At 40.7% G+C, this 144,179-nt stretch overlaps 3 protein-coding genes across 4 annotated transcripts; 2 read left to right on the top strand and 1 right to left on the bottom strand.

The window, feature by feature from the left end:
- The first annotated feature begins 12,902 nt into the window (after window positions 1–12,902).
- On the top strand, window positions 12,903–32,655 carry ALG14 (ALG14 UDP-N-acetylglucosaminyltransferase subunit). The gene is made up of 4 exons (XM_054286075.1): window positions 12,903–13,060; window positions 15,252–15,403; window positions 19,505–19,627; window positions 32,403–32,655. Exons 1-4 carry the CDS (start codon window positions 12,928–12,930, stop codon window positions 32,631–32,633), a joined length of 639 nt encoding a protein of 212 aa, XP_054142050.1. The 5' UTR covers window positions 12,903–12,927; the 3' UTR covers window positions 32,634–32,655.
- Window positions 32,656–46,845: 14,190 nt separating this feature from the next.
- On the top strand, window positions 46,846–70,529 carry CNN3 (calponin 3). Its single transcript, XM_054285734.1, has 7 exons — window positions 46,846–46,976; window positions 65,480–65,601; window positions 66,047–66,113; window positions 67,290–67,427; window positions 67,879–67,995; window positions 68,720–68,866; window positions 69,431–70,529. Exons 1-7 carry the CDS (start codon window positions 46,920–46,922, stop codon window positions 69,776–69,778), a joined length of 996 nt encoding a protein of 331 aa, XP_054141709.1. The 5' UTR covers window positions 46,846–46,919; the 3' UTR covers window positions 69,779–70,529.
- Window positions 70,530–74,177: 3,648 nt separating this feature from the next.
- Window positions 74,178–108,812, bottom strand: SLC44A3 (solute carrier family 44 member 3). 2 transcript variants are annotated; one of them, XM_054286213.1, is made up of 16 exons: window positions 108,763–108,812; window positions 108,348–108,455; window positions 106,932–107,074; window positions 106,363–106,499; window positions 104,845–104,938; window positions 103,301–103,470; window positions 102,681–102,770; window positions 101,953–102,077; window positions 100,095–100,281; window positions 94,115–94,280; window positions 89,516–89,672; window positions 87,315–87,392; window positions 78,109–78,246; window positions 77,398–77,634; window positions 75,517–75,615; window positions 74,178–74,430 (listed from the first exon to the last, which is right to left on the bottom strand). In XM_054286213.1, exons 1-16 carry the CDS (start codon window positions 108,787–108,789, stop codon window positions 74,425–74,427), a joined length of 1,962 nt encoding a protein of 653 aa, XP_054142188.1. In that variant the 5' UTR covers window positions 108,790–108,812; the 3' UTR covers window positions 74,178–74,424. The 2 variants fall into 2 exon arrangements, with proteins under 2 accessions (XP_054142188.1, XP_054142189.1); XM_054286214.1 differs by lacking the exon at window positions 75,517–75,615.
- Between the last annotated feature and the right edge of the window lie 35,367 nt (window positions 108,813–144,179).

Consider the following 144,179-nt stretch of genomic DNA (forward strand, 5'->3'; position numbering starts at 1 on the left):
GTGGACTCGTGTCTTTTGACTGACCAGCTTTTGAATTGACTTTTGTTAACAAAATTTTATGAGATGTCCTCAGACAAGTGAAGGGGAGCCCATTCCTGCTTCCAATCTCCTTCCATTTCAAAAACAGATGGAAAAATAAAGACAGGAATACCATGTGAACATAGTATCAACACAATAATCTAATTTCTTAGTGAAATTAAATTTAAAACCTCATGTTTTACTCTGATGTCATATCATTCTTGATATAAATAAATATTTCAACCTATTTTCTACTACATCTGCAATTTTTGGTGAATCGGAATAGCCACTAAATCCAAAGAACTCCATGGTAGGATCAGAAACCACTTTTAAGATCACATAAACCATAAAAATTCCAAGAAAATTTTTTCTTCGTTAATTCACCTTCCAAAGAACAGCCCTCACTTTTTGCTTAATACATTATCAGTGATTTCGAACGTTTCTTTACATATACCCTTTTCTCTTTTGAGTTGTAACAGCTGCGACACCAGTACTCCATATTGACAAGCAGTGGGCTCCTGGGGTGACAGAGGACCTGCAGTGGCAGTAAAGGCACAAATGGTTGTCCTCAGGCTTGCAGGTAGCGGCAAGGACTCTTTCCTCTCATGGTTAAGAAGCAAAGGCCAAAGGCTCTGAACAACAAGCTCTGGCAGATTTAGCTGCTGTGTTTTAAAATGTGATTTTTCTCAACTGCCTGAGGTCACAATCATTCTAAGAGAGTACAACAATGAATTTAGGTATTCTTTTAACATGCCAGCCTGTGACCCGGAGTCTCCACTGTGAGAGTGTAGTAACACCTAACAGCAGAGTAAAATAGACACTTGAGAGTGGTAATGGCTTAAACTGAATGGGTAACTCTGCCAAAGACCACTTATCAGAGCTCTAAGCCTCAAAATGACCCATCACCCTCATGCACTTACAGGTTAGGAAGCATCTAGAAGACAAACCAGACTCTCCCCAAGCCTCTGTATCAGGCTTGTGTAGCATACAGCCTACCAAAGAATTCCTCTGGCCCAGTGTGCTGTGTGGGTGAAGAAAACGAGTTTGTCCTGCCTCGCTGCTCTCTCCTTGGCCCGAGATCAGCACGTTGTTGGGCACGCAGCAGATCGTGACCAGGGGCAATGGCCTCTTTCAACAGCCCCATCCCATAACACATGCTGGCCTGAGAGCTGCTGACTGTAAAGGTGAGAATGGTGATGCACTGAGGATTCCTGACCCTCTCCACATGAGCACACAGCAGGGTACCTCTGCAAACCTTTGCAAACAAAACACTAGCTATGGGGAAGCATGAAGGCATTGCAGTAGAAGGGAGACCTGTAGACATGGTTAGATATGGCTACCATGTCCAGGTTGTCTTAGATTGGTTGTCTGTCCTCTTTTCCAACCAGAACTGTTTTCCAGGAGATTTTAAGGACTGTGTATGTCTAGGATTTTGAATTGTGTACATCTAGGATTCTTGGTATCTAATAATCTCATCATGTTATTGCATACATGCAGCAGTCTCAACCTTGGAGGTCCCATGTCCAGCAATCCCAGAGACCTCAGAGCAAACTGCACAGGCCCATATTCTATAGGCAGTGTAATGCCAGCAAAACTAAGGGAGTGCTCTACCACTCCTGCAACTGCTGCATGAACAGACCACACAATTACTTTGGGCATTTCCAGCAAATCCTGTAAGTATAAGGCTTACTGTACTTGCATGATGCAACTGGAGCACCTTTTCTGCATCAGAAATAGAGTAGCCAAAGGGTGGGATAAAGAGCCACCAGAGCAGTATCACAGCCCACTGCCTGCTGTACAGTGGCCACAGCCTGGCCTTCACAACTAATACACCTCTTCCTCCCTCCCTTGTGATGTGCAGCCATCACCTGCCAGCCGCTGCCAACAAAGCTGCCCCTGCTAAACAGCCAGTCCCAAGGACTTTCCTCTGTAACAGCTGCAGCTTCTGAAGTGAAGCCTCAGAACAGAAGGGAAGTACTGGCACTGGGCTTGCTAAGGTGAGCTGCACAACAGAGATTTAGCAACCCAAGACAAAAAATAACAGTGTATTCCATATCAACACATATGAATAGCAAAGGTAGGGAGGATGGGGAGGTATCACAGTAGCATTTGCAGGTAGCAGCATAATTCTGTTGGCTTCTGCAGAATCATCTTATTTGTACTATGTAAGAGAAAAATAGGCCTGTGCTTTTCATCTATCCTTTAATTACAATAAAATTTCTTTATTATACTGATGATTTTCAACTTCATGTCAATTAGACCCATTAATTCCATAAATGAAGAGCAAATTTGGATTAAATGGATGGGATTTGTTACAACAGGGCAGTAATTGGAAGGCAACCCAAGATAAGTAGTCAAAGTCTGCAGTAATCTATCCTCAGCTGAGTTGTACACACCTGTTCTGTACCCTTCTCCTTCTGGAATTACTTTCAGAGTGGCACTTCAAGTATGGTAAAAATTTGTTGTCAGATGACTGCTCCCACTAAAATCTGCAAGAGGGATGTGACCATAAAAGAAAAATACACAGTAACCTTTCCAAAGTGTGCCTGTAATTTCAGAATCGTGCTTTCCCAGAGCTGAGCCTCCTTCTGCCAAGAATGAAGCCTTTATCATGGTTGTTATACTGAAAAGTGAGACATAGGTGAGAAAGAAAAATCCTTATAGAGCATTTGAAGGTTATTTCAGTTGTGGTTTTAAATTTACACAAGATGTAACTAACCTTTACCCACTGTAGTAAGAATAGATCTTAATGAATGTTAAAGCCTGAGCAGTTTATGAAAGAAATTATATAACATGGTGTTGTAGAAGCAGCGGATTGAATTCAGTGACCTAAAAAATGCTTACATTTATTTCTGTCTTAGGAAGTTCCTAGGTCTACCTGTCAGCAGCAGAATATGTTCCCAGAAAATCAATTATACATGTAAACAAAAATATCATGGAGATTAAAGAACATACAAAAGAGCAAGCCAACTCTTCTTTCACAACACTGTGAATCAAGAGTAACTTCACTGAAGCCAATGAGTTACAGTGGTGTGAGTGAGAAAAGAACCAGCTCCATTGTCTGAAAATTACTTGGGCCACCCGTGGAGTCCAATCACAGGAACTGCAGGCAGCTAATATTGCAGTATTTAATTCAGAAAGCTCAAGCCTGAAAAGAGGAGACTGAAAAGAAAGGATCTGAATTTGGTTTCAGTTAAAAAAACCCTGAAAATAGCAGGAAAATGGTGAATGGAAATGAAAAAAAAAAATCTCCATTTCTAAAAAATCCTCCCTCTCCAAAAAAAAAATTACATAGACCAAAGAACAAATCTGTATGCTTTGGGCTTTTTTTAACACCCTGCAGGTACCCAGCTAACAGCGGCTGAGCTGTATGCTTCCCTGAAGGGAAAGAGTTATCTTGGCTTTCCAAACAGCAGCCACATTTTATGAGTTGATGCATACTGTGCTACACCTACTCAGGTGAGGGCTGCAGAACGAGTGTCACACCTTTCCAGCACAGGTAACATATCCTACCACACTTTTAGCTGGTAACATACCTTCACTTTCCCTGCTTTGGCTTACTCCCTGTAAACATGCTCCATTTTTCATCTGAGGTCAGTGAGTTTAACTTTCCCAGCTCCTGTCACCTCCCACTTGAGAGAGCATTTCTGCCAGTACTACTTACTGTCCATAAGAGAACAAAGGCTTGTTTCTGGAGAGCTGTCTGTTCACGAACCTCTTCCTGTCCCTTCTTCAGTTTTCTTCCAGTTTTTCTGTCTTCTCCATTTGTGTCTCTCATCACACACTGTCTCTTTCATCTATTTACACCTCACCTGCAGCATTACCCTCTCCACTGGTATTATTGTCCTGATTATAACTGTCCAGAAGCTACTGAGGACCTGTAAAACAGCACATTGTGAGCTTTCCATGCTGCACTAGAAACCCCTACACTGATGCACCACGTCTGCATTATGACAAGACATCAAACCACATTAAGACAGATGTGCTGAGTATTATCCACAGAATTCACAGGAACGCCATCTCTCTTTTTCTTTTCCAGGTCACTGTCTCCCCCCTTCCCCCCCTCTTCTACTTTACATTCTATTTTACTAGCACCTTTTCCTTTCCTGTCACTTTATTTTCTTCCTCCCCTGGTTTCCTTCAGTGTCCGCCTCACATTCCTCCATGCATTTTCTTCCCTCTGATGTGCCTGCACAAAGGAGCATAACGGAGGCAGTACTGTAGCTTTGTTAAACGTGCCCTTGGCTCTTCAGTAAACAAAGCAGTAACTGGGTGCATCTCTGGGCTCTGCAAACCAGAAAGGTCTAGAGAAAGTGTTTCATTCCCAAAGGCTTAAGCCAGAGAGCTCTGAGATTTAGAAAACTTCTTGGTTCCCTAATCTCTGACATGAAGCACACCACAAACAGCAGGAGGAATTTTGAAATAACACCCGATTCTTTTCTTCACATGCACATATTTCCTTTTGCTTTGTGAGCTGAGGCTCTTAGCAACAAAAGCACTGTAGAACAGGGTAGTAACTAAAATTTGATGATGTCAGAAAAGCAGAAAATTGAAAAATATGTACTTTGTAATGGCATACAACTGGAAAGAATAAAATTGGTGCCAAGCAGTGCTAAAACCAAACAAAATGTTTCCCAATAATTCAACATACAGAGGGTCAGAAAGCAATCCGGGTTTTAATGTTCTGACTGGTTAATTAAAATCAGCACAATTCAAGTGCAGAACAAAACAGTGCTTGTTGATACAAGGTATTTTGTTTTATGTGATAGCATCAGACTTTCAGGTAAAAAGACAGAGCACGTGCCTTGGATGGCATCACTCGTCTGTATGCTAAAGATAGCTCCTAAGCCTGGCTTAGCTCAGTCTGAGCTTTGGCACACACCACAGCAGCTGCACAGCGTGTCACTGTGCCTCCTGCAGCCTTCCACAGCTTGGAAAGAATGGCTGGGAAGGACACTTTATTGGCAGATGTGTCAGCCTGAACAGGTCAAATAGCTTCTTCAGACAATAAAATTCCCTCTGAATGCTTTGTCAATTTTTTCAGATTTTTCAAAAAACTTTCTATCATGTTTAGTGATTTCTGATCCTCTGTTGATCTGTGAAAGCCTTGAGGAAACAAGGAAGGAAAATGGCTTGATGACACAAGGAAACAATAAAACCTGATCCATACTCACTTTATATATGTCTAAATACTTTTGAAATCTAATTTAAAAAACTGAGTAAGAAAGCAAGAAATTGTTTTCCACATAGTTCTCAAAAGTAGTAGTCAATAGTATTTGTAATATTTTTTTTCAGAGAACATGACTTTAAAATTTATATTTCTTAAATATTAAAACTTTTTAATTTCATATTTGGGGATAGATATTCAAGTGGTATCATACATAGTTTCAAAAGTAAATATAAATTATGTCTTAATTTTGTCAGTTTAGGAGGTCCAGAATGTATTATTCATTTTTCCTTTATTACTAATAATGAATTCTAGCAAAGCCCCTGCTTTTACCACTGCTACTTGTTAATATTGTGATTATTTTCTAATTTTGCATTGGCACTATTGTAGATTCTTACCTAGGGTTTAATTGTTAGTCTGCACTGATATCAGGAGCTGTAGTGATTCCCCTCCCAAGGCCTTGTTCTGTGTATTAATTCACACAGACATGTTCCTTTGCACAATTCTAGTCATAGGAAGGATATCATGCTCTATGGTGTTCTTTCAAATCTAAGATTTATGACAGCAGTCCTGGTAAAAACATACAAAAAGACATGAAACTACAAAAAGACATAAAAAAAAACAAAACTACAAAAAACATACAAAAAGACAAGAAACTACATTAAATACAGCAGTGCTAAAGTACAGGAAGACAGGCTGCCTTTCAAATCAAGTGAGGAATTTTGTTTAGGCTTCTACTTCCAACGACACTATTCAACACCATACCTTACTGATTAGACAAATACTAGAAAAACATTGACTACAAAACCCAAGAATACCCAAAAATAAAGAAAATACTAAATTAATCCTAATTCTATATGTAAGATATATAGAGATAGATAGATAGATAGATAGATAGATAGATGGATAGATAGATAGATAGATAGATGATAGATGATAGAGACTAAAAAATGTTAAGATGGAAGAGTTTCACCATGAAAATGTATCATGCAAACATTATAAGTGGATTTGAAAAGTCACTTTGTGAATTGCACTAAATGTATTGTCTAACTGAATAAATTGCAGGAAAATTGCATTGTGATACACAAAAATTAGAACATCTTGGTTGTGGTTTTTTGCAGTGTTGCCCATTTCCTTTTATTTTGTTGTAAACATACACATTTTTTTGTGATAACTCCACTGGGACTGCTCAAAGAGCCAACATTTCAGCACCTGTTCATCTGATTTGCTGAATAAGGGACATTACACATCTGGAGTGCCTCTGGTGATGTCCTCTTCTTCTGTTTGGAAATTATGCTCCAGTGGAAACAGGAATCTCACCACTGAAAGTGGAAGCTTTACAAGTAAAGGTTTGTTGGACAACTGTAGTGCACACACACAGACCAAAACATTCCAGTCCAGTGCCACGTCCTGCAGTGCCAAGGCAGCTGAGTTCTGGCCACACCGTACTCCACACGAATGCACTCCTCAGTTTCACATGAACAAACCTGTTTTCTCTTTTCTGTGTACAGTACTCTTTAGAGGTGATTGCAGTTACAAACAATTCATCAATTAAATAATAGTAATGATAATAATGATCACCATCAAGACTTATACCAGTTCTTGGCTTGACTATTAGCTACTAAACAATTGCTTGCATATACAATTGTACCAGTCCTCCAACACAAACATGCAATCAAAAAGACAACATATTTTTTCTTCAAACTATTCTAAAAAGAGTATGAAATCACATGTAAGGTTTCTTTTTGTAAATTATTTCTATTATTTATTTGCTGTAGTCAGTGTTAGTAAATTGGAAGCAGACATTGGAAGCTGACTTAAAACTTGTGTTTCCACACGTATTAAGTTTTTTCTTTTCAGTAATATATTAATCACAAGTCAGCTAAATAATTAACACCATAACTTAATTCTAAGCAATTGTGTCATTATCACTGTTTAATTCACAGGCACTGGAGTCGACCAGCTAACTCTCCTGACACCTTAACGACACATTAAATCCACAGTAACTAATGCAAATGGTTTATAATTTCCTAACATTCATTAAAACTGTAATAAAGGCAAGGACATTCTTTCCTTGTACCGTCAAACAGAGAGAGAACAGTATTACACATCACCCATGCTTGATGAAAAAAATGTGAGGCATATCTGGTTTTAAATCTTATCACATAATTAAAGACTGTTAAAGTACAGTACAGAGGGCAAATTATGTTGGCAATAGCTGGACTTTAAACTGTGTCAGCTAATAGGCTTTGCTATGGCTGATATCATACATATTTTTAATAAAAAGATAGAAGAAAAAACAGAATTTCATATTTTGAAATCGTAATATTTTGTCTCACAAGTATTATACACAAATATACGGAAATTAAAACACTGAGATACCTTTGGCAGCCCTTGCAAACTCCGCAAAGAATTCAATTTATCTCCATTGAGAGCTAGAGGAGTCATTACATTCAATTGACTTAAATAGTACTTGATCAAATCCCTAAATCCACAGCCATACCTGGCAACATCTCCAAAACAATAGTCAACAGATTATATATTTTTAAACAAGACTGCATGAATAAAAGATAGAAGAAAAATGGGAGGAAAAGAACATGAAAGACGGTGTAGAGCAAAACCAGAAGACATCTTCCCTTCTCTTTTAATATGACCAGTTATTTCCAGTCCAGCATGGCATTAGTTCAACGCTAGAGCTTTAGAAACCTGAACAGCTCAGAAAACTGTCCTCACTTTCAACTGAGCAGCATTTCCTTCCAGAGGAGGGTGTCAGTTCTGCTGCATTTTGAATGCTCATAAGGAGAGGAGGGAGAGAGCACAGAGGGATGAGATGCCCTTTCCCCAAGCCTAGGCATGCTGAGGGCTGGGCACTCAAAGCCAGAGCTGTGACAGCAGCAGCAGCCCCACAGCTGCCTGGGCTTCAGTCTGAGAGAGGAAAAGCTGTGCACCCAAAACAAGCTGAGAGCTTGGTCCCATCTATCTCCCTGCACAAGCAGTGGTCAAGTTTTCTGACAGCAGGAACCCAGGAAAGGCTAAAGCAATGTGCATTTCTCTTCATCCTCCTTACAGATGCTTACGTGGAAAGCTCAGGAAAATCCCAGTCAAAAAGCAGCAGTCAATAGTTAGAGAATCCTACATCCTAACCCCCAAGTATCCTGCAAGTTTCATTTAACATTACAGATCAGAAAACAGATTTCCAGGAGATTAAAAATAGACTTCACATCTATTTTTAGGTGTGTGTTTTAAAAAAGACCTTATTTTTACAGGCCAAGTGGCCTGAGGCACCCAAGTGACCTCCAGGCCACTCAGTACTTTTAAGGAGTGAAACCTTAGTCTCTTCTTTCTCCTGGCCTTTTGAACAGAGAGAAGAGCATTATTTTACATTACATTACAGGGACTGCTCCTGAACACACTACCCAGCAATTACAAGTTGCATTATGTCATTTCAGTGGTGTCTACTACAGAAGTTTCTGCTCCATAAAAGCACCCTCAGAATGCACCCAAATGGTTACAACACCGTGTGTCATCAAAGGCACTCGTACCAGCCCTCCAGACACCTCAGGTGCAGCAGGTTAAAGAAACACTGCCTGGCACTGTGGCTCGTGCCTGCCAGAGAAAAACATTCTCCTTACAAATTGCTGCTTTGATTCTAAATTTGTACATGGTATTTAGACCCAAACAAATTTCTAAAAACAACCTCCTCTCCCAGTTCCAAAGACTATTTTCAGAAAACTTGACATTGTCAACAAGAGAGAAATGTAGGAGCGAAGGATACCTTATTTATTAAGCTGTTGTAAACTCACATTCACTTTGCTGTCACTGAAAATTAAAGTGTAAAGAAAAGCAAATGTGAATGGGAAAAAAATGAAAATTTTAAAAAGTTTTTAATATGGAATAAGTCTTATTATTTGGTTCCACTTTTTTGGTATTTAGCACAAGCATTGTTTAAGTGTTTGCAAGTGCTGAACTTTTATATCTAAACAAAAGAGACTGAAATATATATGAGAAGTGCCCTTATACCAGGAAGCACAGCATTAACTGTAATGTTAACATAAATATTACAGCTGCTATTGATTGCAAATACAAATAAGGACTTCTAAGATGACATTCCTTTAATTCTAATGACTCATAAGAAAGTGTGACTGCACTTTGCCCAAAGCAATTGAAAGTAGCAGCTGTCTAAAGGGACAAATCTTGCCACACACTGGCTCTGATAACATCCTAATTTTTCCTTCAAGCGAGATCAGCCAGTAGCTTGTCTCCAGTTGATCCCAAATGGTCTACTCCACTGATTAATTTAAAAATACCTTTCTTACCCAACCACAGAACTTGTTATAACACTTAGGATGTTAATGCTCTTCTAGAGTCTTCCAGATACAGATTGCATTTCTAATATTAAAGAAGAACTCAGTTAGAAGTCTTCAGGTTTTGCCTAATCCAAAGGCACACCACTTCTCATAGTGCTCCTAAAAAACACCATTAGCACATACAAAGAAATAACTGCTTCTGGCAAAAAAAAAATCAATCAAGTTTCCTTATGTAATGTATATGTTCTTATGAATCACTTCTATAAAAATATCATGCAGAAACTAAGAATAATATTTAGATACATTTAAATCAATTACTGAGCTTTAACATGATAAATGGTTCCACATTACAATTTTTTCCAGTAGCAAAGGCCAAGTGATTCCTGCCCTTTTTCTCACCCAGTTGTTTCTACCATTTCGCTGGTTTACTCATCAGTAGTGCTGATGCAACTGTTTGTGGAGCTGCACTCTAAGTCAAAAGGAGAAAAAATGACCTCATTTTAGAAAACAGCAGTACACTCACTCTTGTTCATAGGTGTAATTTTAGAACCTGTAATTAGAAGGAAAAAAAAAAACCCAAACATCACAAGTATTCAAAGTGCCAGTTAAGAAATCATGAATATAAGGTGTATTTCAGTTTATTGGAAAGATTCTTGTTTAACAGTTAAGAGTTAGATCACTTACAGGGAAACTCAGAATGGGAATTACTGCCAGATAGCCAAAGCTGTCTGTCTACATTTCATTTCAGGGGAAAAAATGGTTTTATTTATATTCCAATTACAGCCTTTCCTGTTGGAGACAAAAGAACCTGAAACACAAAGAGCCAGCTTTGCTCAGTTCCCTTTAATGCCCAGCAGTGTAAATTTCAAAGCAGCCAGGCACCCCAGGTACCAGGAGGCTTCCACAGAGAATATTCACATTTAAAAGGAGAGCAGCATGTCTTTCTTTGGAACATTGTCTCACAAGTGGTACATGGAAAAAATACCGTATCTATTTTTTCCTATTCAAGAGTTACAGAGTTGGACAACAGTGACCAATTATTTAGAACAAGTGTGGTTCATTTCTCCTCCAGAAAAGTTCCAAGCTAACTTCCTGCATTGGCAGCAGAGGTGTCAGAGGCAGCCTCTGCACCTGCACCACTTTCTGTCAGATGCCTTTTCAGACCAAGTGCACCACACACCCAGGCCACTCACCCACCTGCAGTATCGGTGATTGTGCAGACTGGAGAGCAGTATCAGCACCAAGCACTGCCTCCCTCATGGACCCCTGCACTTCACCTGCTTCACATCACTGAGCTAACACAGCCACGCTGTGCTAAACTTGGCATTTCACATGAACTTTCATATTAACTGCGCATTTATGCACTGCTGATGCTGAGATGAGGATTTCTCAGGGCACTTCCCAGACTGGAATCCTGGCCAAGCATTCAGCACACACCAGGAGGAGCAGACAGAAACCTGCTCCCTTCAGAACTGCTGACAGTGTTGCACTGAAGTCTCCCAGGCCCAGAGCATGGTAACAAGGGAGCAGGGAGTTGCCATGATGAAAGAAAACACAAGTACACCTAAGTCCTACTGAGAAAAGGCAGGATTAGCAGTGTCACACTACAAAAGGGAAAGCAGTTCTTCAACATTTATGATAGGAAAAAATAAGAGCAAAAATCTTGAGAAATCTTGAAAAAAACCCACCTTAAATAAAACAATTGCTAGCTACACCTCCTGTGGCAACTGGGATAAATTCTACATCAATGATATTTATTTTCATTGAAGAGACTACAAGTGGGGAAAAGATGACCATAGACAAAAATAGTATTGGAATTGTCTATAGAACTTACTGTCTTGTTTTAACCTAGTAGTTTATGTCGTGAAAAGGTATTGTGGTACTTTGTTCTGTCATTGACTTGCACCTCTATTGTCCCTACTTATTAGTTTTATGTAGCTAATTAAGTGGAAATCAAAATGAATTTTGGAAATTTATGCATCATCAACAGAACTTTTAATTAAAACCTTGTTGCTTCCAAATGTCAATAATGACTAGGCAGTGAAATACTTTTTGTGAGGTTACTCATTTGGGTGGAAGACAAGCTCACCATAGTAATACTGTTTTTAATACCCTCTGCTTAAAGCAACTGCAAAATTATATGTCACAGTGACATAAAGAAAAAAAACAATCTGTAGAGCTGTGAAGCATGAATCACAAAGACTCACTTCAGATCCTAAGGTGGCAAAGGATTGGTGGAGCTTGTATCTTTTACTTTTAAGATATATAATAACCATTGGAATCCACAATTGGAACACCTTTGTTAAAAATGAGAAAGAAACATTAAGCTTCCAAGGCTGGTAGGGACACAAAAAGTGCAATTCTTTCAGGAGGAGTAAGAGGGGAAAAAAACAGCCAGAGAAACCATGGCAGGGAGATGCAGAATTGCAATGTGTTTGATCCATTGTGGTTGTACACTTGAGGTACAAGTGCACAGCTCTCACGTTTCATGTGTTTGACAACTCACCCCATAAAGCAGTAGCATCAAACCTCTCCATAAAGCTCCAGAGTTCACAGCTCCTGATTCACTGGCCAAGAGGAGAGCCTTGCTCCCTGGCAGATAATTTAAGGACAATGATGAACAAACTCTTTCCTAATCATGACATGCAGAATATTACTCTTTCTAGCAAACACACGTCGCATCTGAGATTAGCCCAGGGGCTGAATCACCGCTTTCTCCTAACAAAGGCTGGATGCTGACGAAGGCAGAAAGAGCGCTGATCTGCTGCTCCACGCTTCTTACTGAAATGAAAAGCTGAAGTATTACCATGAATGAAAACTAGAACCACGACAGGCAGTGAAACGTTAATATTCTTTATTGTACGCATTACTGTAGGCTGTGTACCATTACAGCTGCATGTAAGCAGACATACCTGCATCAGTATCAGTGCATACAGCAGTCATGCTCCCGCAGGAATCCATCCATCCATCCATCCATCCATCCATCCATGCGCGTCACGGAGCGCCCGGCCCCCGCCGCAGCCCCCGGCCCCCGCTGCGGCCCGTGCACAGCCGGCAGGCCCCTCTCGGCTCCCGCTGCAGCCCCCGCTAAAGCCGGCAGGGCTCTCTGGGCTCCTGCAGCCCGTGCTAAAGTCGACAGGCTCGGCCTGCGGGCCGTCATTCCCCCCGTGCTTACGGCGGTATTTCACAGCTTCGAAACGCCGGCTGGGGCGCAGCGGGTGCTCGGAAGCGCGGGGAGCACCGGGCGGGCACACGGGGAGCCCCTCACGCCGCATCACCGCGTCCCGGGCCCGCCGAGCCCCGCCCGCCCGTCCGCGGCCCCTGCCACCCCCGGAGCCACCATCGCGCTCAGAGCGCGCGGAGGTTTGAACCGCGCCGGCCGCCGTACGGGGGAGGTGCCATTGCCGCTTCCGCGAGAGGTGGCCTCCGACGGGCATGGAGGAGCTGCCCGTCGTCGTGGTCCTGCTCCTCCTCCTCTCCTCACTGCTTGTCCCGCTGGTGCTCCTGGATAGGAGGCGTCGCGGTCGGCGGACGCCTCCGTTCAGTCTTCTGGTGGTGGCCGGCTCTGGTGAGTGGCGGTTGCCGCCAGCGGGAGCGAGCGGCACCCTAGAGTCGCCGCTCCAGATTCCTGGAACTACGAGTCCCGGCATGCAGCGCGATGAGCGGCTAGGGTAACGCTGCCATGTGCCGTGGTGCATGCCGGGAGCTGTAGTCGCGGTTACGTGTGTCAGCCGGTGCTGGGGCCCCGCCTCGGCAGTTCCTGTGGTGCCCCCGGGCGGGCCGGGTGTCCTCGGGGCTGCCGCCTGCCCTTGGGTGTTTTGGTTCTCCATTTGAGTCATTGTTGCGCGTTTCACTGAGGTCACGGTGAAAGCACCGGTGCGGGACTGAGCCGTGCAGCTGCTCGGCCTGGCTGCAGGTTGCCGAGGCGATGCCGGGCACGGCGCTCCGAGCACTGGCGCGCCCCTCACACACGTGGCATTTGCAATCTACCCAAACCGCGGTGCTGTGATCTGCTTACAAGTCACACGTGGATCCCTCAGAGACGAGAATGTCACACCTCGCTTAAGGGGATATACACATCTGCTACTCCTTGTTACCTTGTTATCAGAGTTGATGGGCAATTAATTTACCTCCAAAAATTTATTTGCAAATTTGCAGTTGACAAATACAGGTCAGCTGTGATTTCAGCACTTCAGTATCCCTTTGGTTTTTGCACACCAACTAACTGAGTAATAATCTTGAGATCTCTCTGCATTTCAGTTTGACTGGCAGGTTTATAATTCTTCAGGTCATCTTTACATCCACTAGGGCTGGAAATGTGTGTTTTTTCCTTCAGTCCTTTGGCATCTGGTTCGTCTGTAATAAAAGAATAGTTCCACTGTACATAAGCTTACCAGATGGAATAATACATGTCAGTTAAGATCCACGTAATGTTCAAGCCTATTCTTTGAGGATTGTAAGTAGAAATCTCCTGCTCTTCTGTGAGTGCTCAGCTGATTGCGTTAAAATTTGTAAAATCTTAACAAACACCACTCAGGAGAAAATATCTCCAAACATATCTGAAAAATACCACATGAAATTGTATGGAAAGGTGGCAAAATCTAGTGCAATGCTGCACTGCTAGTGCAAACTCTACTTGCTGTCAGTTCACCAGCTGTGAGTGTTTCACCTGTGCAGCAAAGGTCTCCTGAGAGCCCAGTGACCCTGAACACCAGGAGGTAGTAGGAATACGTGCAGTTTACTGGTTTTGGTCTGCAAAAAAGCACCACAAAAGCACCACATCCAGTCAACACATGATGTATTTGTGGGTCTGGTTTCATGTTGGTCTGATGCAGTTCAGCAGATGAAAGGTGAGATTGCTCCACTTCACCTACACACACAATCTTCTTTCTCCCCCCCCTTCCACTCTAACAATATCCTTCTATCTGCTTTTCAGGGAACTCAAATGACAAAAAAAACCAAAAATTTACCCAGCTGCCAAAAAGCCCAGTATGTACAGCCTCCCCTGCTCTCTGGTTTGGTGCCAGTTCAGCTCTGGGACAGAGTGACCCTGCAGTTAGAAGGTTGTGAAGGCCTCTTCAAGGGCAGTGCTCAGAGCAGTGCCTGAAGCAGCACTGTTTGTTCTGTCAGCAGCCAGCAGCTACACTGCTCTGGCTGCAGGGGGACACTGCTGTGGCTGTCGCTGCTGTGGCTGCAGGGGGACACTGCTCTGGCTGTCACTGCTGTGGCTGTCACTGCTGTGGCTGCAGGGGGACACTGCTGTGGCTGCCTGGCTGGTTTCAGTGTGATGAGCTGGGCTAGCACACCCCTGCCCTGGCAGGGCACAGCACTGGGCACAGGGCAGGGTCAGTGGCAGTTCTGCCTCCAAGGTGCAGCCCTGAGCCAGATCCTGTCCAGCTGCATTTTGGCCATGGCCCATGGGGTGGCCTTTGAGTGCAGAGCAGTGTCACTCTGTGCCTGGTTGTTCTGCACTGTGTACAGGACATGAAACACAAACATCAGACTCCTGTGTGACCCTGGTTCAATCCCATTTCATTGGAAAACATCCATCAGTACCACTTCCCTGGGAGCTGAGTTCCCTCCATGTTATGTAAACAGTCTCAGCCATCCTCTGATGGAATCTTTACTCTCAGAAAATACTTTCTCACTGGCAGTAGTAATACTCATGTGCTTCAAAATGAAAAGTGACTGATTCAGCTGAAGAAATGGAAAGTTATGACATTTTTCACACACTAATTGCAGTTTGCTTTGTTTTACAGGTGGGCACACAACAGAAATCCTGAGATTACTCAGCTGTTTGTCAGAGTCATACTCTCCTAGACATTATGTTTTGGCAGACTCAGATAAGATGAGTGAAGCTAAAATTCGTTCTTTTGAACAAAAAAGGGCTGAAACCTTCTCCGAGTCCCAGGTAACTTGTTAAATACTCACGTAAGAAAAATTATCTTGACATTCTAATTGAAGGCAATTTGGAAATGATTCTTTGAAAGGACATTTATACCAGCTAGCCACTGAAGTGTTACTTGTAGCTGTAAAATATTGGGGCAAAAATATTGCAGAGGGGATTTTTTTTTTTTAGTTTGGCATTTCCCTCAGTGACACATAATGTTTTTTTGAAAGAAATTAGATATAAAAATATTTTATCTAAGAAAACCTTAATTTAAATTGTATTGGCTCTGTATGTTTCTAGACTATGTCTTGGTTGCATTTTTAAAATAAAGTATTAAATGTTTGTTTAAAAGGGATGCAAGACCTCTGAATGTCAGTTTTCTGGCTGATGACCTGAGCAAATGCTGAACTCCTAAAACTCATGAAAAAATCATTAAAATATCTTGTTTATTATTTTCTCAGATGTTTGCTTGCTTTCAGCTCGTTTGCTGTATGATTAACAGACAGCAGCATAACTGCTGACTTAAAGTGTGATCTGACATCCAGTGAAATTAGTAGAAAGTTTTAGTGGAATAAGTACAATGGAAATGAATGTTCTGGCTACAAAAAAATTAGGTTCTTTTGAGCAAATAGTGCAACACACAGTAAATTAATTATTTGCATGGTGTTGATTCCATATGGTGCACTTCCACTGTTTTCAGCAGTGCTGTTGGGACAAAAGGCTGTAGGACTCAGTAGCAATGACTTTCAGAATAAACCCTGTTAATTTAGCAACTGCTGCTAAGGCTCACTAAGGAATGGTATTTTTAAGTTTGTTTACTGCAACTTTCACATCTCATTGTGCACCAAGGATGAATGTTTATTAAAGTGACCAGAGGTGCTTCCTGTTCAGATTGGGTAAATAGCCATTCACACAGTCATATTCACTTACCTGAAGGATGTCCAACCCTAAATTATTAGAATTCCTAAAGACACATATTTTCAGCATTAAAAGGTTATGTGGTTTTCATAGATCACTTATTTTTGCTAAGCTTCTCTTTTATAACCTCTCCAACTACTAACAGATCCTGTAGTTATATTTTCCCTCAACACTGAAAGCCAGAGGAGCATTTTTGGCTGCATGTGAGTTGATGTCTGGATAACAGATGCTCATTTTCTTTGGCCATTCTCTTTCTACTAAGCAAAAGTATTTAGAGTGAAAATGAAAGATAAATTTTGGAAAGTAAATATCACATGCCTGTAACATATATTTGCTAAATTTCAGAGTGTGCTTTCACACACACACACACACACACACACACTCTGTGTGTTTTGTAATTGGGGGCACTGGAGATCATCAAACATTTAAAAATTATGTCTTAGTAACTTCTTGAAGCTTTGCATAAGTGGAAGGGAGAAGTCTGAATGCTTCAACACATGGTCATTCCCTTCCTCATCCTGTTAAGGAAGTAGATTTTTCCAGAACTAGGGACCAGATGGAAGACAAATTAAAATAATGATGTAACAGAAAACCAGTGATGTAAGAGAAAATTAAACATACACATCTCCTCAACCCTCCAAATAATTCTCTTTTTGACCTGTGGTCTAGCTCTGTTTTAAAAGCTATTCAGGCAGAAGGAAAGAAAGCCAGAATGAGCATCTTGCTTACAAAAAGAAAAATGCTGCACCTCAATCCACTAAGCCTCTTAAAAAAAGAACTAAAAAATGGCCCTATGAAAAGTCTCTGGTCCTGCATTCACTGGTCTCTTTGTTCTCTATCACTCCCCACCTGTAACCACAACTATTCCACATGGATGCCCCCAGAGCTGGCACTCAGGAGCCTTCTATGCTCATAGAGAACCTGTTTCAGCTGCTGGCAACATACTCTAGCAGCAGAGAAACAACTTAGTGAAGAACATGAATTCCTATACCCCCCCATGGTACAGGAGATGAGCAACCAGATTAACTAACCTTTACATAAACCTCTTCTGACCATATGTTCTTTTCCATTTCATGAGAGGTACTACGCTAAGAAATCTTATTTCTCATAATGAAAAAGAATTATGTAAACTCAATTTCTTTGCAATATGTTCAGCTGAGAATACTATACTAATTCACAGCAGTTGCAGTTTTCCACTAGCTTTTCCTTACATCCTTGCAAAGCAACATTAACTAGGTAAAGGACAACATCACTGGTTTTGAAATTACATTACAGATTTGCCAGTTTGGAACATTTGTTTTCAAATTAGAAAAAAGATTCTGAGTGCACTAAAGATGTAAAGAAAAAAAAGATGCAACAATATGACACCATAGTAGATAGGGGAGAAATCTTTTTCTGGTGTCAGACATACTATGCAGTGTTCCAGCAAAATATACAGGATGTACCTTTGGAACATTGACAGCACTTAATGAGAGGAGAGGCTGGGATTACAGAAGCATCTGGCAGTGGCTTCTAAACAAACAAACAACAACAAAACCCCCCAGTTCTGGTTTCTAATTCTAATACCTAGGAGTTGTTTGATGTGTGGACTGAAGTCCTAACATGACATAGACACTGATGTACAGAGTTTCCACCATAGTTTTTGAAAAGCATAGATAAAATCATCTTGATCTTTGCTTGAACTCTCCAAGTAAATTCCTGCTTTGACACTGTTTGGAGTTCCTCCCAAGCTCTGCTGAAATTATTTGGGTTATTTAATGATGATGAAAATCACCTACAGTTTTTTTGTCAAATGCTCTTTAACACCATTCTTACAGTGAAGGTTCATCTGAATAGTTCCACTGGACCCTGATCCGCCTAAAACCACTTTATCATACCCATATTTCTTGCAGGGCTGAGTACTATGCAAAGGTCTAAACTCCACTTAGAGCATTTCTTTTTATCATCTGAACTCATCCAAAGCTTTGAGAAACAGAGGCAGTGATAACCAGAAACCTGTTGAATAGGGAGCAGGGGGTATGTTTATCTTTCCATATTCTGTTGTCAGAGTAATGCAATCAGAGTTTCAACACCTGCAAATAAAACATTAAAAAATCAGTTTGTAACATCTGTTAATGCCTTCCAGTATCACAGCTATTGAAGAAAGATATCACAATGAAACAGGATAATCTCAGACGAGAAAATTAACATTCCGCATTTACAAATATTGGGGTTTTTTAAATTCTTTCCACTTAATATATCAAAAATATCCCAGTTACTGCTGTTCAAGACAGATTTGTAGTTTGTATTTACCATACAGGTTTTGTTAACATCCTCTTTCAGGGGCACAAATCGCCAGGACTAAGCTGTGACAATTAGCAAGGTGCACATGAAGTAACTGGGCAATTTTCAGTGTTTAGAGTTTCTCACCCCCATGTGAAGTGAGGTAACAACCACTATCCACATGTCAGCATCACTGAACACCGCACTGCAGCCACTACATTTGCCTTTCATTTACACAGGCCAAAATGTCATTGGCATCAGGAGTGCCTTCTGCCACAGCAATAATTCTTAGGTGCAGCTCCTCTCCACTGAGGTAAGGGCACCTGCAAGGAAGGAGGCAGCCTAACAACTGCTCCCTGCTCCTGGGCCTTCAAGACAAAAGGAATCATCCTTGCTTTATTGATTTGATACCTTTTACACACCATGAATAATCTTCCTTTAGGGAAAGAACAAAGAAAGTTACTTCTTTACCTATTTTTTACTTAACGATAAGATGTTCTTTCCTGTTTCTTTACGCAGATATTTTGCATTTGAATGTGTGTTGCGCATATCTTTAGACTCCTCACGGAGTACTCATTTAAAGGGTGGTGATACTGGCTTGTAGGCGTTAGCTGGCACTGGGCGGGCAGCAGCGGAGCAGAGCCGCGCGTTTCCCGCAGTGTCAATGAACGCCCGGCAGCTCCGAGCGCCGCCGGTGCCCACGAGGTGCCGCCCTCGCCCGGCGCTGCTGCTGCGGCTTGCCGGGGCTCGGGGAAGCCGAGACAGCACCGAACAACAGCCACCAGTTCTCGTGTGTCTCTGTGCTGCACTGTGGACTTTTTATACACAAACCTTCCCAAACTAGACTAAGGAAAGGGGGAAAAGGCTGGCACAGATAGATTTAACAAGAAGGAGCCACAGCATTGTCAGGAGAGTAACAGCTCCACTCGTGCTCTTTTCCAGTTCAGCCTGGATCGCATTCCCAGGAGCCGGGAGGTCAGACAGTCCTGGGTCTCCTCTGTGCTAACAACACTGTACTCCGTACTTTACTCCCTCCCTCTGACCTACAAACGGAAACCAGATTTGGTAGGTAAAGAAAATGTTAATTTATTGAGAACTTGCTAATCCGCATTATAAAAGCACTTGGCATATGCAGACTGCATCTCATATGTATGCTTAGGTTTATAATTCACAGGAAAACTATTTTTAATTTTAAATTAAATATAGCAGCAGTACATCAAGAAAGCAAGAACAGGTTGCACTGCTGGTGAATTAGAATAGCAAATACCAGTTTTCCCTCGCAAAGTTTGCAAGTACCTTCACAAAGTCACTCCCTTGTTATGCTGGTAGAGCCAGCAAAAACAAGATTGCTGCTTCCTGATAGTATCTCTTCAGGATTGCAGCAGCACAAACTATGCCTGAAAGCCTGGTTATCCTGTTGGCTGGACTTGCTTCTAAAATGGTATGACCAGTCTGGCACAGACAGGTTCAGACCAGCACAAATATATACAGATTCAGTTCTTGTGCTTACATGGACTTCTGAGCTACAATGCATATTTATTTAGTCTTTGGCTGACATTAGTCATCTCATCTAATGACAAAAAGCATCACCGCTGAAGTAGCAACTCCTCAGCACTTCAGTAGCTTTTTCAAGCTGTTCCGAAAACTGCACTCTCATGCTAATTACATTTATTTTAAAATATTCCACACACTTAAGTAAGCTGAATTCTTGCTAGAGTTGTCATCTTAAGGAGTCAGTAATCTAAACTTGAAGATTTTTTAAAAAGTATTAGTTCAGCAGAATTTCAAATTAATACTTTATGAGGTTTAAAATGCTTAAATGAAACATGTAAAAACTAGTGCAGTTACAAAGTATTTTTCATAATTTAGTAGTAGCATCTATACACACACATATTTGTAAGGAGACTATTTTTAAATCCCTCTGTGAACTGCATGGCTAATTCTAAAGAGGCTTTTAAAAGTTTGTGGTATTTTGACTGTTTAGAGAGGCTGCTGTGAGTAATGTGATCTCATTTGCTTCAATAGTACTGGTCAGTTCCTGTCAGATCAAAAGCTTCTCACTTGCTCGACTTTTCAAACAGTTTAGTGTGCAAAGCAACAGAAGTAGGGGTTTTTGCAGTTGCTGTTTTTCAAACCTATTCTGAAAACTGGAGATAAAACTGAGAGAGGGGAGAAGGTGGCATGCTATTCTTTCTACAGTGGTTTTGATTGGGGCAATCATAATAGTCACGTTTGTTGACATGAGCAGACAGAAAAATGTGAGTAACTATTTTAGTAATCACTTTGCTACACCACTGTATTAAGTTAAGTATTTTTTTACATATTGCAAAAGAAATTGACTGGAAAAATCTCACTGTGTAGCTTAATAAAGGAAGCAGGAAGTTACTAATCTAATTCTATGTTTTCTGTTTACCAAAGGAATTTAAAGTGACAGAGGGATTTACACACAGTTATTAGAAATGGTGTTGGAGCTGATAACTGTGATAAGCTATCAAACAAACGTTTTGGAAAACACTTGTGCTTGTAAAATTAAGGATAGGTTTTAGCAAGGCCTTTAAGCCCACTGCAGTGTTTAAAGTAACCCCTGTCTCAAAATGAGACCCAAAGAGTCTTTATCCATGATTAAAGAGCTGGAGGGGAGGGCAAACCCCAATTACTTTTTGTCAGGTGCTACTATCAATGAAAATAGCAGCTGGCAGAAGCATCCCTGGCATTATGACAAATCATGTACCACTTGAAAGCTGCTTACATACTACTACTTGTACGTGTATCTTAGTTAAAGAATTCTCTGAAATATAATATCTCAGAGAGCTGCAAAGATTTTAAAACACTTAGCCAAGGAGACTGTTTCAGGGATTAAAATACCTCACATTGCCAGTGAAAAGACTGTATGGTATGTGAGGCGACTGGTAGTATTTAATTGCCTTTCCACAAAAATGTGTGCAGTGATTTGAAACTCACTCTACTAACTCATAAGCAAAATGTAATGCTTAGTAATGCAAAGAACTAGAACTAGGCTGGGATAAATGCTGGCACTCACAGGTTCATCTATAACTTTTGGCATGGAAATCAACAACTGAGTTTAGAAACAAGCACTGTATTACATCATGCTGAGAGCTTCATATTTTTAAACAGGAGAGCTCATGGGTGTTGTACATTTTCAGCATAGACACTGGTCTTGTTTAACTGCAGGAGGGAAAGACAGCCTTGCTTCTAAGTCATTTGTGTGTATGAGTGATCCCCAAACCCTTACACTTGCTTTCAGGCTTGTCAGAAATATGTGTACATATGAAGCAATGACTGAAGTCTTCTGTAGGCAGCCTAAAGCTAGAGAAACACAGAAGTGTTGCAGTGGTTAAGAAATGCAGGACAAGAAATGTACTGCAAAGGGAGCCCAAAACCAGTGGGTGCACAAAGGCAAGATTTGGTACAGGTATGGTAGTTACGCCAACCTAAGCCTGTCTGTGGAGCGCAAATAGCTGCAAAAGAGAAACAGCAAACCCAGCTGCACTGGAGTTACTTGATGAGCACTTGATATGTGCTTTACTTGATGAGCACTGGGTCCCTTTTGTATCTCACACTGATCTGGCAAAGCTTCTTGCATCAGTTTTCCTGAGCAATCAGTTCCATCTAGCCCTTCATCAAGATAGTAAGTTCAGAAAGAACTGAACAACTCCCAGGAGATCTTTGCTGTCTTGCAGGACTTTACCCACACTTGAAGTGGGCCTCCAGAGAGTTTAGGAAATGTGAAAGTCAGTTGAGTTGTTCAGCTTGAGATCATCTTCAAGAGGGCCATTTCTGAGTTATGAACATCTGCACTCTGCAGCTTAAGTCCCTTTAGAGATATTAAGCCAAGTAACAATTAAGATGTCAGAAGTGATGATTGGCTTGTGTTTCTATAGCCAAGAATTACAAAAATGTAAATATCATGTGCTTCTACAGCCAAGAATTACAGAAACGTAAATATCAGTGTGTTTTGCAGGTGAATGTATGGTGAGCAGTTTTTATAACATCTATCTGCCTTAGATAGGCTTCCTATACAAAGGTCTAAAATTCCAGGGACGGAAAGGCTTGTGCCAGCACACTCTGCTTACACCCACCTTCCCCCAGAAAAGCTTTTAAAACCATTCATCAGCTGCAGCCAGATTTAGCATGCAGCCTCAGAGATTGCAAATTCCTACCATGAAAACAGGCAGCTGGTCAGAGAGGAGAGACTTCTGTTGTCTTCATTTGAGAGAAAGGCTAAAAAGAAACATAAAACTAGAATAAGATAAGATCTATTATCTAGAAAAGGATGCAAATCCTTCTTATTTATAGAAAATTAAACAAGCTGCACAGAGATTTGTCCTGTTCCAAGGACAAAGAAAATTACTGCATCCTACATAGATCATTTGATATACAAGAAGGACTAAACTAAAGTTACATCTTTGCTTTAATATGCTTGAAGTCAGTCAGTAGATGCGAGTTCAAAGGAAACTGGTCTTCAGTTCTCTTGCTGGTTACACAACCATTGTCTTTGGGCCAGTTTGCCAAGCCTGCAAGTAAGTTTTCAGGTGATCTAGCCTTTTGTCTGGATCCTGATTACCCTGCTCATTCTGGCATACCTGAAATCCAAACTGAAAATGAAGGATGTGCCCCTACCATACAGCAGAAGCTGCAAAATATTGTATCCAGTCCTCGTTTTCAGCCATAGATGGGTTATGTAATTGGGTCAGTGATTTGCTATCCTTTAATATAATTAAATTTCACCTTCTGCACATTTCAGTTGTGCAGAAATTCTGCATAAAGCTCCATTCATTAACAGATTGCACATCCTGGACCCTTAGGACCAGATTTTTTTTCCTTTTCTAGGGACTCTTCTGAACAGTTCCCACTGCCTCAGGGCTCTACAGAGCCTGAAATAAGCAGATATTTTCAGATGACTGCTATTTGGGAAAACCTGGGTTAAATGAGGCTAACAAGGCAGTGCTCCCACATTAGGGCCTCCTTCCTGTGGGAAGTCTGTAGTAAGTTTGCACATTTGCACAGCAAGTACATGTTCTGCTGTCAGAGAATGAGAATGAAACTTCTTTCTAGGAGCCTGAAACCTGCACAGCTGATCATGCTTGGAGCAATCACCTCTTCTTTTATGACTGCACATCCCATCGCACATGCCTGACCCCCTGACTGGTTAAAGTGACTGAGGCAGCTTCTGGTTACAGAAGTGTTTGCACAGTAAGCTAAATGAAAGGAGATCATTATTTCATTTAGCTGAGATTTTCCATTCTTTGTGCTTTGCCCAAAATGCCTTAAGTTCATAACACTCTCACAAATTACTGTGACAAATAGTAAGTTATTGTCCCTTATATCATGGTTCTAATTGGAACTTTGTGGAAAGCTACAAAATCCGGGTGGTGGCATTTTTTTCTTCATTCATTTTATAACAAGTGATCTTTGTATAATGCAATATTAGAACTATCTGCTGCATTCTTTTGTACACTGCATCTTTCCAAAGTGTTTATAATTCTTTGGACCAGACTGTACGTCTGATCTACTAATGTTCTTCTCTGATCAAAACAGTCAAAATAAGCAAGAGTGAGAACATTGGATTAAGAACTTCAGCAATACAATCTTTTTTCATCCAAAAAGAAAACAAAATGAAGGCATCAAAATTTGTTTAACTTGTCAGTGTTGATGAAAATGAGTCTTATTCACCCCTCCTACCTTGTGTACAGCTTCCCTGCAGCCCCAATGCAGAATTACCCTGTGCTGAGCACAGATAAACATCTGGAGCTATTCCAGTCAGCTGGTTCAAAGCTTTGTTGTAGCTCTGCCCTTTCTGTGACTGCTAATTAACTGCCTATAGACACTGCTTTTCACAGGGAGGACAGGAGCAGCAGTAAAGATGAACTGAGATCTTAGCTTAGATTTAAGGAGGCAGTTTTAGACGTAAAAGTCTTAACTCATCAGCTATCAGGGTCATTATGAACCTAATGCACACCCTGGTCACACTTCTTGTATGTTATAAAGCATAACAGTCTTGCTAAATCTAACCACTGGTATGCAGGGACAGAGTGCCAACACCTCTAGGTCTTACACTGTGAAGATATTTCAGGCAGGTATTTGATGCACATTCTTGCTATACCAACTTCAGGGATTAGGCAGTAGCCCAAGAGATGTTTTATGAACATTTAAATATCAGTTTTAGTTAACCTAAAACACTGCTTTTAAGTTGAAGTTAAACAAATGTCTGATTAATGAAAGACACACTGAGATTTGCAATTAAAGGCTCAACTTAGACCACTAGTAATAACATATATGAGTATATTTGAAAGTCCTTGGATTTAATTTCTCCTTTTGAGTAGAAGCAGGCTACTAGAACAAGCAGTACTTTCTATATGAGGAGATATAAAAATTATTTGTAGAGAGGTTCTAAAAGGTTGGATGGTATTTCTCATGGTGACCAAGAGACTGTGGTCAGGTTCACATTCAGCCAAGGTGACATTGCTGAAAGCCAGATAGTTCCTAGTGTTGTAGGTAAAGATGTAGTTCAGATGTAGTTCAAATTAACTACCATTTAATTTACTTGGCAAAAGTTTTTTACTGAATTCTTTTATGACCAACTTTTTCATCTACACTAAGTCAAATTTCCTCTACTTCCTACTAATTTGTCAGCAGCAATAAACCACATACCCACTCCATAGTAATGTAGGTAAGGAGTTAGTTTATTCTCCACATAGTATCTGATTTGGTAAGCTTGTTCTTTTTTAACCAACCCATCTCCCACAGTTTCTCAAAGGACTCAATGTTTGTTTTGTTGGTCCCACTGACAGCCTGGGTGTTGATGTAATGTTTTAATAAGCAACACTAACAATTTCACAGACTTTAGCCTTAGTACCAGTCTCACAGCTGTCATTTATTATTATTTTTAATTGATCATTCTATGCTTCTCATTTTACATTTGGCAACTAGGCTGGGAAGTTTGCTGATGGAAACTACCACTCCAAAGACCTTTTAATCCCAATGACAGACCTGTCACCTGGCATACAGGGGCAGTTAGGTATGGTGCCTAAGGTTAGACTCCTTAGAAAAAATTAAAGCCTGCATGTTTCTTTAGGCATCCAAATGAACCTTCCTCACTAAGCTGTTGCCTAACTTCTGACACTCTTAATGACCCCAATCATATCTTCTCTTTTCATCAGTAAAGCCCTTGGGCATACCCACAAGCAGGCCTGAGCTGTTTTAAGTCTTTACAGTGTCAAATAGCCACATGCATAGCTAAGCTCTGCTGAAATCCAGGGCCTGGGAGGTTCCCTCACTGCTTTGTATTCAGAGGCTGATGCAAATCACATCAGCTGGGCCTCTTCCCTTGTCTCTTGCCCCTGAGGACAGTGGGTTGGTAGCCTGGGTCAGGCCTAGAAGGCAGGAGTGATAATGCCTAATGCTGTTACAATTAAAACCTTACATCCAGTTCCTAGTGGGTTTGCAGAAGCTCTCCCTTTCCCCCATAAAAAATCCACTAGGTAGGATTTTTTCTGTCTCTCCCCAAACCTTTAGAAAGTGAGAGCTGCATCAAAGGTGATGTTTCCCAATCTATTTCATTCTATGATGAAAGTAACACTCAGAAACAAAGAGGAGCCCAGTTGTGTAGTGTACTAATTTAGAGTCCTTGCTCTTCCACTTCTCTCTCCCTCACTCTGGCATTCACTAATCTTATTTATCCTGGTTAGGTAATCTGCCTGTAGGACCACACATGTCTCCACTTGTTTTGAAGAGCACCTCACTTACTGCTGTATTGTATGATAATAACAACAGCTACTGTACCAGTGAGATCCAGAGGGGAACAAGGAAAGTTTCCGTGGCAGTGCTACAGCCCAAACACAAGCTGTTCCTGTAGGACACTAGAACCACCTTCTTGCACCCCTGATGATTCAAGTGATTTAAACAGCAGAAGATAAAAGTGTACCCAGGTATAATTCAGTTCTACCTTAATTACCTGATTTACATCAGACTACCCAGCTAGTTTTGGTTTTGTTTTTTTTTTTTTTTTTTTGTCTGCCTTGCATTCTGTAGGTAAGTTCAAACAGAAAATAGGGTGTGAAGTTTTACCTGGTTTTATATGCAGGTGGTGGAGGAAAGTGAACTGGATAAGATCTTCACTCATCTTCACTCTTCAAAAAGAATAAACCAGTAGGTAGTTTAATGACCTTTCTATTGTGCAAACAGAACCTGAAATTCTTCTTTCTCCCCATCAATAACAATAATAAGGTTCCTGCCTTTTTTAAACTGTAAAAAGTATTAACAATTCTAAGCTAATTTTTCTCAACCTTCAAAACTTGAATTTTCAGACATACTAAAGAGCAAAAGTTTCCATAAGCACTCCCTCTCAACATGCATAAGTATTTGAGTGTGAAGTTTTTGAAATAGTAATATAATATTAAAACCAAGCAAGGGCTGATGAGTTTGTGAAATGCTGTAATTTACATAGCAGAATACAAATTAATTCATTGCAGATTCTCTCTTCTTGTGCCACAAAAACAACCACCTCCCCCCATCAAAACAAAAACCACACAAACAAAAGAATTCATTATTGTTCTAACATAGGAATATCTAATAGGTTTTTCCTACATTGTTAAAAAGTAGGTATTGCATAGCAGTTAAAAGGTAGCACTTGCATAGATTTGGATCATTCAGCTAACCCAGCTTTGGTCCATTTTGTATCACTCCACTTGCCTGTGCCCCTTTTAGCTGTCTATCCCCACCACCTCCTGTTCCCTGAGTCTGACTCCAGGTGCTCAGCACTGAGGAGCAGGGAGCATTACCAGAACAAAGGAGGCCCAGGCAGTGTCCTACAGGGGCTCCAGGAGGTGGCCCCATGCCTGCTAAGCAGCACAACCTTCAGCTCACACATGCACATCCCCACACCACCATCAGCCCCAGCGAGCAGGGCAGCTTTTCTGCTCTTGACCAGGTGACAAAAGGCCAATCTCTGCAGAGTCATTAAGGAGAGCAGCAGGTGTTGCCAGTTCCCTATGCAAAGCAAATTGCAAATTAGTTTTCCACTTTCTACTAAATTGAGGGGGACTACATTGTCCTCCTTTTGATTGTTGTACTTTGGGAACATAAGTAAACACTTGTTCTTTAAAATATACACAGCAATTGTATGTTTATGTACTTATGAGAGAAACTACAAGTTTACTTCTTTACTCATTTTTGCTTTGGCCAGTGACATTTAATCCCAGTGAAGCTGCAAGCTCTGCTTTCAGTGTTTTCCATGGTAAATGTCACTGCTACAGTGCTGCATTCACCAACTCTAAAGTAGCTTTTATCAGCAGTGATGCCATGTGCCAGTGTTCCCAGACTGCTGGCTTAGCTTATTTTCTTTCAACAGCTGTGGAAAATATCTGAAGCACAAAGGCAAGAACTATTCCATTTTTATATAAAAGTGGTTAATAGGAAATTAGATTTACAGAGTTGCTGAAGGTAAATGTTGTATTCTGATCCTTTACTTTTAAACCTCCATTAATATACAGCTTGATTTGTTTCTTTTACTGTTTGGAATTTGGTTAGATTGAATTGGCAGTGAATTTTAGTATGTAGGACTTAGTTTATAGACCTAGCTGTGAGCCCAGGCAGCCAGTGAGCCAATTTAACAGAGAGCTGGGCATTTCCTTGCATCAGAGGTGCATATGAATGGTGTGGAGAGACCTGTAGCACTGGCTTCTGGAACAATCCCTTACAGCTTCTTGGCAACAAAACAGGAACCCCCGGTGACCAGGAAAGTCCTTGGACAATTGCAACTCAAGAGGTCACAAAAGTGACACAAAAATTGTCTTGGGCCCCCTTTTTCCCCCTTTCTGCTGCCTCATTAAGGAAGGCTGAACCCAGAGATTTTCAGAGACATATCTCATGCAACACAAATATTCTACAGGCAGCCTTTTAGCTGAAGTAAATAGATTCTGAGGGAAACAGATAAAGGGAAAGAGATTTCTGAGGGAAACAACATTTGCAAATGCTGTTTGTAAATAGATGCTTGAGGGAAACACCCTCAATAGCTGCTTGACCTTGTAGAGGGCCTGGTCCCTTGTCCAATAGATGCCTGCCTCCTCCCCAGAGAATACTGGTGATTGCCATGGGAGATACTGGCATTCTGCTGGTGGGGAAAAGCAAAAGCCTTGGTCTTTTCAAGGTGTAAGACATCAATCATTCTCCAAAATTTACTTTTAAATAGTGCTTTGAAATTCACTAGTAGGACTGCTCACCTTCTCATCTTTGAGGAAGGCTGTAGGTGATTCTGTTCCTTTCCATCATCCTTTCCAGTTTGTGTACAGCAGGAGCTGAACAGCAACATTTCTACCTTACACCTTCTGCAATGGTTCCTTGTCTTTATAATGTACATATTTGTTTTCTCTGAAGTTTTCCCTGTACATCAAACACTTGAAGAGTGTATGATGACACTTGAAGAGTTTATGATGTTGGACTCCAAGCAGAAGGACCACTGGTTTCCCTTCCTGCTGGCAGTGTGAGAGAGAGTAAATTGGACTGGTCAGACCAGATTTTTGGAGAGGAGTTGCCACTGCAATTGCAACTACACCAGTTCTAAGCAGGACATGCCTGTAGACACGTACTGAAGGTTAACTGAAGGTCACTTTTTAGTTCTGACTTACAGAACAAAGCCACCAGTTCAGATAGGGATCTGCTGGTGGGTTTCAGCAGGTTTATAACAGTCTTTTTCATGGCCAGTTCCTAAATCCAAACATTTTGGGATAGGAACATCTAGAGTTATATACCAGAGTATTATATGAGCATTTTGCATACAGAAATCCTATAGAGCCACATCTGCTTTGCCCTCTTTGAACTCATATGTGTGGAAATGGAAAGAGCAGAGGACATGAGTTATGATCAGACCATGTTTTTTTAAAGATGCCAAGTCCATCATCTTCCTGATCCTTTTTCCTGCATGCAAGTACTTTTCTGTGTATCAAAGGGCATCTGAGAGGCAGCTTACAAATTATAAACAGTCAGTAGAAAATAAAAACTGAATGCATCATATCAAAACCTGAATACAGGAGAGGTATTTTATTACTATTTTAATTTTGATAGCTGTCTTTCTGTTTTGTACTTCAGCAAAGTAATAAGAGAGCTCACTGTGGCCTTCAGAGCTACACAGAGATTCACAAATTTATTCTTATTTCATTACATCTTTTGTGAGTACACTTAGTTTGGAATTCACTGTGGCATTTACCTTTATGTGTGCATCTAGACACAAGAATACCAAAATACCAAAAGGAATGGAGCTGCTGGCCAGGCTTAATAAAGGGGAGAAGTAGGATGAAGTCTATGGCTCAATAAAGACAATGACTGTAAAAATTCAGCTTTTTCTAAAACCAGTTCTACAGTTCTCAACTTCTGGGCCCAGTAGAATGTTAGGATGGCTACCTGACCTAAGTCATATCCACAACTATATATTGTGTATTGGTATATTTTGTGTCACACTGTGGAAAGTAAGGGACCAGTGTTTGAGCTTTCATTGTAAGTAGAGGCTAAAAGAGTGCAGAGCTATTCAAGAAGGAAGACAGCTGGAAGGGTGCCTGAGAACAGGGATGCAAAGAGAGATGAACACCAGTGATCACAAAACAAAAGGAAAGAGAGGATGGGTGGGAGACATCTCAGAGGATTGGGTAGAGTACAGACGAATTGGTGGAAAAGGATGGCACTGAGGAAAGGACAGGGGAAAGGATGGCAATAGAATGGAGAAAGGGCCAGGGAGCAGTGAAGATAGAACAATATGTCTACTCCAGGTAGCTCTGCTGAGGAAGGGGAAAGTGGAGTTTCTGTTCAGCAGTGGTGCACATTTTGGTCTGTTCCCTTAAAACCAGATTTTGAATAGGAAATCAGTAGTTAGACTGTATATTCAACTCACAAAAATAATAACCAGTAAATCATTTTTTGGGGCTTTGGGTGTTTCTTATGCACTTATCTGGAACAGGCCAACTTCTGCAGGGATGCTGGTGGGTTTTGCCTGCAGACACAGCAGAACAAATTGTTTCCTATGCCTACATTTACAGTACAGAAACAAATGTTATTACCAACAGAGATACCTAAACATGCCTTAAGTTACATGTCAGTAGCCATGTACCAGCATCACAGCCAACATTCATGCAAATTAATCAAACTTTCCAGGAAATATGGCAAAATGCATTATTTAGTTTACAGATACGGAAAAGTTTCTTTGAAATGCAAAAAGGCAGCATGTGTAGTTGGTTTGTGTCCTTACTCACCAAGCCAAATGTACAAAAAACAGATCTGCATTCTCAGTAGATTGTAGAGTAGGCTATAAGGTCCCAGTGTGGATGTGCTTTAATCAGGTTCAGCAGGAGGTTTGAAACCACAGTATTCTTCTCTGATTTCAAAACTCTAGGATGTAAAGATGATGTGTTCAGCTTCTGACCTATATAATACAAAATTCATACAAAATAAGTACATAGTTGCAAGTTTCAAATTCAAGTAGCTGTGGCTGTTGATATCCTAAAACTTCCAGATTAAAACTGCATACAGCACGTTACTTGTAAGGGACTCTGAGAAAACATCAGCAAAGTCTTGCATTAATAAATAGTTCAATTGAGATCAACAATAAAATCAGAACATTTTTAGAAACAGTATTACAGTCTGTTGATTCTGGTCAGAAAACACAGCATTGCAGTCATCACATCCCCAAGCTGTATTTCTGGGGCTATAATCAAGGCAGAGAATAGTTGAGAGAATTTGGAACTCCAAATCTGTTGCTGCTTTTTGCTGAGGCAAGGTGCTTCTAACCAGATTATCAGTGGGATCTTGCCATGAAGCAGAAAGGAAATGTTCTGAACTAATTGTTACAGCCTTGAAGCAGAAATTCAGATTTTTTTCCCCCCACCAGTATAATATCTTTCACAAGCTGGTGAAGTTGGAACAAAAAAAAAAGTGAGTTTATGGGGTATAGGGCCATGATTTTATAAAAGAACTCTTTATTTCCATGTAACCCCAGCTGTGCAGAAAAGTGCTGATTACATGGTATTATTTAAGTTTAGTAAGAAATTTCTTGCCTGAAATCAATTTGGATACCAAGTGGAGTGCCTAATATACCCTGGTTTCAGCCTTTTACTTTTAAGCAATCTGTTTTTCAGTTGAACAATGTCTAAAATTAAAAGAGTACTTTCTTTTATTGTTAACATTTATAAGTGAATTTGAGATCTCTGCTCGAAGGACATGACATGTTTTTACCACAACTCCTTCCTTCTGTATGCTTTTAACTGTCTCCTAGTGTTTATTAAAAATAAAAAATAAAATCTAGTCACACATATCAGCTAATAGATTCTTGTGAAGGTCCTAATTCATCAGCACACTTTTAATGAACTCTTAAGTGTTTTACTGACTTAAGCCAAGGTTCAAGAGGTTTATAACTGGATCCCAGGTTTAATCCTAATTAAATTTCTTTGGCTTTATTATGTGCACAGATTTAATGACTGACATAACACAAAGCTGTGAGTGAGAGTGGAAGTTGTTTTGGTTATAGACCCATGAATCAAGGAATTGTAAACTTTTCCTTCATAGAAATAACTGTGCCATCTCAGAGGTCTTTTTCTCCTTCATAACATGTAAAAAAATATGGTATTTTGAATATGGTATTATTTGGTACTTTGAAGCAATGTGTTTTGTTTGCCCCTCCTATTTTTTTATATTCACCTGCCTTTTCTGGGTTTTTAAATATATTTTTTGAAATCTATTTTTTGTGTAAATGTAATGCTAAATCAATATACACTTAATTCTTTGCTGTATGAAAAAACTCATTACTTACTTTTGTAATGTGTTTCATCTCTTTTAGATATTGTGCAATGGACCAGGAACATGTGTTCCTGTCTGTTTATCTGCTTTTCTTCTTGGCCTTCTACGAATAAAGAGAACAATTATTGTGTATGTAGAGAGCATCTGCCGTGTGGAAACTTTATCCTTGTCTGGAAAGATTCTTTACTACTTTTCAGATTATTTCATTGTTCAGTGGCCTGATCTAAAGAAAAAATATCCCAAGTCAGTGTATCTTGGTCGAATAGTGTAACAACAGAAGACAAGATAAACTTTACCTGAAATAGATTCTACAAGCTCCTCACTTGCATTCCTGTAGTAATTTATTTTCCAGAATTCCTGTTACTATATTAGGCTGGTACTTAAAAATGAGACAATAAAGATTTCTCTACATTTAAGTAAAATTTGTGTGTATTTATGTTTATTGCTAACATGTAGATCTGTGTGCCAATCACTCACACTGGCTCTAAGTCTATCCTGTCTCTGTTTTCATCTAGTTTTTCTGCTATGTGAATGGTAATTCTTGTCTACAAATAAATATGGGAATTTGTATGAATGTAACATTTCCTGTAAGGAAACTTTGTGTCATTTTTAAAATTGCAGGCAACAAGGTCTTTTTCTAGCACAACAGATTTTACTTCCTTCATGCTAGTGGTGAAGTCCCTTGTGATCCTTAGAGAATAAAGAAAACAGTTATATTAAGCTGGCTTCATGACAGTTTGTACTTTACAGTCTTCCAAAACCCCCAGAGCATTAAACAAGTATCATTTTTCCCTCTGGTCTTGTCAAGGCTGTCCTTATAATCTGTTGTGCACCTTTTGAAAATTGTTGCTCACTTCTTAAGATGAATAAAAAGGTGACAAGTGTCATGCTACAGGCACAATACTTACCCATTTAAGAAGAATTTCTTCAAAGCTTATGTGCAAAAAGCCTTACCAAATCTACATCAAACAGAGCAAAACTGTCAGTTGGGGAAATTGAACTGGTTCAAGCTCTGAAATAGAGAAAAAAAAATCAGTAATGAGGGAAAGAACAGTTTCCCTCTTTTCCTGATACAGTGAATTTGACTTCCAGTATATCCTGTTTTCTCATTTTAAGCACCTTACTTTGAACAGTACAATTTATACTTAAGACTTTGCCATGAAAAATGGTATCCTGTACATTGGAACAGCTTTTAAAAGGAATCTTGTTGGCAGTAAACGTTTGAAAGCATACTCCAGCATTTCACATTTATCTGGCAAAGTGTAATTCTACAACTATCCCACCTATAAGGCAATGTAAACACATCTGTCATCTGTACACACAGAGAGCTCTGTGGCTGGCTACAGAAACATAAACAAAGAGAAAAGCTCAAAGAAGAGGAGAAACGCCCTCCAGAGAGCACAGCCTGCCTCTGGTGGAGCCCAAGCAGCTCCTCATGAGGAGACTCAGGGAGGGCTTTTTCTCAGCGTCAGATGGCAAAACATTGCAGCAGCTCTTCTGGTAGGGAACTGGGTGGAATTTAGCTCAACAGAAACCATAGTTCCTGCTGTTAGGAAACAAGGGTCCAGAGGAATAGGCTGCTTCATGCAGAAAACCATTAGAAATCATCAGAAAACATTGTGCAGAAAACTGCTGTCATGATATTGCAAGGCCCTGTGGGGAAGCCAGCTGTTACAACCTGTCCAACAGGCTTAATAATCCTCAGCATAAGCAGAGTCCCTTGATGTGGTCACATGTGAGAACAGGGAGTTTTGTGGGTTTTAACCAAGATTATGTCTGAAATTAAAGAGCAGTTAATAGGTTAAGGCTGTGTGAGAAGGACGTTGTGTAGCACATACTGAGGTCCTTGAAAATGACTTGGTTGAAGTAAATCTGATGTGTCCAAGGGCTTTTTTCCCCTGAACCAAAGCGAGGACTATCTTATCATGACTTTCTGCACAGTTGCAGATAGTTTGATAAGCTGGAGATACACTGGACTCTATTATGGCTAATGGTAGTTTATTTTAGATCGGTGCTTTCTGTTTTACAAGGGAACTAGAGTAGAGGGGAAGGGGACAGAGGCAGCCTCTGCCTCTGCTCTGGGTAAGGGGCAACAGCCCAGGCTCAGTGTGCTGGGGTTTAGAGAAGGCTGGCAGGAGCAGGGCAGTGCAGCTGCCATTGCTGCAGCCCAGGCCCAGCAGTGAGGCCGGGGCTGCCCTGCCCCAGCACAGCCGGGCCGCGCTGCCTCCATTCCGAACACAGCAGGAGCGGCCCCGGAGGCCTCGTCCCGCTCGGGGTTTTCACCTCAGCAAAGTCATCCCTGGCTGCCCCGTTACTCCCTCAGAGCCCTGCCCAGGGCAGGGTTTGGGGTTTTGGTGTGCTTCCCAACTGCGGGTTCATAAACTTTTGAGTCTGCCTTTGAACACTGTGGAGTTCCAGGAATTTTTTTCACCTGTCACCAGCATGGCAATGACTACTGCTAAAAGAAAGAACTTGCCTGTTCAGAATTGTCACCTCCCATGTAAACACTCTGAAGGTAACAGTAGATTTCTTCACAGGAGGCTATACTGAAAAACTGAATTGCACCAGGCCATCTGATGTGGAGTAGTCTCATTTTCAAGGATTTGGGAAGACTTTTCCCACTTTTCCTCACTGGCTGCCTTCTGGGGGAGCAAAGTCAAGAATATCTCAGTCTATGTTCCCCCACAGCATGTTATTTACTCTGGGAAACATAGGTTAAAATAGCACATATGAAGTGGTTTTTAATGCAGATTGTTGGCTATGAGGGTGTGGGTTGGCACCCATTCCCTGGGACTGCTATTTTCTTAACTGGCTCAAGTGCCTACTTGAGTTAAGGGCATTTACTTTTGAGCAGTATATAATTAGTTCTAGCAAGTGAAAACCTGGATTAGAAATGACCCAGGAGTCTCTAGATTTGAAGCAGTTAGAACCAAAATGGGAAGATCACAGCCTAACTGACCAAAGCCTTCAACAGAACACTGCATCACAGTCATAGGAGATAGTTCAGAAAAAAAAAAGACTTTGGCTCAAATTCTCCTAAAGGAAATTTTGCTATCAACCAGAGTGACTTTTCCTTGAGAAGATTATTGCAAATAACTGCTAGTTCTCTCCAAAAGCACAGTGGGGCTGAAGTAAACTAGCATTTTGTTATTGAGAAGCTCTTTCTTATCTTTTGTTTTTAGAAGGTGGGTACAACCAAACAGTCTATTGTTCTAGGGGAAAACTGCATTCTTCCTCTCCCAGAACAGAACAGAAAACAGCTCTCCCAGGGTCTAGCTAAAGACTTAAAGGTCACTGACTGGATTCCTTAAGTTTAGATTCTTGGGGTTTGCTATGTCTCATTTTTTTTCCCTTAAACATTAATATTATGGCAAGCACATTTGCATTACATACAAGGAATGTTTGATGCGAAATACATTACCTCTTTTTCTCCATCTCCAAAAGAGGAAACAGTAATACCTTATAGATTTGAAGCAAAATGAGGAAGAAATATATTCTTAAAGAAAACAAACATGACTTTATGGAAATATCATCATCAAAATTGGCAAATATTTTCAAAGAGAACAGAAGGCATCCAGAAACTCATTCTCTGGATCCTAGCATGGAAGCCAAATTCTAAATGAATTTTCTTTATCAGATTGCTTTATCTAGATATGCATTAGCTGACAAATAATAAATATTCAGAGTTACTTTACTTTGTTTAGTGCCAAGAAGCACCATCCAGTTGAAGACATTTTTGCCCCACGCTTCAGGGAAAAAGCACAAAAGACTCGCTGTCACCATTTCTCTCTAGCAACTGTGTCTCTCACATCTCCCCAGTGGAAATGAAGGGTTCTGGGTAGATGTTCCATGGCTGTTCAAACACACTGCACACACAGTGCTTGTGTCTCCTTCACAGCACGTTTGTGTTGCCTTTGCAGGGCTGAGGGAGCTGCCTGGCTCTCAGTACTCTGATAAGCCTCTCCTTGGCTGGCCCCACGGGCTGTGCCAGCAAACTCCTGCTTGTTCCAGAGCTGGGTGAGGATCTAGCAAAGCAAGCACTGAGCCCTCAGGCTGCTCACAGCACAAACTGAGCCCCAGACCTTGCTGAAACTTGAATTTGACTTTTTCCAAAGACCATACTTCCTGATAGCATAATGGCAGTCTCATGACCAGTATTGTTGAAATCAATAGGAAGTACTCAGAGGCAGAGGTCACCTTGCATAAGCTTCTTGGTAAGAACCAGAACTTTGCACAAGAATTCAGGAGAACCAGTAGCTCTCACAGTAAGAGCTTTAGACACTTTTCCTCTCATTGCTGTTTCATGCTGCAGTGGCAAAGGAGAAGGAAATGAAAGTGACATATGATACATGAAGATGGACCTTTGTTGACATACTTATTTCAGCTCAGGTCACTATTCTGCAGAGTATAACATTTCCCATTTAGAATTTCCTGTATCTATTTCACTCCCTTGCCCAAAATTTTTTAACATGTTTTATAATCCAGTTCATTAACTAGTCAGACATAAGTATGCCTGCAACAGAAATAAGCAATCTCACATTTAGCTGTGTCAAGGATTGGCTTTAACCATGCATGCATCTATAAAAAGATGCATTTGTTGATTGATAATGTGAGTTTTACACACACCCTGTGTTATCTTTGTGTGTACCTGAGAAATAAAACTAAACAAGGTGTTTGATGTGTTTGTTATTCTCTAACAAGAGACAGAGCAGGAGTAATAATATTTAACAGGCAAAATGGGGGAAATGAGGGTCTCTCTGAGGAATGTTTAAAAGAACTTATAACACTTTATCAATTAAGATATTATGCATATTAAACAAGTGTATTGTAAAGTGATAAATTAATGAACAGTAGCGCACAGACATTAGTCCACTGTTCCACCCAGAATGTTGGAATGTTTCTTTTTTTTTTTTTTTTTTGAGGAAGTGTGTTGGGGGTGTGGGGTTTTTTAATACAAAAGTCAGATATTGATGACTATGCAGTGAGATGACCTGGACAGTACTGGATTTAGGAAACTGCTCAAAGAGATTTTGTATAAACTTCAGAGGAAGAGAAAGAAAATATTCTTGGATTGATTAAATTGGCCTTGTACTATGCAGCAGCAAATAATTTTTAAAGGAGTTCATAAAAAGGTTCTAGTATTTTTTTAAATATTGTGACTTAGGAAGTATTTTAGACCCTACAGTGAAGCTGCTGTGCACAATCCTACCCCTTCTATGCATCAGTGCACAGTAGCTTTTTAAAATCAAGAAGCCCTCTCCTTGGTTTAAGGAGGAGTGGACATTTGTGATGCTGCATTAACAGTCAGATCTGCTCCGTTAGCATTACGGTAAATTCAACTTTCAGCTGCCAGGAGCTTGGCAATTAGAGTTTCCTGCCTCATTGTTAAACACTGCAATTGAACTCTGCTGCTTTTCATTTGTGATCCAGCTTGGGATGTCAGCTGACACTGAAATGAATGTCCTAACCTCCAATTCAGTGGCTTAAAGGATATCTCCCCAATATTCACTGCCAAGATGAAATCCAGAAATTATTATTCAGCAGCAGTAAACAGGGCCTGTTTTTGCAGGCACCCATTTGTAAAAAAGCAAGCATGACAGCTGGGAATTACTGTTAAATGTGCTTTTCATAGCCACACTGAAAAGCAGAACATTAAAAGTAATGTAGCTGTATTTGTAAAGAAGCAGTTAAGTGATATCTTAGCAGCTCTGCATTAACACTTGTAATAATTCCTTTAAAAAGTAACTTCATAAGAAGGCACACTAAGATTTTTCAGTGCAGTTAGAAACAAAATAAATACCTTGGAAAATTCTTGGTGGATCTCCACTCTTCTGTCACTTGCAGATAGAAGATGACCACTGACAAGCAAAGCAGAGCACATCACAATTCTAAACATATTTTTCATTGAATTCCAGACTAGAGATAATTCCTGAAAATGTTCATCTAACTTTTTCTTTGAATAATACTGAGGGTGGAATAGGAAGGCTGAGGAAATACAGAGAGAGCTGCTTCCATGTAAAGTATTACTTTGGAAAGCTGAACAGGTGATTCTGAGAGGAAAGCAGTTGTTACTGCTGCCTTGCTCCCCTAACACACCTCCCATCCCCATCAATCCTTCCAGGTTTATTGAAGAATCAGAATCTATGCCAAAGCAATTAAGGTTTTATACTGGTTAGACTGAATTTACCCAGTACAGCACTGGGCTGTGCTCTAATGAACATTTCTATATGCTCCTTTGCCAAGCTTTTCCTCTGAAGAAAGTTTATTATAGACCACAGATTTAACTTTATTTTTTACCTGTTCACTTGCAGCTTTAACCCCCATGACCAGGATTTTCCTTTATTTCTACAAGTAATCTTTACCAGCACTTTCTACTCCATCCCACAGCCCCTTTTGGAGATGGGCCAACACATGTGGGAACTGCAGATACAGAACTGAACCACCCCAACACTGCATTTACTACTGAGCAAGCACACCTAGCAGGCACTAAGGACATCACATTGATACCACTGAGCTTCAAAAAATAGTTATTGCTTGCACTAAAACTTGAGCAAATAAATATTTAAAATATTAAATCTTTCTTTCAGTTTGGGAGGGGAAAAAAAGAAGGGAAAAAAGTACTTTTCCATAGCACCAAAAAAGCACAAAGCCAAAATAAACAAGGAAAAAACACCCAAAACCATCAAAAAAACCCCACACTCAACATCTTCTGGAAATTGTGAAGTTTTGTGGGATGCAATGTGAGCATAAAAGAGACAAGATTAATGATCTGGGATAAAGTGGCTAAAAACCTCAGCATTCTGTGCTCTGGTACAGTCTCAGTTATCTGAGCATCAGCTATTCCTAATTCCCTTCTCTCCCCCAAGTCTGAATCACATCCTCTGACATGTACTGAAGTACATTAACAGTGACATGGATTATTTGAAACCTCTCTTATTCAAACAGATTTGGGATCCAAACTATTGTAATAACTGAGTTTCCATGCCATGGTAGCCAGCCTCTGGCTGAATGCCACTGGGCCTCAGCCAGTCACTCATGTGCAGCACTCAGCACTCTCTGCCCCACCGCACCATTCCAGTCCCAAAGAACCCTGTAAAGCACTCTCACAATCACTTGCTATGGATTGTTTTGCTCTTGACATTATCTGAATTTCTAAGTGTAACTTTAATGTGAGATTTCACAGAAGGATAATGAACTAAGGTTAACAGGCAAAAACCAGCACATTTTCTTGAGCTTGTGAGAATACCTTGTCAGAGGTGGAAAATATTTCTGTCGAGGAATTAGTCTCATTTAGAAAATACTGCTGAGATAATTAAAATTGGAAGAAGTCATGGAATTAGGCAGCAAGGATAAGGGTTTTATTCCTTTTTCCTATATTAACATTTTGACTATTAAGACTGGATTAAGATTACTATTACTGGATAATTAACCAACCTTTTAAAATATCAGCACTGTTCAAGAATAGTTTTGTTCCAATAAGTGTGCATGAAGCCATTAACCATCAAATAACTGTTCTGCTCACAGGCCAACTGTAATTATTTTCTGTTTCTCATTCACATTTATAAATTTGAATAATGCAACATGAAGTTGCCTGAAAAAAGTTACCATGTACTATCTTGAATCAATCCTCTTGTGAGGTTATTATTGGGAACACAATGGAGAATGAAGAAAAGAATTGGTGTTAACACACCAGACCTTGAAAGATGTGAATTTGTCCAGACCTGTTAAGGAAATAAAAGGAAGGAGAACGTGCTCAAGTGGCATAAAAATCAAGTTTGGAGGTTCAGGAAAGGAGATAAAGTGTTGAAATCAATCTCAGATCATGCTGAGCAGGCTTCAGCCAACTAGTAAATGCAATAACTTCTGCATCCTGGAGAGACAGAAATTGCTTCTTCAAAATATATATGTGAAAAATCTATATTTCGTATGTATACATGGAAAGTTAAAGTGGTAGCTGGAAGCCAAGAATTACAGAAGCACAAAATACCACAAAGTTAGAGTTTTCTCCCTTTCTTTGATTCCCTCATGCAGTCATCCCCTCCGAAAGAGAGGGCTGACTGGTGAAGTTTCACAGAAAAATAAGGAAAGTTTCAGGCTTCAAAGTCATTGTGCATTAGAATTAACCTGTTATATCATTAACTTTTGCATCCATTCAGAGTTTAAGAGTGGAACACGTCCTTAACATTCAGTGTTTATAATTTTGAGGCAGCAGCCCCTTCTCAGAGGTGCCTGTGGCCCAGGGCACTCAGGGGCAGCATCTCCCAGGCAGCTGCCAGCAGAGCAGCTCGTGTGAAACCACTTGGCCTTTCCCTCTGTCCCCACACGACTGCAGCTCAGTACAGCTGTGGCAGGAGGGGGGTGTGCCCATCCTCTGCTCACTGCTGTGGGGAGGAGAAATCCTGGGGTGTGCTGCTTGCTTGGTCCCAGCCTTGGCTCATCCAGGCTCCCAAGGAAGTGGCCTGGTGAACCTCAGGAGCTACAGTGTGACTGAGGGGAAGTTCAAGAAGAGCCAGCAGAAGCAAAATAATTAAGAAGGAAAAGGGCACACACTTAGGTCTAGTGATTAAAAGCGGCACAAAGATACAGTGCCAAGTTATTTTCCTACCAAAGTCCGCCTCAAGTTGAGATACAAGAGCTGAGTTGTTTTTTTCTTCATACACACGAGAGACAACAAAGAAGGAAAACACACAAAGTCTGGTCTTCCTCACAAGGAGGGTTTGGTAGCACATGCTGTCCCTGCAGGCATTTCCTTTAGCTGTAGGTAAATACCACTGTGAATAAAACTGATGGAAGTCAAACACTCCAGCACCTGTGTGCTGGGGACACAGCCTGGCTGCGAGGGGTTAGGTCCCACCGGTGGGGAAGGGGAAGTGACGGCAGCAAATGGGAGGGAGAGAGGGCACTCTGACCCACCTGCTGCAAGCCAGCACACTGCTGCTCCCCTGCCCGAGGAACAGAACTGTAAAGTATGCCAGGCATTTGGGTTGCACAGCAAGCAGTCTGAAGTCCTTTGTTGCCTTCTGCTTGTGCAGTGGTTTTTGCAAGTTAAAAACCCACACCAGCAACAAGCCTTTCACCAGGGCAGGGAGGGGCACGTGACAACACAGGACCCCCAACAGTAATAAGCTTGCACGTAAATTATATTTGATTTTTCCCCCCCCATATTACCATGGAGTGTGCTTCAGCATTCAACTATTCTTGAGCCATACCCCCACTGATAAGAATGTAGCTATCTCATTTTAAGAGGAGGTCACGAGCCTAAAGTAAGATTTAAAAAAAGCAGAAAAGCCTGCCTTAAGCTTATTTATGAACAGCTAGCACAAGCAGGTAACAACCCCCCCATCCTTATAAAAGTATGAGGGACAGAAGCTGACATCACTGCTGGAATCAATGAAAAAGTGATGGATTAAGAAGAAAACATTTAGATATTTTAACAAACTAAATATATTGTTTTTGTTAAAATACGGCTTAATCTCTAAAAACACATGTAGATAAGTCTTTCCCTTCAGAAAGTTATTTTATCATAAACACGAGTAACATTTATGTCCTTAAGAATTAATCCCAAAGGGGAGTCTTCCCAAAGTTAAGACCTGGGCTCCAGTATTATACTGCCAGAACTGATACTTAAGTTCCCTTCTCAAAAGAGGGATTTGAACAACACACTTTCAAGAAAAGTCTGTGTTTGAATTTTTTTTTTCTACTTCAGTATTTTAGGCTTGGTCCTATGCGATTCTCTGAGCATTTTGGCATCATGTGCATCTCAGAAAACATCTCCATATAAGGGAATTTACTCAAGCAACGTAGGGAAAACACAGAACACAGATATCAGATAATAATTCCATCAAGGCTGAATTTGGCCCCATGATTCAGTTTGTGGTATTTGAAAGAAGTCTCTGTGCTTAGTTTTTCCAGATGTTGATTTTAAGACACTTGCAAGATACTTTTAGGTAGAATTAATGACTGTTGAGAAAATGCTGTCTTCTGTAGTCTGGTACAGAGGAAAGAGGAGTGGGCTATGAACACCTCTTACTGTCTGCAATTGTTCTACAAGGCAAGAGGATCCCTCATGGGATGAGAATGGTCTGGTAAAGTAGTTGAGAGGCAATACAGCACACCACATCTAACCAAAGTACCAAAGGCAGTGCTGCATATCCCCAGAATGTTCCAGAGTAAGTAGCAGTATGAGCACAGCAAGGTTTTAAAGGAGATATTTGAGGTAACATATGAATAAACAGCTTACCTAGGACATGCATTATTTTGAAAAGGAATCCTAATCAATGAAAGATTAGGAACAGTTTTGTGTAGTACTAAGGCTGTTCTGTAGAGTTCTCTCTTTGCAGTTTCATTGCTACTGCCAATGTTTGGCCTTGACCATCAGTAAGATTCAAGTCTTACTGGAGTCACAAGCTGTATTTATCCTACAGCAATTTTAATAACTTTAGTCACGGAAGTTAATTAGGCTAAAACATTTCTGAGTGTCAGTGTCCCTGCCTACCTGGGACCGGCCATTTCACAACACTGGGAGTAGCCAGCACACTGACATGGCAGCCTGAGAAAAACCCCCCAAACACAAGAGAATTGCAAAAGGCCTTGGTTAGCTCCTTGTCTCAGCTGAGGCACATCAGAGGGGAGGACAGCAGCCCAGCCGTGCTTTGGCCTCACCAGGTCAGCTCACTCACTGGTATTTTTTTCCTTAATCCTTAGGAGACAGCACAGCTGTAACTCAGAAATTCCAGAGTATCTTTCCCCTTCCTCAAGGCCCAGGCTGGTGGCCAGCCCTATCTTTAGCCAGCCCCCCGTTACCTGCAGGCTAGCGAGCTCCATGGACGGCAGCAGAGCACAGTGGGCCCTGCTCCCCTCGGGCACCTCCCGCCCCGCCGAGCCTCTCCTGCCCTCGGCCACCTCCTGTCCCGCCGGGCCCCTGCTGCTCCCCTCGGCCACCTCCTGCCCCGCCGAGTCCCTGCTGCTCCCCTCGGCCACCTCCTGCTCCGCCGAGTCCCTGCTCCCCTCGGCCACCTCCTGTCCCGCCGGGCCCCTGCAGCTCCCCTCGGCCACCTCCTGCCCCGCCGGGCCCCTGCAGCTCCCCTCGGCCACCTCCTGCCCCGCCGAGCCTCTCCTGCCCCGTTTAGTCCCGCTGAGCCCCCACCCCCGTTTAGACCGTTTAGTCCCGCTGAGCCCCTGCTCCCCTCTGGCACCTCCTGCCCTACCGAGCCTCTCCCACCCTCAGGCACCTCCTGCCCCGCCGAGCCCCTGCTCTCCTCGGCCACCTCCTGCCCTGCCAGGGCCCCGCCACTCCTGCTTTCCTTCTCCCTGCACTTCTGTGCTTCCAAGCTCTGTGGCTCCCACCCAGGAACCTACTCCTGTGCTCCAGGCAAAAATCACACCCGTGGTGGTATATTTCCTCATCAGCTTCCACCCAGCCCCGTGGCTGGCACCACCATTCTCCCCAGTTCAGAATCCCATTCCTCTCCCTCACACCAGCCACAGCACCCAGCAGCGCATTCCTCCTTCCCTTATGGACCACCCTTCAGAGCTCACCCTGGCAAATTATCTTCTTGTATGCAGCGTAGCTCTCCCAAACCATCTCCTTTATCCTTTAGGGAAATCATCCCACTCCTCAGCTGAGCCAGCTGATTAAACCAAGGCCCTTTATAAGGATCAGATGGGTAGGAAGGAGACAATGCTCCACCTCAGAGATGGCTGGGCTCACCCCCACCATTAGGACTCACCAGTCACCCCCTTGCACATCTTCAGTCATTGAGCAGAACACAGAAATCAAATGTGTTTTAGAAGTTTGATTGAGCCACATTAATTCCATAGATTATGGTGGAATTACACACAGGATAATTTAAACTCAGGGAGTTTAACAGAATTACACATATGCTTATAATAATTCATGTGCAAGAATATTTCTAAGATTATGGTCCATGTTTCCAAGAAAACAGACTTAGTCTCTTCAGAGCTCTTTTTCTCTAGTTTCCAACTAAGTCATCAGTGTATGTTTATGATATTACGTGTGGTGGCTGAAGAAGTTATTACAATGTCACAAAGAGGATCATGATTTCAGGTGGGGAATAATTCTTCTACAAATCCTCTTTCCATACAAACAGCCTTAGTAATAAGAAATGTGGAAAAATAGGACAAAGATAAGAGATTTACCCATAATGAGCCAGCTTGCCCAGTATGCTCCAGCTGCTTTGTAGTGCATTGACAGGCTTAAATTTGCTTTGTGTTGTCAGAGTGATGCAAAACAGAATGTGATTTTAACTACACCCAAATATTTCTTGTACAGCCTCTTCCCTCAGGGTGTGAGCATATTCCTGGTCACAGAATAAACGGCAGCCATCACCCGAAAACATTGGTTATTTTCTAATCAGATATTCAGTATCAACAGAAAAACCAACAAGTTGTATTTGTGCCCTGCTCAGATGAGGTAAAACCCCCACAAACTACAGGATTTGTTTGAGGATAACTTAAACCTAATTGTACAGCAAGGAAATGGTAAGCCATATTTTTGTCTGCTACTAATCGGGACCATTTTATTCCAAAATTGATGAAACATATAATTTATGGAGCTGAGGAAATCATACCAACTGTAAATGTCTCAAACTTCCCAAGCCACTGTGTATTGCAGCAAAAATGATTGAGAGCATTAACAAAGTATGTCCTGATCCAACATCATTTAAGTCAATGGAAACATTTCCAAGGACTTTGGAGGATGTTGAATCTAGCCCAAAATCACATGCTCTCTGAGGCTATGAAAGATGAGTTTATCCCAACATGAATGTCTAAAAACTAATGAACTTTCATTATGTTTATGTGAACTGCCATTCCCTCACCCCATTCTTCAGTTTCCTGCTTCTCTTGCACAGTTTCCTTTTCCCAGTGGGTTCTTTAGGCAGTTCTGCTTCCTTTAATTAGGAACAGCCCTGGCTGTTTTCCTTAGAGGCAGCGCAGTGGAGAAGCGGTTTGAGCTGAGCTGATCCACAGCACCGCAGTACAAAACAACCTGCGGGCTGCCCTGCCTGCCCCTCAGCACTGTTACAGCCCCACCACGAGACTTTTGAAAGAGCCCCGTTGGCTTCAGCCAGAGATAAGACTGTTTAGTCCTGATATTTTGCTATGACATGGAGGCACAGACCTGTTCTCTCCGTGGGATACCAAGTGGGGGGCTAAGTGGGCCACAGCTCCAGCCTTATAGCCTGCTGTGCCATATACAACCAGTCCTACCAATGGATCGTCTTATGATTTTTATTTTCAAATATGTTAAAATTTAACCGTATTTGAAGGGTTACTTTGCGGGCCTAGGGTTACTCTAACACTGAAGGAAACAGTGCTGTATTTTCGGGTCAGGACTTCACTCAATGGACCATGTGTTCAATGTGTACTCGCTTTCCAGAGTGGCTTCAGCGCCGATGCCAGCCGCGGTGCACCGCTGGCTCCCAGGAACGGGCTGGATCCGGTGTAATCCCGCTGGTATGCCCAGCACGCAAACCTCACGTGTGCCCTGTGCTTTCCACAGAGGGACGGGACTCCCACGGCTCCCGGCAGCCACTAACACAGCGCGGCCCGTCCTTCAGTGCCTGAACGCCGCGGGAAGGAAGGAAGCGGGGGACCCGCACAAACTCCGGAGGTGCTGCCTCCCGCGGGATCCGCGCCCAGGAGCAAAAGGAGATGCAGAGGAGCAGAGGAGCAGAGATCGAGACGAGCACGAGCCCGTCGTCCTGCTCCATCTCAGCTACATCTCACTGCGACAATTGCGCGCCTCTTTCCTCCCTCTTGCTCCGTCTCCCACAGTTGTTCCAAGTTTCGCATACTCTAACTTTTAAAGGAATTCCACAAGTAGCTCAGCCCTGCACAGCGCGAGAGCGGCTTGCATGAGCGGCCGAGGGTTTCCCCAGCATCCAGCCCTGCCCGCGGCCGGTCCCACTACGCCCGGGCTCCCGAGCCCTCCTCTCCGGCGGCCGGTCCCGCTCCGCCCGGGAAAGGCCCGCTGGAAGCATCGCCCCGAAGGCAGGCAGAGACACCGCCGTGCTCCCGCCTTCCCGGTGCTCAGTGCCGCCATCCCGGTGCGGCGGGGACTGCCCACCGCGTGCGGCACTTCGCTGCGGGGCGGGAGGCCCCCGTGAGTAGCCGGGCAGCGCCGGACCGCGGCCGCCGGTCCCTCGCCGAGATCCCCCTCCCCTTCCCCGGGGCCACCGCGGGCCGTAACAATCCGCGCGGCGCATTCCGCGGCGGCAGCCCTCGGTGCCGACGGATTCCTTCCCGCTGACGTCCCCCCGCTCCGCCGCGCTCCCCGCCCCGGCCAGACCCCCGGGCGGCGCCCGGCGGCGGTGGCGGGGCGGGCCCGGGCGGAGCGGGCGCTCCTCCCCGCGGCCCCGCGCCCCCTCCCCGGCCCGCCGGGGGGGCTGCCCCGGCCCGCGCCCCGATTGGCGCATCGTGGCTCCGGCCGGAGGGGAGGGACTAGAACTTTCCGCGGCCGCGGGCGGACTCTCGTCTCAGCCCGGAGCCGCCAGCGCCTGCGATCAGCGCCCCCAGACCGCGGGAGCCCGCCGACATGACCCACTTCAACAAGGGGCCCTCCTACGGGCTCTCCGCCGAGGTCAAGAACAAGGTACGGGCGGCGCGGGGCTCGCCGGGCTTTGTCTGCACCGAGACGGCGGGGCGGGACGGGACGAGGCGCTACAGGACGCGGGGCTCCGCTGCCTCCGGCTGCCGGCGGATTCCGTCCGCCCCGCGCGGTGGAGGCGCGCAAGGATGCGCCCGCCGCCGGCCCGGGACAGCGCTGCCCTTCGCGGCACCGCTCGGAAAACTTGCGGGCACCGAGGAGCTGTCAGCGCCGGGCGGGCCCGTGTGCGGAGCCGCGATTCGCAGCGTGGCCCGGGCTGCACCTGCCCGTGCCGGCAGCCCTGGTACGGGACATCCCGCTCGTGCCTTCTCCGCCCGCCGGGATCGGGCGGGGCGCGGCGCTGGGGCCCGCAGCCGTCCCAGAGCCGGCGGAGCGGCGCGGCGGGCAGGGGAGCCCCGGCGGGCAGAGCCGGGCACGGCGCGGGCGGGGCCGCCGAGCGGAGCGATGCGCGGGCGCTGCGCGGGTCGCGGCCCCCCGCGCGGCGCATTCCATCCGCATGACATCATGGGCACGGGCGGCGCGCGGCCAATCGGCGCGGGGCCCGCACAGACGCGCATTGTCCGCCCGCCCCGCCCCGGCCCGCCCCGCCCGCGGGGGCGCACAAAGGCGGCGCGGCCGCGGCTGCGGGCGGGACCCGCGCCCCTGGGGAGTTCCGCCAGCGGGAACAGCCGCTCCGCGACACCGGGGCTCCGCGACACCGGGGCTCCGCTTGGGAGCGGCCCAAACGGCAGCGCTGACTGCAGCCGGGCCCCGCGGCCGGAGCTGGTTGTGCGCGGCTTTGCTGAGGTTTTTCTCTTAGGAACAAAAGGTGTCTCGCGTTGTCCTGTTAGACTGGCTGCTGCCTCGCAGCGAACAATTGCCTAATAAGAAGGAAAAGCTTTGCAATAAAAATTATGCCGCTAAACAAGCGGGGATAAGTTGGCGCTCAGTGTCTTTATTCACAGGCTTAAAACCTAACCGTGGTCTTTAATAACCGGTTGTTTCACACGCATGTCTGGTTTCAGGCTTCAGCAGATCCCCAGATCCTGTTTGACTTGTAGCTGAGTGAAAAGGAGAGCAGGGAGAAAAGTAGTTACTTTAAACTTTGTAATTTATGCTTTACAAAACAACATTTTGCTTTGGTTTTTTTCTTTATTGGCTTTCTCAGGATGGTTGTGGGTTCTGCTGAAAGTTTGATGACGTCATGTAACCAAATGTCTTCCAGAGTGGTTGCTTCCAGCATCTAAACTTAGTGATTTATCTACACCATTGCACACTGAAAAAAAACCCCAACAAACAACCCAAACCTGAAAAAAGACTAAAACGTGTTGTGTATTACTGCATATGAATTAGGAAGGAAGTAGATGCTCTTCTACTTTGAAGATTATTGACGAAGTGATGTAGGTTTAACAGTGATCCCTTAATGGGGACAAGATGGGAAAAAGTTCTTTGTTCTTTCTTTCAGTTTCTCATTGCCATCGGCTTCCTTAGGGCCTCCTGAGGAACTGTTCCAAGCCAGTGCATCAGCAGAGGGTTTGAAACTGGTGTAATTCACACCTTTATGCAAGGGCCTTCTACTTCATCTTGCTGAGTTTTGTTTTGCTCCCATTCTCTACCTTCAGTGCAAGTACTGCAGAGGGGTGGATGTTTTGGGGCAGCTCCAGTTTACTTGTTTGTAGGTTTCTGTTGTGTTCTTTGAAAATGTCAGTGCAGCAGTGCCATTGAAAACAATTCAAGTGCACCAAAGGCAAATTAACTCATCCTCTTTCAACAAACCCAAGCAAACAAAAAGAGCCTCCAATCAACAACAAAATCGCCAGAAGAGGTGTAGCTTTGAGCTTTTAGAATGTTGTTCTCATTGGAAGAGATCAAATTTCAAAGCAGTTGTGTTATATACAGGTATATCGTGTACCTCCAATCTAGTATCTTGCATGGGTTTGTGGGTTAGATGTGTATCTGTTCATCTGTATAATTCCAGAGGACCAGCAGATAATGCCTCCGTAAAGGGCAAAAATTCCTTTTCCCAGATTTTTCTGTCTCATGAAGATTTGAAGAATTAGAATTTGAAGAATTCCAAGTCTTGGAGTTGGTTTTTGCTGCCAGTTATAATCACACTTTCTAAAATACTGGCCTTTGTGCAGACTCTTGTGTTACCGGTTTTTTAATGTGCTGTTGGGGTAACGTTTGTGAGTAGCTGTAGAACCTCCCTGCTTGAATGATAGTTACTGTTAAATATCCTTGTTTGAAATTTTCAGTGCTGATCTCCAAGCAGTGTTTTTCTGTAAATGGATAGCTTCATGGCTATGCTGCCCGAGGGTCCAGCTGTGCTGGATAAAAAATCCCTTGGTTTTGGTTTTTATTCTTTATTTGCTCATTTGACATTGTATTAGTGATCAGAGAGACCTTTTGTTTGCTATGGTACTTGAATAGATGAATACAACGTGTCCTGATGCTTTTTAAGGATTTAATTGGGGTCAGGATTCAGTCTCTTAAGCTTAAAATTTTTGTCTAGTTTGGGGCGAGGTTGTTTTTGGTTTTTTCCTTTGTTTTAGGGTGGTTTTTGGTTTTTTTGTTTGTTTGTTTGTTTGTTTTTTGTTTTTTTGGGTTTTTTTGCTTTGAGGCTCCACCCTTCTCTTGTTTTGCTCCTTACCTTAGTTCACACTAATATGGTGTTTGGTGTCTGTTCGGGATCTCTTTTCCTCATTCCTGCAGAGAAAGCATGGAGTTTGTGTACTGGTTTCCAGCTGTAAGGAAACTTGTCTGCATGAGAAATGTGTAGGTAGTCAAACTAGTGTAATCCCTTTGAAGCTGATTCCCTGTTTACTTGAGATCACAGAAGATAATTGATCCAAAACAAATATTCAGTGGGGAGCCCTTTAAACTGATTGAAATGAATGGTTTCTTCTGCAGGCAAGAAATAATTTTCTTCTTGAGCAATGGGGAGTTTGTGCAGTACGTGAGGTTGACATAGCACGAGATGGTGATGCAATTAGATAGAGCTGCAGACTCGATTTTATGTTTGTCTCTGATTTATGCTCCATTGTCTTGCTGCAGAAGGTGTGGAGCAAACAGGAATATTGGGCAGCAGGAGGAGAGGTTCCAGTCCATTCAGCTGCTTCCTAGTGGCTCCACCCTTCCCATGGAAGTGTTATTTGTATTAGGCAGGCATTTATCTTCCCCCTCCTCTTACCTTTGATACAGTGCCAGTTTCATCTTCATAAGAAAGTGAGGGTGTGCAGGAGTGTGGTTTGTGTGGGGAGTTAAAATTTGCATAGCATTTGGCTGTTGCACGTCCCTGACTTTCCCTCTGAGCCATCCCTGTGGCAGGAAGCTTTCACTGGGCAGTTCCATTTTCCAAACTTTTTAGAGGCAGCAGAGTGACTGCGGTGTTATCCCAGCCCTGCAGCTGCCGCCCTGAAAGGTCAAGCCCTAGCGAAATGGAACAGGAAGGGAAATAACTTTATAAAGTGAAGGCTGTTAGACAAATGAAGCCTGTAAACAAAATATCTCCCTGTTTTGCAACTGTGCAGGAGGGCAGTAGTGTTTCCTGCTTTCCTTCTTGAGGGCAAGTACGGATTAATGGAAAAGAATTGAAGTCTGTGGTGAATAATGCAAACCAGTCCTAGGTATGATTATTGTGTTCCTCTTGAAATTGCTGAGGAGAAAATTCTTGTCATCTATTTTACCTGCTACAGGCCAAACAAACAGATTTAATTGCTTAGTCCAGAAATTACTCTTTTTAAAATAAATATTTTTATCTGGGAACCAGATTAAAATAATTCTTTCAGATTTTTTAATTAGTGATTTAATAGTGAGATAAGTTTTGGCTGTCTGTGGTTGAACTGTTAGGCCCTCCTTTCAAAACAGAAATAATACCCTTTTCCATTCTAAAAATACAACTCTTCCTACCATATATTTGCTTTACCATTCTATGTTTCCTCTAGACTATTTTCCTTTAACAGACCTTTAGGTTTGCTCACTGAATTTTGTGAACCCTAGGTAAGAATGTTTGCCACTGATAAAAGTGCATTTCTGTCAATGTTGTCTGAAATTATACAATAAAAATTGAGACTGTACTGAATAAAGGCAGTGAAAACTTAGGCTTTGAAAACAGAGGAGAATGATTTCTGTGATCATAAATGACAGTGTAAGATCTCTGCATTCTTATTCTTTTATATGTAGACATCTGTGTAACTTTTAAAGGAATAATATCTTTCATTTACAAGCTTTGAATTAAATTCAGATGTTTAGTTTAAAATAAAATCAGCCTGTGTGACTATTTGCATTACACAAATCTTCATTTTGTTGCATGGGGAATAAATAAAAAATATAATATTTTGGTGCTCTTAGAAATATTGTCATAGACATATATACTGAAAAGGGAATTTTAGAGGAAATAGCAGAAGAATTTATAGGAGCAAGCATTAAACTTTAGTTTGCTCCAGTTAATTCATGGTTTCTCATAGTTGATCATGGCTCTTGAAGTTTACATTTCCTAGCTACATCTCAGTTTCACAGTGATGTGGAAAGCACTAAAACTTTTCTCTTTGTGTCCAAATTTCGTATTTTTTTCAAAGAACTATGAATTTCTTCGAGCTGGATCCAGGCATTGGTAACAGATCTGCAGTTCAAGTGAACTTCTTGACTTTTTATTTAATGGTACAGTTTTGATAATTAAGTCAATAGCAAAACTGTCTGTGAAACATAAATATGACCATGGAATAATTCCATAGCTATACTTACAGTCAGTTGATGTTTGGCACAATAAACATGCACCACTAAAAACACATTAGTGATACAAAAAAGGACACCATCTATTTTTGTCAGTCAGTTTTAAGATGCATTTTTTTAATGCATCCGCAACCAATTTATGAGAATTCTCCAATTGGTTTACAATTTCTCTGCTGGTTCCTTGTTTCTGATGCTTAGTTTCACTTTGACTGACAGGATTAAATGTCAGTTAATTGTGTCCCACGGCACTTGCTAGAAGGTGGTCCTGCTGCCCTGCACTTCCAAATCACAGGAATTGATTTTTTTGCTGGACAGGTGCTCCTGTGCTTCTGGGAACGTGTTTGCCACCTCAGTGCTGAAATGTGACTGTAGTCTCTTGCTGGGAATTTTGCAAAGGATTTTTTTTAAAGGAACCCAGTGAATCACTGGCTTTATTAAGCTGTAGTAACCTATTAATTTGTATTCTCCTAGTGTTAGGTCCTGTGTGTGAAGAGTTCTCATACTCACTGAGAATTGGTATTAAGGCAGGTTAATTAGATTTTTTTGTTGTTGTTAAATGAAGAAGGTAATCCAGCAGTGGAGAATCTTAACTACAGTGTTTCCACTAAGCTTCATCCTTTACTGTCTATCTTAGTGTGTCTACCTTGATGTGTCTTTTTACCACTTCCACTGTTACAGTCTCAGGACAAGTCTGTTCTGCCCTGATCAAGTACGGGTTTCCAGTTCTGTGGCTACTTCAGGAGAAGTATTAACACTACAGCAGTAAGGAGTAACCCTACTGAGAGGTACAGACTGATGGTGGTGGAACCTTGGTAGCATTGCATTGACAGTTCATAGCAAGGATACATCTCTTACCAGGAGCAGAAGCAAGTGATTTGCCATGGGAACACTTCTCTTGCTGTCAGCTTGGATGTTAGCGCCCGTTCCTGTTCTGGACACTTGCCTGAGCCCACACACAGCGAGACTCGCCTTCAGGAGCCCTTGCACAGCCCCACCTGGTAGATGTGCCCTGTCCCCGGAGCCACAGCTCAGGAGCCCCTGGGTGGATCAGACAGATGTGTGGAAGGAGCTGCCCCAGGGACATCTGGCAGTGGCTGCTGTGAGCCACTGGCACAGGAGTTTGCTGCCTCTGCCCCGTGGTTTCAATCCCAGTAAACTCTGACTCTTCATTGCCAAGCTGACTCTTGTCTTTGGGGCTCCTCACACCTGAGCTGTGGAGCAGCACGGGCTGTGCTGAACTGCGGGCTGGCGTCACTGCCCCTGCTAAGCCCTGGCTCAGGGGGGCCGCTTCCAGCTCTGCCTCTCATCCTGCACCCTTCCCTCGGAGAATGGCACAGCATAGCCAGGATTAGCTACTGCTGCCTCGTGAACATCGAGGCAGAGCCCCACAGGGGTCTGCTCCTGTGTGGGGACAGCACAGACAGAACTGCCAGTGCTGCACCAGCACGGGCACCAGTAAATGAACAGCGAGGGTGTTTGCTGAAACTCCTGGTATGTTTAACCTTAGTGAGCACCCTGGGTCTGCACTTCCAGATTTAAAGCATTTTCTGTCCATGTATAGGATGTATTACAGTGACCTTGTTTATGGTGAATTAATAAACTTTCAGTAAATCTTACACTGGTGTTAGAAAATCATAAAACTTGCTAAGGGTAATTTTTAAGGATATGAGATAAGTATTTTGTATCCTTTGAATGCAAGCTCACAGTGTACTAGAACACTTCTGAAGAAAGCAAATAGAGCTTGACAGTCATGACAATTAAATGGGATTAGCAGCCTCAGAAAATAAAAAGTATGATTTGCATTACAGCAGTGCTTGCTTGTTTAAAATTTACAAATGAATGTGCTCTTTGTGTGGTTTCAGAGTTAGACTTAGTTTAAAATTTGGAGAAAAATACTTATTATAGTCCTGTTGGTGAGTCAATACCCATAAAAGATAGATGGATGGATGCACACATTCTTGTGGGACAGCAGCACATCACTGATTTTTGTCTCACCTTGTCTTTTTTTGACAGAACATTAATTTGGATGCTTTTTCTTGCCTGCAAATAGTTTATAATTTTTCTCGGAAAATAAAGGATAGAAACTTCTTTGTACTCAGAATTGTCAGCTCCTGTAGCTGCATAGCACGGTATACACTGGGCATCTGACACGTCCTTTTAAGGCAAACTGTGTAGAGATTCCCATCCCCTATGGAACTGTACAGGAAAGGCCTTCAGTAAAAATGGGCTCCAGGCCAGGACACGTAGGGCAATTTGAAACAGATTTTTTCTAAGTGAGATCATGTGAAAATCCTTCTTTTTTTCTTTAAGAGGGACTCTTGCTTAAAAATGCTTTTTGTAAGTATCTGATTCTAAACAACTGTTAGCTTGTATAGCTGTGTTCAGCAGCAAATACTTTCTTTTGAGTAAATACATTTGGTTGTGCAGTAATGCCTCATAGTAACTTATGTCATTGTTTCTATTTAGTGGGGTTGAATGACAGTGATTTTCTCAAAAACAGTTTTGACTTTTCTTCAGGCGGGTTGTTCCGTGTTTGTGACTCGTTTTTTTTAAACTGTGATAACCCTTCTCTCCTCCCACCCACATTCACCCCCCTCCTCCCTTTTTTTTTCCTCCCCTCCTCAAACCAGTGCAGATTTTAGCAGATACTTAGAGGGGAAGCATAATGAAACTGCTGTTGTAGAGTTGTACAGAAGTGTCTCTCACCCGAAGCGGTGCCGTTCTGGATGTGTGACTGGCAAAGGCTGGCAGGCGCCGGTGCCCCCGGAGGAGCTGGCAGCAGGGGAAGGCCAGGAGCGAGGATGAAGTGCTGCTGTCACAGCCACGGTCCAGTGCCCTGCTTGGACTGTCCCCAACTGTCCCAGCCGCTGGGCCAAGCAGGCTGTCAGCCTCGGGAGCCTAAGCTTACCCTGGTCACTGATACTCAAGGAAACCGGGCTGCAACCATTCAGTGCCTGTGCTGCTTCCCTTCCAAGACTCAACCCTGTATTCTGGGGTCAACACAGGATTTTTCTTGAGGATGTTATTTAGGCAGACCTTTCATTAGACAACCTTTTGGTCACTGAGTAATCCTTAAGGGTACAGAGAAGTGAATCAGTATATGGCTTGTGCATACACACAGGACCTGAACACCAATTATTTGCCTAAATATTCTGCACTTCCTTGCTATTCCAAAATGCTTGCATGAAGATGGAATCTGATCTACTGAAAATCATAGCTGTCTGAATTATAGATGGATTCTAAGCAAATCTTGCCCTGTTTGCATGTTTTTACCACGGCTCTTCCCAAGGATAAAACAGAGCATTACTATTGCAAAAACCGTTCTTTGCTTTCCTGCTAAGAAAGCTCTGCCATTATATTGCTTTCCTGCAGATATTTCCACTGCCACAGTCTCTTATTTATAGACAGCATTACCTTAGTATCCTTGGTTTTGCTTGAATAAGAATAATTTAATTTAAAAGTATATTTCTGTTGTCCCTAATCAGTTGGCTATATACTAGAAGCCTTGACAGAAAAAGGTAAGGCATCAAATCCACATGCATTTTGGAAGGGATTTGGTTATAGTGAAATGTTCATGGTGAGAAGCAGCTCCTGCCTTGCTGCTGACATGGACCCCAGCAGAGTATTTCCCTTCTGTGTTGAGCATGGGCAGAACACAAGTCAGAGCTCAGGCCAGTACATACTGAGCAGAAGGATGTGCTGGAGCAGGACCTGTACTGCAGCTGCTCTTGAGATTCCCACTGTGTGACCAGCCTGAGCTGCCACTGCCCTGGTTCACTTCATAACACTGTGGGGGATCAATTACAAGTTCCATTATATATCATAATTGCAAGTCAATACGGTGTTAGGTCAGTGAAGCATGTGCAGTTCAGGCACATATCTGGTGTGCTAAGACTAAATGCTCTTTGCTTAATTTTGCAAGAAGCTGTTCCCTTACCTTGCTGACATTGTATTAATCATGTCCTATACAAATAAAAAGTACAAGTAATTTTTGAAGAAAATTAAGACTAATGCCTTTTTACTATGGTCTGTCTTGATGACAGCCTTTATCATTAATAAATGATGGTATGAAAATGTCTTTGATATGGAAAGCTACTTCTATTTGAAAGAACCTAGCTGGTTTTAATAAAAAAGTAAACAATGATTGTGAGATTAAATATCAGCAATAAAGCTGATAGGTCTTTGAATGGATGGAACAGAATTGGAACAAAATATAACTAACAAAATTAAAGTTCAGTCCGTGCACCTGAGCATTTTGTTCTGCAGAACAATAATGGAACCTTAAATCATTGAGGATTGAGACCTCTCACAGTCATTTGCAGCACAGCCTTGCCCACACATTCTTCTGGGTGGATATTTCAAACCTAATCTCAATTCAGGAGTGCAGCACAGTGACACCACAACTTGCCTCATGGCATCCTGAGTTTGGGATGCAGCATGTATGTGCATCTCCTGCCCACCCCCAGCAGTGCCAGCTGCTTTTTCTGCTTGTGTTGAATTGCTATAAAATAGTGCTTTAAAAGTTTCTACAGGATATTGAATCAGTCTGTTACTTTGGAGTTTGACTGTCTTTTCTGCTTTCTCACTTGTACTTTCTTCTTTACTCATAATCTCCAGCATAACAGGCTTATGGCTTGATTTGTACATTACTAAAACTACATTACATAAAAGGTTGAGCTACAAGTTCATGTAATCGTAATTTTTTTCACTTTTACTTTTCTTAGAAATTCTTATTAAGATATATATTATTAGAAAATTAAAGAAACATTTTCTAACGTGTTATGGTCACTAACCTTAAAAAAAAATATATTGTTATAACACTTTTTGTGTGTTTAAAGCACAACTTGTCTGGGTGGCCAAATCCAAAATATTTTTAAATGTTTCCTGGATAATAATCAACCTTGTGCATCACCTACTGAACTTGAATTGGTCAGAGAGGAGGTGAGGTAAAGGGCCAGAGCACCAGATTATCATTGTCTTTCATTCTTTTTGCCAAGTTCATTCTTGTAATATTTTTGCTGGCGGTAAAGCAAAACAAGAGTATGAAGCTGTTGATAGACAAGGTCTTCTAAAGCTTAGGGTGTGAAATCTGCACTATTTGTGCTTCTGCTAAGAAGACTACCAATGGGGAGAATTACCTCAACCAGAAAAACATGCTATGCATTAATTGAAAGACTTTGATCTATTACCTTTATGAAAGATAAATCTAGGCAGCTCTTAGTAGCTGAAGCAGCTAAAGAAGTTCTCAAGAAATCATGTCTTCCACCTAAATTACAAAAATAAAAGCCAGATTGAATTATTATGTACAAGGATGGTAAGAATGGGAGCAATCAGTGTTTTCTTTATGAATACCTGTCACAGACACTGCAGTGAGCCTGTTCAGCTAATGTGAGTTAAAGGAGTTAAATCAGTGCAGGCTCACAGGCAACTGAGTGAAAGCCCTGAGCCCCGTTCACTGGAAATGCTGGTACCTCAGCAGCTGCCCTGTCATCTGTGCACGTCCCTGTCACAGCTGTGCCAGCAGCAAGGAATCGAGTACCTGAGCTCACTGGGTGGGGGCAAATTAGAGTGGTAGGAGAGTCTTGAGGTTTGCCTTTGGAAAAAGTGTTGAGAAAATGCAGCATGGACTGCCTCTTCACTGGAGAGGCAGAAGGAATGTGCATTTTGAGTAACTTTTACAGCAACACTTGAAGTGACAGACTTAGCTTTCTTTAGCCAAGTTTTCTGGGAGGTATGTTTGAGTTACCAGTTACCTGCTTGCTGCTGTAGAACATAATTACTCTGGTTTGGGTAAGTGAAGAGGATTTGCAGAGAAGAAAAAAGGTGTGGAGAGAGAATGAAATAATCAGACTCTGCAGTCCTGTTTGGGAGGAGAATCTGAAAGACTTGTCAACAAAGTTGGGCCTTGGGGAAGGGCTACTGACTAAGAATTCAGTTTGCTTGTAAAATTACATATTTGAAAGCCATTCTGTTGGGGAGAAAAGGGAATAAACTTAAAAGAATGATGTCTAATTTCCTGGGCTTCTGTAGTAGCAATAGATTAGAAAAGTGTTCTGAAAAAGATTGAATGATCACTGATGTTACTGTTTATGTTTGCAGGCTCCTTCTAGGCTTTGAGAACTACTCAGAGTAGTTCTCAAATTCTGGTGGAGTTTGAGAACTCCACCAGAGTTACAGTAACAGTCCCAAGAGATGCTTCCTGGGTTAGGGATGCTTTGGAGTTTTTTTTCTGTTTATGCACCAGATTGTTCTCTATGATTTTTTCCTTTCCTCCACAAAAGAACATAAACTAGGCATCACTGAGGTCTGTCAGGTTACCAGGATTTTCCATGCAGCACTCATGTGTTGTCTCAGGAGACATTACTGCTCGTGATGTCAGAGCCTGTCCAGATTTGCTGTGTCATACCAGTCATGCTGGGGCTGGCTTTCCAAGCAAGGAGAATTCCCTTCCCACCAGGGACCAACAGGCTTTTGTCCATTGGGTTGGATCAGCCGTGTCTTAGCTGAGAACAAGTTTCATATCCCAGTGGAGTTTTGAAGCAAAAATCAGCAGTAGTTTAAAATAATAGATAGTGGATGGTATTGGAACCATGTTCTCTGGAGGAATATAAATAGTTCAGCAATATGCAGACTAAATAAACAGAGAAAAGGAACTCCATACCAAGGAGTGTAAAGTATGGCGGCGTGACCAGAAGATGCTACAGTTGACAGTGGAAGCTGATGGCTAAGGAGAATTGGAGTTACAAGCCAGAAAATTGTGTATTTGGCAAAACATGATGAGAGCAAAATTGCAAGAAAAGGTGAGAACATGTTAGAAGAAGGGAAGGTGTAGCAGGAGCTGCTGGGTACGAGAGGGAAGCAGCATTCAGTCCAAGGGCAGGCCTGTGTCCAAGTTGTTGGTGCACTTTGGGGGAAGAGATGGTAGCACTGCAAAAATGCAAAAAAAAAAAAAAAAATTGCAAAATGTCATAAAATCCTGCTGGACAGCCAGGGAGTAGAACACTCAGTTCTTCCAGCCAGCTGATCTGGCAGCAAGCACCATGCATGACTGCAGGTATCTGTACTTGTAAGATGACTTGGAAACTTTGAGGCATGGTTTGTTCTCACTTCACAGAGTTTAAACTGGTGCCTATGGGAATAGTGCCAGGAATTTTGGATTAATGCTCATCCATCTCTTCTTTTAAGATTGTAGCCTAAATTTTGATTTACAGAGAAAACAGTGAGATGTTGGCAGGATATCAGTTACACTACACATAAAAAAAAAGAAAAAAGGTTGAATATTAAGCAAAATGGATACAGCTGTAAAATTTTTATGCTAAGTAGCATTTTGGGATGTAGTGAGATCTTCCATTGGTAATGTTAATGCAGTGTTCTCTGCCTTTCTGTACAACAGTCCATAATGACAGAAAAAAATGCATCTTCAAATACCAGGGCATAGTGAGTGCTGGCTTTGAGTTTTTAAAGTACTTTCATCTTTGGCTTTCGTCTGCATTGTCACATTCCTGTTACATATGGGGTACTTGGGCACAAATATGCCTCCTGTGACATTCTGCTTTTGCATGCAATCCAGGTCAACATGCATGAAATTAACAGGAAATTTTAATTTGTCCTTATGATGAGTGCTCATTGGGTTGGTACTTCAAATGACAAGCTTCCCTTGACAATCACCTTGGTACCCTGTCACTTCATCTTCTTACCCACTTTCAGTAAAAACCAAAACTTCATATTTTTCCAGTCATGGGTTCCCTGTCTCAACTTACAGAGTGTGCTGTTCTTTATTTACACTATGACTAAATAATCAGTGATTGTCCTTGCCACTCTGTCACCTCTGAAGCTGAAGATTAGATATGTAATCTGTTTGCACCATAGAATTTTAACCAGAAAGTTCTAGCTTGCTTGTATAATTAAATTTTTTTTAAAAATCCTTGTCCCTCTAAAGGGAAGAATTTACTCTTTGTGCCTTTTTCTTGGTTATTCACATGGCCACTAAGCTCTTAACACTTTTCTTCTCCCAGGTATTTACCTGTGTAAATTTTAGACAGGCAATTCAAAAGTGTGTTCTAGAACAGCAGGTGATGAACAGGAATTCTGGATGACAATTTGGGACTGGCTGTGGTCTGCCTGACTCCCACTTCTGAGCAGTAAGGGCTGTCAAGAGCTTCCTCTGCCTTGATACCAGGAGAGAATTTGCTTTTATCTTTCCCCATGCCATCATAAACCCTCAAAAGGGGGAGGAAAAATACTTCATCACAAACTAGTGCCAAGCAAATGAAAAAGAGGTATCAGCATTGGTATTTTTGGCCTCAGCAGGACAAATCACTGCTGAAGGTAGTGCTTATTTCAATGCAAAGGATGTTTGCAAATGCAACACTGAAACCACAGCAATTCAATTTCACTCAGACAGTTCTGAATTAATAAAGATCGAAAAGTTGATACAGGAACAAATTGCTACTTAAAATTGAAACCCTACAGGCTTAGGTCTTAAAACCTGGAGTTTCTAATTTGTTGTTTATATTTGCTTTCAGTAGTTTATGATCTAGATGTGTAAAAGCAAAATTAGTATTAAAACCTCTGGCTAAACATGGATTAAATTCTGTACAAGATGAATATGCTCCTATACCTACTGAAAATTCAGTAAGCTTTCTCTGCTCAATCTTGTTTTTTAATTGAAAAGTTAGTAACTTTGTGTCACTTTAAGCAAGAATATGTGCCATACCAAATTTCTCCCTATGAAGAACATTAAAATCCAAACCTTAAGGCTCTATCTATTTTTCTGTCCAATTTGATGAAAAAGCATATATGTAACCTTTTCCTATGCTACCTTATCTTGGAGTGAAGTCCTGGTTATTTCTCTTGCTGTACATGACCCTGTACTTTATTTACCTTGGAAAACCAAAATGTACAACCTACTTTGCTGCAGTTTTATATGAATATACATCTTAACTTTTGTTGACAAACACAGTTCCTATAATAGAGTTGTTGATGTACTTTGACAAGCACATGCTTTTTTGGTTGAAACTTATGACTAGAGAGCAGTTTTTTTCAAATGCTTACTAGTACTTTAAATTTAGTGTGCTGCACATGAAACCTTTGACTCCTGCTGAGGAGGGCAAGAAGCCTGCAGCTTTAATCAGAAATTTCATCAGAACTAAGAAGTGCAAGCTGTTATGACATGATGTTTGACTTCAAAAGTTTTATCTTTCATACCTGCTTTTTAGCTTAGTAAGATGTGTGTTTGCTAGTCCCAGTGTAAAAAGTAGTGCAGTGTGCTTAAACTCTTCCTTGAGATGCTGTTACAGTAATTTTCCAGAGTAGCAGCAATGCAGCCAGCTGAACTCAAACTGGAGATCTGGCATACACGGAGCCCTTAGTGTACAGTGTGTACTGTGTAATTTGGAAAAGATTAGCATAAAAGGACAGCTCAAAGTCCATATGATATCAGTTATGGTGTGAAGTACTGGTTAACATCATCACTCAAACTAAACATGCTGCAGGCACACTGAATAACTTCAAGGGACACAGACAGATCATTCAAGTTGGCCAGCAGAAGTTTGCTAGCTTCCAGGAATTCATGAGCTTGATAAAAACAGTGATGATTGTTACTGTCTCTGTACTGCACGTGGAGGGAGGGTTTTTAGACTCTAAGATCTCCCAAAGAGGAAAGTCCTACCTGAACAGAACTAGGTGTGAGGATCAGGTGTGAAGTTGCCTGAGGAATCAAATTGAAGGCAAGGATTCCAGCCTGAAGCATACACTGGCACAAACCCAGGTGTATCAGTTTGTCATAGGCAGGGAACACCCAGCCTTTTCCTGTCACAACCTTGGGTCACCCATAATTTTGACCACTTCTATGAACACTAGTTTCCTTTCAAAGATATTTCTGTTAAACCTGTATCTCTGAAGCATCAACAGAAAGAGCAACATCAACAACTTGATGTATCTTTTGACATTTGACAGAAGAAAGAAATGAACAGTCGGCTTCCTGCTATCTTGTATTAAACTTCTGCAAAATCTTACATCCATTGCTACAATTGAATCATTTTTACAGTATTCTGGAACTGTAGGGTTTTTTTGTGGCACTGATGATACTTGGAATGAAGGTGCTTTACTGCTTTCATCTTCAATAGACAGTATTTTCTTTTGCTGTAGACTTGTATGACTTAAGTATCTTCCATGAAGGTTCAGTATTTAGAAAGGATCAAATGTTGGCATATTTTTGATTAGTTGTAATGGAAAAGGCATAATTTTTTTACATTTGTATCAAAGCCTCTGGCTTCACCTCATAGATAGCAATCAAAGGAAAACTGGAACATCTCTGATATCCACATGTGGAAAATATGAAATATTCAGTAAGAGCATTACATAACCTCTGGTTGTGCCATTGGGAATAGAAGAGCTAAGAATTCAGAATAAGCATAATGCCTTATTTCTGGTAGTATCTGACCTGTCACTCTCCCTGTTTAATCCCTTCTCACAGGTTTAAAGCCTTATTTGAAAGATTCCACATCTCTAGGTTTTCAGGTAGATTGACTATTATTTGCTGAGAAATTAGCACCAATTTTTACTTTTTGTAACTTAGCTTCCCACCAGCTCAAAAATCAGAACAAAAATAAAGCTTTTAGTGGCAATAAGAACTCTCCTCATGTGTATAAGTGTTTTTTACTTCCTGTCTCTAGATAACCACTGTAGTGATACCCCAAGGCAATTAAAAACCTCTTGAAAAGCTCAAGATTTGAAACATGGTAAAGTACTCCAACATAAAGTAAATATCCTTCAGAAGTGATAAAATTCCACCTGATTACTTCTAAGGTCCCCAAGCAGTGGGGTCAGCAATTTAATAGTCACTTCAGTTGTAATCTCACATATGGAATGCACTTACTATTAAATGAGGAAAATTTCTGACTTTTTCTTCTTTGCCTGCCAAGAAAGATTAAGATAGCCACACTTGCAGAAGTCTTTAGGGTTCTCACTCTTACTGGCTTCCATATTTACTTTTTTTTTTTTAATATTGGGAGGGAAAAGATTAAACTATGTTTCTTGGTGGTGTGATCACAAATGATCACAAACTTAATTTCTTTTTTTTTTTTTTTTTTTTTTTTGCCAGAGTTGAAAAAAAAGTTAAGTGGTAGAAACACGAGTCCAGTTCTATTCCAGATTATTTCAACTGCAGGATTGCTAACGCTGTCTTTAAGCTACACTGAAACTGCCTAAATTTTCAGAAAGCACAATGTTCATTATGTCTGTAACTAAAGATTTGTGGGGGACATTAGCTCAAGCCCCGCTTTGTACCCACATGCTGGAATGGTGATTTTATCACAGTATGAGCTGTCAGCATATGAATGACCAGCCCAAACTATCTGCTGTCTTCCAACTGGAGCATCAGAATAGAAAGTTCTGGCCTTTCTATAAACCCTGTTCCTTCACTTGAATTGGGGTACAGAAATAAATTATACACTGTCTTGCCTGTATGCATAACTTAAGGTTTTGTGGGTGAGGTCCCTTTTGCAAGATTTTAACAGGTTCTCTAATGTGTAAGAAGAGTACGATGCTACAATTCAGTCTTTTGGGGAAGATGTTTTGGTATCCTTCTCCCTTGCACATATATTTATTTTCACACAACATGTAACTGGCTCAATTCTGTCCAAGACTGCATAATTTCTGTCATGTTGAGTGAGCTGTTTGGGTGGTTCTGCCAGATGTTACTGGGGAGACAAATTAAGGCTGTGATCACATAAGCTTTGCTTCCAAAGGAAATAAAAATATCCTGAAAAGTCATTTGTAAGCTAATCACCAGGTTAGGAAGGAGAAAGATGACAGTTGACTCCTTCATATGCATCATTTTCAAGATGTTTCCCATCCCTTGCTGTTATTACCATCAGTGGAAATGAATGTGGTTGTGCTGCTGCTGTGCTAAACTGAAGGGATTGAAGGGGGACTGCCTGCCACCCATGAGACCAGGCCACAGCCATGTCCTTTCAAGCTGTGATCCTCAGTTAGCTTTTCTAGTCTGCATCTCATCTTAGCTGATATCCAAAAGGTGTGATTAAAAAATAAAGTAATGACATTTTCCTTGTCGTCTTGTACAGAATGCTGCACAGAATTTTACACCTTAGTCAAGATCTGAATGTAGGAATGGGTTAGTCCATTATCCTGATCTGTAACTAAGGCACCAGTGCACTACTATTACAAATAGTCTAACGAAAATAAGTATTACTCAGACACAGTTTTGAAGTAAAGCCAGAGATACAAGAATTTTCCATTCCCCTTAGAAGAAAAATAGGGAACAGAGTACTGTAAATTGTAGTTTGGTCAGTTTGGAGCCAGGGATTATTAATGCTAGCCAAAATGTAGCAATTGCCTCTATCCAAGTCATTCAGATATGTTGGAATTATAATCTCCTTCAGTGTATATATATAGCTGCTAATAGCTGGCCTTTCTTGGCTGAAGTCTTAAAACTGTATGCAAAAGGTCTCAGATGTACATTTTGCTCTAACGTGAATGGCTGTCCATGAGTTTCTTGTTTGTAAGCAACTGGTGTAGCTGAGCTGACTTTCTGCACGTTAGAAATAGTGCAGGTACATTGTGTGCTTGTCTGTCAGGTTTCTCACAGCGGCTCCCTCCCTTCCCACCCTGCTCACTGACCCATGCAGGACAGCTAATGAAGCTGGAAGTGCTGCCAGCCTCTGCACCACTGCAGGTTATTTATCTCACACAATCTGGTGCTCCGATAACTTTGTTTGCAGAAAACGTAGTGATGATTTCAGGCATAGAATCCATTTTGTCTAACTTGCCAATATTGAAAAGGATTGCAAGGGTGACAGGTTTAGCCTGAAGGAAGTTGGAGCTGCTTTGTGGTGCATTCAGGGGAGGGGAACAAAGGGCAGAGTGAAAGAACACGGATGCTGTTGGCAGTTGGTGGTGTTGAAGTTCACTGTTTGAAGCATTCCTTTCACATGGATTGATTTCTAGTGACTGAACCATAAACTTACACACAGAGTAGGGAAGTCTGAACATCTGGAAAATGAATTTTTAAGTCATCTTTCTAACAATTCTAGGCCTCTGCTTGATGCCTTAAACTTCAAAGATTTTTGCAGGTTTTCTTCCTTTGCAATTAAAATATGAGATCACAATTTATTCCAGAAGGGTCTTCCAGGAAGGTCAAAGAGAAAAGAAATAGCAGGGATACTAAAGGTTAACGATAAACCAAGACACAGCCCAGCCACCAGAAGCCCCAGCGAGATAACTTAATGTTGTAGCAACAAGGAAAAACCTTACTAGGTCATCTCCATTAATCATAAACTAGCTATAAAAGCAAACCCACTATCATCTTCAGCTGAATAACTTCAAATCTATTATATTAAGATTTCTCATGTAGAAATTTACACGTGAGCAGTAGTACTGGTGGCATGGCAATTCAGAATATACCATTTCCCTTCCTTACTTCCTGCCAAAGTATAACTTGACTCCTGTATTTTTTCAAAAATCATTCCTCTGAAGCTGTCAAAAGACTTTTCTAGGAGCTCCAGGAATTCTTACTCAAAGAAAAACTGCAACATGCTTAAAAGTGCTTTTTCCAAACAGACCTTTAGTAAAGCCATGAAAATTATAGTTAAAGGGATAAAGTACTTACATCTGTACTCTGATGTATAAAATACAGATTAAAAATCCAGCCATAAAATTACTGGATGACAGCTACAGCATACTCTGAAATGGAGTTGGGGTGGGGAAGAGTTGGAGATTTCTCTCCTGAAGTAACTTTATGACTGCTTGTGTTACAGATTGCCCTGAAATATGACCCCCAGATAGAAGAAGATCTGCGCAACTGGATAGAAGAGGTGACAGGGCTGAGTATTGGTGCAAACTTCCAACTGGGATTAAAAGATGGCATAATCTTATGCGAGTAAGCATTTATTAAGTAACCTTATTTTTAGGAGTTGTCTACTTCAAAGGAACTAAGAAGGGACTTTCTGAAGATTCCCCTTGAAAAGATGTCAACAATTACAGTCAAAGATAGCTGACTGTAGGGTGGGAGACAACTTCTTGGAAACTGTTGGAAAAATGAACACTTAAATCTCCTGTATATTTCAGCTAAGATTTCTGAGTGTTTCTAAATTTAATGGTGTAGCTCATTTCTATAGTAATCAAATGGCACACAAAAACTCTTACAGTCTGTTAGACTTGTGAGAGCTGAGAACTGAGCTAGTCCACTGTACGAACCAAGAAATTAACCATTTTGATGAAACTAATGCAACTAATAAAGAATGAAAGTATTATATAATGCCTGCACAGATGGTATAAGGATGAGATTTATTGTTTAAGCATTTCCCTCTTTTTCACCTCCCCAGGCTTATAAATAAGCTGCAGCCAGGATCAGTGAAGAAAATTAATCAATCAAAACTAAATTGGCACCAGGTAAAACAAACAAAACAACCTCAGAACTACACCTTTAACCCCCTGAACCCCAAACAGTACTTTTGTCTGTATTAACAAATTTGCTGTGAAAGTTGTACATCTTAAATCCTAGTAGCACCAAGTTAGATATGATACTTATCCAAGAGCTGAGGATGCTGCAGACATGAACAGTGTTTAACAGAAGGCAGCTACAGCTGAGGTGGTTCATCAATGGCAGTTGAGCACCTGTATTTAATAGCAGTGCTTTAGCTGTTCAGGGAAGTGTCAGATGGAAGAACAATCTAGGGCCCTATAGCAAGGCCTTTGCCCAGTAAAAAAAAAAAAAAAATTCTTTTTATTGGATCACAACTGAGTTTTCCATCCAGGCAGTGCTGCAAGGTATTAGGTCAACAGCCTGCCTGTACCTATACATCTCTGTATGAAGCATCCTCCTGAAAAGGTGTCTGGAACAAGCATTAGAAGTGTTGCTGCCTAGAGTTACTGCCTTTGCTGTTAATGGGTCTAGCCTAATACTGTTATGTCAGCCTCCTTGTTTTCTTGGCATTGAACACTTCTAAATGTGGGTGAGGATTTTTGTTTTTAAAGTTTTAATACCTCTTAAGACTTCAGAAGGAAAGAAGAGATTCAGTCCTTACTCTTTGTGTTCTACATTGCTTTCCAATTTCTACAGCACATAGTGCTAAAAAGTGCTAATAAGTCCCAAGGCTTGTTTGTCCCAGGAGGTGAGCAAGATAATGCCTTCAGTCCATACAAGGATCCCATCCACATAGTTACAGTTTTATTTTATTCAAAATTATCAGTTGCTGAAGTCAAATAGCATGGATACTGTGTCAGATTTTCTAATTTTGAAGCAGGTTTTAGATTAGAATTTCTCTTGGAAGGGACAGTTGAGACAAGTCTTATCAAAGCCCACTCTAACAAAGTATATGGTACTCATTGATGGAGGGATGCCAGGCTGGATGACCTCTGTCTGATTTCTGAAATCAGTATTAAAACTAACAAAAACTTCTCACCAGTCACTCTTAACCATGCCAACTGTTTCGTCCAGTTTGCACAAGGCAAAGAACTTGAGTAAAACAAGCAAACAAACCTACCAACCAATACCCGAAGGCTTTAAAATGACTTAATTTCTGATCTGAAACACTGTAGAAAACTGGCTTTTTTGTTTCTGTTTAGCTGGAGAACATTGGGAATTTTATCAAGGCCATCCAAGTCTATGGTATGAAGCCACATGACATTTTTGAAGCAAATGATCTTTTTGAGAACGGAAATATGACTCAAGTACAGACTACTCTAGTGGCACTGGCAGGTCTGGTAAGTATTTATACCTCTGGAGTTGGCCCAAATCCACATGCCAGTTCAGATGCACCCTACAGCCCATGTAAATACGGAAAGCAGCATCCAGCCTGTCAGGAGAGGACAGACAGTGCTGAGAGTCTGGAGTGCAGAGGTTGCACTGCAGAGAGCTGTGTGCTCCCACGTGCCCCAGGAGGCCTTAGAGGTCAGAGTGGGGGTTCCTGACTGCTTCCATGTGCATACACAGAACAGGGCAGGCTCACAGGAGAGCACTAATCCCTGCAGAATGTCCTTTTGACTCAGGTAGCTTTGGAGTGCCACCTTCAAATGGTGTGGGGAACTGGTACCTTCTCTGAGCCCTGACACAGTCTCGTGGAGACAGACCTGCTTGTGGAGCCCAGGCTTAGAGACTGGAAACAGAAAATACACTTCAAACACTGAATATTCTATTTTTCCTCTCCCAAAATAGGCAAAAACTAAAGGTTTTCATACTACAGTTGATATTGGTGTCAAATATGCAGAGAAACAAGCACGAAGTTTTGATGCAGGAAAACTAAAAGCTGGTCAAAGTGTAATTGGCCTGCAGGTAAGTATGAAATTTAAGTTTGCAGTAATTTGTTACATTTGAGAACAACTTTCTTGCTTTGATTAACTGGGATATTGTTTATGCAAAACCAGGTGCAGAATAAGAATATATTGTTATCGTGGAAGGAGGAATGAGGTTTTAATTCTTGTAAGCAGTTGATTTGCTTTATAAGTTCAAGTCACTGCCTGGAAGATTGGTTTGTTTGTTTGAAATCTGCTGTAAGTGTGATAAGGAGGAAAGGAACAGCTAATATTAGCAGCATCATCTCTGTCTTTTAAGGTGGTTTTAAAGTAGAAGTCTTTGGATAGTTAAAGTTCTCTGTATGGTAGAAACTTGTTTTTTCTCTCCTCTTTCCTTAGTAATCATAAAAACCAAAGTAAAATCTTAAAATTCCTGTGGTAAAAAAATTGTGACAGCATAAATGAATCATTACTGTCCAAGGTAAAAGGTACTTTTTACATTTTGAGGCATACATCCATTCTAATTGCAATGCAGTTGGGCCTTAGGATGACAGTTGCCTTTATTTTTCCCTTTGAAACTTTTGAAAGGAGAAAGGGTAATATATTACAGGTAGTGTGGTCAAACTACATGAGGAAAACAAGCACTGAAATGACTTTTTTTTGTCAGCCATCACAGTTACCAACCATATTTTTTTCCTTAGACTATGCTTAATGTACAAATAAAAATAATTTCTTCTGTCCACTTCTTCCCTCCCCCAATAAAGATGGGCACCAACAAGTGTGCCAGTCAGGCAGGCATGACTGCTTATGGAACTAGAAGACACCTCTATGATCCAAAAATGCAAACTGATAAGCCATTTGACCAGACAACGATTAGCCTACAGATGGGCACTAACAAAGGAGCCAGTCAGGTAAGCAGGCCTGTGTGTGACGTGCAGGAGGGACACAGGGAGGGACACAGCTCTCAGCCCAGTGGGATGGGACAGCCTGGAGTGTGCCCAGTGGCAGAGTTTAACAGGCAGCAGTGCGTGGGTACAGTTCAGCTGTGCTCTTATGCAGTAATTGAGGGACTTGAATCTCTTATCTTAACCAGTGTGTTCTGTGCCGAGTGTCTTAAGGCATAAAAACATCCCAGTGCTTCTAGAATTTCCTGCTGGCAGTGTTATACCAGGAGAAAACAGTAACTTCATTATAAGTATTAACTAGACAGAGGCAAAAAAGAAATTGCTTACTGGCACTACCTTAGTCAGAATGCTTAGTATATTCTTTCCAAGGGGGAACATAAACTGGACGTTTCTGCAAGGACTTGCTTCTGTGACTCACCTACTAGTGAACAGATGTTACTGCGCTGTGTTTTGTTGTATTTTAATTCCTACTTTTCAGCACTTTCAATGAGGCATACTAGTTGAAATCATGAATCTAGTAATCCCAGCTCTTGACCTTGTTACTGATCCTCTACAATCCTGTTTTATTAGGCTGGTATGCCGGCCCCAGGTACCAGGAGAGACATCTATGATCAGAAGCATATGTTACAGCCTGTGGATAACTCAACTATTTCGTTACAAATGGGTACCAACAAAGTGGCTTCACAGAAGGGAATGAGTGTGTATGGGCTTGGACGGCAAGTGTACGACCCCAAGTACTGTGCTGCACCCACAGAACCTGTCATCCACAACGGCAGCCAAGGGACAGGGACGAACGGGTCGGAAATCAGCGATAGCGATTACCAGGCAGAGTACCCGGATGACTACCACGGGGAGTACCAAGATGACTATCAGAGAGATTACCATGGCCAGTACAGTGACCAGGGCATTGATTACTAGCTTTGCATCAAAAGTTCAGTATTAGTTGATTATTTTATTCAGTAAGAACGAAACTAGGCTTGTGGAATTGTTACCTGTCTTTCCTACACACTACGCTTAATGTACCTAAAGAAATACTGCCTTACATACATTCCTTTCTCCTTTCTCTGCCCTTTCCCTGTCTAGTTGCCTTTAGTGCTGTAACAGTTGTAGTCTACAGCATAAACAATAACTGCATATGAAGTAAAAGGAATACTGTGAAAGGGGGAGTGCTCTCATACAGCCAGGTTGTTTCGTAAGGAGCTATGCATTCTCACAATCTCTACTAAGTAGGTTTTTACATACCAAGTTAAGCCTTCATTTTACATATTTACAGCTTTTCTCCGGAGGAGATAAAAGAATCTCATGCTTCAAGTTACATGTGGTCTTTGCCAATTAAATTTAAGATATCTCATTAGTGATTTAATATCATTGCTATGTTTTTAAGGTATTGTTTGCTAATGTTAAGTCCTGCATTAGACATAAGTGTGCATTCGTGATTGTGTATTCATTCCATTATCAACACTGACCAAACTTAGAAATAGTTGTCTTACTAAAAAGGGAGCTTGTACAAAGTCTTGAGCCAACAGAAGTTCCATGATTGATGGTGCATTTGCCTTTTATTGTGCCATAATATATCCATGTAGAAATGCTTTTTTCTTCCTTGAACTGTATTTATTGCCACACTTCTGAAACTGATCCCATTGTATTTTTATAAATAAATATTTTTTTCTTAAAGGTATGTAGAGGATCTTGTCTCATTTGTTACACTACCAGTCTTAGAGATTAGATGTCATAAGAATTACTCCCAGATAAGCATCACCTTTGCCTATTTTAAGGGCAATGTAGAACTCCGTTCTGTTGCAGTTTGGGTTCATTTTTTTCCATGGGATTTAATCTAACTATCTTGTAAAAATCTCTCAGGAATGAGTGTCACTGACTTAATAGGAGAGGAATGTAGGTCCTTCACAGCTGGGTTCACTTCCCCTCTTCATGACTCTGAGGTTATGAGCAGAGATCCTTAGCTGTTCACTAAATCCCTGCCGTTTTCTCAAGGCAAACAAGGATCACACAGATTTATTGTTGCCTCTGCTTCAGCCTGTTGCCTTTATGCCATCACTTGGAGAATGCAAAACACTGTTGCTTTAGATTATGTAAAGACACACACAGCCTGTGCCTGCTGAGTACCTGCAATCCCAGGTACTCAGTTACTGATAGCAGAGCTTTATTCCTAAATGGAGGATGCGTTCTTCCTCAGCATGGAGTGCAGAGAAGCTACACTAGCTTACTGGCACTTTTAAAAAGGAGGAAAAAGAGCATGTGTCAATAGGGGCCAATGTTGCAGTTTGTAACTTCTGTAACATAATTCAAGGTTATCTTAGAAGTGTTCACTGCAGTTTTAAAGGACTACATTCGTATTAAATGTTTTACATTTGCAAGTTCTGGATTTATGAAGGATTTTTTCCTCAAGACTGGAAATTGTTTGTGCATGCTCCATTAGTTTCTGTCATCTTTGAATGTGATGTGGTGATCTGACTTTCAGCTGACCTATTTGTTGCATAAGTCTTAAGCTTATTTATTTTACAGAATTTAAATTAGAAAGGCTCTCTAGAGGTCACTGGTCCAAGCCTTGCATCTGAGGCAAGAGAATTATTAGCAACAGATCTGTTAAGACCTGCTCTCCCTTCAAAATAGTAGTTCTTAATTATTTAGAACTGTTGTATTGAATGCTGAAAAGCAGTTCTACATTCAACAGCAAAAGCTGTTCTGTTTTTATAGTTTGGGTAAAAGCAATCTTTTTCAAAGCCTGACCATGCCCTCCTTTCTTCTGAAGCCAAATCTTAGGCTTTAAACTACTTGTCCCTTATGTACTTAAACAGAAGAAACAAACAACACACATGCTGTTGTTGGTATGCATGTTTCATCCACAGAGAGATCCAATGGAATCACAACCAAATTCAGAGTTTGAAGTAGACACTGAGCAAGACCAAAACCAAGCTGCTTTGCTTAAAACAATAGGCTACAACACTTGGCCATGTTCTGGTTAGCAGATACCAGTAGTCCCTGTCTCCTATTTTTAAGGAACATAGTTATAAAAGTACCTTTCATTCTGCTGAATCTAATCTTCCATAGCTGCAGGAAAGATGAGTCCAGCTTACGGGGCTGCATCGCAGGGCAGATGTCAGATTATTGGAAATGGCTTAGCCCAGCCCCAGAAGCAGCAGGAACTGTATTCCCAGGAGCTGTGCCTCCCTGCAGCCTCCTTCACAGCTCCTGACTGCAGGACCCTGCAGGGGAAGGCAGCCCTGCCAAGCAAGCACTAAATAGCATCAGCTTCTCTAGGAGTGCCTTATCCCTCACTCAGGTGGAGGCTCCTGCCACAGAGCAGTGCTACAGCTGGAGATGGTTGACACAATTGCCAGAGCAATGGATGTAAGACTGGGAGGTCTTGGGCTGTAAAATGAAAGCTATAAAGCTATGCTTTCTGTACAAATGTGATTAAAAGCTATATATTTGGAAGTATTCTCTAAAAATGTACACAGATCTCAAAACTTATTTTATAATGTAATTTCTGGACTAATGACAATACAGTATTCCTTAAACAGCATACACTCAAATACAGCTTAACTGGTATTTTTTCAGTACCTTCCTTCTTTAAAAGTTAACCCAGAATTTGTAGGAAGTGTATTAATCCTTTCTCCACTCTGGAGTGCAGTGAAGGCAATGACCCTGCATCATAATTGCAATGAGCAGAACCACAGAGTTGTTGAGTGGGAAGGGACCTCTGAAGGTCATCCAGGGATTTTCTGAAAACAAGGACAAACTTAGAAAAAAATTTCCCTCCCTTTTTTTCCACCAGAGTTCGAGAGTCAAAGGCCAAAACTTGCAGTGTGAGTACCAAATGCAAACAGGAAAAAAACCCCGCATGTGTAAAAAGAACTGGGGTTTTTTTAACTTCAAAGCAAACCTCTTATGCTTTGTAAATTGGTAAATATTATGTTTACATTGTGAAGACACTGCTTCTTGGAAGCAATTTTGTCAAACCCACGGCAGAGGAAAAGTTTCGCCCCTTTGTAAGTACCATATCTGCACACTTCTCAGGGTCAGAGAGCTATTGCTTTTTCAGGACTTTTCAGAAGTTCCCACAGCATGCACAAGCTGAGCACAAAAAGTATCCAAGGGTACAGATTTAAATAAGGAGAGGTGGTGAGTCACAGCCAGTATTATCATCCTGCCAGGCAGAAAGTAATTAATCTATTTCTTTCCCTTTTTCATCATTTATCCTATATTCCACAACTTCCTGAAGTGGCTCATATTAAAGCAGACTGAAGTTAATTAAATTATGGATAAAAAGCAAGTATTTCTTAGTATTTCTAGATAACTAGTCTCCTTTCAACAGCAGGAGGCCAGATACAGTATTTAAATGAAATGGATTTCTTATTCAGGCATCAGTGAGCTTTTCTGTACATCATTTCCAAGCTGTGACTAATCAAGGGTTTATCAATCTATTCATTTAGACAGTTCTGAGTCACCTGCAGTGATGTCTCACTTCCTATATTGATACTTTACTGAAATCCCTGGCTGGCATCATTTTCCCACCACAAACCTCTCCTCAAATAAAATTTGAACAAAGAGAATAAAAGGTGTCACCAAGTAAAATCTGAAACTACTCCATACTCAGAACAAGGTGGAGCCTACAAAATGTATTACAGTCAGGATCCAGGTAGAAAGTTTAAACAAGCTTTAAAATTGCTCCCAAGAAAATGCTGGCAGAATGTTACCATGTTAATTTTTTTAAAAGTGTCTACACTTGTTTTCCTCTTCTGACTAGAGCCCTGACAGTTGCTCCATTTCCTCCATGACGTATTTCACACCCATGTTACAGCGAACATTTCTATAAAGTATTATTTATAGCATTTTTATCTCATGTCTGTCCTGTTATCTCTGTCATCTGCTACTTTGTCAAGCTCTAAATACAGATGCAAATTTTTCTGCTTCATCTTTTCAATTGCAGAAAGAAGGAAGGACTATTCCTCATCTGCCCTTTGGAGAGTAGCTGGACAGTTTATGTTACAAACTTGTAAAAACCATTCCCAAGAGTATAATTGAAAGAAAGACACCTACCTCATAACTGCTAGTTATCTTGACTACAGAGAATTTCTATCAAGGGTAATTTCCATCAGTGAGCTTAGTCTGTTCCTTAATTGGCTGTTCAGATATGCAGAATGAATCAGGACACAGTCATCTCAGAGCACCTCCTCTACAAATGTTTCTGCATTTACTGTTCTAGGGATGACTGGCACAGCATTCCAGAGAAACCTGAAAAAATCACGTTAGCTCCATGACCTTTTTGACTTACTAATTTAGTCTGACAACACAGAAATTTACAAAGACTGAGTTTATTATCAACTTTCAGACCATCACAACAAATGTAGTAATAAAAATCAGATGTGATGACACACAAAATATTTTATTGATACAAACAGATTGTGTGTCATTTTACCAGTGCAGAAGATACAACAGATTTAGGGAGCTAATACTTTGTCCTGGGCTATTGGTAACCTTTGCTGATATGACTGTTTGTGCTATTGCTGCTCTGCTTCCACACCTCCTGGTGTACTTCACATTCAAGTCTGCAAAGAGAGAAAAAAGAAGTCAAATAATGTGTAGCACTGTTTCTGCATTTAAATGTCGTAAGAGTAAACTGGGAAAACGATTAAGGTTCTTTTGTATCTCAAATCCACAATCTTCTTGCAGGGAATAACACCCACCCAGCCTCTGGTTTCTGTGCTTGGCAAAAAAATTACTGAAGAATGCAATAACAGACCCAAACAATGAAAATATTTAGTACTATCCCTCACTGTGTAATAAACTGGGGGAGTGCTCTGCCTGTAGCAGAATGGCCACAGAATTGTGTGAGAGGTCACTACAGCCTGGTACCTTTTGAAAGCAGATCAAGAAAAGTCACCAACACTGGTTCTACTTGTGTAAGTAGCTGTGACAGCAGAGGACTTTAATACCCAGCAAGTGTGGGTGCCAGAGGAGCTGTTCCTGCAGAATCTTCCTCTAGCAGCCCTAGCCTGGCCCCCACAATGCTTGGGGAAAATCAGACCCTGATTCTGAACTTGCTGGGGCAGCTTCTAGGTTGGGCAATTTGCAGTATTTTTTCAGATGTCTGTGAATGAGTGTTGACTCTGAGGACTTTCCCAAGCCTGGGTGTGGGGAAACACTCCCTTCTGGCATGTCAGCTTTGTTACCCCATCACAAAACAGAATAAATAAATATATATACTGATAAAATATGGAGAAAGAGGAGAGGAGAGAAAGAGGAGAGAAGAGGACTCTAAGCTCTGGTCTTGGAGGTCTGGAACTTCAGCATGAAATTAAGCAGCCTACCACTCTTCTGACTTTGATACAGCAGGCAGGTGAAAGACTACCTGAATATTATTTATCTCCCATCCCTCTGGCACTGTCCAAACTTTCTCTTCTTCTGCTGGCCACAATGGGGAATGTGGAAAAAAAAGACAACAATTATTGGATCCATTTATTTTGCACTAGCAGAGGGTTTCCTGAGGAGGGAAAGCAATAGAAGAACAGGATACTGGATACACTATCCTGGTTGCTGTGAGATGTCAGGAGGTACGTGATAATCCCTTCTTGGAACACAAAGGCAAACACATTAGCTGGCAGGTAAACACATATCCCACGCTCCTGTCTCACCATAGGCTGGAGCTCTGTCCCATCTTCATTATCTTGGAATGGTCTTGTGTTTCTGTGGTTTCGCCCTTCTGTTAACTTGTTATTCTGACTCACAAAGGTCTGCAAGCAAAAATCAGAGTGAGAGCGTTTGTGAAAGGAAACCATTATGCTAATAAAAATACCTGGTGAAGGAAGATAATTAGCCCAGGGCTAAGAAACTCTAGCTGGTTCCTGGCTGGATGACACTGAGTGACACTGCAAGGGACTGCAGAGGCAGCAAAAGTGATGAATGCAACTGAGAAAGAGGAATCAAACTCTCTGTTACAACTCCTACTGCAGGAATGAGGTTTCCAGCTGTATGAAATCCCTTCCCCAGCTCTCCACCCACTGCTGCATATTGTCCTGAGGGCCACAGCCTCCCTTCCACCCCCGGGATGTTTGTAACCTGATTGTAACACAGACAAGTCAAATGCCTTCATGTGTTGGGAAACTCCAAATTCTTGTCTGTGTTAGCAAACTTACTCTTGATCATACAATGAGGAGGGGTTTGGATGTGCTGCCCACAGTTTTTCCATAGAAGGGTATAGAGCCTGTCCTGCTTGGAAGACTCCTTGTCCCTGTGGGAAATCCTCTCTTCACCCACAGCTCTAGGGCATGGCTAATTACACAGAATTAAGAGCAGAGTTAAAGAGAAACTACCACAAAGTTTGGAAGTGGAGAAAAGAGAGCCTCTGTTTCATGAAGGAAAATTGGCTTAAGAAGTATTTTAGAATCTGGCAAAACAGAGAGGGAAGAACAGAGGTCAAGGCTTCAGAGTTTTCCATTTGGTTTTATATTCCTAGCCAGGAGATGTGCTTAAGTACTATTCTGAACCACAGCCAAAGAATATATATCTGCTTTCTTCTGTACAAAGGGTTAAGCCTATCTTTAGGCTGGCTTTTTGTTGTGCTGCTATTGTTCTCAACAAAATTCTATGAATATTACAAAAACTCTAACAGCAGCATTAAAAAAATAAATAATAACCAAAACTCCAAAACAGTTCTGACATTCTCCTGAAGAAATCCATCCAGAATATTTGTGTCATATGAGCTACTCTGGTTGCTGTTTTTTTTTTTTCATGGATTGCTAAGATTTTCTCTTGTGTCGTTTGTGAAGGAAAAGGCAGAAGTGTCAAAAATAGCACAAAAGGAAAAAAAATCTGCATCTTCTCATATTCTCTTAATTAGAAAGGGATGGCACATACATATTCAAAGGCTTCGGTTACAGCACTGCATCACTATTAGCTGAGTACTGAGGGTAATACAATACAGTAATTACAAGGGTAAAGATGCAGAACAACCTGTCCAGAGGCAGAAGAGTTTAATCAAGAGACAGAAGACAATGTTTTGGCAAAAAAATCTGTAAAGGTATGAAGCAGACCAACTCAGATTTGCATTAAATATGTCCAGAACTACAGCATCTGTAGGATGTGGAGTGGATCCCTGACCTGCTACTTGTTAATTTTTTCTCATCAGTGTACAGTCAGTCACAAGAAATATAAGCATTACTCTTAGGGCATCCCATGGATCAATTTCTGCAGCTAGCTTGTCTATTTATTTATGTCTTCTAATTACCAACAATATATTGAAGATATATCTAATTAGGCCTAGAGAGTCAGCCATTACTTACTGAATATGATCTCAAAGAAGGCAGCAAGTCATAGCTAAGACACAGGAGTCAGAGGGACCCATTTACTTCAGTTTATAAATTAATGTACTTGAATCCCTGAGTCCATCCTGTTCTAAGGTGTTGGAAAGGAAATAGCATGGGTTGTGAGTTCAGATTACTAGGTCTTAGGGAAAGAAAAAGTGCTTAAAAGCTTAGAATGTCTCAAATATCTTTGCTGTAATCAGTGGGATTTACCAGCAGCTCCTGATCCACAAAGTATGGCTTCTCTGCAGTCCCATCATTTGTTTCCATATCAATAGCAAAGCAAAGGAACATGGCATCTGCTGTCACTTCAAACACAGACAGAAGGCTGTGGGACATCAGGTAGGCAAAAAATCCAACCAGCAACAGAGGAACTACCCAAGCTTGCAACTCCCGGTGGTAGTTAAATGCCATCAATCCCCCAAAAACAGTGAAGCACACAACAAACACCTGTACAGGGCAGCAAGAGAGAAGTGCAGCCTCATTAATCATGCAGAAATGTTTCTCATTAAAAAAAAACAATCTTCCCAAACGCTGAGGCAAATAAATTACAGCCAGTATTTTAAGAGCACATCTCATCTGGGAGACAGCTAAGCAATTTCCAGCATCACATAGCTGTGGCACTTTGTGTTCAGTTCCATGTGTAAATACCACAGGGCTGAGGAAACCTCTTGCCATGTATTTACCAAAGACTTGATGCAATTGGAACTGCCAGAATGGGTCCAAGGACACTGCTATCATACAATAAAATAACTCTGCAGAGGTAAATTCCTCAGATATTCTTCTCTCCCAAACTTATTTTATAGCATTGACAACACTGGATTTAACAAAGATAGACTTAATTTACTTTAGGTATATGAAAAGATAATCAAACCTGATTTTTCACTTCATTTTTACAGAACCAATATTTTTGTTTACTCTTACCTTTCCTAAAAATAGGAGAAAATCTCCAAAGCAGCTAATGGATGCAAGTTTAGCAGAATTTCTTGCCAAAATACAGGCAGCATCCTTTGCTGATGTACAAAAATTTGTCCCATTTATGGCTGTAGTTGTGTATGCATGCTGAAATGACATAAGATAATAATGCAGTGAGAGAGGAAACACTGATAATCTAGATTTTACTTCAGCCAAACACAAAGCCTTAAACTCTATTTGGAATTACTGACTTTATGAATATAAAGAGTTATTTTGCATTATATGGCAATTTTATTTTAATTTACTATAATAGTCACCCTTCTAAATTCAGAGTTTTTCTACATAATTTCCACCATTAGCAAATGTTACAATAGTGACTAAATAAATCACTGAAGCCACATTTATCCAGCTTATTTTAAAACACTGAAGTTCTCGACCCCAAAATTTGTGAATGAATATGAGACAATTACCAGAGAACACCTGGAGTCACACTGTCCAAACTTACAGGCTATCTATCTCCAACACTGCTGGCCAACTGTGTAAGTGGAAAAATGAAGTTATGTATTTACTGGGTAATTAAAGGTTGAAGATTAAAAATTTTTTATATGTGGCTCTTTCAAACACTTCAATGAAATTCAAGCTTATAGTCATAGCCATTGAACAAACCTTTTTGTGAAGGATTCTGGACTAGACCAGTGCCTGTATCATGTGCCCCACCCCACTCAGAACAACAGATAATTGGGGCACTCCCAGTTTTTCAATGTATTGAGAATTTTACGTTATATTGCTTGGTGAAAACTTGCCTGAACAGGTGGGGAGGATAGAATATTTACCTTCATGGATTTGATTATTTTTGCACTTATGCATAAATTAACATGTATGTCCCATTTATGGAACTCCTCAGCAAGGTTTTGAAATTATGTCCAAAATATCAGCTAAGAAAAGTAGCACTCATGATACATGAAACATGTTCTGGGCTTTACCAGCAATTCTTATGAGTAGTTTCCCTTTACTCAAACTATTAGAAGGCAGATTACACCACAAAAACTTTAGTCACATCTGATATGGTCAGTTAGAGCTGCAGTGTGCAAGGGATTACTGTTCTAAAGCAATTTATAAAGCCAAACATGTATGTGGTGCTTATATTGCTTTCTGCTTCACCTGGAAGTGAAAAAATAGCCCATAAGGGGTTTGCTGAAAGTGAATTATACTGGCCTACTGATAACCCTTCCTGTTCAAAAATCTATTTTTTCTTACTTACAATTCAAAATATTAAACAATTTCAGCTATCTGAAGCAAGGAAAATTTATTTCTGTAGAGGTCAGTTTCACCTCTGAGCAATTTCTGTAGCATGGCAAAGCTATGACATTGTCTGAGAGAAGGAAGGAAGGAAAGGAAGGAAAGAAAGGGAGGAAGGCAGGCAGGAGGGCAGGCAGGAAGGAAGGAAGGTAGGTAGGTTAAATGCAATCAAAGAGTTTCTGCCTCTTTATTTTGGATATTATTTATATAAAAAATTAGTGATTTTCCTCTGATAGTAAAGAAAAAAGCATTGACATTCTGTAGATACTGTAGTTACATATTAGAAAATACATCCATAGATGGTAAAAGTATAAATAAAGACCAAGGATCTATTGCCCATTCTATGAAAACATCAGAGACACCAGTGACCTCTACAGAAACTCAAAGAGTATCTGCATAAAAATATGTTTAAACAAGCAAGCTCACTTCATTCCTAAATAGGAAAATGCCTTCTTTGCTAACTTTCATTTATCCTGAGGGTGTTCCCCTCCTGGCAGGATGCCGGCACAGCAGAACTCCCAGGATGTGGCAGCAGGAGAGCTGCCAGTGCCAGCCCTGCTGGGCCAGGGCACGGGCAGAGATGGCCTCAGTCACAGTGCCTCTGTCCGCCACCCAGAGCTGTCACTGCGGATGTCACACATGGACAGATTGCTCTTTATAACATGCTGGGAGTTCAGTCTCTTTCATCATTCCCATTAAACACACAGGGAACTGAGACACAAAGTAGAAAAGTGTTTTCTAAGTTTGTTTTTGTTCCTTAAGATCTAAATTCACAGGGCAGATCCCGACCTGGTGAGGTCAGTATAAATTTTGCCAATAAATTAAACAGAAATTCTGCATTCATTATAAATTGCAAAAAATGTGTTTTAAAAATAAAAAAGAATGTTGAAAAAGCACGTGAGCTTGTACAAACATTGTTTCCAAACTTAAAATAAATACTCATTTGTTTGCACTCTTGAAATAGCCACTTTGGTATTCAAAGAATGTGCAATGAAAAGAATTTCTGATATTTATTAACTAGAATGGTTACCTTGAAAAGACTGAAAATGACGCTGGAGACAGTACACTACCTGAACAGGCATTTGTTGTGTTACAAACGAGCTGATAAAAAATGGCACTTATAGCAGTTACAACTTAAACAAATAATCCAAGTATTACCTAATGATGACACTCAAGAAATAAAGGCAGCCAGGTAATAATCTAACATTCTAGAATGAATAGGAGACAGAAATTAATGAATTGCTGAAGGCTACAAAACTAGTCAGACATATGTGAAGCAAGAATATTACCAGCACAATTGGAAAACTCAGCCAAGGGATCTCTACCTTTTAGCAAAAAATACATTTCTGAGAAAAAAAATATTTGAAGGGTTTCTTGTTCAACCTAGAATCTTTTTCCATACACTTGCCTCACAATTTTCAAGTTTCTCATACAGACCCCATGCCCTGATCCCATCCAGCCACATAGAAATCTAAATATTCTCACTAACAAAACACATCAAACATTGAAGCTAGCGTACATTTCCATGCAATTCAGCATTGCACAAAAATGAGCTCAAGTGGTTTTTTGTTCTTACTCATCAAGGAACACCTAACACATACAAGTTATTACCTGTATTTGCAAATAATTTTTTGGCAAAGGAGTTATATATAAAAAATTTATATATCCCATTAAGTTTAAAATTGCAGGATATGTACAATAATCCAAAGCCTTTCAAATTAAAGATTGCTGCGAAGGCTAAGATGGTAGACCATGGCAGTTAAGAACCTGCTAACATTTAGAAACAGGTTATTTAAATATGTGTTCCTACAGAATATATTTTTCCATGCACAAAAACTTTAGAGGGTTTGAAAATGTTTGGGAGAAGGGCAGCAGGAATGATCCAAAAGGCATGGAATGTCTTCTGTCTGGGGAACGTGAGGCTCTTCTGTCTGGAAAAGACATGACTGAAGGAGGATGCAGCAGGAGGCTCACGCTGCCGGCTCATGACAAATGCAGGGAGGCTGTGGAGGCTTAGATGGCTCACTGCCTCTTCCAGAACAAAGGCCAGGCAGGGGCAGGACAGTATGAAGTATTAGGAGCCAAATTTGAAAACAGACGGTATTCCTTCTCACCATAAATCTGCAAACTGTGCTCTGCTGGGCGAAAGATGCTTTAGCTTCTAAAAGTTCACAGGAGCTCAATGGAGATGGGGAATTTCAGGGAAAAGGAATCTGCTGAGAGTTATTAAACACACAGAAAACACACAGCTCAAGAAATCCCTAGGTTGAAAACAGATTCAGAAACAGCACAGAGGCAGGGAAATATCCTTTTGTTCTACCTTAGCATTTGCTCACAGTCATTGCTGAAGATGGGACACTGAGCTAGAAAGAGTTTCAGTCTGATCTTATATACACATTATAACTCTTATATTTTTGTCTTTGCCTAATAAATTGATTTTTTACAATGGTAGTCTCTGCTCTGGTGACAAGCAAGTAATGGTGGCATTGATAGCATTGAAAGCACAGGGGATAGTAGATTGGGATCAGCATTTGTCCTTCCACCAGCAAGCTGATCTCATATCACCACCTCTCTGAAGAACACAAGCCTCTTCTGGCTTGGGGCCTGGGAACTAGACACTGACTTCTCAGTGTCAGGATGAATAAATAGGGAATGTGAATGTTTACATATTTCCAAATACCACAGTATGCAAAAAAAAATCTATTTAAAGAATATATCCTTCTGTGCCTCACAACACAGAATGTCAAAGGTCTTGGAAAAAGTGACCTGGGAGTTTCATGAGAAAGGCGCTGTGGCTCAGATCCAGACTGTAAGTTCTCCAATTGTTGAGAATAATTGCTACTTTGTGTAACAGCTGAATTCAGTCCTCCATTCTAGGGCTTGCTTTCATAAAATGAGCTCGGGGAAGAGAAAATTGCCATAGCAACAGAATCTTCTTAAAAAGGAAGAAGGAGACATGTTGATCTCTCATCCCAGTTCAGCTTTTTCTGCTCTGCTGGTGTTTTCATCCCAATCTGATCTTATTGCTGCCAGCTCTCCTGGGGGCTGCCCTGGTCAGCTACCCCCAGTGCAGTGCTCAGGCTGGATCTTAAAGCGCCTTAGCCTGCAAGTGTCACTGATGCCAATGGAAGCCCTTCAGAAAACAAAATCCAGGGGTAGCAGGCGGCAGTGAGTGTGGCTGCTGTGCAGCAGTTAGTGGTCTGCTGAGAGAGCTGTATCATGACTCTCAGATGGTGGGAAATGAGAGCAAGATGGGCCTTGTGAGGCCCCACTGAAGAGATGAGGTCATACAAGACTGGAAGGGCCTTTCAGCCACTCCAGAGCCTATTTCAGATTAGCATATTACACAAATCTTCTCCTAAGTGGAAAACCCCTTCTTTAAATCACTTGGGACTTGCCCTCTCCTGGGCCTTACATGTGGAGCTGTTCCAGACAGTTGTCCTGCTGGTCCTTAGGAACCTTCCAACTTCCAGATGACATTTATTCATGAACAATTTATATCTACTCTGCTCTATTTTTCTGCTGATCTTGTCAGGCTTTTAGCCCTCCCTGTCGTCTCATAGACGGCTAATGGGCTTGCTCTTGCCCTTCATTTGTCACAGGATATTCCAGTCCCCTCCATGAGATAAGCCTGAGCACATAAGCAGCAACTTGTACAATGGCATTTATCCCCTTCTTTCCAGTGCAAGTGTTTCATCTTGTAGTTTCCAGGACTTCCATTTCACCTTATATTTTCAGTCTGGACTTACTGGAGAAAATTTTCAGGTTTCCTTGCTTCCTACTCTGTTATACTCTGTTATCTACTCCCTCCATGGCTGTCATCCAGTGGGTAGGACCAACACAGCTTTTTTCTCAGAGGGTAGTCGGGTGTCCTTTCCTGCTGCATCACAGTGTTACATGTGGGCTCCATGTCCATGTCAGGGTTGGAGCAAGAGGATCCTGATTTACATGCCCATTGCACGATGATTACACCATTACTGGGGTTGCTTTCAGGGCTCCTGCACTTAGTGAGAAAATGTTCTTATTTGGGATTTCTGAAATAAATCAAACTGAAGATTTCCAGAGTGTTGTTCACAAATTTCTTGGCTTAAAAGCACAGAATTACCTGTCACTTGCTTAATTGCCTTTTATTTTCTCCTTCTCTCTCTTTTTCCCCCTTCTGTTTCTTCTTAATGGGATAAGGAAGAAGAAATGTAGCAAAGCAAGAATTAGTCAACTTTGTTCAACTCTATTCCCTACATGGTTCATCCTACAGAACGAGTTAGGACCTAAAGATTTTTGTTTCCTATTATCATATACATAAAGTCTGTAGAGGGGAGATAAACTTATATAAAATATTATTTCAGTGTAGAAGAACATTTTATCCTTGTACTTTCAAGAGGATTGAAAAATTAGCTCTATATCTAGAAGCAATATTGCCAGTAACATTAAAATGCATTATTGTTTTTGGGAAGAAAAAGAAGTACTTGATGGGGTGAGGCACAATGTGTTTGGCATGGAGAGAACTGTGCTTTACAATAGCATGTATGAATTTTGGTTTTATCTAGGTCAATTCTCCACAAGGCACTTAACTGAAACCTCCTGATAGGCTTCCATCCAAAGTTTAAGAGACAATGAACTGCTATGGATAGAGAGCCATTAGACAGACTTGCTTTTGGTTTATTACACTGGACATTTGCTGGCTTTCAGTCCCCAGGAAGGGTCTCTGTCCCAGGAAATGGGCCTCACACCCTGCCGAATTCACTGACAGCCCAGAAGGCTGCAGCACTGCAGCAGCCATGCTGATGAACACAGAAACCACACCCTGCTCAGCAACCCCTTCAGAAACCCAGGCACTGTACTTTGGAGGAGTCACTTTGCCAACTGGCTGCAGATGGACCCAAAGCAGACACAGAAAAGCAAAACTATCCAGCTGTATTGTTTTTAAAAAGTCACTGCAGCAAGGCTGTAAAGGGAGAACATGTGAACACGTCAATGTTTCTAAAGTTAAGAGTGCCATTACAACTTAAGAAAGCAGGAGAGACACAGACCTCATCATTCCCAAATCACATTAAAAGCCAGTATATTCTTTTTACAGGAGAAAAATTTCTATCTCTTAGATTTTACTTGAGATGATTGGATATGTTTATCTGGAACATAGTGAAACCATCAGAGCCAGATAAAAAATCTGTGGTAATTCTGACAAGTGTTGGCAAGCAGAACTGTCAAGTAAGGATAGTGACTTTATATTCAGAAAGCACTTTTCAGCCACAGAACCCTGAGTGCTTTACAATTGTTGCTAATGGATTATACACACACATGAATCACTTTGCCCATGACTGAAGTGGAACAGCTTAAGGAGTGAACTGTTTTACAGCACATAGCAACACTACACCACAGTTTAGCACAGGATCCAGTTGCAAATCCAAGAGAAATTTAGGAAGGCTGAATGTAATTGTCCACATTGCAATCTGCACAGGACACTGGGCTTACATTATGCCCCCTGCAAATATGACAATAGCCAGCATCTAGCACAGCACTCTGTCATGATGGGAAGACAACAGGGTAACTCTTTGGCTTGTTCCTCTTAACCTCCAGGAGAGCTGAGCAAAACCTGAGCCTGCAGAGAATGAGTCACTTCAGGGATGCATGCAACTATTAAAGTCAGTATTAAATATCATCACATGCAGGGTGGTACTGCAGCCCAGAAAGTACCCTTAGATAACATAACAGAGCACTTGGTTGATTCTGCATGGGAAGAAAGAAGCTTGCATTCTTTCACCAGGGTTACTTTCTCCAACACCTGTTTCTCATCTGCCAAGTTCTCAGAGGGAAAACAAAGTACTGTTTAATCCTGATTAAACTTGTGAATGAAGGAACAGAAAGAATTCAAATTACCTAAGCAGTTTAACAACAGGTTGAAGAAAATAGTGCAGAAGTGATTGGATCTTCTATTTTATTTTTTTAGAGCTTCAGGTAATTATATGCTCTTCATTAAAGTGAAAATAGTGCTAGAATAAAAAGCAAAAGAATAGTAAATAGTAAGGAATGCTAATGTACACAATGATCTTTGGACCAACTTTTACAACAGCTGTTCCACATTTAAGGTTACAAAAATATCAAAATCTGAACTTCAAGAATACTTCTTTAAGAAAATGTTAGAAACACAGGTACAATTTTTTAACCCCTCCCTCCCACAGACTCTCAGGTCTGTGTTCAACATATGTGGGGAATTTCTACCTTGCTCCTGGCAGCTTCCACCAATCTCAGCAGGAGCTTTTAAGAGCTCACTACTTCTGTTAATCAAGAAATATGTCAAAGCTGCTTAAAACTGCAGATATTTTTTTCCTTCTTTTTTTCTTTTCTCTTCTACACATGGCCACAGATTTTACAGAGCCAAAGACTAAGACTTTCAATCATGGTAACATTTTTTTTTTTAAACAAATAGCCTTGAACAAATTAGTTATAGGGGAAAAAATGAAACAAATAATTATATCCACAAATTACTAAATGAGATGCAATAATTCAAGACCAATGTTTAAATTTCATACAGATAGAAGTTCTATTAAAATCTTGAGCCCTGTTCTTGCCTATTTTTTTTTTCTAATTATTACCCAAATTTCCCTGGATTTGAAACATGTGGACAACCATAACCTTTGCTAAAAATATATTCAAAAAAACCCCAAAAGTGAACACTTTATTATGATCATTAGATTAAAAATCACAACTCACATAAAACCAGAAATCTGCCAACAATAGAATAGGAAACAGGAAATCTTTAAAGGGGAAAAGAGCTAAAATACAGCTTTCTGAAACAAAAGGAAGAACATTATAGCAATTAATTCTTTTAACAGACACATAGCAGACAACAGCTGGAGAAAGTAAACACTAGGATGCTGGATATCTCTTTGAAAGGCAGGAAGCCAAGCCAAGGGGAAAGGGTGACTACAAATGGAAAGCCTGGAGGCAAAATGAACTCTGATATTCCTCACCAAGTCACTGACTATAAGACCCACCTAAAAAAAGTAAACCTTGAAAATTCAGAAATTTCACTGCAGAAGTATTTAATCTATGGTGAACTAAACTGAAAACTCTCTTAACAACTGTCCAAGACTAAACCTAATTTATGCACCTACTTAAGAGAAGTCAGACCCTTTATCAGGACTGTCTTGTTTACTTCACCACTACCCTCAGCAATGAGAACAAAGAGCTCAGCATTCAGAGGGTGGAATCAGTGAGAATATGATTCCCTTTCACATTAGGAATATCACAGAGCTCCCAGAGATAAAAACAAGGCAATGACAAAGACAAAAACTAACTATTTACCATTATATATGTAAATATGAACTGCATTTGGAGAAATTAATTGTGAAGGTAAAAAGAGGTGTCAAGTATCTGTAAAACTGCTGTATGTCAGAAATCATCCATTTCCAATTAAAACATCTTTTAAACTAGACTGCTATCATCATGGTTTGTATTTCCAGATCTCCTGATACTGGCAATCACTAGGAATTTAAGTTTCTTTATTCAGGATTTCCAGGTGGAAAACACTGTAACTAGTTAATGCCATATTCCAGGTATATTTCCTAATTCTTCATTGCTTCCTCCTACCTGGACTCTCTGTGCTCCATAAGTCTGTCCGGCACAACTCAACAAAATGTTAAGTATACTTACCTCCAGAAACAGAAGTGGCCCTCTGAAAGGGCTGACTATCTCAAGCTGTATTAACAAGTTTTCGAAAACCTAGCACCTTGCATATCTGTCAATTCCCTGTTTCTTCACACCAAGCACTTGGAGGATTTTTTGTTTCGTTAATTTAGGTGGCGAGCAGGAAACTCTGGCCTGCACCCAGGATGAGCCCCTTTTAGCCATGCTAAGGGTCAGGCACCAACCATGGCATCCAGAGTAGGCTGAGGGACTGAGATGACAGAGCATACCTGGCTAAAGTATCTTAAGCAACTTGTTGGGAAGCAAACCCAGCAGGAACAGCAGTCAAACAGGTGCTTTGCATTCTTCTGCAATAAATGAAATGATTGGTTATTGGACACATAATTAGCCTCAAACAAAACCAATGTTCTAAAAAAAAACTTGCTTTACAGGTGACTGACTCTTCTAATAAAATTTTCACTTAGGCAGCAGATACTTCCATTAGGATTTTAGGAATAGCTTTTAATTCAGACTGTTCAATATTAATGACTGCAGAGCTGTGCTTTTTTTTTTCTTCCTGTGGATGGAAGATTCTTCTCTGGGAAAAGAAAATATGTGCTGCAAGCAGCTTTGTGAGCTAACAGCTGCCTGGGGAGAAAAACAGGCAGGCAAGTCACTAATCCTTAAAACACTTCACAGTGATCAGGGAGTACAGAGACAGATTTTTAACCTGATTATCAAAAACCTTCCACAGTTCTGAAATTACTGGTACCCTACTGAACAAAAATAAAAGAATGGGTAGAAGGGCTTATATGAACATCCATGTGTTTTGACTCAGAGCATTACATTCATTTTTCAGATCAGGAAGAAAAATCTTGTATTAGAACAGGGTCTTCAAAGACCACTGAGCTGTATTAATTTCATAGCAAAAACTGAGCAGTAAAGCTTAAGGTTTGTTCCATGATCCCCCATCACATCATGAGCTCAGAACAGCTCATCATGGAGATGATGCAAGATGAGAACAAGACATCTTGGTATCCAGAACAGCCTTCCAAAATTAAGTGCCTGTTTTTCTCAACAAAAGGAAATCCAGTTCAGGGATACTCAGTCTTTTTAATTTTATTTTTCCAAAGGTCAGAATGTTTTTATCTTGCTTTGGAAAGCAGAGATCTTCCAGTCGCTATAGAAAACTCAAGTCCCAACAGCTACTATTGTTCAAGCAGAAACCACAAACCTCCCAACTTTTCCAAAAAGGTTCATGAAAATATTCCAGAAATAACTCCTTCAAAACAGTGACTGTACATGCAAACTCCTGGCAGAGAACAATTTACTCTTGCTATGTATTGCTGGAGAGATGATTTTACTAAAGCTGTGTTATCTCAGTAAGGACTGTTTGTTAAAAGCCTAGAGCAAGGGATCTCACCTACAATCTCCTCTCTGATTCTGCTTGAAGACTGCTGTGAAGAAAAATCTGTAAATTTACCTGCAAGCTCACAGGCCCCTGACTTCTCCTCTGTTCACAGAGAACAGCAACATTTTTTGCAAGGGTGGGGAAGTCTGTGTCTTTATACAATGTTCTTAGTTAACACAACTCACAAAGTTTTATAACCAAAACTTCCATGTGAAAGCAACATAAATCCAGACCACACCTTTCAAGTGTTTTATGACAAGGAGTTTTTATTTAAGCCTTCATAACCTATAGCAAACACATGCCATATAGTAAATACATTGTCACTGTAAATGTAAACACCCCGTCATAACTATACATAACATGCTTCAAGGCCACTATAAACCATAGAGGAACAGACCTACATGAAAATATTTTCTTAAATCTTCTCCTAAAATCAGAACTGTGCATTCCTAACAGTCTTCCCTCCTTGCAAAAGTGCCAGAATTACCTACAGTGCTGTGTTTCCAGCAGAAGATAATAGATGTGGAGATGAATGAAAGGAAAAAAGAAGGCAAAAAATATTCAAATCAGCCCAGATCTATGCTTTATGTGTCTTAGAAGATGTGTCTTGGATACTACAACTCCCAGGAACAGTTCTTATTCCATATATTCTCTCTATAGAAGCATATTACAAGGCAGATGAAGTATTTTCTATAACAGATTTTAAATCTAACAACAGTATTCTTACTCCTGCTCCTTAAAAATGAATGCAAAAAGTTTTAATAGAGCAGTCTGCCAATTTTTTTCTTTATCCTTCAGAAAAACCTTTGTATAAAACACTAAAGGTGAGTTTCATATTGGTATTTTCTGCTTTTAAAATTATCAGACTTGAGAATAAAAAGGATGCATTGATATCTGAGTTGGGAGAAAAAAGCTTTCCTAATGAAGAAAACATGATAAAATAGAAAATCCATCTATTAATAATAGACAGTAATAGCAATACCATATATTTTTAAGCAGGAAATATATTCTTCACTTCTTTTCCCCATGATCTCATCTTTAACCTTCTATTTTTATAGTGTTACAGAAGTATTTACCTACCTTTTGGTTTAGGATGTTGCAAAGGTACAAGAGAACAATCCTTGGTATTCTCAGTATTGTGATTAGAAACGAGCCTTTTACAGCAGTTCCTAGATGGTAGCAGAAAAGCACTGATATGGATGACAGGACTGGGTGAGGTGGTGGGTTATTTTTATTTCTAGAAAGAGAAACAAACAATTTTAAAAATGCTTTAGCAACTTATTTAAAAAGATAAGCACTGCTTATATTTTCAGTATTTGGAAATTTTAAGAATTAAGCTGTTACCTCCTTTCCTAATTGAACTACTCCAGTCTTTCTACTGACTTCATCTGAATGTTCACCTTAGTCCAAAGAAAAACAGCCAAATTTACAACTTCTGGGTTAGTTTAATTCTTAAGAAATTACTATTTTCTGCAATGGAAAAATGTCTAGGAAAAAACTACAATGAAAAATAGGAGAAGTGAACAATATCTGAGAATACTCCTTGAACACCTCTTTCCAGTTTCTGTCACTTCTCTTATTCTCTGCAATCTTTTATTTAACTCTTGGTTCTGCAAGATTTTAGTCTGAGGGAATGAATCCACTATTTCTTCTTTAGTGGTAAAATTAAAACTAGAAAATAAAATCACAAGTTCTCACATATAAAATTGAGAGCTACTATCTACTTTTATAATTGCAATTTGGCCAAATTTGGTTTAAAATTTTTTAAAAAATATTAATTTTTTTCCCCCACAGAAGAGGCTTTTTAAAAAAAATTGAATACAGCAAAAAAGCAGTATCATACTATATGTTTAGAATTATAATCTGAACTAAAAAAAACCTTGTAGTTCTAGTGCACACTAACCTGTGTTGTTTTGGAAAAATAATGCCTGCCAAAATCAGAAAGCAAAGCCAATAAATGGCCTAAATACAAGTTTTATTACTTTGCTTCCTTTATAAAGAACAGTTTAATGTCAGTCATTTACAGACAGTAATATGACACAGCTCTCAAGAATTTATATAAACCTCAGGAAATCAACTTAAAGAGATTCCCTCACCCCTTGTCAAACACTAACTAGATTAACACTCTAAGTACAGTTAAAATATTTCAAACGATAAAAAATACCCACATGGACCAATAGTCATAATTAGACCTTCCATAAGTAACTCTTAAGCAACTGGCCCAACCCTGAAATATTTAGTTAGGCACCAGAACCAGCAGCAGTTTGACTAAGTAGCTACATAAAGATCAGACATAACATCACACGTAAGAAGCCCTGTTTTCAGAATTGATTTCTTCAAAACCTCTGTTATCTTGAAAAATCAGTAGTTTGCACAAGAAATTAAAATATAAAAAGACACCAATAAGAGAATGACTGCTTTGGGCTAAGAAGCTCTAAAATTATAATTTTAATAAATCCTCACTTCAGCAAGGATTTAAATCATACACACTATATTCAGGAGTGGGATTATAATGCTGCAAGAATCCTGAAGGTATTATTGCAGTTCACTCAAAACACAAAAAACTTTGCAGTGGAAAAGTTGTATTTAAATATGTGAATATACCACATTATTTGAAATAGGAAATTCCAGCAAAGCATTTGCTACATTTATTATTTTTGTCTTAAAACCAGGGGAACAGCTTGGGGGATGGTGGAATTTTATACTGAATAAGGCAGTTTGGGGTTTTTCTAGAGTCATCAGGTTTCTGTGTTAGAAACACATGCATTGTAGTGTGGATGAATTATTCTATTCATATTGAGCCATTGCTTTTTTCTCCCTAAAACACTTCCTTACATATGACAGTGTTAGTTTGATCTCAGAATACAAATTATTAAGTTTCTGCAAGTTAAAGGCTAACTAGTGATAAGAAACACAGAAAGAAGAAAATTTATTCCTGTGTTAATAATGTACTTGTTACTGAAGAGAAAAACAAAGAAGGGTTTTGATATTTTTAACATGACCAAATGATGAACAAGAATGTAAAAAAAAACCAAACCAACAAAAATTAAAGCTTAGTTTAGATAAATTTTTACATATTTGGATGTTTTTCCACAGCTCCTTTTCCTAGCAAATGAACTAGCACAAGAACAGGGTCTGACCAGGATTTTGCTTTGCCTCCAAACAGATTGAAAAAAGAACAGATTTTCCTTGTAATTCTGGTTCAGAGTAGGAAACAGGGAAGCAGCTAAATACAGCAACAGGTGATGGTTATGTCTGTAAACAAGCTCAAGATTGGCTCCAACCTACTCCCATTGCTCCCAAGGCTGAAGCTTCACCCACCTTTGTGCATGATGTGGCTGCAATCCTGAAGTGGCTTTAGCACAAGCAAGCAATCATTGTGCAGTGGATTCTGTGCATGTGCACAAGGTATCAGGGAAATCTGGGAATCTGCCTGACTGGTTATATAGAATAGAGCCACAGCTGGCTTTTCTTCTTTGCTATTTCTGTTTTATGTTACAAAAAATTACAAGATTTGTAATAAAACAGACATGATGAGACTAACAGAGACCACACAGACTGTACTGCACTTTTACCTTATCTCAAAGCCACATGGCACAGGTCTGACCACATCCATGATGGTGGCTCTTTTAGGTCAAGTGGGTAAGTAGGGCAAAGGATGGCCATAAATATTGCAGATAAATTTGAAGAGGAAGCCTTTAAAAGCTTGTTCTAGTTCATCTCTCAATGACTTTGGTGCAACATCCATAAACCTTCATTTTTGACTTACCGAGACAGATATGTACTTCACTTCTCTTGGAAACTGTGGTACTCAACCCTTTAGTCTGGTAGTAAGCCCAACCCTTAATTTCAAATCTGTGCAGTGATATATGTGATTTCAAATCTGTGCAATGATACATGTGATTTCAAATCTGTGCAATGATATATGTGCACTGGAGCTACCAAAGAAGCTCAGACATGGACAGAACTGTGATGCCTGTGATGGATTGAGTTACCATATCACCTTCCTTTACTCCCAGAGAGGGGGAAAGGCTCATCTCCCTGCCAAGGTAAATAGATACATAACACCTAAGCACATCAAGGTGAGAAAAAACCCTCATGTAAAACACCAATTCTAACAAAGAAGGCTTTTAAAAAGACCAAGCCCTTTCCACAAGTTGTAAAATGTAATCATTTAACAAGAAAATCTACTTATTTTTATTAAATTAATTCAATCTTTTGTGGATTCATACTTAAACTAAAATAAAAGAAGGCCAAATCCATTTTCAGTCGTGGTATTACAGGCCAAATAAACATCTCCTGTAAAGCTAACCCAGGTGGAATGACCCCCTGCCCACCCCATGTGCAGCTCAGCCGTGGCTGTTGGCCGTGCAGCGCATTGCTGAGCGTGCTGTGGAGGGAGATTTCCGCTTGGGAAGGCCGTGCCACTTCCTCAGAGCACTCACAGGACAAGAAGAAAGCCTGTCTGTAAGATCCCATAAACAAACTCTTGTGACACGCCTTTATGATGCAGCCCCAGGGAATACATTAAAAACACACAGCAGACAAGCTCAGAGCTGCTGGAACAGTTCAAGATAACCCTTGCCCTTGCTGGTGTGGCTGCTCCTGCAGCTAACCACCCTGTCCCTATTCCTGCACTGCTCTGCACCTCCCATTCCTGCACTGCTCTGCATCTCCCCATGCCTGCACTGCTCTGCATCTCCCCATGCCTGCACTGCTCTGCATCTCCCCATGCCTGCACTGCTCTGCACCTCCCATTCCTGCACTGCTCTGCATCTCCCCATGCCTGCACTGCTCTGCACCTCCCATTCCTGCACTGCTCTGCATCTCCCCATGCCTGCACTGCTCTGCACCTCCCCATTCCTGCACTGCTCTGCATCTCCCCATTCCTGCACTACTCTGCATCTCTCTGGATCTGTGCTGACAGCATAAAGGCTGGGACAAGGGATTACCACCACGGAAAAGTTACATTTCCCCTTGCAAACACAACCCTCTCAACACAGTACAGGTCACCTGGCAAGCAAGAGGAAAGCCTAATAGTATTGTACAAAATGATACCAACACAATTGGGAGCAGGAACCTTCTGTACTTGGCAGCCAGTTCCTGCAGCAGTAAAAAATAGCTGGAAAGCGGAAGCCCCTAGCAGAGCAGTAAATGTCATCACAGCAGTTTCTACAGGTGCTTCCCTGCTCTGCACCAACAAGATATGGACAGTGCCTTTGCCTTGGGGATTTATGTGGTGTATTGCACCAAAAATGTGGTGTATTGACCAAAATGCAATGGTCAAACTGCCCATGAATACATGACATTACCAAGGAACAATATACTGCTTCTCATTTGGAGCTAAAGCAGTCTCCTGGAAAAGGGTGCAATGCAGCCTGTGCCTTCCAAATGGGAATTCCCTCAGAGCCAACAGAGCTCCAATATCAGGGCCCAGTTTGGCCCAGCATCTCCAGCAGCAGGGGTGAGCCACATTAATATCATGCCAATTTTAAAATCTTACTCAGGATTACTTACAACAAGCAACATTATTTTATAGTAAATTGGATTATTTTATAGTAACTTGGATTCCTGATATTGACATAAATTGCAGTCTAATTGGGACCATTTTTCCTAGAAAAAGATTGAAAGTAAATGCTGGGAAATCCCCAAAACTATCAGGGGCAATTCTGCACTCACCTGTTGAAATAACAAGTAACCACTGCCCCAGCAATGACCATTTGCTGACAGGCAAGAATGAATTCACTAGTCCAGATAAGGCCAACGAAATGATACCATGCCATGTAGCAAATTCCAGACAGAGCTCTGTATTCTACTTGTCCTCCTGAAGTGGCCTGTGCAGTACCTGAAGTTGGGATTACACCACTGTGTTATTATAACATGCCAGACAAGGGGGAGAGGAGAAAGGGGGACAGGGACAAGAAGGACATGGAAGTGCTTCTGTGCATGTTCTCTTAACTTCTCTTCAGTAAAGTTACAAAAAAAGTAAATTCGATGCTATTTAATTCTGTCCATTCTAACAAAGTTAGAGAAACAACATCTTATAATTCAACTTGGATTTTGAAAAATAAAATCTCACAAAAAGCAAAAGATTGTGTTTAAATTGAGATTGAGACACAGCTACCAATAAAGGAAAAATAGACATATTAGTAAAGATATCTGAGAAGACATTACTCTAGACTTGAGTAATCAAGTAGTTCAGAAGTAAATGAAATCTTGACTTCCATTATTCTAATTTGAAATAAATGCCTAGCTGTGAAATGTTTTAGGGTTTTTTTGTAAGAAGCAGAAGAGAAAGGCTACAGAAAAATATTAAGGACACATAACATACTGTTGCAGCAAAACAAAACAAATATTTTATTGCTATTACTAATCAGAACCATGGCCATTAGTCTTCTGTTCTCTATCCTTTGCAATCTTTGTGCAAAATACAGGCAGATACATGTAGGCTCTCTGCGGGGGAATAAAGCAGACATGGTACGGTAGTGCATGCTCCAATGCTACTACTGCATCTAGGAGCATGGATAAATTAACCTATCCAAGCTAAAAACATTCCTTCCACTTCTGTTCCCAACAAAGAATGTATTTCATATTCATAGAAGGCTTTTCACAAAAGGTGGGGTCAATTCAGATTCCTCAACAATCAGACCTTTTTTCTGTGCAATCCTCTTTGTGGCACTTGACTCTGAAGAGTAGTAAGGGGATAATGGCATTAAGACAATTTGACTGTAGTAAAAGGTCTCTAGGTTCCTAAAATGCTATGGTTTTTTTAATGTTTTTTTTTTTTTTATTTTACCAAGCCTTTAAGTCTACTAACCTTAAAGGGAAACATGTTCACCAAATAAAACAATCTCTGGAGGTGAGTAGTTTCTTATTCCAACTCCATGAAAGAAATAAAAAAGTGAGACAGAATTGGCTATTACTGCTCAAACAGCAATATAACCTAAGCTTTAATACTTCATGTATTCATTTTGTGGACTTGGCAGTCCAGGTTTACAGCTGGACCTGATGATCTGAAAGGTTTTTTCCAAGCTAATTGATTCTATGACTCTATGTTCTCTTACAGGACAACACACCACCACCACATTCAAGTTCAAAACCACCACATACACAAAGCTATCTAGGAAATGGTTCCTTTCTGGCCTGTTTTTCTACAGCCACAGACTTCTTACTCAAGAATAACTAGAAGTAGAAACAGTAAAGATTTGTTTCAGCAATACCATCAGGTTTAGACAAGCTTTTTTTAAGTTTTCAGAAGCAGCCTTTTAGTCCGTAAATAAAGCAAAATATCCATTTACCCCATAGTAGCACTGCAACATTATTTTAAAGTTCTTTGAAAGGTAAAAAAAATGCTACATGGGTACATAAATACAGATATATGTTCTAGATTTATTTTTTTTTCCTGACAGGTTAACAATATTGGCTGAACAGGCAAGGTCTCTCCAGTGCTGTTTGGTTGGTCATTCATAGAAACAATGTAGTGCTTCCAATATATTCAAATGAATTTTAAGTCTGTGAAGTGCAAGATATTTGATGGTTTGAAAAAGCTACTACTCAGATCTCCTCTCACAAACTCTCCCTCATTCCTCCCCTTCCTGTCCCTCACTGGTTTTAAGTTTGCAAAAGTAAGGGTTTTTTAAGGTGAGTTTTTGAGGATATAATAATTTACTTAAGTCATTAAAATGAGTGAGGCACCATGTAATTATGAATTCAAGAGATTTTTTTGTTTCCCATATTTCTTCCAGAGGCTCTCGACTGCCTTTTCCTGCAGTACACACAACTAGCCAAATACACTCATTATGCACAGCCTACAGCCTTCACTAAGGGAACTCAGGCAAACAAGATGTCAGTGAGACACAAGGTGTCCTGCCTCTCCATTTTCATGCAAAGACATTACATCATTTGGTAGCAGAATTAAGGACATTTTCCACCATACAATCCACCTGAACATTTCTTTTTCCAAAAATAGACCTGTTCAGGCTTTGTTTCAGTACTGTTGTCATGAAGACTGATAAATGTTCATATGGCAAACTAATCCTGTTTGCTTTTTACCAGCCTACTGAAATAACCACCTGCAGTAATAACAGTAACAGCTTTGTCTTTCCTGGACAACCTTGTACCTGTGCTCAGCTGCACAGAAATCAGGCAGAGCCATCTGTGACTTCACCTTTGATCACTTTGCTGATCAGGTAAGATAAACTAGTTTTGTTATTTCACAAAAATCTGTTTAATTATATAAACATCTCTGTCCAATTTCCTGTCTTCTAGGCCTACAGACATGCCTGATTTTGTCAGCAGAACTACATGCAAGGCTATTTTTCTATATCAGTATCTCAGATAAACTTTAAAGCTGTCCTAGATAACCTCTCAAGAAAAGTGTATGCCATTGCACTATGATCTATCTGTTCATACAAACTAAACTGTTTCAACACAGCCCTGAAATACAGTTCAATCTGTCAACAGAATATTTTTCTCCAAGGACACAATAATGAGTCTTCCCAGTGTACCATACACTCTTAGCGATGACATTAACAACCCAGTAAAGAACTGAACTCCCCACATCTGAACCACCAAATCTGGAAGCCTTTGATGAGTACAAGTGTTGATCTGCTGCCAATATACTTCAAAAGAAGTGATGTTAACAAAGCAAACAGGCCAAGTGTTTGCAGCAGAAGGCAGGAGAATTTCCCCTGGGACTCGCAGCGCTGCCCTGGCAGCCAGCAGAGCCGGGTAATGGGACACCAGTCAGTGCTGGCAGTGTGTGGCACCTTCAGCTGCATTTTGGGACTGCCACACTTAGCTCAGATGCCCTTCTTCAGCAGCTGCTGCTCTGAGGCGTTGCTGATGCCTGCAGCAACAGGCTGCTGTGAGAGACAAAAAATTCCTGGGAAGTCTAGTCCAGCAATTTCCTTATCACAAACAAAGAGCCACTGACAAGAAAATACTGAGAGCCTGTTTATCAGTTCCTGTTAACATGAAAATATGCTGTGCCCCTCCCACTGTGAGGAAAGGTTCTGGAATCATACACTGAATCTTAGTGCTTCCTGCAACACAATCTATTGTGTTATCTTATTTTGTGCTTTTTCATGTAAAGGTATTTACAGGTAAGCTACCTGACTGTAATAGGAATGTCAAGGCCCCTGCAGGAAACACATTTTTATTGCTCATTTTGCTGTTGCACAGCTTTATGTGGCAGTTCTGCTGCTCACTTGCTTGCAGGGTGCACCTTTATTACACAAAAAAATCACACCACCTTCTCATCTACATTCACAGTATTTACACCATGCAGATCTCACAGCTCCTGCACTCTGAAAAGCTGAAACACATTCTCTGTTGTGCCACATGGCTACTTCAGTTCTGCAGTGAAATACCCACAAATTAGCAAACACTAAAACTCAATAACCCTAAGACATATCAGCTTTTCCAAAGAACAGCTGAATTCCATTCCTAGCCAGCTAATGGTTCTAACTGGTGCCACTGTGCTACCTAAAGTCTCATGAAGTCTTGGCATTTCTCCTAGTTTTCTAGGCCTGGAATTCACTCAGTCTCTGCTGCTCCTACAGATTCTGAATTATCAAGGTACTTAGGCAGGTGCCTACCCTAAAATGCATAAGTAGTCCCACTGATTTTAATAGGATTATCCATGTGTTTCAAATTAGTCATGTGCATAAGTACCTTCCAAGTGCAGGCTATAGCTTTCTATAGCCCCCAAGAAGTTAGGACTTTTTTCTCACTGTAACACTAACTTTTGGAGGAGATGTAAATAAGGTGCCTGCATGGTCGCATAATGATCAGGTGTGCCACAGCTGAAGCAAGGATCAAGTGCTCCAGAACTGTTAAGATGCAGAGACACCATAAATATTATATAACTAGTGCAGATTCAAAGAAAATGTTAAGAACAGGTGCAGCACAGCAGCAAGCCAATTTAATTTACCCATCTCTCTGTATTAGACAAAAAGTCTAGTGTCTTTGTAAACATTTCATTTTTTTGGCCTTCTTGGTACATTTGCATTTAAAATACAGCCTGCACAGCTCCAGAAAACATATTTGTGAGAAGAAAACGTCAAAGCATCAAACCCAAGAAAATCACCACCTGTATTTTACAAGCTGAATCCTAGACAGGTAACTGTTTGTCAATGAAGAAAACAAATTGCTCTGTAAGAGAAAGCATATCTTTGGAGATCTTCAGAGAAGTACTCTCAAGTGGTGCAAAAAGTCCCCAAAACTCAAAATAAAAAGAGACATCTTCCACTTACAGGACAATTGCAGAAAACTAATTAATAATACCAAGGTGTCCTGTTAGTGCATTATTAACCATACAGTTCTGTATGCATTTATCATTACAGTATGTGTGGGTCTATCATCCCAGAAGAGCAGAACGACCCCCAACTTATCTGATGGTGAGCTGCTTTAACAGGCAGCATTTCAGAGGACTCATATTTGGGTTGAAAATTTGAGCGACAACCTAATGGAATATTCTCAATACCAGATCTCGTTTAGCGCTCGTCCTCCAAGATTTGAATCACAAAGCACATCTGAGGTAGAGTAAGGGACTGGAAATCCCAACAGCAATGCTGCTGACACGGAGCTGTCCGTGCGCTCAGCCCGCGGGCCGGCCCAGCCGCTGCGCTGGCCGCGTCCCGGGTCAGGCGCGGCACTGGCCATTCCCCGGAGCACGGCGGGCTCGGGGGCAGCGCTGGCCATTCCCCGGAGCACGGCAGGCCCACGCACGCCGCCCGCAGCCCGGCGGGCCGAGCCGCCCTTTGTCCCCGCGGTTCTCCGGAGCCGCTCCCCGGGCGGGAGGGCCTGAGGCGCTCCCCGCGGGCTGCGGCGCCCCCTGGCGGGCACTGCTGCTGCGAGCACAGAGAGCGCCCGACGGCCCCGAAGGGTCCCCACGGACACGGCCGGGACACACAGCGCCCAACCCGCCCGGGACACAGCCCGCACAGCGCCCAACCCGCCCGGGACACACAGCGCCCAACCCGCCCGGGACACAGCCCGCACAGCGCCCAACCCGCCCGGGACACACAGCGCCCAACCCGCCCGGGACACAGCCCGCACAGCGCGGCGCCTTCCCACCGGCGTTCATGCTCGGGTTGTAACTGAGACGTGATCTGGGTTATTTATAACATGCACACGTGCTCTTCTAGACATTAACATGCTTCTAACAGGAAGATCTTACAAGGACTGACATCTGCACTAAAAATACCCAGCCAGAATACCTCTGTCAAAACACGTTTTGCTAGGTTGCTCATAAAAGCAATATATTTACCTTCCTTTCTTATGCTAAATCTTGAGAAAAGTAATTTCTTTCAAAACTGAAACTTTATCATCACTCTGCTGTGCAGTAAGTTTGTGCTATCCTCTGTACTGTTTGCATCACTTGCTGAAAAGATCAGCATTCCTTTCAAGTTAGAAAGAAGACAAAACATAAAATACCTTTAAGCTGTGCTATGATTGTAACAGCAGGTCAAAAAAATTTAAAAATTAAAGAATTAAAAAATTTAAAAGAATAAAAAAATAAATAAAATAAAATAACTCAGCTGTGTAACAATGCTAGCCCACATTTTGTACACCAGCACCAAGAAGTCCCACATCTAAGAAGAAAATTTAGGAAATGGCTAGCACTCAGTCAGAAACATGAAAAGCATATGCTTACCTGCAGTTCCTAAGCTAAGCAGTACAGCAACCCAAAATACCCAGAACACAATGAGAATCAGAAAAGTCCAGAGTGGTTGGAACAGGAGGAAAGGAATTCTGCCAATGATTTTGCCAACAATTCTAAAGAGCTGAACAGAGAAAGGAAGCCTCTTTCTTAGTACAAATATAAGGGAGAGCAGAACAACCTGTTTCAGGAAAGAAAAAGACAAATTGTTAGGGGTTTGTCGAGAAAATTATCAGAGTTGTCAAATGTGAGATCAGAGGATACAGATTTCACAAAGACATGACAACAAAGTAATTTATGCAATCTTACTACACATTAGAAAGTCCTTCCAAGACATTTCCTATGTTCTCAAAGAGCCTGTGGATTAAAATTTATTTTCCTACAATAGTCATTGCTGATTTTTTTAACAAAATAGTATCCATAAGACTTTAATTCATCTAATGGAAGCTGTCTGTTTTGCTTTATAGCAAACATAAACATACATTATACAGCACACATTGCTTTCACATACCCTGAATGTCATGAACTTTTAAACTTTCTTTCTACTCAGGTCAGTTTGCCACTGTTCACTTTCACAGTGGTAGGAGAACCAGTCCTTTCCTGCAGTCCACAACCCAACTAGTTTTGAACTATGTATGTATAGGAGCAAAGCAGACATAAAATGAAAACTTATTTAAATAAATTATTGTCTTCCAAAAGTAAAAAACCCAACCCACCAACAACAAAGCCCTGAGTCAAAATCCCCCAAAATCCCCAATTCTTTGTATGTGACAAGAAAATATGACCAGCAATTAAAAGGGAGGCTGGAATCTTTGAAGCAATAAATACAAGCAGTGGTAGCTCCTTCACTAGTTTTCTTGCCTGCTCTGGAAAGAAGCCACCAGCTCTGAATTGAAGCATAACCTGCAGCAGTGGCTGTTCCCACAGCTCTGCAAACAACAGTCAGTTGTACTGGAACACACTAGCATTCCAAGAAACTTTTTCTTACCTTTTTAGTATCAGCAGATGTAAAAAGGTCATAACTTACAGAGGATATTAAAAAAAATCTGGTCTGTGACACATTTATATTTGTCACTGTAAACTGCCAGACTGTTCATATCTGGCAAATTCCATATGGATCTTACTCATCTCTAAGACAACAGGACAACTGCTTTGACAAATGTCTCATGAAGTACAAATTGACTGCACCCTCAAATTGAGAAATGGCTCCTTTTAACATTGCAACATCAGAGTGAAAAACCTCTCTTCAGAAGTTGCAAACCACTCAGATTTTCTATTGTAAAACAAGGTCATTGAGAGAAAAACAGAATTTAACCCCATAACTTGAGGTCTAGACAATGCTGCCTGCGTTTCACTGGCCCTTTCATTGTCTCAAAGAGCTGCCACCCCTTTCTCCTGCTGATAGGATGGGATGAATCCACAGATCTCATGTCCATACTCAGCCAGTGCCCTGTGCACATTCAACATGATTCTCCAGTGAGCTGATGCAGCACAAAGTGGGCATGGAACACAATTCTGGCATTTTTACACCAACAACACTGACACAGTTTGTACAGGTTTGAAGTATGGCAAGGCTGAAAACAAGTTTCACAATGAATATATAAAATTATTTTTGTAGTTTTGATGAGGGCCTAAAAATCTATTTAGAACTAGGGATCTTTAAAGTCCTTTCCAACCCAAACCATTCTGTCATTTTATGATTATATGTGAATGAATGTAAGAAGATCTTAGAATTTACTCTCATTTTCCAATTTGAAAAGAATTAGGAATTATTTTTATTGTTGCAGAACCCCTGTAGTTCAAGTTTTCAAGTTACAGCCTCTGCCATTGCTTAGGGCAAAATGCTACTTACAGTGATGATTGTTGAGAAGATGGCATATCCAAGTAGGAATTTTACATTTTCCTTTTCTGTTTCCAGTTCAGTGCTGGGGTCATTCCTGTAGTCGTAATGGAGCCACCAGAGCACAGCTGACACAACTGAGCAGAGCAGAGCAGCGTGAGGGCGGGCAGGGCACGCTGCTGCTGGCAGGATGATGCCTGCCCACCCTCCCTTCCCAGCGTCCTGCCCTCCCACCATCCCCCAGAGCTCGGGAATACTGCCAGCCACCAAAGTGAGCCACAGGACCAGGGAGCACAGAGAAACTTCCAGAATGGCCTGTCAGACTGAGGTAAAACCGCAGCAGAACATTTGGATTTCTTGCATTATCCCAAAGCTCAGGCATGTAATTTCATTGTGGAGATCCAAAGCTAACTTTCATGGAATGACAAGCTTTAGCCAGACACATTCCTATGGTTCACTATAAGAGTTCACTAAGCATTCTTTGAAACAGTAGCATTTTCATAACTGCATTCATCTGCCAAAAGAAATGTTGTTCCTAGGCATCTATAAAAACAATAAACATCACCATCATCCTAACACTCAGCAGCTGGAACAGCACAGCCAGACCTTGGCACCAAAAGGCCTCAGCTTGGAAATGACTGTGGTAAGCTGAAGGTTACTGAGGATGGCCATGGAAATACAGGATAGCTATTTGTTCAGCTGCTAATCCTTCAGTACAGTGAAACAGTAAGTATACTTACACAACAACCCAAACACAACCAGTGCAATCAGAGTATGGATGAAGAGGGTCTGAATGAATCTGAAGGCTAAAACCAGTATCAAAGAAAAGGCTGAAAAATACATAAAGTTTGAGTGTTACAACCCTTTTCATTTTAAGTATAAATTTAAGGTTCTTGTAGAATTTTAGCTTTTATTTTTAATCAGTAACCTTAACAGCAGCAGCATTTAATAAAGCTGGCAACCTCTTTAACATTTAAAGCACACAGTTACCTCTAACTTAAATAATAAGAAACTTATAGCTGATATATTTCACCACATGAAATACTAGCTTTTTAAAAACATTTTATGTAAGAGTTAAGTTCAAGTATTCATGCTGATGTAATCTTTTTCTTCAACAATTTCTTACAGTCCTCCAAAATGAGGCATTTAACCATGTCATGGACCACAGAATCTGACAGAGATCTGCATTTCACCAGTCTATTAAATGTCTCCTGATATAATCTGAACACTCTTCCTTAAAAAATAACTGTGCCCAGAAAATATGAAAAAAGTCTACTTTTGAATTACTCATATAGACTTACAAGAAACACTTTAACCTTTTAATTGAATATCATTATCCACTTTTTACTTATAACCTTACCTAGTGCAAGGACACTCAGTCCTATCACAGTATCTCTTCCTGCCAATATTCCACTCAGAATCCGGTGAAAAACATCCATTTCATTAACCATACTTATGAGGACAGATGCATATTTGGAATAGCATTCAGGATTTTGTGGAACACAGCGATTAAATAATGGAAAGGATTTACTGAAAGGTTGAAAACAAAAGTGGTAAAAAATATTAATTACTGGACAAACAGTTTAAAATCCACAGAGATCCATCCTGGCATTCTCCACAGAGAGCATTCTGTTATAAAGAGCAGCTTTATGTATAATCTGAAGAATAAACTCCTTAACAGTGTCATGCCTGTATCAGTGTACCAGAACAGATCCAGTCAAGATCAGCCTGAGGAAAGAAATTAACAACTCTCTCATTAACTATCACCATCAGCACATAGCCCCTATTCCCATTCTAGTCTGGCTTCACCTGCTTTGCTCCCATGTATTTATGTAAAAACAAAGTTCATGCTAACATAGCTGCAACCTATGCTGTTGTAGATAATTCTAGATCAAAACCACTTTGTACTGCTTTTATGACATTTAAGCATTCCAAAAGCCACACCAAAACAATGTTTGCAAGGCACAATTAATGGCACCAAATATTTATATAAAATTATTTGGCACTCCCAGCCAAGCTTCTTGCATAAATTTATTGTCCCACTTTGGCAGCGCTGCCCTACAACAGCCCATGGCAAAATCATACCTGAAGAGGAGAGGTTTTGTTATCAATAGCTAAAAAATTTACTAACTAGCTTTGCTTCTACCATGTAATATTTTTGTGCAAGATTAATAACTTTGCTGACTTCCTTGGCAAACCAAAAAAAGGCCTAGAAATTTGAGGAAATAAGTGAAACATGCCATATTTTTTCATCAATTTACACGCTGTCCTTTGATCCACTGTATGTAGTGTTTTTACATGTCTCCTGCTCTCTTCTCTTCATTTTGTTCTATTTTCTGCTGTTCAGAGCAGATGAATTAGCTCTGCAAACACAGAGATTCCAATTCTCTGCTGTATTTTCATGACACAGTGGAACTTAAAATCATGGGTTTAAGAATTTTGACTCACAAATGCCAGATTTGACAAAGACAGCAACATCCACATATCTGTGCTTCAAGCCATCTGGCTATAAAATTATTCTGATGGAAATTTCTGGGCTCAGGAGAAGAAGCAAGGCCAAAGACCACATCCTTGGCATTGAGGGAGAAAGCAAAATCTGTGCAGGAGCTAAGCTGTTCCTCATATGGAGTGCTTTTTCCTAATTTGGAAAAGGAAGAGGAATGAAAGGGTAGAGGAATAAAGGGTAGAGGAATGGAAGGAATGCAGTCCTTGTTTGTTCTGTGGGACAGGACACTGGCATATTCACAGGCACATAAAAGAACTTGTAAGGATACACAGACAAAAAAATAAATAAACAAAGCAAAACCATCCTGACTGTGAAGCAAATACAAAATGTGAGAAAGTAACAATCCATAAGAAGCTGTTTGGACTGAAGGAGGTTGTAAAGCACTCAGTCATGCTTACCTTGGTGGAACTGGCAGTGTGGGACACAGCTGAGCTGCCTTTGGATTTACTGTGTAACTGGAAACATTCAGACTGTAAACACAAAGGAAAGAACCTAAAAAAAAAAAGAAACCAGTGAGAGAAAAAAGTAACTTAAGATTAGTAAAAATTTGAGAAAAAAACCACATTAACAGCTAAGTTTTGTTGCACTTCTGGTTTGATCCCTTAGCAGTCCATTTTCATCTCTGATATTCCAGTGGGTATATGAATAGCAAATTAAGTAGTTGAGTAAATATAAACCAATCTCTGCAGGATCTTTTGCCTTCTCAACTTAAGCACAGCTGCCACTTATGTTCCTGGAGGGCAGGCACACTGTTTCTCCACAGTGCCATTAATCCTTGCTCACTAGGGCTAGAGAAAAACCTTAAATGATGGAAGCTACAATAGAACCAGGCCCTCCTGAGTTAGAATAGAATACATCTGTATCCAGAAACCTAACTTGTGCTGGCATCTAGGTGAAATATTTCCAGGTTCTCTGCTCCATTAGACAGCACTCCTGGGAAAGAAAGGCTGGGCAATCCAAGCCATTCAAAATGCAAGACTTCTCCCTGCCTTGACATAAACATGCAAGCAGTTTTAGCTGGAATTTGATGCAATTATGTTTAGTTAGACTGAAAATACTTACATAATCTCACAGGTGTTTACAGCTTCTGTAGATACAAAATTATGTCAAACTACCCCAGAATTAAATTAAAACAAACATTGTCAATTTAAATAGCAATCTCTGCCAAATAGAACAGCAAAACAAAAAAATAATGGGATACTGACCTCCAACAATAACAGCTATTAATATTCATATGGTCTGAAGTTTATATACACCCCAAGAAATAAGGCTTAGGCTACAGATTATTTTATTTACATGTTGGACATGAATAAACTGGAGCCTCTTTCACATAACAGCTATTTCTGACAGCATTTTCATCTTGAACACCAGAATCAAATAAAATTTCAAGGTGTGTCCTGGATTTGCTAGGAAGTGAGTGGCTGTGTGGCACTTAGTTGCCAGCAGGGGTTAAACTACAACAAAGTGCAATAGCAAACATAGGGGTCTAATGTCTAGAGGGATAAATCCACTTTTGTCTTCATGGAATTAATAATTCCACCACAGTTTTAATTACATTTAAAGGAACCAGTTGGACAAGAGTCACAAACAACATATGAACTCTGGTCACCTACTGGCACCCCCACCAAACTTCACTAGTTCATTATCAACAGCCAGTTTTCTGTTACATAATCTCAGCACTGTGCAGGAGTTAATGAACAATTTTCTAATTTGCATAAGAGAGCTGTAACATTTCTAGAAACTGTGGGTTTGAAATAAAGCAGAAACAAGACATTTTATTTTCTGTTATCATGAACTGTTCAGGAAATTAATGGTAAGATATGACTCCCTAGTGTAAGAGCCATAACAAAAACAAAGTGGAAGCTGCTCAACTGTTCTACAGACACACTGAGGTACTCATATTCCCTGTGGCACACCATTATTCCTTGCAAAACTCTGTAGATCTTCCAAAGAGTTGAGTTGCTGTTGTGGACAACTTGACACGCACAAGGAAAGTGAACTGATTTTGGGGCTTTGTATTTCCAGGCTGCATGAATTCAGAAAGAACACATACCTAGAAAGAAAAAAGATCCTCTTCTCAAAAAACAAGCTTTCTTGGTTTTTCATAAGTTTAAATTCTGAACCTTCTTTTTAAAGTGCTACAAAGCAAGTGAAACTTTTTCCAAAGGAGTCAGTGGAATGATTGGGAATGTCAATGTGCAACATCCTTAAGTAGAAAGATTTGCCTTATATAATGACTGCCTGTTTGGCCCATTTAAGATCCTCTTTAAGAAGGCAGATGCATAAAGCATAACAAGGCAGCAAATTTTCGAATTCTACCTTAACTTTTTAATTTCACTCACTCTTCTGCACTACTCCCACCATTTTTGCCTTCCAATACAACAGTGTGTATTTACACAGAGGTATATGACTGACAACTAGAAGATGTGTATTTTACTAAGTTCTCAAACATTTGATTGATTAATACATTATCTGATGCACTTACTTTTTATTAGTCATGTCCAATCCAGAAAGATTTGCCCCTTCTACAGGAGTGTTCTTCCGACCACATATGTTCCCAAAGCTGTCATATCCAAGCACTAGTCTTTCTGCAGCACCAGCCACCACAGCATAGCCACTTATAAACATCTGTTAAGATATTTTTTTAAATATGAAAGCATGCTACCATAGCTTTTCCTTCCTATTCAATAAATATTCCTATTAGGTCATGCATTTTTGCCTTCCAGTTGCAAACAGTTAAATCTAAAATTCACCCCTGTGCATAAGGCCAGAGCAAGTCACATGGGCAACTTTAGCTCTAATGCTTCCTTAGAGGTTTCCCTCATTTATTGTTGAAAGTATATAAATTAAGCAGAATAACACAGGAGAAGGAAGATAGAGGTCCTGATTAAAATAAGAGGAAAGCATTACTAAGGTGCTGAACACTGTTCCTAGTGATGTTCATGTGTGTCACTAGGCAAGATCACTCAAATGGTGATTTTTCTGTGCTCACTGCATCTCGTATTACAGGGTGACCTTCAAGACACACTTGGACAATAGAATTGCTGCCATGACGTGCCCTTGGAGCTGCTAGTGAATGTAATCAGAAGTATTTTTAAACACAAAATATATTTAAAATGGAGATTACCTGAAATTTCAGGAAGGAACATCTTTAACACATGTGAAAAACCTGTAGAAAGCCACACTGTGCAGCGTCACTTAGGTGACACTGCCCTGACCTTTTAGTTGTTCTGCTGCCAGATCAAAGTTCCAGTAGGTCATCTTCTTGTAAACCCCAGAGGTAGCTGGACAAGTAGCAGCAATCCTCAGTCCAAATGAAACACCTTGTCCAGGAATGCAGCTTAAACCCTCCTATACATTGTGGGGGCCAAAACAATCCCTGGAAAGAACCTTTGCAAGTGCCAAGAAGCAGCAATTCTTCTGTGAAACTGGTGAAGTCCTGAGTACTGCTTTACCCAAGGCTTATCTCTCCATCCTCCAGCCACTGAAGAACTCAGTGATGCAAGCTTCTCCTCTGTCCCATGGGGTGCAAGTCACATTTCACACACACCAAGGACAATCACTAAGCTCTGTGGCTATGCGCCAACTGCTGGCCGCAGCAAAGCTCCCCAGTCCCACATTAACCACTGCTGCTTTGAGTGAGTACAGCTGAATATTGGCTGTGCTCGAGACAGATTGCACAGACCAGCACAACTGCCTTCTAACCTCAGCTTTAGAGCCTTTATCTGTGCTTCTGCTTTTAGTACTTGCGACTAAAGATTGGATCTGGGCAAAACCACGTCTCATACGCAAACATGTACAAATGTGCTTCTTTAGTTCTGAGAGCAAGCTCATTTTTGCTTACAGCAGACTCTTATTTTGATTTGTCCTTCCAGGAAACAAACAAACTGTGCACGCTTACCAAACCAGCCCAGAAAAGACAGAAGACGAGCAGCCAGAGAATGTCCGTACACTTTCTGTAAACGGCTGGTCTCCATTCCCGTAGCTCAGAAACACTATCTCCAGACTCCTAAAGAGAAACAAAAAAAGTTTAAGAAAAGAACAGAACAAACTTCCTGTGAAATTAACTCAAGTTGCAGAGGGCGGAGATTTCAGCAAGCGCGTAACTTCGCCCCCTCAGTGCGGAACACCTGGCAGCTCTGCGCCGTGGCGAGGCGCGCTGCCTTCCCACTGCCCGCGCTGTGCCCCCGCCCTGTGCCCCCTGCACTGCCCGCTCAGTGCCCCCTCTGTGCCCCCCGCTCTGTGTCCCCTTCACTGCCCGCCCTGTGCCCCCTGCACTGCCCGCTCAGTGCCCCCTCTGTGTCCCCCGCGCTCACCTGCCGCCGGCCCCCGCGCCGCTCCATGGCCGCGCTCTCCGGGCCGCGCCGGGCCGTGCTCCGCGGGGGTGGCGGGCGGGCCCGGGGCGCAGCCGGCTCGGCGGGGCTCGGCTGCCCGGGGCTCGGCTCCAGCGCCGCGGGGCCGGGCCGGGCCGGGCGGCGGCACCTCCGGCAGCTCCGCCCGCCGCTGTGTGCCCGGGGCCGCGGGGCCGCTGCGCCGGCGGGACGGAGGGAGGGAGGGAGGGAGAGAGCGGCATTGGTGCCCCGGGCGCTCCGCTCGGGGTCCGGCAGCTCCCCCACAGCCGCAGGTTTATACAGGACCCCCGGCCAGGGCGGGAGGTTTATATTTCTCCCTTCGTTAGCTTATTTCTGGGAATAGCTGAAGATTTGTCACTGCCGGCACAGAACAGGGGCTGTTCCGTCCTGTAAAGCCCACTGACACCGATACCTGTTCGGCTGATCCGGCTGCATTATCAATACACAGCCTGTCATAGATCCTTTTCAGCTTCTCTTTGGCTGTAGTTTGTAGAGTTAGATCATGCTGACGGGCTGTATTATGCTATATATACCCTCATCTATGTCCATATGCATTTTGCATGCACAGGAATAACCTGCAACAACCGGAATAACACCAAATTAGGTCAATCCATGTAACTCAGTTGACTGAGGAATTCAGGAATTATTAGCCACTTTTAATAACGTTTTCTCTGTGCTGTTCCTGTTGCCAATTCATCTTTATGTTCACTAAATTCAGCTCAATAATCTAGAGAAAATTACAAATTGGAAGGATGTTAAAAGTATGATTTTGTCCTCTTCCTGACAGTCAGTGGAACAAATAAATATCCTCTTTAAGAAGTAATACAACATCTGCAATTGCAATAAAATTGAATTAAATGGAAGCTGTTTTGCAAAACTGTTTAAGAATTGGTCCATCTTGCATAGGAGACAGACCACTAGGCTAGTCTTGTCTAGAACAAGAAAGCAAAACAAAGCCAATGTATTCCAGTTCTCTGGAGAAAATGCAGCATGAAACCTTGGTGACAAACTAGCATAGATGGAAGTAAATAGGTAATGTTAGAAACTGGGCTTTTATAAAAAGGAGTGAATCTCTGTCCCAGAACATTTGAATCCTTCTAAGCTGACTGGAAATAACTACATTTTTTCCCAAAAGGGTAAGTCATACAGTGTTTCTGAAACTGACATTTTAACTGTTTTGACAGAACCTGCTACAATTCCGATTTAAATTTACACACACCTCCACCCCCACCTCCTCCTCTTCCCAAGAAGTGGTTCTGAAGAAACACAGCAGGAAAGATTTCTAAAAACTGTCTTACAGAGGATTATTAACCATTTTGTTTCCAGCTAGCTCATAGTTCTTCATCAGTATTTTGTCTTTTAATGTTCATTATTCATCAATTTTGGGGAGTTTTCAGAATGTGGATGAAAATTAAAATAAAATTCTAAAACCGAAGTAGTAGTTTTGTGCTTATAAAACCTAAATAGAGAAAATGGTTTTCCCTTCACTTTCTGCTGTTGCACTTTAAAAATGTGTGGGAAAAGTAATTTTCTCTTGAAATATAAATGTAAAATTTCACAGGAAACTTAACATTTTTTAAATAAGATAAGTTAATTTTTTATTATATCAAGAAAGCTAACCAAAATATTAATAACCTTTAACCTGGACAAAAAGTATTCTGAGACATAATCATTATCTGATTAAGAAAAATCATCTTGAAGAACAATGCCAGTAATGAAGGCCTGTATTAGAATCTAATGACTTGCTGTCATCACATGCTAATATTTTGCTGTTGGTCTGGCACTTTTTGAAGGATCCTCTTTAAGTTTTGTGTTCCATTCTTACTGTGAATAGAGGAAACCAGCAAATGGAACAAATATTTTTATAATAAACTCCAGAATCCAGGTAACTGAAGTTCATGTAAAAAAAATTGGAATCAGAAGTAGAGGCCTGATTTTACTGAGCAATATCAATCAAGATTCTTTTATTTCTTCAGCTAGACTAGGAGCAATTATCTTAGAAATGCTAGAAATTAACTCACAATTAGAATAGGATTTTTTTAAAATCATAAATTGAATATTTTAATTTTACTAAGTTTTTATCCTGAATTTCAAACATGATCAAATAAAACATTTATTCTACTTAGTAGCAGCTGAGTACTTTTATCCTGTGTCACTAGGTGGGGCTCGGCTCCCAGTTTCGAGCTGCAGCTCAGCGTTTGAGATGGGTGTACAGAGCCTCACACCACGGAGAGCCAATTTTCACAAATGGGGAAGGATCCTCATACTACAGTTGAAGAAAATACCAGGAAACAAGGCTCAGATTGGATAACAGATTTAAACACCCACCTCCAAAGTGTAATACCAAAAACTCTCGCTTGTTATTTGTCCAATCCTGCCAAAAATTGCCCAAAAGATCAATTTTGGGTTTTCTGTCTTACCACTTTCACAGGATAGAGCCTGGTTCTGCAGCTGAGTCATTCGAGCACTCAGTGAGGAGCAGGGAGCTTTAGAAGTGATATTTTGTAGTGCTGAAATAGAAATGAGATGAAAATGAATTCTGGAGAAAGAATTGGATTAGAGAACTGGTCCTTCTTTGTGAGCACTAATGACTTGGCCACTGGCTTGTGCTCTCTCTCTCTCTGGTGAGAAGCCCATGTTGGAACCTTTGGTCTCAGTCCCCTGGTCTACATGGACAAGACTTTATAAATAGACTTTATATGACTTTATAAAATAGATATCTTCATTTCAATCTTGTATCCAACTACAGCCACTTCCATGGGAGATTGGTATCATGAGGATCCACATTCACTCGTAAATCTGCACTGATCTCTCAAGAATGTAACATTTCTTGTACAGGAAAAGAAAATATTTACAGTCTTGGAGTACCCAAGAACTCACAGTGATTTATTTGAATTTTAAGACATTTTAAAATTTTCTAACCATTCAACCTGCTTGGTGTGTTGCAGTGGGGGAACCACAACAAGGGAGATTAACATTTACTCTTCTGAGACTACTTGTAGTTTTTAAAGGATGTTTTACATGTTAGCCGTCTTCAGACATGTTATCAGCAACAGAGATGAGCAGCAGTGTAAATTCATGGGCATTTTTCATCTCTCTGTTTTTCATGAAGTCACATAGAATATATAGAGACAATCAAACATGAAAACAAGCTTCCTGACTCCAAGCTTTAGTAACAAAGTTCTAGTTATTTTTTATGACTGTAGTTGATTCACTGAGAATGAGTCCTGGTGCTGCCTGCACTTGGGGCTCAACTTTCTTACCAAGAAACCTACCTGATTAAAACTGGAGCAGGAATATGGACTGGGAGAGGAAGGTGCTAAATGAAAACATGACAGTTCCTTGCTAGACTGGTTAAGTGAGATGACTATCCCTATCTGTATCCCCTTCTGGGTCAGACAAGGAACAGAGACCAATTATTTTAATAACAGGACACGGTAACTGGGAAACTCAGCTTAAAAGCAAACATTTTCTGCCTAATTAGAGAAGGTGCAGCTGAGCATAATTTCCATTGCTCTCAAATGATCTTGCTTATGTACAATAGCTTAGCAAGCAGGCACTGTTCTCTGTAGGTAGCTAGCTTGGAAAATCCTGAACTGTAACACCCAGAAACCAAACATAATGCCTCCTATTATGCTCAAGCTGCTGCTCAGGTTTGCATTCTAAGTGCAGGTGTTTATGACCTCATCTCTCTTGGACCATTCAGTATGAAATTTCTCATGGCAGGTGCTGAAGATTTTTGAAAAACATCAGCACATATTATTCAGTCACTTTAAAGAATGAAATTAAAGAACCAGACAATATGGTATCCCTTCTTAGATAGTAGTAAAGAAATTATTATACATTATTTCATCAGAGATTTTTAATGGACAAGAGGAAAGAAATGCTTCCAGCTTTTTCTTGTATTTGAGAAAATTCATTCATATTTACCCAAACCACTTTGATAAATCATTGTGTATGCTCAGTCAACTTGGTGAGCTTCATAGCTAAAGGACCTGTAGTCTGTGCCTGCATGATGTACCCAGGGCCTGGCTGGGACAGTCTGGGCAGCCCTGAAAGGTGCTTCTGACCTGTCATGTACCTTCATCTTTCACCTTCACATCAGTGACTGTCCTGATGGAGAGCAGGCACAATGGACAAAGGCTGCTCCTGAGATGAATGTACAGAAAAAAGAGAACTGCATATTGTTTCTGGAGTTGATAAGGAATACTTTGGAAAGCAGGACCTAGCAGGTCTCTGAGAAGGATGAGGGACTCAAAAAGTCAGTATCATGAAAGCATTTAACCTAAGGCTGTAGACAGTGGGCCATTATGCCTCTGTTGAGGCACAGTAACAGACTGAAAGCCAGGACTGGCTCAGCAAAGGCACCAGCAACAGAAGTGAAATGGAAGTCTAGGACAGCAGGGGAATGGCTGCCAGAGAGAGGAGGTGTAGGGAGGACTGGCATGCAAGGGACAGCATGCAGGATTTGAGGAAAGGGTGGGGCTGGATGTGAGTGAGCCTGAGAGATAGGAGGAAATGGCTGAAAAAAGGAGGCCAAGATTGAAAAAAGTAGGACCCTGAGAGCTAAGGGAGGCTAGAACTGGTATGGGGGGGAATAAAACTGGCCAGGGAAGAAAAGGGTAGACAGTGAAAGCTGTGTGGGCATAAACAAGCCATAGCACAAGTCCTGAAGGTACTTAAAAGATTAAGACTGTGGGGAATGATCAAAAGAATCTGGGTCTGCCACCACTCCCTTTCTCAAGCAGAGTATCACCTTTCCTCTCCTGCCAGCAAATGTCCTCATTGTTGGCCTGAGAGTGCCAGAGTGCCCTGGCAGAGTCAGGCCTGGCTATCAACCCAAAGCTCCCAGCCAGATTTCTGATCAGAGTACTGCCACTGCTCCTCTGGATCCACTGGCAGACTTCTGTCCAAGGCAGCTAAAGAGTACAATCTTTCTGATGACTTGAGTTAGTTTCTTTGTGATGCTCCATCCTCGCTTTTCTGTTTGCTCATCTGTTTGCTGATCATTTACAGCTGGACTTTTTACTTCTCAGCCTTCTCACTTGAATTTAACAAATTAATAACCAAATTAATAATCAAATTCTTCTGGATATTTCTAGTGCATTGAGAGGCTCTATTTTTATTTCAGGATAATGATTGTTGAGTCTTCTAGCCAGCAGTCTAGAAGAATGGAGTGTGCACATCTTACTGCCTCTATAGTTTTAGATTGCTGCTGCAAACCACCGTCCCTCCTGTGATTTACCAAACACATGAATCATTCAAGGAACGAGTATAATACCACAAAGTTAATTTGTTCCACTTGCCACACAAGCATGCAGGCATCTGCACAAAGAGCCCTTTCATTCCTCACAAGGTAGAGCACAGCCTGACCCTAGAAAAGTGTTTGCTGAGTTGAATTTGATAATAAACTTTAGAGGTGACTCATTTCAAGGTCTGAGAACAGAGCAAGAGAATCAATGTTTCAGGATCACATGGAACATTACCACCAAGCCAGACAAGGCTGGAGCTGTACCTTTGTGGGAAATCAGAATTACAGAGTGCCCAGGGCTCTGACAGTAAATGGTGTGGGTAGCAGACAGTGAAAGAGCTTGAACTGAAACACTTCTGTGTTTCAGGGCTGTTCATGTCCCTCTCTGGTCTAAAGAGCAGACATGCCAGTACATCTGAGTGTCTCAATGCAGAGAACAGACAAGATCCACTGCTCTTCAAAACATCCCCTCAAAAATCCAGGGAAGGGAATTGCTTGAGTTTCAGAGGAATTGGGAAGTGAAAGCTGTGGATTTGTAAGGTTGGGAAAGGATGGCTTGCTCTGCACATTATGTAAATGGAAGGAAGGATGGAAGATACTCTTGAAAGCCGCGAAGAGAATGGAATAGCCTAGGATAAACCCAAATCAAACAGTATTGCAAAAGGCTTCAATCTGGACCACATGGAGTATACAGAAATATCTGTGACCTGCAGAGTCAGGTTTAGTTCTGAATGAAAACAATGAGATGTTTTCATTAGTTGGGTGGAGACCAGGGAAATGTGGTTTTTATGAACACTAAGATAAGTAGCAGAATCATTGCAACGACTTAGAGGGAAGTCTTTTCTGAAAGCACAAGATGCTTCACTGATATTCTAGTCCTTGTAATGACAATTTACATTAATGGAATCAGCTACTGAGAGTTTGCCAGAGACAAATAATGGTACTGTATCCAGAGAGACAGCTTGGACTGCAGGGCTTTCGAGGAGCCGCGAGTGCAGAAGGAGCGGGTGTCCCCGTCTCCCGCTGGATGTCACTGTCGCGCAGTTCTGCGCCCTGCAGCTCCTCCGGCAAACCGGACCGCACATTGCTCAGCGACACGGGCTGCTAGGAGCCTTCAGTGACATCTGTTGGAGCTTTTAGCTTTGGACTTTGCGAGCACTGCTTTTCACGGGTCCCTCTAGTGGACTGGGATTTCAACCCTTCATGGATTCATTGCGTCTAGATGTTTATTGTACTGAGGTTTGACAGCATGTACAATTCTCGCTGTGTTAATTAGTTGTCTTTTTAAAACAAAGCCTGCCAATATCTAGTGAGGCTTGGGCAGCAGCATATATTATTCTGCTTTTTCTTCCTCAAAATAACACAGGTTTTATTTAGAGAAGGCATTAGGCCATCTAGTTTATTCAAATGTAATGCTCCCAACAACAACACAGGCAGCCAGCACAGAATCTACTCAAGTTAGTAGTCCATTTGTAGATTTAATTATATTCACTGCACAGTGTGGCCAATTACTTTATGTGAGAATAATCATTATTTTAGTCAGGAGTTCCAGGGAAAGGGTGTTCATGGACAATAGTGTGTTTCTGCATGAGTTTTATACAACTAGACAGGATCTGAAGTTCCATTGCAATGCACGTTAAAAGACTTAAATATCTTCATTGCCTGAAAAGGGAATAGTGAATACCCTGCTTTGCACAGCCTGTTGAGAGCAGGAGGAAAGGTGATTATCTATGTACTTAGTGCCAATAGGCTGCCTTGTCAAAGAATCATCAATCTGCTCTCCAAACACCGATGTTTGAATGCACGTCTATAAGATCAGTATGTGGCCAGCCATACTGAGTCAGATAATGGCCCACAGATGTCTGTTATTTATCTGACCTACTCTTTTTACTACCTTTGGTTTACCTTCATTTTTTTACAGAGACTTCTCATAAATTACCTGCTCAATTTATGTTTTGTCTTAATCAGTCATGAGAAGAAAAATCAACAGCGAGTGGAATGCAGTAATGGGCCCAGCAGCCACTGGTGGTGTTACAGACTATGAGATGGCATGACTTACATAAACAGTTTATTCATCTCCATTAAAGTGACATTGAATCAGCACTCTCCCAGATGGGTAGCTCTAACTCATAGAAATTCTGCAGTCATTCTTAGAAGCACACCTATTTATTGGGTAAGAGTGCAATAGCTGAAATATTTGCTAAGAATTGTGGTCCAGTTCTGCAAAACCTAATTAAATGTGAAATAGCTAGAGAAATAATTCCTACTCTATTAAGAGTTCTTGGAATCTAATATTATAAACAACTTTTTTTGGAGAAAGGAATCCCGAAATCTAATGTTCTTTCCATTTAATTTTTCCCTATTATCTGAAAAGATATGGAATATTGTTACATGTTATATATCAAACTTTCTCACAAAACTTATCCTGCACATGTGCATGAAGTTCAGCTAGGCAGAGCAGCTGGAGTCTAAAATCAGAAGCATGGAGCTCCATGTCATTGGCCAGCCCCACTCAGCTCTCATCCATTGCCTGCTGGTACTTCCAGTACCAATATATAGTTTAATACAATATGCAATCACTTTGTGTCAATGTTTCCATAAATCATTTAAGTGAAAGAAGAAACAGTTTTCCTTTAATAGCAGGAAGATCAATATTAACTAATCTTGCAGCATTGTCATTAGAGTTAACATTTTTCCATTACTAAGATTAAAGAGCTGCATTCTTTTGAGACTTCTTTTCAAGTAACATTTCTGCTTCAGCAATAACAACTCCTCACTCTGTTCATAATGCTTGTCATGAGCAATCTTATTGTGTGAAGCGTTTTTGTGGTGTTAGTTAAAATGAGATACAGTCTTACACCGAGACCTGTGTAAAGCAAAATGTACATAAATGTCTAGATATTGTTGCAGTTTTGATTTATTTTAATCTTTGCACATAAACTGAGGGCTGTTACTCATCTGTTGTGATTAAACCATGGAACAACACCATTCCTAGTCCGTCACATTATGGGTAAAGTCATGGGATAGCTACTGCGCTTTGATTGCATTCATGCAGTAAAAAAGAATTAGCATTCTCCTAGCTGTTCCCAATGCTTGTCCTAGTAACTGTGTGTCATTACAGTGGAGAAGACTATTAGGCAATGTTTGATACAAAAACACTCAATGGAAGGTAAAAACTTCTTCTTTGAGCAGCTATTTGAGGAAGCAAGATTTTGCAGCAATCATTGCGTGCTTAAAAATGGAAAGATATTTTGAAAAAAGGATGTTGACCCTCTTTCTAGTGACTAAAATTTGAAGTTGTCAAACTGACATGAGCAATGGCAGTATAACAATTTCCTGTCCACGTAATGTATTTGCACAACATAATGTTGCTGATAACACTAACTAGGAAAGTGCACAACCCAAAGGATGTGGATGTGTCTGGGAATTCCCATGGCCCTTCCTGTGTACCAGTAAAGGAATAAGACAAAACAAACATCTATGGGCCAATCATGCAAACTCTTATTCATAGAGTTTGCTCCTCTTCACCTTGTTGATAAGTGACCTTTATGCTTCAGTTTCCCTGTCTAAAGTCAATTAAAAGTGATCCAGCTTTCTGTCAACACTTGGCTCAGAAAATAAATGCCATATAGGAAACTATTTAGAAATGGATTGCTTTGGGTATGTAACTGTTCTGGGAGAGGTAGAGGCAAAAGGTGATTCTGGTCTCTTTTTGGCTTCTCTTTGAACCCATAGGAACCCATGGACTGTAGTGGTCTGGCTGGCATAGCTAAAAATTTATTATTTGAAAGCTCACCAGGACATACCAGAGATCTGCACTCACATTAGGCCCCATATGATTATTCATTTGTAGAAATTTGTTCTCTTATTCTTTCAGGCAGAATTTACACAAGATTTGAGTTAAATGTAGGGATATGTCCTTTTGATAGTTCACTCTTTCTTCTGTGCCTGACTTTCTGCTGTCCAGCAAGCATTTTCAGCCCTCCCTGCCTCAGTCCTGCCTCTTGCATGGTAAACTGGCAGCAACTGTGTTTATCTAATCTCCTAAAGCACCCTCCGATCTATGTATAAAAGCATGCTGGCTTTGCCACACATGGCTTTGTTTATTGAATTAATCTGGTTGTGGTCTGCTGTGCACCACACCCAGTGTAAGGAGAAAAATACATATATTGCATATAAGTTGTAATTTTGATAGTAGTCATGTAACAAGACTACTGAAATTTTAAAACTAGTGGCCAGTGTATATTTCCACCTGATTTGTTTTTTAAAAATTCAAATATTCCATTTTTACTCCGGTAGTAGTCACCAAAACCAAAATATTTTTATATTTGATAACGTAATCTTAATAAAACATTCAACTCTGATATGTTTCCCTCAGGAACCAGCTATCTGCAAAGGAGTTTCAACATCCACATCATCGGGAGTCACAGTTGGATCCAGATTTCTTTGAATTATTTTGAAAATCAGCAAGAAGCAATAATTTTTTATGCTATCTTTCCATAGAATAATGCGATTTCCATTCTCACTGGTCCCAGAGAAGTATATATTCACTGTGTATCTGATACTTCAAAAAGAGAAAAAGGCATAATCCACAGAATTTTAGCAAGTGTGGTCTGCTTTACTTATCACTCTTCTTCTAAGAGGGTTATGAAACAAATAAGGGGGCCAAGGTAAATAGTGTTTCAGTGATTGTATAACAGCACATGCCATGGATCTGCCTGTTAAACAGATCTGATCAGATCTGTTGGAAGTAGCTGGAAGTTTTCTTACCCACATTAACAAACTGTATTCCGTGTTTCATTTTGTGTTGCTGTGGAATGCTGTAAAACCTTTAATTAAAACTGGAAGTGTAAAGATACTTAATTTCCAAACATGGCACTTTGTTCCTTTATTACTTATTTTATAACTTTTTACTTTATTTATAACTTATTTTAAACACTCTTCTGCAGGTATGTTTGTAAACCAAGCCACTAGTCACGTCTTTCATGCAACTTGCTTTTCAGGTTTTTCCATGAGAACCCCATGCTGGTATTTCATTATTCTACAACAATTTGGATTTTTGTAAGCATCTGTATCTTTGGTAACTGGAAGGAAGTTCCTCCTTGCTCATACTCAAGTTTGTTGCAACTTATTAAAATTTAGAAATCCCCATGTGTAAATCTCACTTCCTGTCTACTAGTGATCAGTGAAATCGCATTTTAATAGTGGCTAAAGAGGCTATTTTTTTGTGCAGTTGTTCATTTTTCTTTAGATTCCATCTCTATATATCATGTGGCAAAGAGTGCTAGGTGTAGTATGGAAAATTTAGTGAGACAGAGAAAACAAAGCAACCAATGTCTCAAAAGTTCCATGGTCGGAAGCAAAGGCTCCTGCAACAGAAAAGTCAGGGAGAGAGAGGAGGGATGCCCCTCAGGACAATGATAATAAATGCTTGAGTAATCAGGGAGAAAACAGACTTTAGAAGTGTAGACAGCAAAGTTTCTCAGACAATGTCCTGTGATTTTTCTTTGTTCTTACTTACAACTAAGAATGAATATTGTAGACAGAATGAATTCAGAAATCTTATGAGTCTAACTCCTAAGTTATTATTTCAGTGGCAAAATATAGAGATGGACTAAATCCTCCCTGTCTATTAAGAAACATTCAGAAGGAATAGGAAATATTAAACAATGGAACAGGAAGGTTTGGGGACAAAACCAAAAGCAGGTATTCAATATGATTCTCATCTGTCATTTCTCATTGTGATAAAGGAGAAAGAGAGATGTAGAAGAACATACTCTGGGTGCTAATATTTGGTGCCCTTCCTGATGTCTCAACAGAATAATTCTGCACCTCATGCCTGGACCTCTCCAGGGATGGAAGGAGAGAGCAGAGTGTTCCTGTTTGCTGTGTTTTGTGCCTATTTATTCATGGATTTTGAATCAGCCATGCTGTTAGTTACTGATGCCATGCGGGCTTTGATGTTCTCAGAGCACATGGTAACAGCTCCTGAGACATTCACCCTCTGGTACAGTACTTACTGTGTATACATTTTCCTCCTAAAATGAAATTAATTGAATAATGATTCCTATGACTGATTCAGATCTTTCTTCTGTTTAGGAAATGACACTGGCTAATTTCTAATTAATTTTTTTATGTTGTTTTCTTCAACTAATAATTTTTTTTAACTTTTCCCCCCTTCACTTCACTGATGACCTGGTCTAACAGTTAAAAGTAGTTAAAATAGTTGAATAACTGATAATTAAAAACGATATTAAACCTAATAACTGATGCCTAGATTTATTTTGACTCAGGCCTACCCACTTGCCAGCATCTTTTCCAGGGATATATAGGCCTATTTACAAGTATGCTGAGACCATACATTTAACCTGAAGGTAATGGCTCTGTGAGGATGCAGATGACCAGATATTTAGAGTTACAGGGCATTCCCGAGAGCAAACATGACAAACCAGTTGGTTACCAGCTGGCTACATGGCCACATGTACCCTGTACAGTTCTCTAAACTAAAATGTGAATTGTTGGATCACAATATTGTGACGTTCAGCATGAATGTGAACAGCTAAAGAGCAGTAAGGAGGGGTGGATATATGAGCAGACAATGGACAGAGGAGCAGACAATGCAAAATTATCCATCTGTGCTCTGATTCATAGAAATGAGTGGCCCAGGCACAATGAAAGATGGACAGAGTCATTATTTGGTTTAATTCTGAAAGGAAGCAATATAAGAATGAAAGAAAATAGAATATGCAACAAGTTCCTTTTTTTTTTTTTTGTCTTTAATATACTCCTTTTGTGGTTTATTTAATCTTTTTTTCTTTTTTTTGCCCGTTACACCAATATTGAAAATAGAAAGCAAATTAAAATTAGATAAAGGGAAAATGAGTGTTAGAGACTGACTCACTCTGATTCACAGCCCCATCAAATGGGGCTTGCAGAGTTCAGGTGATCTAAATTGGAGTAGCCTTGTAGTTACAGCATAATGGACAGACAGAAAATGTCTCTGGAACTCCCAGGCTGGAATTTTTATAAAAATTGAAATTGACCGAAGCTTGTTGTAAAAAGTGTTGAAGTGGACAAATATATGTAGTAAAGTATTAAAAACAAATCTTGTGTGTATGCCTGTACTTCCAGCTGAACCCTAGGCAGGCAGTAATCAGCCTGTTACTGAGGGCAGCACTGCAGGTCAGCAAGACAACAGAATGCAAAATGCAAAATTACTGCAAAAAGATTATTCCTCTGTCCATCTCACACCTACAGAGCAGTGTTTGCAGAGTTGTGTCACTGCTTCCTAGCAGACACGGACTGCCCACAGGCTCCCACAGGCTCAAAAGTCACATGATGTCTATATTCCCTGTATTTTTCATCAATATGTGTAGAACAGCTAAGCTGTAACACTGCAAAGCAATAAATAACAATGTGCTTACCCAAACAATTAGAACTTGTTTATCTTCCCTTGAAATTCCAGTTAGTAGTGGGTTGCATAATGGCTTTTCCCCATTGCAGTCAAGCATCCACCTTACCAGAAAAGGCAGCCAACACCAATCTAGACTAAATAGTGTGTTCATCCCTGCAGTGGTGGGGCACAGCACAAGAGCAATGTTTGCCCTGTTGCAAGGGTCCTTATGAGACAGAGAAGGGGCCCCAGAATATATTCCAGGAACTGACTTTTCCTCTGGAAGGGAACACAAAGATTCATTGTGCTCCAGCTCCTCCAAGCCACTGTGCTTTGAAAATGTAGCATCTGGTCCAAAATCTAGTAACTCTGGGCAATCTAACTGAGCATACATTTCTCAAACTGTATAAAATGTATTTGCTGTGCCAAGTGCTCTGTTCAAAGGCTTTAAGAGGATGACAGACATGAACAGTTTAATGTGGGTCAGTGTTGACCAAGGTGATCTGATCAAGGATTTGGCACTTTTGCAGGATATCTCCTTGGTATTAAAAATGTTAGTCTGTCATTTTACTATGGATTATTTATGGTCCATAGAATTAGCCTACTAATATTTTTCTTTCCTATTCTACTATTTGCTGTTACAGTGCTATTCTATTCCCAGAATTGTCAGTAATCATCTTTCTCTGTCAGTTAGCTGTTGACTGATGTAGAAAACAGTGTAAAAATTTCTGAAGCCAATGCGGCTGAAAGTCTGTAAACAATGCAGGAAGGAGCTATGCAGTATCTTTGCATCACAAAATATTTAGTAAACAATCATCTCTAAAACGTATACTTTAGGAAGCAGGGCTCCAAACAGTCTTCCCTGATGATGGCTTAAAATTAACATAAAGTAAACCCATAAAAGTGGAAACAAGAGACATCATTAGCTCTCCTTCATTTATACTACACAGAGTCCAGCCTTTTTCAATTTAATGAAAGTGTTTATTCCTCCGAGCAGACCATGACTGCCAAAAATAACAATTTGATGAATGATTAGCAGCAGTAAATACAAAATGTTTGTATCATGTTATGTATGGAGCCCTGAAAAAGTCATAGCAATATTGAGTCATGGACTTGACTAACTTAACCAGCCACAGAGGATGTCTCAGATGGGGAAGGTGGTGCCAACACAAGATGTGCCCTTTTTTCAGACACACACTGAGGATGATCACAACCATTATCTGCTTTGCCATTTGCAGGACATTGCTATCTGAACACAGTATGAGAAGCGAGGCTAGAGGAACCATATGTAAGTAATGCTGACTTCTGAGAGGCTGTTTTTATCTTGCAAAGGCAAAAAAGTCTTTCCAAACTAATAACACATGTTTATAACCAGTCCTGATGGCACTCAGTTCACTGCAGATGCTGCAGATTCATCCCTGACATCGGAGCCAGTCCTGTTTTCTGCAGGATGCTACTGATGGAACTTGCAAAGGATGATGCCCTTTGAAATCTTTGTGCTGCATTTTAATAAGTTTTTTTACTGAAATGTTTTACTAGACAATGCAGGAAATGGGGACATGAAAACTCCTCAACCTCCATATCCCTGAAGACATTGAAAGAAATACTGATCATACTGAATCAAATTGAAAATGTAAGCAAATAGATATTAATGTTTTAGAATCATGAATATTTCAATGTGGGGGATTTTGTCTGATAATGTCAAAATGCAGTACTTGGGCTTTCTGGTTCTTCTTTTTTCCAGAACTCTATGAAAATTTCAATATTTCACTGTGATGAAAATACATTTCAGTGATGGTGTTCTCCATTCTGATTCTTGCATTGCTGGGTAAGTTGACATGGATCTGCATTGTTTTAGTATGTCTGAAGCCCAAGTATTATAAGAATTAAATGTTCATTAAATGATTCTGTTAATAAGAAAATGTTCTCAATGCAGTAATAAAACATTATAAGTAAAATTGAAATGTTCACTCCAGGTATGTCTTTGAAAAATAAAGATATTTTATTTACTATCTCTCAAAGTCTGTATAGCCCAAGACTTAACTGAAACTCTCCTCTGCCAAAAGAGTCTCAGAGTTTGAAGGCAATGTGGATTTGCATCTGAGTTTTATGACTCTAAATGTAGCTATTTATTAAGAAGGATCCAGACATCACTAGAACTGCACTTCAGACCCTAATAATTGATTTGGCAATGCTAATTTTAAAAAAGTAATTTAAAGTAAGATAGGGACAAGACAAGATCCTATCGGCAGACAGAAAGATGTTTTTGTTTTCTTCTGATGATCAAAAACGTATGTGCTTATCCAGTATATGAGAAGTGTCTTGGTTATGATGTCAAATCTGAAACTAGAAAGCACTTGATTCTTCACACTTTCACTTACTTAAGCAAACAGGAAAAAAAGGAAAGAAAATCAGGAAAAATATGTCAAATTTACTTAATGACATAATGATAGGAAGAACTTCAGAATGATAAATCTCTTGTAGCTCAAGAGTTTTTGTAGCTTATGAATAATGATAACCACAATTCTCAGTGAACTCATTCTAAGTGTAAGAAAATCAGGCTATAAAAAGTAAAATTTGGAAAACACCTTATCATGTGAAGTTAGCTACAGAAGCTATAGAAAGTGAGTCACAGCAGGTCAGTGCAGACATCTGCCATCCCAGGAACCATCTGAGCATTTCATTAGTTGAAATCTTTTCCTGCATTTCATTTCCTGCCTATCTGACAGATCAACAAATAGATTTCTACACTCAGTGAAGCATAAACTCACTATTCATCTAAAGAGGATAAACCACAAATTAGTGAGGTTTGCACAGTTGAGTTTTTTATGTGCCACCAAGTAGTAGTGAAATAGGACAGTGGGACTGAGCTCCCAGTTTGTGGAAAGGCAGATGGGAGACCTGGAATGTGGAGTGCTGGTAGGAGGTGTGGTACAAGTGTGGGTGCAGCACAGAGCTTTGGGCTCTGTGGTAGGACAGGCAGGGCAGCACTGTGGAGCTGTGACCTCATGCTCTTTTGGAAGCAGAGTGAATATGGTGGGGCAAAGCTTAGGGGCTGGGAGGATGATTTGAACCGGTGTAGTAAGAAGGCAGCCAGCAGGGTTCCAGGGGCCAGGCAAGGACAAAGGAGTGAGACTTGGGGCAAGGGAGGAACATGGGAATGAACCTTGAGCATAATGAGGAGGTGCAACTCATGGCACCACCTCAGATGTGGGGCAGGCATGGAGGCGTGGGGCTTGGGGCTGAGGAGAGCCACCAGGATGGGCAGAATTGCAGCGAGCTCCTGGCAGGGCTCCAGAGAAGCCGTTCCCCAGCAGTGCTCCTGCAGCACAGGCACTGAGCTCGAGGGACGGCTGCCAGGCCCAGCAATGCCCGTGGCCGGGGACAGGAGCGGCACAGGCGCGGCAGCCAGGGCGTGCTGAGAACATGGAACAGCACAGCACAGAGCCTAGGAATGTCGAAATGCCCAGACCTTGGTTCTGCGCCCACACAATGATAAAGAGGAAGGAGAAAGCAAGAACTCATACAGAGCAAGTGGTAACGTGCTCGGTCCCATGATCCTCCCTGGAAACACTTGGCAAAACATGGGTTGCTGTCTACACTGATTTGTGTCAAATGGCAACAACATGTCTGACGGTCCAAAAACTGTCTTCAGCGCACCACAGAGCAAGGCAGGAGACTGCAGCCTGATAATATTTTTTTTTTGTGGCAAAATTGATTGAGCAACTTGTCATTTTTTCCTTTTCTCCTTTCCCATCTACTTAGTTGAAGGATTGCTTTTAACAACTCATCTGCCATGGGAGAAAGTACACTTCTAAATTATTTTCAACTACAGAAATTGAAGAGTTCATGGCATCATTATTATTGCTTTTATTAGGATTATGCCTTTTCTTTCCCCAAAAGATGTCCTTTCCCTAATTAAAAAAACCCCAAAACATGAATTATATACTCCCTATGACAAGCTAAAATTTAGCATCTAAAACCCCCAGAGAAATGGAAGAGTTGACTCCAACATAAGAAACTTGCTGAGTAATGCTACTCCTTAAAAAAATTCTACTCCGACTCATGCAAACCACATCCTTTATAAACAGAACTCACTACTCCATGTTGCATAATGTCTGTGGCAGTTGTGCTCGTTATCAGCTTTATTAGCACTTAATAACCACACAAATATTTTCCAGTTTTTTGCTTGTTATGTCTGTGTATGGTTATACTAAACACTGTGTCAGAAATTGCTACGAATAGGACTGCTACATTCCTTAGCACTGAGCAGTAATCCTTCTTTAGAAAAAAGAGGTAATTCCTCATTGAGCTTTTTCCCCTGGGTGGTGCATGCATACTTACATATACACATGTGTATGTGGCAAGTGTATGTATACATAGATTATATAGATATAGATATACATAAATCTCAATACATATGCACACTGCTCTATACCAAAATATGATATTTCTGAATGTTACAGATCATATGTCCTATAACCTGCATATAACATCTTACACATAAAGGACTGTACAACCAAACAGCATTAAAGACACATTTTAGGGTTTAATGCCTACTGGTAAGAAGACAGAAATAAACACCAAAAGAGTTAATTTTGTGTTGTGGAAAATAAAACTTTATGTGGAAAAATAACAGTGAAATCAAAAGGGAGAGGCTGCTGTCTGTCTAATTTACTAAAAACATATCATATCTTAGTTCTGCATTCCTTGTGAGCCTTGAATTCCTATCCAAGTTGATAAAGCACAGTAAAGTGAAAGTTAGGATTTAAAAAATCTATTCATACAGATTTGTGAATGAATATTGACACGACCACAGCATTTATTTTAGAACACTAGATCAGAGAGATGTTACGATGTTTACCTCCGAAACAGATCTTACTGTAACAAAAAGAATTTGTACAATCAGTGATCTTCCAGGTCTTATTTCTTGTGTTGGTAAACAGTTTCATGACTAAAGATGTCCAGAAGCACAGTAAGATGTGGAGGCTATGGATCATATATTATCTAATACAAAACCTCTAAACATACCGGAATGGGTTTATAAAAATATGAACCTAATTTTCTCACATTTATCAAAAAAATGTAGTGAAATCTCAAGTATTAGAATACAAAACAGCAGCTAAATCTGGGATGTATTCAGCTGTGAAAATAAGAGAACACCCTTTTTTATTTTAATAGAGAAACATTTCAAGTCACATAACATTTAGCCATTATCTCTTATGCAAGAGAAACTCTCTCTGATCTCCCCATCAACATATACTTGTTGATTTCAATGTCTTTGCCAAAGGCTTTTCTCCACTGACCCAGAAGTTTTGCTTATCGTGCAGATGACTTTATGCTACTTGCTTTGATGTGTCACTACATTCAATCAAATAGTATTTCTATTTCATGGGATATTTTACACAACTGTGAGAAAAGATCATGTTTCTCACACCTACTTTTAAGCTGAGCTAGTATGGAAATGAATATAACTTATCCTTACAGCAATATAAAGATATATGTGTTTGTACATACAAACCAAAGCATCATAGCGTCAGCAGAGCTGTCAGATAAAGTTTGCAGGTGTCTTTGACCAAGGCACTTAGCTCCCCATGACCCCATTTCCTTATCTGAGAATGAAAGATTCTATCACCTAGACTTCTACCTTTCTTTAATAGTGTTTTTCAGTTGAAAAAAATATAGTGCTGTTAGTATAATTACTTTGGTTTGCTTTCTCCAAAATACCTTGAAATCTAAGAGCAAATATAAACACATGCTCCTTATGAGTGGTCTGGTAGTAGGGAAAGAATACCAAATACCCTCTCATCTCATCATTCCCTACTGGACTCTACCACGGGAAGGAAATCCTTTATGGAGTATTATCAGTAATCACTACAGTGCTGAACTAATTGAAAATCATTAGCTTGGGTTCAGAGACAGGGACAGCTAAAAACTTCAAACTTGGGCATGGTTTTAAATGCAGAGTAGGTATTTAATGGTATCTTTAAACTCTTGGAACCTACCAAGATTTTGAAATCCTGATGATCCCTTTGTGAAAAGTGATTATTGTCCCCAAAGCATTTCTGACAGTCACATTTGCTTTTACTTGCAATAGAAATAACACAAGCATAGTATTTTTCAGAGAATTTCAATGCCTTGGGTTTTGATGCTGGTCAGGAGCCCTAGGTCTGTGGTTTAGGCATTTAAATCCTTTTTGTAGCATATGCAAGTATGGTATGAGATAGTGCAACTAACACAATACTAATACAGATTAGTTTTGCACAGTTATGGCCTCTTAAAATTGAGATTAAAATATTTCAAGTACTCTTTCCTAAGCTATTGAATTTTAAATAATGTGGTTTAGTAATGATGGTGTAAGATATGTCTGTTTGCCTGATGATGCAAACCATAAAGAATGCATGGCGTTTATTCTCTTTGTTCATTTCTGAGCATTATTCAGGTAGTGCTTGAGTCTATCTACATGTTAGACATTCTGGAGCCTGACTGCTTACAGGATATCTGTCTTCATGCAGCATTGTGATAACCGGAACCATCCAGCACATCTTTGCCAATGAAAATGTCATAGATACAGAGAACTCTCAGCTTGGAGGTTTATTTTGAGAAGGTCTAGTCTTGTTGACTTTGAAGGCATGGATCTGTTTTTGTGGGCTTTTTGCACAGGGTTTGTTGGTGGGAATTATGTTGACTTCTCCTGAAGTGGCATCTGTTATGTATAAACAGATGTATACCCACATATTCAGACTACGCTTTGACAGCTTTGCTCATATAGTGATTTGAACATGAGTGTGCCTTTATAACCAAACTGTGTATCCAGACTCCCTGAACACAAGCACAGCTATGCCTGCTCAGCCCTTGCCCATCCCCTCACACCTTGCAGCAGTGTTAGCTGCCAGCCAGGATGCCATGCTGTTCCACAATTTAATCTTTCACACACACAGGCCTGACCAGAAGGAAATGTTACCAAATCTGTTGTAAGCCATGCAGGTACCTAGAGCACATCAGGCCCCAGCTCGCCTGGGCCTGGGACTTGTATTTCCTTTGGCGTAATAAAAGTAGGCTATACACCAAAGCAAGGTTAGAGAGTTGTTTCATACTTGTTCCCAAATAAATAAATAAATAAGAGATCTTTCTGTATAAATACGTCGCAACTTTTACAATAGACTTTGTTTTGAAATTTGCTATTTCCAAATACTCTGGAAGAATCAGAAATTCAGTATTTAATGTCTTCCTGTAGGGTCTTGGAACAGACTGCTGGAGTGGGAGGCCTCTGGCAGAGTTCTGAGTACACAGGAATCACACATTAAGAGCAAAGTTCCTATGAGTTTGGAAAGATTTTCAGCCGTATATTTGACTTTTAAAAACATCTGCCTTCGTTCATTTCCAGCAAGTTTATTTAATTTGAGACAGATGTCTCTCATTAGCCTGTTGGTGGGGCTTGGCTCCCTGAGGCAGTGTCATGCTCTCCACTGCTTGCTGTTGCTTTTTGAGTATCTGAAAGAAGAGCTTTCAGAGTTCCTCAATAGAACAGAAACAGGCAGAACACTTCAGAGGCCACACTGCTTTTTTCTGCAGTATAGCTTATCAGTCCACTTACCTATTTACAAGTCTCTATTTGGATGACATATTTTAAAAAATTGAAAAATATGTCACTGGATGCCAAACACCTCCTTTTTCAAAATTTTCTGCTAGTGCACTTTCTCCTCATTGCTTATCTGGTTTCTTTTTGCAATAAAGCTGCAATAGATCAGTACATTCCTGGTACCAATTGGGTCTACCTGACTGTGGATGGACTAGCTGGGTTTCTAAGGAACCAACAAGTGGAAGTGCTGGCCCTATAGCCCGCAGAAGGGATCAAATTGCTTTGTTCAGCTTTCTTTTAGCCAAACAATTACTGTATTAGGGGAATATTAGGGGAAACACATTCTGCCATAATAATTTGTCTGTAATGAAGCTTTTGCTTTCACCAGTGTGGGAGAAGAAACTTTCATTTGGCTTCAGTGCTGGCTCCTCAAGTCTAATGCAAGGGAGTCATTAGAGTTACCTTTTTTTTTTTTTAACTGGAATTCTGTGTGATAGGGAATAGAAAAAAAAATTAATTAAATGTCTCATTTGTGGCTTAAAATCTATGCCAAGAAAATGATTGAAAACTTATTAAACTAAAATTCATATTTACAGAAAGAAAATTTCTTTGTATCAAAAAATATCTGATGTTTGCTTTCTGGTAGTTGTACACTTTCAATCCACAAACTAGCCAGTTTATTTTCAGACATTTAAAGCCTATTATTTTTTAAAATTCAGAATCTTTCATTACAGCACCCAATTCTCAAATGCTTTTTATTTCTCAGCTCCGTGAGTCTGGAAAAGATTGATACAAAAGTGGGAGTCTGTGGAAAAGGAAGAACATCTGACTCACACAGTTAGAAATCGTGGCCAAACCATTCTGCAAGGAGGAGGTAGAATGTCCTGGGAAAATTGAAAACTATTTTTTGGAAACAAGAAACGCCAACTGTGTTAAGAGGTCTGTGTGAATCTCTGTATTTGGTATACTGCTCTAAACATGTACTCACCTACACACACTAAAAATTAACACAAGTAACAACTGAATTAATGAAACCAATTAAAATAAGTGCACATTTACTAAAGCCTCTTTTTAAAAGAATAGTTTGGATATTTACATATTAAATTATGTATATATATGTAAATGTTATTAAGACTGATAAATAAGCAAAATAGAATTTTTCTTTTGATTAAGAATCCATTTTTGTGCTCAAAATGATATAATCAGTTGTTTAATTTAAAGTTTGTACTCAAATCAACTATTTTGGAAAAATATTTTCCAAAATAGTTGATATTTTTGATATTTGGAACTCTTACAATACTCTGCAGTTATGCATGTGACTTGAGCCATCTATCATCCTTTTTTTCATTACTAGATAGTGTTTATTGCTTATTTACCTATATATGATATATGGGAGACCTGTCTTCACAAGCAAAAGTTTATACAGTGAGGTTCACTTTTAAATGTGTGAACACCTGAGATTTTAAAATTTTCCTTTGCACACGAGAAGTTAAGTAACCAGAGCACTATAACCATGAGAATTTCAGCAGGGCATACGGGACCTCTCCAAATGTGTTAGAGTGGAGAGGCTGATGGGACAGGGGCTGCACAGAGACACTGCCAAGTGCTGGCTAAGGTCCTGGTCCTCAGGGATGGCCTCTGTCACCTATAGCAGAAGCAGTGCAAGAGGTGCTGGATGCAGGGGCAGGCACTGAGGCTTACTCCCTCCTTATTAGACCCCAGACTGGCCTAAGAAGATTACTTACTTTTTTCATGCAGCCAGCTGAATAGTTTCATTCTTTCTGATCTGACTAGCAATAAGAGCAGAAAGGTTTTCTGTTGGAACTCTGGCAAATGTTGCTTAGGCTGGGTTACCTGATTGCAGTGGAAAACGGGAACAACACGGCTGTGGGAACGGGTGGATCCTGAAGGGGTGGTAAAGGGGAAGCAATGTATCTTTGAGACAGAACTTGGACCCACTAGAGGTTTGTATTTCAGCTACAAAAGGCAACATAACTGATGAAAATTAGCTGAAAATGGTACTGGGCTACCAACTGAGAGCTGAGAGAGCAAAGCATCTTGTGGAGTGCAAATCCAAATGTTAACATCTTTTTAGCACAGTTTGGTTTATGTTATCCTAGGTGTTCTCAAGCAATATGAGGACTTAGCAGTTTCAAGAGGAACATGGATGAAAAGAGAAGTCCTTTTGTGTCTTGTTATCAGGACATGACAAAATGAGAGGCTGCCTCTTTGCGTGGCATTTCATTCTGTATTTTAGAGCCTAGGGAAGATCCACCAGATAATGCTGTGTCTGTGTCTATGTTGGTTGCTCCTGTGATGATGCACATTTTTAGCCTATGCATAGGAAGACAAGTAAGGCACTAACAGTGACTAAGCAGCTGTGGTACCCAGTAAGACCCAAGCCTGGGCTGCATGGGCCTGGCTCCTGAAAAGAGTCTTGGAACATTCAATGGAAAAATACTGTCGTTCTGACTCTCACTTGTTGATCTTTAGCCAGCATCCTGCTCAGAACAGGAGGGAGAGACAGCAGGGAGATGTCTGTAGCCAACAGGAACCTGAGGCAAGGGGGGAATAAAAGCCTCGGAGTGCAGTGTAATACCAAAGCTCTGGGGAAATCTCTTGGAAAGCAGACCACTCCTGCAAACCTTCTGTGACTGTGTGAGACTCTCTGGAATCAAGAAAGATTTTGTCCAAGGTCAGAAAGCCTTGTGTTTTGCACATGTTGTTCAGCAGATGGTTGACTGGATTCAACCTTTATTTTGAGGTTTCCTGGGGATGAAAATCCCCAACACAGTGGACAGGGAATTGAAAGCACCCAAAAAGAAACAATATGTTCTTTGGGCTTTTCACCATTTGAATGACTGTGTGGAAGGCAGCCCAGCAAAACACTGGAGTCCTTCTGGGAATATGATCAGAGGGTCTGTTTGTTCTTTTGTCTTTGGTAGTAAATTCAGTATCCAGATCTAATGTTTACTCAGCTTCCTGGATGGATGAAACACTAGAGGGGTCTAGGAAGACATGACATTATATAACCACAATGACACTGGCAAACAGCATGGATGCCAGAATTCAGAGCTACTCACTGCATGTTCTAGCCCTTGACAGGTTCCTTCTCCTGTTTAGAGAAAGTCACAGTAATATTTTAGAAACTGATTTCCAGGCAGGTGATACACCATGGCAGTCTCTAATAACAATTTCATGGGCAGAGCTTTTGCAGAATGTGCAAACTGCCCAGGAGTCTCCACGCCATCTTGGCTAAATATCGAGTCAGGCATGAATAGACAAAACACGAGGTAAAGCCTGAAGACTTAAACTGCATTTCATCAAGAATTAAGATAAGTCCTCTTTAGGTCAGGTAAGAGTTTCACTGGAATCTCCCGTTCTATTAAGCAACAAAGGAAATTTTTGGGATGGTTTCAATGAACATTTCAATGAAACCATTACGTGATTTGCCCACAATGCAAAAGCAGAGTAGCACTGCGGTGCAGACCTGTGTGGATGCACTTGCAAGACACAAAGCCAATTATGGAGCATTTAGAGTTTACTCTGCAGGTGGGTGCTTCTAAATGGTGTTCTTACTCCTGTGGGATTTTGGTTGCTAGTTGGTGGCTGACATAATTAATTCCTCCTTTACTACATGTGTGTACTGCAGTCAGTATAAACTCACTGAGAAAAACTTGTACATAAGGCTTCCAAGAGATGCTTGTACTTTCTTTGCCACAGATAAAATTTACTTAACTTTTTGTATTTCTTGCTGTTCTATTGCTTTTCAATTTATTACTAAGCAGTTTTGTATAGACTGGAGTTTGGTGGCACAATGTGAACCTATTCCTAATTCCAATGAAAACACACATGATAGAACTGGGTTCTCTGGCAGTATTTTTGTTGGAATAGTACTCAGAGGCCAGAAAAAGCAATGGAATGCACCCCTGGCATTCTTTTCCTTCAACATATTGCCTGCAGATGATGATGATTAGAGCCATAAAATCTTCACCATTTCATGTGATAAGAAGGAAAGAAATACAGATTCATATAAAATATCTGTGCAAAAAAAAAAGCACATACAGGAGACATTAACTTCATCTAACAGAGCTGCTTAGAGCTTAGGGCAAAAAATTGTAACATTTTCTTTGCAAAACATATTTCATAAAGTAATCCATTTCAACCTTTCAAGGGAAGAACCTAAAAGTAAACTAATTTCTGCCCTTTTTTTTAGACATAGAGTTACACTCATGCTAAAACACAAACTCCAGCTTATTGTTCTGATCTGTTTCACGATACAAAAATACAGGAATTTTGCTATAAAACCTGTCTAGCAGTTTAAACGGGACTGTTTAATGGGAGTAAAATAAAAGCACATCTTTTGTCTACAAGCTTTATTTTTTTCTGTCTAAGTAGACTTACCATCTACACCATCTAGAAACCAAAAGCTAGAAAAAAGAAATTAAATGGAAAGAAAACTTGCTTTCTCTGCTAATTTTGAGTGCTAAGCATTGCAACTTGATGGATGTTCCTGGCATTTCTATTGTACACCTAAAAGAACCAAAGAAAAGCAGAATACCCAGAAGAAATACTAGGGAGCGCACACTGCTTTTATGATGGAGCAAACTAGAATGCAGGGTTTGCTATGGTTTTTCACCCCTATGATCAGCTGAGAAGTTGAGTCCCAGGGACCAGGACATCCTTAGAACCTCACCTGTAGGACAAAGTTCATGGGAACTAAAACCAGTACGACATTCTTGGCAGTTTAGCAATCTCCAGTTCTGAAACAGATTGCAGATATTCCCCAGATGTGAAGTTGTGAAAGCCAAGGCCCCACAGCAGCAAGCTGAACGAGTTAGAAAGGAAGCAGACAAGGCTCTCCAGCAAGGTACTGCATGTATCACGACCCCTCAAAACAAAAAATGTGTACGTATATAATCTTTGCCAATTACACATTTAAATAAATCACAGTTTACTAGTGAAAACCTATCTGATAGAAAATTGATGACCATTCCTACAATTGCTTTTTTATAAGGCCTTCATTCAGAGTTGGAAGAAACATTATTTCTTACATAATTTGTTCCACTTGGCCTTTCAAAATAAGATGTAGCAGATCCAACTATAACGAAAAAGCTAAAGCAGTAAAAACCTAGTCAGATTAATGGAAAGGAATGGAAATCTCACATTCCATGTCTTCCTCTGGTGTTAAGAAACAAAAATCTCCAATGATTTAGAATCTATTAATCTCTAATAGATTATCTTTAACAGGCACACATCAAGAGCTGCAACATCTATTGACTTCATGCTATAAATGCAAGGAATATACCTCTGTATTAATTTGTGCTCTATTTTAGGAGCATATAAAAAATCACTCAGTTCAAAACCCTTTTTAAAAGAAGTAAGCCCCATTCTTAAACTCAGTGCTGCCATATAGACAAAATATTATGAGGTTAGCAATCAAATAACATAACTTTCATTTCTGAAACAAGGCCTCATGCAATTTTTAGGAAAGCAGCTCTTCTTTCTGGAAGGGACAGGCATGACCTGATGGTCTACAGATGTGTTCTGCAAACTGCCTTTGGCTGCCCTCACGGAGAAGCAGATGGTCTCCCATCATGAGATTCCTTTCACATATGACTATTGCAGTTTATATGTTTAGTCACTACAGCTATAAATAGTCTAATTCCTTGAACAATTTATAGCTTAGTCAGTACAGCTATAAACAGGATAATTCCTTGAGGAAGATCTCCCTCTGAAAGTGGCTGATAAGTTTATCAGCCACTTTCAGAGGGAGATCTTCCTCAAGAAATTAGCAACAACTTGAACACATGGCTGGTTCAAATAGCATTTGTTAAAACTTACAAAAATACAAGTATATCAAGTAGCTCCCAAAAAACCCAACAAAAAACGACTGGATTTGCTGCCCTGAGCTCCCACAAAGAAATTTAGCTTTTAGTGGTTGGTGTGGGAGGCAACGGTAGGAAGGAGATGGTAACAATTTCTAGTCAAAGTTTCAGCCCTTTGCCAAGTCTGTTTTCTTTTGGAACTTGCCACATGTATTCTTTATTGCAAAAATCTGTTAATAATTATAGTTCCCCAGAAAGCACTCTGGTTTCTATATCAGATTCCCATGGTTTCTGCTAGGAATGGTTCTTAAAACAGCAGAAAGGAACCTCTCCTAACCCTGTGCTTACTGCATTATTCTCAGTGTGTTGCCAGTGATATCACATTTTTGTTATATTGTGGTTTTACCAGAAAACCATGAAAAATTTCATAGCCAAAAGACTACAAAATGGTCACATCTAAAGCTCATTGAAGAAAGCATTGGAGAAAGACTAATGCTAACTTCAGAGATTTCCAATTCCAAAGTGTTCTTTTCACCCTGTAGTGCATGATTCCTTCCTCACTTTTCTGAAGAGCTGTGAATTTGAAAGGGACTGAAATTTTAATTCCAGTCTAAAATTCTTCCCATATTTTGAGGATGTACTAACTGAGGTCCGAATTGTGCAGCTGACCCCACACTAATGGCTGAATCAATCATCTCAGCTAACAGGCACCTTTAAGGGTGTAGGTTATTTGGGCCTCTTTAAAAGCTTAATCTATTTGATTGCCTTACATATAATGCACTGAAGGAAGGGGAAGGGTCACCTGTAAACAAAAAGGCTTAAGCAATGGCTTGCCTGCAATTAAAAGCAGAAAATCCAAGTCAGTAACATTCCAATTCCAGCTGACTAAACCAAAATTTGTTATTATGGAACTGTTGTCATCTTTATTGCAAAGCTACATACCTTCTTGGTGATTTCTCATGGACAACTCCTCACAGCACTGACTTCTTTACAGCACAGCCAACAAACTCCAACTCTCTCCTCACCCACCTAACCCACTCTTTTGTAGCACTCGTTGTCTTATTGGACACAGCTGTGGCTAAATTAAGGGCAGGCCTGTTCCTAATCTTTGGTGATTAGTACAGCTGCAACTCCTCAGGTGTGAGACTACCTTCTACACTATTCTCTTACATTCTACCCCTCCACATGGAAATATACATTATTTGGTTTCAATTTGTTTAAATTAAACCCTTAGGTTTAGAAAAAAATCTGACATCTCTTCATTCCCTTTCTTTTTAAGTAAGAAAAAGTATTTTCCTAGACAGGTAGCATAACAAAATATCTGAATATATTTTGCTAATGTTTAAAGATCAGTTTGAATTTTCTGTATGGTTTTGATTTTGCTACAAATGAAACTTCTAAAATTATCTTCATAGTGACAAAGAAATAACTCCATTTTTAGAGGACAGTTTCTATCAAATCCCTTTTCATTTCATACACATACTAAGAAGCATCTCCTCTCCCATGGCATTGCAGATTTGACTCACATACTGTGATGATGAGCGGAAAGCACTCTGTGCTCACAGCTGTGTTCTATGACACATGTTGGAACTGCTGTGAAATGCCTTATAAGGTATTGCCCTGGCTGGCTCTTCAGCATATTTGAGATGGTTTTGCATGATTTGCACACAATAAAAAGTTAAGTAATCCAAAACCTGCAGATGTACAATGAAGAAAAGGCTCACAGGGATTAAGTGATGTAGTGTTTTAAACATATAAACTAAAAAGCAGCTATCAGCAGTCTCCAGTGACACGGCTTAATTTGGTTTGTTATGAGAGATTCTTGAGTCTTTATCTTTTCATTTAATGAGAATAATAAAGATTTTGGAGAATAAACAGAGGCATAGGTTCAGCCTAGAGAAGGAGACTGAGGGGAGACAGCATTGTTGTCTTCAACATCCTCATATGGGGAAGCAGAGGGGCGGACACTGTTCTCTTCACTTTCCTGACCAGTACAGAATCCAAGGCAATGGCCTGAAGCTGTGTGAGGGGAGGTTTAGGTTGGTATCAGGAAAAGGTTCTTCACCCCATGGGTGGCTCAGCACTGTGACAGGCTCCCCAGGGCAGTGGTCACAGCTCCAGCCTGACAGAGCTCAAGAAGCGCCTGGACAACGCTCTCAGACACAGGGTGTGACTCTGGGGGAGTCCTGCACAGGGCCAGGAGTCAAACTCAGTGGTTATAATGGGTCCCTTTCAACTCAGCATATTCTGGGATTCTATGAAAGCTTCATTCCACTTTTGGCTTCATATTATAGTCAGAGTCTGCATAATCCAAATAAAAATACCCTTTAAAATGGGGAACAACCACCATTTGAAGAAGCACAAATACACGGCTTATACATTTGAGCTGTATGTAGTAGTAACTACAGATAAAATGCAGAAGGTAAAAAAAAGTACTTTCACAAAGCCGGTACTCCCTAATGTATTCTATATCAGTCATGTTGCTTTAGGATACTTTAATTCTACCCCTATATAAATATATTTTTCAGTTCTTCTGAAGAGCTGCTTCATCCAGTCTATGAAGTGAAATATTGAAAGATCAGGGTAATATCTCATTGTAAATTACTGGTGGATAGCTAAAAATATCTTTATCTATAGCATATACATACATAGGTTCATCTGATCATACACTATCCCTCTCTATATAATTTCTACTTATTTTTCAAAATGCCTAATTATCCTCATGAACACCAAGACCTCAGTGTGGTGCCTTCACACCAGCTATAAAAAGATGCCTCAGCTATAAAAAGCTGTGTCGATGAGACATTGTGGAGGAAGGAGACATGCGATGCAGGACAATGGGGGCCTTGTTTTTTTGGACTTGGGCCTTTTGTGGAACACAGAAATATGCTAGAGTTCATAAATCCCCTTCAATGCTTAACAACTTTTCACATTTATACTCTGAATATTCTTGCCCTTTTGCTGATTAGGGCTGTTCAGCTGGTCTCCTGTTCATCTTCTCCCCTCTAGTCTCTGGGTTTCAGGATCATTCCCTCTGCCCTCCAGTCTCTCTTGTCCATTCCATTCAGTGTTCCTTCTCCTTTACTGTGTGACCTTTACAAAGTGTCTCCTTTTGAGTACTTCCCCTCTGAGTAGAATTTCATCCCTACTCCTAAGCATTCATGAGCCACCTCTCTCTTCCCCCTGACAGTCCTTGATTTCTCCCACTCTTTTTTAACCTGCTCCCTTTCTCTCTTAATAGGAGTCGACACAAAGCTGCTTCTAGAATAGCCCAGTTGTAACTACCAGGAAAACTTGTACTTCAAGTACTTTCAGATTTAGTGCTGTGGTCCAAAGACCTCCTACCTATTTTTCAGTTACCTTCAAGGCTCCTGTTAAGAACAAGACAAGCAATCCAAAAAAAGAAACACCAATATATTTTTCTACCCTGGTTCCACAGTCAGCAAAAGCTGCTGCACTTATAATGTTCACTGAAGTTCTTCAGGGGCACTGGCAGTCAGACAATGGGGAACATGAAATGTCTGTGGACCATGCTGTTTTCAGGAACAGTTTTCAATGTAGTTGCACACAACTATCATTTCCAGAAAAGAGCTAGCAGGCACACCCTCTGGTAAATGAGACAGTCCTTACTAGGAATTCAAAAAGCAGGAAATTATCCTTTGTGTGGCAACACCTTAGTGTGAAAAAAGCCTTGTACCTGCGACAGTTTTAACAGTTCAGCACTTTGCCATTGCCAGCATGTTTTCTATGTTGCTAGGACACTTCTTGTCCTCTACTGTTGGCTTCAAGGCATTTTAATCCTGAAATTTAAAATGCTGAATTAGAAAGGAAAACTGTATCTTCATCAATGATTCAATTTGTTTCAGTAAACAAGATAATGAGAATGTTATTCTAGCATATGAGACAGAAAGTCACTTAGGATGAGGATGCCAATGACATCAGTGGGGTCAGTCAAAACATCTCCTGACTTTATTTATTTCCTTGCTGTTGATGCAAATTATATCCCCTATACCAGTTCTACTTTTGATCAGTCACTTCCCACCAACATCAAAACTGAACTTCACAGAAGAGGCATGTAACTTAAAGCTACAGTTTGGATCCTTGTCTTAAAGGATCCAACTGTGCAATCCTCTGTTTGTTCAGATGTGCTTTTCTTCTCAGCTGCTCGTTCATTTCCCCAGATACAATGAAATATCCAAGTTGCCCAATAAATCCTCTGATATAATGTTATTTTATGGAAGCTTGTATAAGAAAAGCCAGCAGCTTCTAACCTTTCAGGCTGACTCATTTCCAGTCCATTTCATTATAGGTAGAGGTGTTAGTCATTGCTCCCCACTGTTCTGTCCAGGGGTGTTGCCAAGCTAGTTTAGAGTAATGCCATTTTTTAGAAGATAGCTGTATAGGTCCAAAATCCCCCTTCATACCATAATGTTTTTGCAAAGAAGGCTCCATTATTCCCATTCCAGCCATGCCTAAATACAGGTGTGTGCAAAATCAGACTTTTCCCCTTAACACTGGGGTATCTGCTGGCCATGTTTATGAACTACATTCAGTGCCAATAAAAGCTACCAGTGCTTCCAGGCAGTAACATCTGAATTCTGGGTTCACTTCAGGAGAGGCATATCGGGAATTCTGTTCAATAAGTCCTGTGACCAGATAAAGAACAGCTGCCTGTGTGTCTGGGAAAGGAGAGCACTTCATCCTGCCAGCAACTGGGCACAGTCAGAGTGGAAAAGCTGCTGGGGTACAGCCTGGGGCAGCGAGAGGGAGTCAGGGAATCAAGACAAGTGTAGGCCAGGACACTGCTGTGAGCAGGGGATTCACCTGCTGCAGGGAACAGCTCTAGGGCCAGTATGACCAGTGATGGGTAGAAGGCAGCTTTAATAACACAAGGTACGAGCAGACTTGCTCAGTTGGTCCTGCAGACCAGGTATCTACAGTGGTTTTACACACAAGTTCTAGAATAGTCCTGTTACCAAAAAGGCCAACTATATTTGTGCAGATACAGAGTGTCCAGGAGCAAAACACAGCAGAATGGTGCTTTTCTATTATTACAGATTTACACTTTTCTGGTTTGTTATTTGTATAGCCAGTGATACACAATTCTATTGATGTACAACCTATCTTAAAGGAAAAGCCAGACATGGCATGGAAGGGTCTCAGGTCCTCCTCACATTTCTGACTGGCACAGCTCAATATTGTGTTTTCCTATTTTCTATACCCAGGAGGATGTTCTGTGGCTTACTGAAAAGATAAGACTTTGTATCAGTCAAAGTGGATTTGTCAATCCCCTGAAGAAGAGCCATCTTGTCCTTCCCTTAATGAACCAGTACCCCAGGAATTCTGAGCTGCTGCATATGAACCAATATTCAAGAAAATATCATTGCATTACTAAACTCACAAACATGAAGAAATTTTTTTTTGTATTAATAATAAATTCCAGACTTTTTTTTTTTGTGCAGTCAGCCTCTCACCATTCATTCTGTGGTGCAATGATAAAAGAAGGAAATGAGAAATGGAAATTCTGGCATTAGAAGACAAGCTCACAGCAGAATGAAAAGGAAGTATCTCTACAGACTGATCATTGAAGAGGTGCATTACAAGGAAGCAGTGTCAAAAATCTTCTCCATGAATTCATATCTGAGGATAAGCGACCTTATTTTCTTTGTAATAGCACAAAATGTGAACTAATTTATTTAATCAGAAAAATGCAAATGCATTTATAAAAGTTTTGAAATCAGCATGTGTTTATTTGATTTCATTTTTACAGTGAAGCCACTTTGGCTCCTTTACTATGGCTTTCTTTTAGATCTTGATCACTTTTGAAGAAAAGAGAAGCAAACTGTATTTCAGTTTAAAAGCCTTTGTCACCAGTAATACAAAACTTCATCAGCTGGACAGCTAACACCCAGATTTGGTCTCCTCCTAACACTGTGTCAGCTCTGAGTCTTGTTGCCCTTACACAGCCAATTTGATCACAGGAATATAAAAATTGATCATTTGGGAGCTTTTTATAGTTGGTTCTTTTCTCTTTTTTCCACCTTGTCACTGCACAGACTACAGGAAGAAAAAATTAATTCCATTTATTTCTGCTTACTCTAATGAAGCACACTTGATTTTGGGAGAGATGTAGTAGCACAAATAACAACTAAAGCCACAATGAGTAATTTCAGCAGAAATTAGGTAACTGAAAGAGCTCCTTGTGAACAGGGTATGTTATGATACATTCACTCCAGAGATTTTCAACATTGGAGTTACACAAAGATTTAATGTGGCCAAGGACAAGAAACTTGATCATGCCAAGAGGAGTGGCATTTAATATGTCAATACATACATCAGTCATCAGCACAGGAACCTGATACAGCAAACAACTTCAAATGCAGCTGGACTGGAAAATCCCTTGAAAAATGAACTGATGTGAGCTCATCTGTGTGGGTAAACGAAACCCATCAGAGGTCAAGGAGAATTCCACAGAAGCAGTTATGCAAAAGGAACAAACTGTACCCACCTATGAGAAGGCACAGAAACATGCACTGGGACATTTCCCAAAGCGTAGAGGAAAAATGAGCAAAAAGAAGGCAGCAAAGCAAAATCAGGCCTTAAGCTCTCTCTTAAGCATGGTGCAAAGAGAAGATTTCCAATGACGTGTCCTTGCTCTTGGTTGGTGGGATTCAGGCTGCCCAAGATGGAACAAATGACCCCCCATTTAGAGAAGATGAAACTCTGAGGAAAAAGAGGTACTGATGAAAGCCTATAGCTTAATGGACTTTACCACAGGAAACAGCTGGAATCCCATAGGGCATTACAACTCTAATTCACTGACTTGTTGAGCCATCTTAGCTCAGGACTAAGCCTTTCACACTTGGTCTTCCTGATTAAAATAGACTAACTACTAATTTACATTTCCAAGATCTCAGTATTTGTCATGAAGATTTCAACTACACAAGTTGTTTTTACAATCTGCCTTTCTACAACATTTTGAGTGATTTTCCCATAAACTGTGAAGCTTTGTTATTTGTATATGACACCTTTGCCCAAACAACACAAGGTTTCATTAGGTGCATAGAGAAGATGCAAAGATGCATGACCAGATTTTTCTTTTCATTTATCTGAGATTAACTTACATGTCCCTAAAGCCATTTCTGTGCAGGAAGCAGCCCGGACCAGCCCTAGAGGTTTTAAACTTGCAGCTTAAGGAAGTGTCTGAGTAACAGCATCTGCGTCATAAAGATACTTTGCCATTTTGAATAATCTCAAACATTAAAAATCCTATAGTAATATTTAATGTTCTGCTTTGCAATGGCCGTTGAAAAATTGCATCTTATTACTGATCTCTAGATTGTCTAGCTTTAATTTTCAAGCACTATCTGGCATCATAAGTGTGTCTGTGACTTAAAAGAGTCACCTCTTCTGCAGGTAGTTTCTTTTAGGTTAGCAGCAGCTGTTTCTTGTTCTTCATATCAACAAGTAAACAAGTAGAAGTTATTATCAACTGAAGTTATTATCAAAGGAAGGCATAGTTTTCTATTCCAAATTTTTTTGTTATTATACAAATTATTTTTATTACACTAAAAGGAAACAGTTAATCTCTCCATTTATTGCTCATTGTTTCTAAAAGTGACAGTGGATAGTGACTAAAAACAATTGGGATAATTGAGTAATTAGAAAAAGTAAAACAATTGGAAGACATCATTATTTTTCTGATTCTATGACTCAAATCAGCTCATCTGTCTAGCCAGGAAAGAGACAGAAATTATTACAAAACAATGCTTTGCTCTTTTTTCTTTTACTCTTTGGCTGGAAGGAAGGACTACTATTATTTCTCTTGTAACCACTTGCATTAATTGTGCCTCTAGTGCAGTACCAAAATGTTTTAAATGTATGGGGGTATCATGCTCTGATCTATGGTGAGTCAGCTCCAGGAGCTAAGCTAGTAGAAAATTACTATTTTATATTATCAGTTTCCTGGCAGTTTATCTGTCAAAGTTGTTACACCAAGTGTTTATGTCAAAACACGTAAGTAAATAGGGCTGTGGCAAAACTAAATTGACTTGGCTGAAGTAATTCTGGAGCTGCAGTTTCACTGTAGGATTGATCTGAGTCTAACATCTGCAAATGAAAGCATCTCTTATGAATCTATTTATTCTGTGCATCAAGAATGCCCTTGCAGATGACAATAATTTATGCTCTAGGTTCTTTCCAGCAAGACAAAGCCAGCAAACAGCTAGAGATGTGTGAGTTAACTCTAACCTTGCTTCTTGGTGTACTTGTAGCAGTGATGTTACAGAACTAAAGAAACATAGCATATTGGGAAAGTTCAAATCTTTAGAAAAAAGGCCAGGTCAAAATTACTTTTATGGCCTCAGGGGTAAAAAGCAACGTTCAGCTTTGCAGTGGCAGAAAAGAAGATTCCAAGAATGAATCAGTGAGGGGCTAGCCAAGTCTAAACAGTCTCGGTGCAGTAAATGGAGCCTTTGGGGCATGCTAGGGGCTGTCACAGGGTTGACAAAGGTTGACAAAGCTTCTTCAGGAGTGGGAGGTTCAGATGTTGCCTCAGACTCACAATGAACTGTGTGTCTGTGGAAGTGGCTGTGGCCTTGTGACTGAATAGGGATTCCCACCCTACCTTGCTGTCTCCCAGCACTTTCCTCATCCTCTTCCTCCTCTCCAGACCTCAGTATAGGAACATCCCCCTGTCTTATCCTCCCCCATCTCAGCCCTCTAGCACTTCACTCCTTGGTGCCCATGGCTGGCTCAGCTCTGCTGCGTTTCCTCCTCTGGCTCCTTCCACCACTCACAGCATGTGAGACACCAAGGGAAGCAAGGAACTCTTCCAGCAACATTAAAGCTTGGGATTATATTAAAAATGGCTCTGTGCAACGTGCAGTGCAACCAGCTCAGAGAGGGGTCACACAACTCCAGCAGGAGAAGGGGAGGCACAGCACAGGCCCGGGGGTCCCTCTTGGGCCTCCTCAAAACCGCTCACGGGGCTCTCCTGCTCCCTTTCAGAGGCCTCCTGTCCTCACATGCCACATGGCAACAGCTGCTCAGCCCGCTGAAAGACCCAGGGACAGAAAACAGAGCAGGGGCAATTTGTTTCAGTGCTCTTTTGTTTACAGCATTCTGTTCTAGTTTCTAAAGGCTCTGAGTGCCCAAGCCAGAGGAATTCTTGCAGCCCAAAAGCGCCTTTCTAAGCTTCACAGAGAGATTATAGCCTCAACACAAATCACAGAAAAACAGGGGAAAGCAAAACCAAGCTTGGCTGGCATTGGCTTTTTCTGACCCAGTTTGGATTTCTGCCCAAACTATCCACTAAAGAAAATATCA

The sequence above is a fragment of the Melozone crissalis genome, unplaced genomic scaffold, assembly GCF_028551555.1.
Source record: "Melozone crissalis strain CALT ecotype California unplaced genomic scaffold, PUWL_Pcris_2 ptg000045l_1, whole genome shotgun sequence".
Lineage (NCBI taxonomy): Eukaryota > Metazoa > Chordata > Aves > Passeriformes > Passerellidae > Melozone > Melozone crissalis.

Bases quoted from the DNA above. Each gene is read 5' to 3' on its own strand.
- ALG14 (XM_054286075.1), top strand. From the start codon at position 12,928: ATGGAGGAGCTGCCCGTCGTCGTGGTCCTGCTCCTCCTCCTCTCCTCA. The intron at 13,061-15,251 runs GTGAGTGGCGGT...TTTGTTTTACAG, and splicing joins TCTGGTGGTGGCCGGCTCTG to GTGGGCACACAACAGAAATC. The intron at 15,404-19,504 runs GTAACTTGTTAA...GCTCTTTTCCAG, and splicing joins AAACCTTCTCCGAGTCCCAG to TTCAGCCTGGATCGCATTCC.
- CNN3 (XM_054285734.1), top strand. From the start codon at position 46,920: ATGACCCACTTCAACAAGGGGCCCTCCTACGGGCTCTCCGCCGAGGTC. The intron at 66,114-67,289 runs GTAAAACAAACA...GTTTCTGTTTAG, and splicing joins CAAAACTAAATTGGCACCAG to CTGGAGAACATTGGGAATTT. The intron at 67,996-68,719 runs GTAAGTATGAAA...CCCCCAATAAAG, and splicing joins AAAGTGTAATTGGCCTGCAG to ATGGGCACCAACAAGTGTGC.
- SLC44A3 (XM_054286213.1), bottom strand. From the start codon at position 108,789: ATGGAGCGGCGCGGGGGCCGGCGGCAG. The intron at 102,771-103,300 runs GTAAGGTTATAA...TGTATTTTTCAG, and splicing joins ACTGAGTGTCCTTGCACTAG to CCTTTTCTTTGATACTGGTT. The intron at 75,616-77,397 runs GTAAATCCCACT...TTTTGCTTGCAG, and splicing joins TTGTGGATCAGGAGCTGCTG to ACCTTTGTGAGTCAGAATAA.